The sequence below is a fragment of the Hippopotamus amphibius genome, chromosome 14 (genome assembly GCF_030028045.1).
Source record: "Hippopotamus amphibius kiboko isolate mHipAmp2 chromosome 14, mHipAmp2.hap2, whole genome shotgun sequence".
In the NCBI taxonomy this organism is placed as follows: domain Eukaryota; kingdom Metazoa; phylum Chordata; class Mammalia; order Artiodactyla; family Hippopotamidae; genus Hippopotamus; species Hippopotamus amphibius.
Window position 1 is genome coordinate 201045 of NC_080199.1, and position 138574 is coordinate 339618.

At 59.5% G+C, this 138574-nt stretch overlaps 2 protein-coding genes across 3 annotated transcripts; both read left to right on the forward strand.

Moving 5' to 3' along the window:
* Positions 1-9665: 9665 nt before the first annotated feature.
* On the forward strand, positions 9666-97104 carry RASA3 (RAS p21 protein activator 3). Of its 2 annotated transcripts, none has more exons than XM_057707740.1 (24): positions 9666-9794; positions 47458-47575; positions 57737-57840; positions 65253-65347; positions 72336-72412; positions 75516-75596; positions 75938-76010; positions 76613-76689; positions 77377-77481; positions 78554-78710; positions 78989-79137; positions 79883-79997; positions 80654-80728; positions 81218-81341; positions 81643-81749; positions 82509-82586; positions 83744-83821; positions 84217-84290; positions 85014-85120; positions 85452-85534; positions 90044-90252; positions 90356-90459; positions 94610-94793; positions 95771-97104. In XM_057707740.1, exons 1-24 carry the CDS (start codon positions 9740-9742, stop codon positions 95844-95846), a joined length of 2505 nt encoding a protein of 834 aa, XP_057563723.1. In that variant the 5' UTR covers positions 9666-9739; the 3' UTR covers positions 95847-97104. The 2 variants fall into 2 exon arrangements, with proteins under 2 accessions (XP_057563723.1, XP_057563724.1); XM_057707741.1 differs by having other exon boundaries at positions 94610-94781.
* Positions 97105-99897: 2793 nt separating this feature from the next.
* Positions 99898-108889, forward strand: C14H13orf46 (chromosome 14 C13orf46 homolog). The gene is made up of 7 exons (XM_057707821.1): positions 99898-100087; positions 103891-103942; positions 104460-104628; positions 104715-104762; positions 105688-105735; positions 106988-107055; positions 108823-108889. Exons 1-7 carry the CDS (start codon positions 99898-99900, stop codon positions 108887-108889), a joined length of 642 nt encoding a protein of 213 aa, XP_057563804.1.
* Positions 108890-138574: the final 29685 nt, after the last annotated feature.

Consider the following 138574-nt stretch of genomic DNA (forward strand, 5'->3'; position numbering starts at 1 on the left):
TTTTCACAGACCAAGAAATTAGAGGTAATCAGGGGAGAAGAGTTCTGTCCACATCAAACTACACGGAAGGAACAGAAGGTAATTTAAGCCGGGTGGCGTGGGCCATGAGTGTAGTAAAACAGTGTCAGCCCATCACTTTCACACTCAAAGTGGATTGATGTGAACTCACGCCCCCAGACGTGTTGCTTGCTCCTGACCCCACCTGTCTGCCTGCCTCCCCGGGGTGCACAATTGGGCCAGCTGCCACCGTCCGCGCCCTCCTGTGCCACCCACAGCCCTGAAGCTGGGAGTGAAGGGGTGAGGGGCAGTCCCGGCCAGGCCACCCCGAGGGAGCTCCTCTGTCCCCAGAGCCAGCACAACCCCAGACATGGGCTTTCCGTTTTTACTCAGGGCTGCTGCTGTGTTCATGGCTTTGAGAGGGTGCCAGCTTCTGGGATCTTCCCCTCTGTTTATTTTCCTGCACCATTCCAGGCTGAACCAACTGCAGGCAGTGGGGCAGCCGCCTGCCCGAGGCGATGGGTGTGCGATGATTTCCTGATCTCCAGGCTTCTGGACACGCGCCCGGTGCTCAGTAAAGGCTGTGCTCAGCAGATGAATCTCTAAACGGAGTACATATTCATTAAAACAAATTGTATGGCCACTGTGCAAGATAGTCTATAAATATGAATAAAATCTTGAAGGAAATACAATATAATGGTGGGCACACAGGGATCACTTTTGCTCTTTTCAGGTTCCTTTCCTCTTACGTTGCATCTCCCGGTCCAGCGTTCACAAGGCAGCAGCTCCTGCTGACCCCTGATAACATCTGTGTCGCTCGGTTGGAACAACCTGCAGAGCAGTTTGTGACCGTGGCTGCTATTGTCACTGGGTCCCCAGAGCCCGACTCCCTGGACAGAAAGTGTCTGTGGTCAGAAGCAGGTTTCCAGAGCTCCTGGGTTTTCTCCTTTGCAGCTCGTGTTGTGATTCTGTTGTGAGGATCTATGGACAGCAAACCTCCATCCCAAGTACTGTGGATCAGGTACCCACCCCTCTCCTTTTAACTTCCCCTGGGATGCTTCGATAGAGATTTTAGAAGAAAACACACGGCATCCTGCCCTAGCTAAGAAGACAAGACTTGGCGTCTAGTTAATTGCTGATTTCAGGAGTGTCTTCAAAGAGCTGCTTGATATTTGGCTAATTATGGTCAAAAATAACATATTAAACTTTATTATGGTAAACACATATTTTGAGCGAATGTTCTTCATCATAAGCAATCAAGGCATCACCTAAGGTGACTCCACTGGACACCTGGGGCGACACTTCACTAGCAACTCAGACTGACAGGTGTGTTCATCCATGGCGCCCACAAAAACTGCCGGGTTTCTGCTGGTGCAGCTACGCTAGGCACGGGCTGCGCCAGCGAGCCCAACACCTCCTGCTTCACACGACAGGAGCTGTCTCTCACGTTCATTCACCAAGACAGTCCAGGGCAGCTGCCTCCCCCTAGGGACTCAGGGGTCCCAGCTGCTTCTATCTTATCTTTGAGTTTCAAAGCAAGGCCTCCCAGTCACCGCCAAGGCAGAAGAGAGAGACGGAGCTACACAGAGGCTTTTTCCAGCTTCCAACCAGATGTGCTGTCACTTCCTGGGCACCCGGTCCCTCGAGGAGCTGCCAGGAGGGGAGGCCGTGTGCCCCACCCCCCCCCGACCCCATCCCAGGAGGAGCCATCGGTGCTGGCAGTGGCTCAGGAGCTATCTCCTTGCAGGCGGCCGGGCCGGGCCTCCTTTCCACCAGCAGCACAGAACGTCTGGGCTTCGAGCATCCGACAGGAGCCTCAGTGCAGACATCTTCACTCTTCGGCTCTTCTCCTTGGTGCGGCCGAAACAATGAACGTTGTAGAAAGGTCACTCGAGGGTGTTATACTCATTTCTCTGGATTCTCCAAATGCTTTCTCTCGTAGCCTGTCAGGTCACCAGAGCCACGTTCCTTGACCCCTAAGAGCCTGAGCGAACTATCAGAGAATTAGGCTTGAACTTCATGCTCCCAGCTTTCTCATGTGGCAGTAGGAGAAGCCACTACCTTCATTCAGCGACTATTAGTTGAACTCTTACTTCGTGCCAGGCACTGCTGTGGGCGCAGCAGCGAAGGCCAGTCATTCGAGAAGGAAAAACCCTTCCCTGACCTGTTGAATATCCCTTCTGAAAAAATCATCTGAAAAATCCCTTCTGTTGCTTAGTTGGCCAAAATACTGTCTTTTGCGAAAAAACGGATACACTTTCTTTTATTAGGTAATATAATGTGTAAGAGATATCATGTTCACATGTTTCCTTTTTCACCTTGAGTATCAGGAAACTCAGAGCTGAGCTCTGTTCACTGCAGTAGCGGTTTTCACTGCGGACGTCTGATACAATAATTTCTTCCTTCGGTACTTGTTTTATTCATTCTACACTGTTTATTTCATGTCACTTCAAATCCTTTGAAAGTAGATTGAGCAGATATGAATAATAAATTATCTAATTATGCTGTTTTAGCAACATATAAATATCCACTTGATAGACTGATGCTTCTGTATAAATAAAGGGGGGTGCACAGAGGATTCTATCAGAGAGAAAAAGGTAACGGTGAGTGACACACAAAAGAGCACAGATGCTTTCTGGGAGTCATCACCTTCTCCTCTGACCCCTCCTATCTCCTAATCACAGCTCTAAGGGAACTGATTCTAGCTGGGAAAAGAATGGTCAACCCTTTTGTGCAGAGCAGACGTTTGAGAAGGCCTGCGCGTGCACAGGTGTGTGCAGGCAACTCTCCTTAGGGAAGGAATTGAGGAAGGGTGACGTGCGGGTCTCTGTGCTTCTTGGAGGGAAAGCAAGGTGCTCACCGACGTTTGGCCCCACTGAAGTGGGAGGCCCTGTGTCTTCATGAACTTATTTCCTACCCTCTGAGCACGTGTCCTATCAAAACCTCTGATGAACTGCCAACTTCTTGCTCACCTGCTCTGATTAAAATAATGTCATCAATACGGCAAACCAAACCGCGGCTCTGCAGACTGTCCAGCGGGTCCAGGTCTCTTCAGGCTGTGTTATAACAGAGGCAGGAAAGCCGAAGGTGCGGTGAGATTCCAAGCGCGTGCTAGAGTTTGTGTCATGTGATGTAAACTGCTTCTGATTCTCCTCCTTATTGGGGATGGAGAGGTGGGAATTTCCCAGCTTCACGGCTAGACACCACGGATCAGAGGCGGGGCGGAGGTGGCCTGGCAGTGGCCCCACCTCTGGCATGGCAGCTGCGATGGGGGCTACTGTGTGGTTGAGTTTTGGTGGTTCGGTGTCACGCTCCAGAACCTATCAGACATGGGACTCGTGCACTAAGTGATCCTTTCGGTCTTTAAGGGAGGGCTTGATCTCCATGTTTCCTCCAGGATGTGTCGCCGTTTTTGATTTTCCACCTGGCCTTCCCTGCTGGGGTGGCTCTTAACCCACACACCAAGGAACCAAGGTGAGTATTCTGACAACTGTCCCGTGCGTCCCCACCAGTCCTGTAGCTGTAGTGCCGCGGAAATGATCCCCGAGGGCTCCCTGTGAGCCCCTCCCGGCCCGGAGCTTCACATATTTCTTGGACCTCACAGGTTTCACCCTAACAGGGGTGTGACGACCCTCTGACTCATACGTCTAGGTGCTTCCCTTTCCAAGTGGAATCATCTGAGTAAATGGCCACAGCCCCCCCCGGGGACGTCCCAGGGGATCCGCACCGTGCAGGCAAACAGCCGGCTCCCCTCCTCCAGCCGGCGGGTTCTGGGGATGGGAACCGGCTCACGCCTGGAACCTGCGTTAAGGTTTTCTGACGTTTTACTGAAACAACGTTCTTTGGCCTCCCGAGCCTTATCTTTGATTTCCTTTGGTTGCATACACTGGGTAATACTGCTGCTGGCTGGCTCTGTGTCGGACCCCCAACACCCTGTTCAACTGACCGTCACTATAGCTTTTTCAGCTCAGGGCGCCGGGACTGCTACCATCGTCTCACTGCACAGAAACTGCTGCCGCCTGGCTTCTGTTGTTAAACGTCACCCTCTGGCCTCTATCACGTCATCACCCCATCATCCTCACTGCTATTAGGGAGCCCAGTGCTCCCTCTGACGGTGTCTCCACCCCCGCCCAGTCTGGCATGTCCAGCCATGGCTGAGCTCTCTCCAGCACATTTCTTGTTGCTTTTGGAAACAGAGTGTCTTCTGGGCTTTCCTAGGTACTGACCAGGTTTCCTGGTCTAGTGGAGCTTATTTACTCTGTTGTGCCGTGTCTCTGAGCACAGGGATGCCTTCCTCTGCTGTCTGCCATGACCACTGGGCATTTCCACTTCACTTTGTGCAGGATGCTGCTTTTTACAAGCTTGCAAAGGCCATACCAGGGTCCTGGGGTCCTGGCCAGGGTGCCAAATCCTGTATCAGGGCAGTGAACTCTAACCTGGTCCCCTGGGATGCGCTGCCTCTCCTGGGTCCAGCATTCTCCCGCTCTGCTTCCCCCTTTGCTGGCCCAGCCCCGCTGGCATGTTTCCCAGGTCTGTTTGCAGACCCAGTGCCGCCCTGGCTGGGCGGTGCTGCTGTGCTGATGCGTGGAGCTGGGTGCAGCGCCCTGGTACCGTCCCGCCATCGTCTCCAAGCACAGGGGAAGGGGTCACCTCTTCAGGCCCAAACAATTTAGGGAAGGCTGGGATTCCAGGTTTTGAGTACATTAATCCAGATGACACTCCCCCAAGCCTCAGGGTTACAGCGACCTTCCCTGGGTTGAGCCTGCAGGCAGCCTGGAGCACTGCTACCTTCATGATGAAGTCTTCGATCTGATCCACAGCTTTTTTTGGTTCTCTGGTGGTAGGAGATGAGAGTGTCTTTATACGGTACCAAGGAAACATTTTTGTCACACTTTTCTTTAAGTGGGTGATCTTTTCCTTGCCTTGCACTCAGCAAGAACCACCTGCTTCCACAGGCCAGATGCCTCCCGCTTTTCCCAGCCTCCCCAGTGTCTGAGACTCTGCACCCCATTGCGTGACCCCACACTCAGCCCTGCTGCAGCTGCTGGGGGCATCCAGCTCTCAAACCCCATCACAGAGGCCGCTCCTAGAACACTCCTGGCCCCAACTGTCTTGTGCAGGGTCTGTCTGGAAACAGATCCCAAAGCAGAAATCTGTGTGCAGGCCTTGACGGGCAGTGTTCTCAGAAGGGAAGTCCTGTGAGGGTGTGAGGGGAGGTGGGCTGGACAGAGACGCCTGGCACCCTTGCAGCTGCTACCTGGGCTCCAGCCGGTCCTCTGAGAAGCTGGGGCGCTAGCGTGCTCTCCAGTTACGCGGACGGAGGCAAAGCCCTGGGCCCGTGGAGGCTGGCGCAGGCTGACGGCACTCACGGAGGAAGCCTCCCGAGGTCCAGGGTTAGAGGCAGCAGCGCTCACTGGGGCTGGACCACGGGAAGGTGCTTCCCAACCTCCATGTTAAAGCCGAGTAAACCCCTCCCATGAAGGCCTGGAGAAGACAGACTCCGGCCGGCTGGGGACCTGGAAGGAGCGCGAGCAGCCTGGGTAGAGAAGGGCAGATCAACTTCCCAGCACGTGCCTGAGCGTTTCTCCTAGGAAGTGAGGAAAGCGATGGAAAGAACAGGCCTCTCGCTTCATTAAGCGTGCAGTCTGGTCTACGGTGGTGTGTGAGTGTGTGAGGGTGTGTGAGTGTGAGTGTAAGAGTGAGTGTGTGAGAGACTGTGCGTGAAAGTGTGAGAGTGTGTGTGTGTGAGCGTGAGAGTGTGTGTGTGAGAGACTGAGTGTGAGTGTGTGTGTGTGAGCGTGTGAATGTGTGAGTGTGTGTGAGAGAGTGTGTGTGAGAGTGTGAATGCGTGAGTGAGCATGTGAGTGTGAGAGTGTGTAAGTGAGAGACTGAATGTGTGTGTGAGAGTGCGTGTGTGTGAGCGTGTGAATGTGAGTGTGTGAGTGTAAGAGTGAATGTGTGAGAGACTGTGCGTGAGTGTGAGAGTGTGAGTGAGAGTGTGAGAGACTGAGTGTGAGTGAGTGTGTGTGTGTGAGCGTGTGATATGTGTGTGTGAGAGAGTGTGTGTCTGTGGGTGAGTGAGCATGTGAGTGTGAGAGTGTGTGTGAGTGTGAGACTGAGTGCGTGTGTGAGTGCGTGTGAGTGTGTGAGTGTGAGAGACTGAGTGAGTGCGTGTGTGTGAGAGCGTGTGTGTGTGTGTGAGAGTGTGTGTGTGAGGGTGTGTATGTGAGAGTGTGTGTGAGTGTGAGAGACTGAGTGCGTGTGTGAGAGTGTGAGAGACAAAGTGAGTGCATGTGTGAGAGTGCGTGAGAGTGTGAGCATGTGTGTGTGTGACAGTGTGTGTGTATGTGAGTGTGTGTGTGAGTGCGTGAGTGTGAGAGAGACTGAGTGCGTGTGTGAGAGTGCGTGAGTGAGCGTGTGTGTGTATGTGAGTGTGTGAGTGCGTGTGTGTGTGAGTGTGAGAGACTGAGTGCGTGTGTGAGAGTGCGTGTGTGAGCGTGTGTTTGTGTGAGAGTGTGTCTGAGATTGTGTGTGTGAGTGTGTATGTGAGTGTGTGTGAGTGTGTGTGTGTGAGACTGAGTGCGTGTGTGAGAGTGCCTGAGTGTGTGAGCGTGTGTGTGTGAGAGACTGCGTGTGTGCCTGAGTGTGTGAGCGTGTGTGTGTGAGACTGTGTGTGTGAGCGTGTGAGTGTGTGTGAGTGTGAGAGACAGTGTGTGTGAGAGAGTGTGTGTGTGAGTGTGTATGTGAGGTGTGTGTGAGTGCGTGTGAGTGTGTGTGAGTGTGAGAGACTGCGTGTGTGAGTGCCTGAGTGTGTGAGCGAGTGTGTGAGAGACTGAGTGCGTGCGTGTGTGAGAGTGCGAGAGTGTGAGAGAGCGTGAGTGTGAGCGTGTGTGTGTGTGAGACTGAGTGCGTGTGTGAGAGTGTGTGCGCGCGTGTGTGTGTGTGAGTGTGTGAGTGCGTGTGAGTGTGTGAGTGTGTGAGAGACTGAGTGCGTGTGTGAGAATGCCTGAGTGTGTGAGCGTGTGTGTGAGAGTGTGAGACTGAGTGAGTGCGTGTGTGAGAGTGCCTGAGTGTGAGTGTGTGTGTGAGACTGAGTGTGTGAGTGCGTGAGTATGTGTGTGAGAGTGAGTGTGTGTATTTGTGTGTGCGTGTGTGTGAGAGTGTGAGACTGAGTGCGTGTGAGAGTGCGTGAGTGTGTGTGTGTGAGAGACTGAGTGCGTGTGTGTGCGCGCGCACGCGTGTATGTGTGTGTGAGTGCGTGTGAGTGTGAGTGCGTGTGTGAGTGCCTGAGTGTGTGAGCGTGTGTGTGTGTGAGTGTGTGTGTGAGTGCGTGTGAGTATGTGAGAGTGTGAGAGACTGAGTGCATGTGTGAGAGTGCCTGAGTGTGTGTGAGTGTGAGAGACTGAGTGCGTGTGTGAGAGTGCGTGAGTGTGTGAGCGTGTGTGTGAGTGTGTGTGTGAGTGCGTGTGTGTGTGTGAGAGACTGAGTGCGTGTGTGAGAGTGCGTGTGTGAGCGTGTGTTTGTGTGAGAGTGTGTCTGAGATTGTGTGTGTGAGTGTGTATGTGAGTGTGTGTGAGTGTGTGTGTGTGAGACTGAGTGCGTGTGTGAGAGTGCCTGAGTGTGTGAGCGTGTGTGTGTGAGAGACTGCGTGTGTGCCTGAGTGTGTGAGCGTGTGTGTGTGAGACTGTGTGTGTGAGCGTGTGAGTGTGTGTGAGTGTGAGAGACAGTGTGTGTGAGAGAGTGTGTGTGTGAGTGTGTATGTGAGGTGTGTGTGAGTGCGTGTGAGTGTGTGTGAGTGTGAGAGACTGCGTGTGTGAGTGCCTGAGTGTGTGAGCGAGTGTGTGAGAGACTGAGTGCGTGCGTGTGTGAGAGTGCGAGAGTGTGAGAGAGCGTGAGTGTGAGCGTGTGTGTGTGTGAGACTGAGTGCGTGTGTGAGAGTGTGTGCGCGCGTGTGTGTGTGTGAGTGTGTGAGTGCGTGTGAGTGTGTGAGTGTGTGAGAGACTGAGTGCGTGTGTGAGAATGCCTGAGTGTGTGAGCGTGTGTGTGAGAGTGTGAGACTGAGTGAGTGCGTGTGTGAGAGTGCCTGAGTGTGAGTGTGTGTGTGAGACTGAGTGTGTGAGTGCGTGAGTATGTGTGTGAGAGTGAGTGTGTGTATTTGTGTGTGCGTGTGTGTGAGAGTGTGAGACTGAGTGCGTGTGAGAGTGCGTGAGTGTGTGTGTGTGAGAGACTGAGTGCGTGTGTGTGCGCGCGCACGCGTGTATGTGTGTGTGAGTGCGTGTGAGTGTGAGTGCGTGTGTGAGTGCCTGAGTGTGTGAGCGTGTGTGTGTGTGAGTGTGTGTGTGAGTGCGTGTGAGTATGTGAGAGTGTGAGAGACTGAGTGCATGTGTGAGAGTGCCTGAGTGTGTGTGAGTGTGAGAGACTGAGTGCGTGTGTGAGAGTGCGTGAGTGTGTGAGCGTGTGTGTGAGTGTGTGTGTGAGTGCGTGTGTGTGTGTGAGAGACTGAGTGCGTGAGAGTGCGTGAGCACGTGAGAGTGCGTGAGTGTGTGTGTGTGAGCGTGTGTGTGTGTGTGTGAGTGCGTGTGTGTGAGAGAGACTGAGTGCGTGAGAGTGCGTGAGTGTGTGTGTGTGAGCGTGTGTGAGAGTGTGTGTGAGAGTGTGTGTGTGTGAGTGCGTGTGTGAGTGTGTGTGTGTGAGAGAGACTGAGTGAGTGCGTGTGTGAGCGTGTGTGAGTGTGTCAGCGCGCGCGTGTGTGTGTGTGTTTGAGAGAGTGTGTGTGTGTGGTGCTGGGCGCCAGCAGCCAGAGCAGCGGGACGCGCACAGGCAGGAGATCGGGAGACGCAGAGGGTGAGCTGAGGGTGGCGGCCCGGGGGTCGTCGGGGCGGACAGGCGCGCGCGTGGCCTGCGTGAGGCGCCGGCAGCCCGGGCGGCGGAGGCCAGGGGCCGGCGGGGCGGCAGGAGCGCAGCGGGAGGGCCGGGCGGCTTCGGAGCCCGAGCGGGACCTCGCCGGCCCCCGGGTGGCCCGCAGCCCCTGCCCGGAGGGGGCTGGGCTGGGGATGCTTCTCCTCTGGTACCTTTCGGTGTGAGCTTCTCCAAACCCTGCGCACGTGCCCCGCCGCCCGGTCCCGGTCGCGCCCCCGCCCCGTCGCTGCCCCCACCCCTCCAGCAACTCTTTCCGGGTCGGCGCCCCCTCCCCGCCCCCCGGCCGCTTGCTCCCCTCCCCCCGCGCCCGACCCTTCCTCCCCACCCCCCGGTGCCTCCCTCCCCCTCTGGTGCCCGCCCCTCCCCCGGCCCGGTTCCCACCCCCACCCCCTGCCCCACTCCCGCCGCCCGGGCTGGTGCCCCCCGAGCCCCTCCGCACCCTCCCTGAGGGGAGAGACGTCCCCGTCGGCTCCCTCCTCGGAGACCGACCCCGCCCCTCCGCGGGCCTCGGGGGGGTGGGCGGAGCCGTCTCGCTCCGCCTCCGAGCCCTCAGCCAATGGGCAGTTGGATCGCGCCGTGGGCGGACCCCTGGCGCTCCCGCCCCTCGGAGAGCCTCGGGCCGTCGGGAACTGGGCGGGGATGTGGGCGGAGCCGCCCCGCCCGCGCCCGCGCCCTCGGCCAATGGGCGGGCTGCGGGCGGAGCCAGAAGCGGCGGCGCCGCGGACGCGCGGGCGCGGGGCCGGGCTCGAGGAGCGGGGACCGCGCGGCCGCTCGGGCTCCGGCCGCTCGCGGGGCTCGGCGCGCGAACTCCGGGCAGCCCAGCATGGCGGTGGAGGAGGAGGGGCTCCGGATCTTCCAGAGCGTGAAGATCAAGATCGGTGAGCTCCCGGGAGCCTGCGGGGCGGCGGGGTCTTCGCGGGGGCTCTCGGCGGGCGCCCCCAGGCCCCCGACCTCTTCCCGGGGGGCCCCGGCGTCCCCGAGGCGCGCGCTCCCCGGTTGCGGCCGCTCCCCACCCGCGGTCCCTCCCCACCTCCGCGGAGACCGCGGGCCGCAGCCCCGCCGCAGCCCCGGGAGGGGCCGGCCTCGGCTGCCTCCGCATCTCTGCGAGATGTGCGGCCGCGGCCCTCGCCTCACCTCCCCCAGGGATGGGCCGGGCCGGGCCGGCGGCTCCGGGGGACGCAGCTCCCCGCGCTGCCTCCACGCCGCTGGCGGCCCCGGGCCCGCGGAGGTGGGGTCGCCTGCAGCAGGACGTGCAGGACGTGGCCCGGTCCCCGCTGGGAACGTGTGTCTGCGTGTGCACGAGCGCGCGTGGGGACTCTCCGGAGGGTGCGTTTCGGATGCCAGAGAGACCAGCCTCGGGGCTCCGCGCCTCGCGGAGTGCGGCACCCAGACGCTTGCTTTGCTAGGGACGTGGAAGCCCTTTCCCGTCCCCCGAGGTCGAGGGGCCGAGTGGGTGGCTGACTGGGTAGGTGGATGTGCGCGCGCGTGTTCGTGTGTCCGGGCGTGTATGTGTCTGCCTGTGGCTGTGCCGAGCCGCTCTGGCCCAGGGCTCCCTCAGGGCAGGGCACCACAAGAGCCACCCCTCCCCCTTCCATTGAGAACTGGCCGCGGGAGCTTTTGGCCACCAGCGCCTGCCATTCAGGTCGCGTCCCCAGAGCAGCCTGCCTTTCTCACTGGACCCAAGAGCTGGGGGAGGGAAGTGCAGGTCCTGGAGTGGGCTAGGAGGCTGGTATCTGGACTTCCTGGGTTTATCTGGAGAGACTTGCTTTTTTCCCAGCTGTGTTTTCACTTGGGAGAGTGACATGCAGGGTTTCTCCCCCCAAAACAAGATCGGTGCCTGGAGTGACTGTTACACGTTTGTGCCAGAAATGTGGCGGCTGCGAGGACAGCTCCCATCGGAGCGGTCTCCTGAGGCCCCTCCCGAGGGCTGCCGTCCCCGGGGTCCTTCTTGCCCGCGGAACGCCTGGGAGCCGGCCAGACGCCCTGTGGCTGCTGGGGCGTCAGTTGCTGGTGACGCTCGGTGCTGCTGAGTCCCAGCCCCCCAATCGGCCTTGCTTCCTGTCTGCTGTATTTTGGTTTGTGGATCATCGCGGAGGCGCTGTCGGTGTTTGGCTCGGAAGCCCTGCAGATAGGCTGCGGCTGCTCTTCAGCCTTGAGGGGCCTGCCTGGAGAGGCTTCCCTTGTTTACTTGGTTGAAATCTGCTGTCACTTTCTGCCAGGAGGTTCACCGTGGCACTCCACCTGAAATGTGGCAGGGAAAGTGCCTCTCAGCGCCAGGGCCCAGTGAGCATGAGGGGGTGTCACCCAGAGGCCTCAGGTGCTTCCTTAATCAGGGGACAGGAAGGGGTGGGGCGTGGCTGTGGGGGGTTCCCGGGCTTCTGGATGCAGCAGGCAGGAAGGGGTCTGGGGAGTTTGGGGTTCAGGCCCCGCATGGCCAGCCTGGGTTTGACTCTGGACCGCTGGTCTGTTAAACAGAGAGGGTTGATTTCTTTTCGGAACGGCACAGAGGAGCTGTGTCGGCCAGGCAGGGCACAGGAGGTCCGGGACCCCACACGGAGGGGCCACGTGTGGAAGGAAGAGGTTTGACGATGCTGCTTGGTTACGCTTTCTCTCTTTTGTGCTTCACTTTAAACAAGTGAGAGAAACTCCCAGCTCAGCTGAGGATTCGTGCAGCTACGGAGCATCTGCTACTCTGACCCCGCGTGGGGACAGCGTATTCTTAGAACCTTCGGAGCCCCCCACCCCACGTCTGGGGGCTGTAGCGGAGAGGATGAGCAGAAGCACCTGCGCACAGCGGTCCAGCTCCCTGGACGTGGTTCCAGCTCTCAGAAGCTCCTGTCTTGTCCCCTCTGCAAGGGTCTTCACCGGCAGCTCAGGGCTGCAGGAGGGAGACATCTGTGTCCCACCTCTATCGCTGGGGCTTGCCGGGAGCAAGGGCCTACGCACAGCACAGGCATCGCAGCAAAGAGGGAGTCTGGGCTGTGCTGCTGACGTAGAGCCTGGACCAGGCCCCAGAGGTGACTCGTGGGGGCCGGTCTGGGGCCTGGTCTCGCTCCACTGTGAGGACAGGGCGCCTGGCGGCTAGTGCGCTGAGCTCTCCATTCCTTTCCTTAGTCCTCTGCTGTGGCCGGTCTCCACTCTGCCTGGCCCGAGTGCCCGGCGGTGAAGGCACCACGACAAGGCCGGGCGAGGCACACGCGCCTCCTTGTTCTGGGAGACCCTGGCCGGCCGGCGGTCCCTCATGCTGAGCCCTGTCTCTGGGCTGGCTGGCTGCGTGCGCATGACTGCTGGTGGCCTGCCGGCCTGCCAGCTGGAGAACCCAGGGCAGGCGCCCCCCTTCATGGCCTCGTTTTCCCGTTTGCAGAATGCTAGCAGTCATTGTCTGCGGCACCCGGTGGGAGCCCCTCATCCCAGAAAGAGATAGAGAGGAGCTCTGCCTCCAGTCACACCGTCAGCAGTGTCCCTGTTCCAGTTGCTGAGGGGAACGGCAGAACGCTTTGGGGGCTGAAGAGGTTTTAGGGGTGGGGCCCTTGGCCTTTCAGCCCTTAGAAAGTTTGCAACATGTGGTGGTACTTGGTCACTGAGAGGCTGACGCTGGGGAAAATAGGAAGAATCTCTTTCTTTTTCCCGTCTTCCCCTTTCTTTTTCCTTCCACCTTTTGCAACTGAGGTAACACACAAGAAAGTGCCAAATAAAAGTAAGGTATTTTTATTGTGACCGTTTCGGGTTCTTGTCTTGAAGAACCTATGTCTTTCCCCACTTAAATCTCGCAGTTATTTTGGACGGTTCTTCTGCACACTTGAAAATCTTACCCGCGGTCTATCTTTGGTAACAGCAGTATCTCATGTCATGTAAGACTGAACACACTTCCTATGAGGCTGCTTTGAGGAAGTGTGCTCCTCTGACTTTCCATGAGTCAGGGCTTTAGCCCTGGAAGGGAAGCGGCTTGAAGATTTGTAGGCGGCGATGGCTGAAGACCCCATGGCGAGAGCACCTCTGCCTGCCTGGTCGTCTTGGACCCGGAGCTCCTTTCGGCCTCGAGACGTCGCTTTACTTTCCAGTGATATTTCCCTTTTCCATGATAGTTACTCCTTGTTTTTAAAAGTGTCATCTTGATAAATGTGTTCAGTTAAGAGCAATATACGGAGGTGTTTCTCTCAAGCTAGAAGTAGAGAAAATGCGGGCCTCGCACTTGAGGGTGAGAAGAGCCCTCTAGGTCTGTGAGTGGGTCTCATTGTTGCCGGGTTTGAGGGCAGCTTGGATCTGCGTGGTGAGTCCCGTGTGAGGCCACGGGGCAGGCCTTCCTTCTTGGACCCAGCAGCGGCCCTCCTGTGGTCCCTGGGCTCAGAGCACGTGCTCCGGTTCCTTCTCTGTCAGATGAGAACCGTCACCACGAAGGATGAGGGCAGTCTGGTCCAGCGCAAGCCCAGGGGAACCAATGTGCTTCAGCCAGACGTGGCCCTGCAGGCAGCTGGTGCATTGGGCCCCGGTAGACCTGCCTGACCCGCAAACATCGTCCCCCCCAGACGCAGGAGGCTCCTCAGGCAGTGGGGGGGGAGGGGGGGAGGGCTCTGGGCGACCCAGAGAAGCCACAGGCCATGCGGGTTGGCAGCTCAGGGTTCTAGGTCTGTGCTGCCGAAAGTGTGATTTTTTAACCCGATTTCCGACGTGGGAAGCAGTGTTGTGCCCATCACAGGGTCTGTAAGGCTCAGATGGGGGGAGTTGCTGATTACAAATTGAAATAGTTGGTAGTAGCAGGGCTTCGCAGGGCTCGGTCAGAGGACACGTTTTGTGAACATGATGGGTGATGACAGAGTGTGTGTGTGTGTGTGAGTGTGTGAGTGTGTGTGTGTGTGTGTGTGTGTGTGTGTGTGTGAGAGAAAGAGAGAGACAGTGGGAGGAGGGGCCGCGCAGGCCACACACAGTTCTTGGCATCAGGGGTTTTATATTCTCCGGAGCTCTCTGATGCTAAAATTAACCTGGATATTCTATTAACCGAGCTCAGCTTGTGGGCTATTTTCGGCCCCTGAGGACCAGCGTGCAGACTGGCTCAGCCTGGGGGGCAGCGAGGTCGCTGCCAGGCTCCAGCCCAGGGCTCTGGGTTTTGTCGGGAACGGGCGTGTGCGGAAGTGTGGGGTGTCGAGGGGTGCAGACCTCAGGGTCTGGTGTGCACGTTCTCTCATTTAAGTTCTCACAAGCCCACGATGTGGCTGTGGCCCTTGCTGTCAAGGAAGGGAGGTGAAGTCACCTGCCCAAGGTCATGGCCTGTGAGGGAGCGGGAGCTCACGAAGTGTGCTTGCCACGTAATGAGCCCAGATGGCAGGGGTCACTGGTGTCCCTGAGGGGAGGGGACGGGCCGCTGGCGCTTGTGGGAGGACAGTGGGGGCGTGAGGCACGCGGTCCCTGCGCGCGGGCGCTGGGGCGGAAGCTGGAGGGGACAGAACTGGCGAAGGTGTGATTGACCAGGTCGCGGAGGTGCAGAGCCGGCTCTGCCAGCGGGCCGCCTGCAGCCCACGCAGCTCGGCTCGCAGGGGAGAGGGTCTGCGGGCGGAGAACAGCACGTGTAGAAAACATCTGGGTTTGTTTCTCAACGCCGATGAGGCACTTGTGTGTGTCAGCACTCACACCTTCCTGAGGGTACGTGGAAGCCAGGACGTCTGTGCGTCATGCTTGAGGAGCAACCAGAGTGGAAGCGGCCAAGCCTGAGAAGTGAGGTCTGCCGGTCGTGCTGGAAAGTGGAGGCTGCGGGTGTCCCTCCCTCTTCCGAGGGAGGAGGGTCCAGGCGGCTCAGGAGGGGAGGGTGGGACCCGAGACGGAGTCCCGGCCCCCGTTCTCCTTCACTCTGCAGCTTCGGGCTCTCTCAGCGGGCTCTGCCGAAGGGCAGAGTAAGGCCCTTTCTGTGCAGCTCAGAGAGCTTGTGAACAAAGGCACTTGCATGGCTGAGATCTTGCTAGTGAGGTGTTACGGCGGGTACAGTCTGAAGCTACTTGTTCTGTTAGTTTCGTAAGGGGTTAGAGATCCCGCTAAGCGCTTCGGGGCTGGTGGTGGGGGGGGGGGGCTCGCTGGCTTTCCGTCCTCCGCAGCCAGGGTCAGGAGGGGGTCTGACTTCCAGCTGTGGTCAGTCAGTGGTGATGTACAGGAATGTTCAGATGGCAAAACGGGGAAACACAGCAAATGCCCGTTGAGGGGCTGACCGCAGTGCAGAGCCTCCGCAGCCTGGAGCATCACGCAGCTTTCAGGGAAACGAGCTGGAGCCCGGCCCGGCCACGTGACATGCAGGAAGCCCGTGGGGTGTGACGAGGAAGAAAGCGGCCCGCACCGCCTGTCTCCGAGGGTCCCTGCGAAGAGCAAGGAGGCAGATACGTGTGTGCCGGTGTGGAAACGAGACCTCTGGGGCTGGGAGGTGTGGAAATGCTTCTGTAGGAAGAGGGAGTAAAAGATCTGCTTGAAAAAGCAAGAATATTCCTCTTGTGTATATAGATAGGTAAACGAAGAGTTCAAAAATCACAGCCACTTACAAAAAGGAACAAACAGTGTTCTGTAGAGGGTACCAAGGCCCAGAAAGATGAAATAACTTCCTAGATGGCGGAAGGCCCACCCGGTGCAGGAGACATGTGGGGCTGCCCCCGGGTCCAGAGCCGGGAGCGAGGGCCTGAGGGCTGGCTCGGCAGGGGCCTCGCCCGGACCCAGGCGCGTGGGCAGCTTGGGCTGCAGCCCTGTGTTCGGGGAGCTTGAGGTCCCACTGTCCGCACACATGACCCTGTGCTTTTTGTGAAGTGTGAGGCAGCTTCCAGAATTAACAGTTAACGTGTTCAGATTGCGGTGCAAATGCACGTGCTGTGATCGTCCTCGGAAGTGAGCAGGTGGGTGTCTCCCGACGGTGCGGCCCAGCCCATGCCACGTGCCCGAACCCACGTGTGGTTCCCTCATGATGGCTGTCGGGTTGGGCTCAGAGCCGCTCGGCGTCAGCGTCCGGGAACCTTCTTTGCTGAAAGTGATGGATCCACAGGAGGACGGCGGGACCACAGGTAGTGACCCAGTCCTCCGAGGTCTGCAGACACCAGCCTGTCTCTGCAGACAGGGTGGGTCCCGGGCTGGCCTGGTCTGTCCTGAGATCTGGCCTTGTTCAGTTGAGTTTCCAGGAAGGCTGCAGCCCCTGGCAGGGACAGTCAGCATCCGGACGCGGGCTCCGTGGCTGAGGCCGCGTGTCCACACCTGAGACCAGTCGTGGGGGTCGGGGTGAGGCTGGATGCCACTCAGGGTTCGATGCAAGGGCTGTGCCCTTCACTCCCATCCAGAGCAGGAGTGACTCTCATGCCTGTTTTTTCCTCTCTGCGTAGTTTCTGTTCCCGTTATCTAATAATTTCCAAAGCGTAAAGAAGTGTTCTGTCTCAGCCCCCATTGCCAACAGGATAAAATCCAAAGCTAAACAAAGCCGCTGCATCTCTCCTGGACTCATGGTGACTCAGGGCCTCGTCGGCCACTGTGCTTCCGCAGCCAGGCCGCCGTCCCTGCTCCGGACACAGCCCTGCTCTCTGCTTGGCGGCTGCCAGGGCCCGTTGGTGCCTCTGGCAGCACCAGGACCAGGGCCTGGTCGCCGGCCTCTCCTGGGACTGGCTCCCGCCTTGGCCACCCTCCAGGGCTGATGGGAGGCCGGCAGTGGGCCTGAGCGTCTGGATTTTCGGGGCACTTAAGGAGGGGATGGGGTGGGGGGGGTGTGCTGGTAGCTAGCCTGTCTTTCTCTGCGGCTTTGCTTGGAGCTCCACAGTGCGTCCGGTCGGGTGGGATCTGTGTGCGGAGTCAGGCCCGTTTCTCCTTCCTTGGGACGCCCCTTTCCAGAGGCCACACAGAGCGGCCCCCAGGAGCCCCCTGCAGCCAGGTCCCCCAGTGGTTGACGACAGCTGCGTGTGCCCCTGGGTCTTCTCTGTGGCTTTGTCTTGTGTTTTTTCTTCTGAGGAAAAAGATGTCATTTTCCTTTTTCGCTCCGTGGGAGGGACCAGAGCACGCTGGGGGGCAGCACATGGTCGCAGCAGAGTCTGGTGAGGACTCTGTGCTGTGTGCAGGCACATGTTTTAACCGCCCTGCTCCGAGGCTCAGAGAAGCCAGGTCACTTTCCCAAAGTCACACAGCAAGAGAAGTTATGACTGCCTCAGTTGTCCTGGGATGAACTCGTAATGACCAAGGCCCAGGCGCTTCTGTGGTCAGTGAGGAGCGGCCTTCCTGGGCGTGTTATCGAGTCACTTCCTCGGTAGACAGCTGACTTCCCACCAAGACCTCTCCTTCCCTGAGAATCTTTGAACGCACATTTATGAGATGTTGTCAGCAGAGTGGCACCTGCGGCGGAACCGGTGGTCCTGAGAGGCCAGGACAGCTCGGGCTCAGGGCCTGCCGACCACCTCCCAGCTGAGGGTCTTGAGCTGCCGGACACCTGAGCAACCTCCCCTGAGACCATGCTTTACACGGGGCGGGGGGGGGGCAGGCTCTGCGTGGACGGGACTGGGGGGTGGGGTGGGCCCGGGGTGGACAGCCTGCAGGCTGCGGTGCGCTGGGAGCGCCGTTTCTTCCTGACACCTGCCTCTGGCTTCTGAAAAGCCCCTCCTCCTGCTGGGGTGGGGCCCACGCGCACCGCCAGGTGCAGAGGCGCCTTGTGCAGGAAAAGCCCCTGGGCTGGGCAGGCAGCAGGTGTGGGGGTGCCGTGGGCAGGCACGCGCCGGCGTGGGGAGGTGGTCCCGCCCCAGGCCCTGGCCTCTGGGCCTCGGCGTGTTTGGGCCCGCGGGCTGGGGACTGTCCAGGGCTGGGCTCAGACCGGGGTGCAGAGCGGTGAGCGGATCCAGGAACAGGCGCTGGTTCCAGAAGTCCCGTCCGTGTGCAGACCCCAGGGGGCCTGGCCGGGCTGCTTCTGGCGGAGCCTGCGGTGGGCTGCTGCGGCGGGGCCGGTTTCCCGTGGCCCTTGGGGTGAGGGCGGGCTGGGGAATTCCAGGGTGTTCAGGGCCGCGGCCGGGGAGCTCAGCCTTCTCAGGCGGCCCTGCGGGCCTGTCCTGGGGCTGACCGCCATGAACCGTTTTTAACTCGGGATCAGACCGTTGGGTATTTTATCTACTTCGTAGGGGGTGAGTTTCAAGGGCAGAAAACTCTGTGTATGTGATGTTCACACGGAGGACATACCCCACCCGTGTGCAGCATGTCCAGGACGTTCTGGAGGAGCGAAGTGTCCCCAGGCTCCCCCCGAGAAAGGGCTGCACCCCGTGAGGCAGAGTGTGTAGCCGAGGGAGGGAGTCGTTCACCCAGCCGTCTCCCGGGGTCTCCTGTGTCGTCGCACGGCTGTGCACGCGCAGGGACACGCCCCCGCTGTCTCGGGGCAGAGTGCGTGGCGTCGTGTGCCCGCGTGGTGACCGGGGGCCCGGGAGCCCCACGGCGGCTCCCGCGGACTCCCTCCTGTCGGCGGGACCCGTGGCAGCCGGGAACCGGCCTCGTCTGCGCAGCAAGGTGTGCGGAGTTTAGAAACGGTTCCTGTTTTGCAAGCAGCTCTTACTCTTCTTTCTTCTGCCGGCTGTGGCAGAAGAGTGATACCGCAGAGCCACAGGGCTCCGACCCGGGGGGGGGGTGTGGGTGGGGGCACCTGCCGTCTGAGAGCCCTGAGGGTGGCTTGGCGGGGTCTCCACCGCCTGCCTCGGGGCCTCGCGGATGGGACGCCTACCTTTGAACGTTCTGTGACTTGAGCGTCTTTTCTGCATTTGTTTTTGATTTTTCAGTATTTTGTGTTTGTGTAAGAAAGCTTTCCCATTTTAGGCCCACAGGCTGGGTTTTTCCTGTTGCTTCTCTGCCTGTCTGTTTCTGGCCTGTTCCCACTCCTGGCTGCGCTCAGGTGGGAGCCCCAGACTCTGGCGTGCCCTGCGGGCCCCGGACTGGGCAGGGCTGACCAGGAGAGTGTGCTGGGGTCACGAGAGGACGTTATTAGAGTGGAGAGGGAAGCACTGCAAACGGGGGTGCCCGAGCCACAGTGTGGGGGCGCCGTGGGGCCCCCTCACCCCCCGAGGTGTGAGGCTCCTGTTTCCTGCCCAGCTGCACCGGTGCAGAGAGCCCAGCTCCCTGGAAGCGGGCACCCAGCTGCAGGGACCTGAGCCCCCGAGCTGGGTGGGCTACCGATGCCTGATCGCCCCCTCGCTCGCTGCCCGGGCCCTGCTCCTGGAGACCCTGCAGCTCCTCGGCGATGCCTCGGGGCGCAGGACCCCGCGCTTCCCGAGCCCAGCTGGCCCCGTCCGTCTGGAGTCGGCGGCGTTCCTTTCCCTGTTCATCATTTCCTGCTCCGCTCAGCTCCGCCTCCGTATTTGGAGAAAGCGTTTCTCAGCGTTTGGACCCGAGGATGTGTTTGTGCACATCCCGGCCGGAAGGAACGAGCCTCGTGGACAGAAAACCCCTGGTCGCTACGGTTTCGCCCAGCCTCTTGCCTTTCTGTTTATTTGTTTCGTGGAGGGTGTTCCGGCCTTCTCTTCAGGGGCCTTTCCCTCTCTGCCGGTGTCCTTCCCGGACGGGCAGGCTGTCCAGTCAGGAGCAGGCAGAGCCTGAGCCCCGAATTAGACTCTTCTACATCCTTTTCACCTGCACACAATTCACGATCGTTAGTAGCAATTTAGACCTAATTCCTATTAGGCTGCCTGCCCCTCCCCAACTGTGCGAGGACCCAACGGTTTGGTGAATGTAAGAGTGCCGGGTTGTCTTAAGTAGGCATTTCTTTGGCCGGAAGGGGCCGGCCGGGGGCAGCGGGTGTTGGATCTCCTCAGCCCCTCACGTGCAGGAGGCCAGCCCAGATTCAGCGTCACCGGGGCCTGAACGTGGTGGAGGCGTCCGTCTTCGGACAGAGTATTTGAGAACGGTGTGGGAGGTGTCTGGGCATCTGACCTGGGACGTGTGGCGGGCACGTACACACGTGCTGATTTTGTGAGTCGGGGTGGGCTGGGGTCGGTAGGCGGCACGTGGAGGTTGGTGCAAGGGAGGTGGCTTTTCAGGGTCCTTCCGAGGCAGCGGTAGGGACTTTGAACCTGACCTGACGTGTGAATCCCAAAGACTGATTGGGAAAAAGTTAGCTTTCAGAAGCTCCTCTCCCTGCAGGAAGTGCTCAGGGGTCGTCCGGGGGCGATTCTGAGTCACCTGGGCTGAGCTTTAGGTGACGTCGGCCTGGGGTGGGGGGTGACGTGTACCTCCCTAGTTGTCCTGCGGCAGTTGGACGCCACCTTCAGATGCTTCACGTGGGCCCGTGGGACCACAGAGTGGGCATTCCGCGGGATGTGAGGGAGACACAGGCCCTGCCTGCCGGGATTTACAGATCAGAGGGTGAGCGGGACAAACTCATCAGCATGGTCATGCGTGTATGGGAATAACGGTAACTGGGATTTTCCGGTCTCAGGGAGGCGCTAAGGAAGACGGGGAGGGGTCTCCCTGCTCCCCCTGTCCTCCCAGGAACGGGCGCCTGGGTGAGCACACGCGTGCAGACGGGCACACACGCACACGCTGCACACAGTGCACGTTCCGCTCCTGGAGAACCCTCGGGAGCAGTAGGAGCTGTGTGTGCAGAGTTAATCTCTAATCGTATAAAGTGACTCCCGTTGAAGGAGAGCCGCGCTTACGTCTGTCATTAAAGACAAAGTAAACGTCACTCATCGTTTTCTGTTCTAAGGCCTAGTCTGTCCTGGGTGTACGTGCCCCCGGTTAACAGCTCCAGGGAGGGGTCTCCTCTACAGCGGCCGCTTGGGGGTCGCAGCTTCCTGCTCCCAGTAGCAGATGACAGCGGTCTGTCTTGTCACGAGGGTGTCTTGGGGTTCTTGAAATGTGCCCTCTTCCTTGAAAGCGGACGCCAGGAGGGTGGCTGGACAGGACACTGCCTGTGTGTCTGTCTTCGTGTGTCTGCGTTTCTGAGTCGCGAACCACCTTAGGGGAGACAGGGCCCTGGACGGGGCAGGAGGCTCGCGGGCTGTGCCCCAGCTCACGGTTTGGTCGTCTGTCTCTTCCTCTTCAAGGTCCCTTGTAACCCATGGGGTCCTCCTCAAGCCGCCGTTGAGAAGGCGAGGCTCTGGACACGGCGAAGCGAGGGAGCCGCCGGCCCCTCCCGCAGGGCCCCCCTGCCCCGGGTCTCCTGGCCCCATGGAGCTCGCTGGGCCCTGCCTGCGAGGGGCAGAGTGGAGACCAGCGGGGGGCCGCGGGGTCCTCCAGGATGCACTTGTTCCCGGGTGACCGGCGAGCGCGGTTCCTGCCTCGAGAGCAGGCGTCCCGCAGGGTAGGCGACAGTCTCCCCGTCGGGCTCCGAGAGACCCATCCTGGGCTCGTGGCCGCCCGGGCGCCTGGGACCCATGTGTCCAGACCCTCCACTTCCCTTCAGCACCCCAGTTCTAGCCAGGGAGCCGCTCCCCGGAGACAGGTGGCCATGCTCAGGGACGTTTTGTGTGTCACACTGGGGGTGGGGTGGGGAGGGTGGACCTCGTGGGCGGAGACCCTTCCCCGCAGCTCGGTGCCCGACGGTGCACGGGGCGTGTCCGGGAAGGGGGGCTGTTGGGGAGGCGTCGGACCCCTGTGGAAACCGCGTGCGTGTCCTTCACGCTCTCTGCCTCTCCGGCGGGGCAGGTGGCGGGGGGACAGAGAGCCGCTAAACCCTGTGCTCGCCTGGTGGAGGGACGTCTGTGGCGGGAACCAGCCACACTGCCTGGTGGGTGAGGGTGAGGGACCCTGGGGCAGGGGCGTGTGGCCGGGCTGCTGGTGACACTCTGGCTCTGCAGCTTAGGGCGAGTCACTTAAGCTCTCTGTGCCTTAGTTGCAGTGTCTATAAAAGGAGGTCACTGATAGCTACTTCGCAGGGTTGTTAGAGGGTTGAGGGTAACGGTCCTTCCAGCTGCCGCACTTCACGCGGGAGGAGAGTGGGGCTCGGAAGGGTCCAGTCGCGGGGCTGGGTCTGAGAACCGATGTTGTTTTCATGACCAGTGGGAAGCAGGACGGCCTGCAGATTCCGGGGCGGGGGGGGGGGAGGGTTGGAGGGATGTGGCTGCTTGTGGGAGGGCGTGGGCTGGTGGCCACACCTGGGTCCGGCCGCACCCTCCGTGGGCGTGTGGTCTGAGCTGTGTTACCCACCCCCACGAGGGGACCCCACGGTGTCACCGGCTCAGCCACAGGTCTTGCTCTCTTTGGAGTGTTGGTGCTTCTTTGGGCAGCTGGTTATGGCTTAAAGGTAAAGTGTTACCCAGGAAGCATGATCTCACATTCGAGTGCGGTTTTGCAGGAACAGGACCTGTGGCTGCATCGTCGGGAGGCTGTGTTTCCCGAGGGAGGCAGCGTGGGGAGGAAGCGGGAGGCGTTTCTGTCTCCCAGGTGGATCACAGAGCACTTAGGGAGGTTAAAACGTTCGCACAGGGCTGCGTGTGTTTGGGAAGAAACGGGAAGAACAGCCCCCATTAGATATTGTGACTTTAGGTGACGGGTATTTACCATGTTTTGAATTCTGTAACTTTTTTCTGGGTCATTCCACGGTCTTATCTCTGCGGCACAAGCCTCTTGTGACAGGAAGTGGGTATTCGTGAGTGAGTTACCTGTTTTGTAAATCTAGGATGCTGTCTTGTGATGTCTCGGTAACCCTCAAACGCAGGCGCTACAGGCAGGCCTGCACACCTGGGTGGGGACAGCGGCTCTGGCCCCTGCGGGAGACGCTGGGGAAAGGCTCTGTCCCTCACGGTGGGACGAGGGTGTAAATATTCACCCACTGGCAGCGGAAGCCTTCCGTGGGCTGGGGGCGTGGGCCCCCCGCAGCGGTGGCCTCCGCGTGGGCCGGGGGTGCTCTCTGCACACGGAGGTCAGCCGGGGGGAGGGTGGGGGGAGTCTAGCTGCCGCCTGCCCTCCTGTGGCGACGTGGCTTGGAGAGTCTGCTTCTCCCTGCACGTGGAAATGAGGCCGCTGAGAAAGCAGCACCCCCAAGCGAGTTTGGAGGATGTGATAATGCCCTTCAGGCTCGTTCTAAAAACTCACCCCGCTCGTACGAACGGGTAAGCGTAAACCAAGGTTAGTGAGGAGTGAAGAAAGCAAGTTGCTTTTATGAGTAAAATCAAATATACAGTCATGGTCCGCTCATTTTGGCCCATGCAGTTTAAAGACCAGCCAAGAATCAGGCGTTTTTTAAAGGTAGGATGAGGTCCTGGCCCATTTTGCAGCGTTGAGCCGTTTTGAGGCCAGTCCCCGGGCGCCCCAGCGTGGGGACGCACCGGCTCCACGGCCCCCCCGTCGGTGCGCTGTGCTCCTCACCCCCTTGCGCGTGCGAGGCCGAGATGACCCAGCGTCCTTTCCAAGACAGACTTGGACTCCCGTCTCATCAAGGAAACCCCAGGAAATTCCGAACAGACGTCAGCACGTGACACGAGGAAATTCATTTTAAGCTCCGCAGATAAACTGCGGTTTGGCCTCCTCGCGTCGCAGCAAAGGGCAGGTCGTCTGGGTCCGTGGGCCCTTGGTGTACATCGGAGTAGACTAAGGAACAACGGGCCAGCGGACGCGCTGTAGTACACGGTCACAGGGCTGGCATTTGGGTGACAGAGGTGCCGGTCTGGCTTTCTCACTCACGTGTTTCTCTCTTTCTCAGCCGTGTGTTGAAAGCGGCTGTTCCCGAGGGGGCGGGGGACCCGCGGAGCCTCTCAGGTGCGTCTCTTAGATGCTGCTTTTGTGCGAGGGAGGGTGCCGGGCTTTGCGGGGGCCCCCCGAGCCACGGCGGCTGCTTAGGGTGCGGTGTGTGGGGCGGGGCCTGTCTCGGGCCCTCTCGGGGCCGGAGGCCTGACGCTGAGTGGGCTCGGGTCCGGGGTCCGGGGTCCGGGGTCCGGGGTCCTGCGGCCGGGGCGGCCCAGGCCGGCATGGCTCCCTCCGCTCCCCGGAACCACCCCAGCCCCTGCCCGAGTCAGGAAGGTCTTCTCGGGGCCGCCCCCGCCCAGCTGCTGGTCAGCCTCTGGCCTCGGTGCCCGCCTGCCCCCGGCCCCCCCACCCCGCCCCGTCCCTTTGCACGTCCTCCCCGAGCCCGGCCCCTGTCTCCGTCTGAGGGGCCGCGTCTGCTCCCTGCTGGGGCTCCTCTTTGAAACCCTTGGCGCTGAGAGTCTCCACCACGGCGGCCCCCGGGAGGGGTGGGAGAGGATGGGCCCTCTGCCCGCGTGGACCCGTGCAGGTGCTCCCTGTGGGGTCCCCAGCAGCTCCGGGTGGGGCTGGTGGCCTGGTTTTGAGGCTCCCACGTAGGGGCTCCGAGGGCTGCTCCCTTACGGCTGAGCCGGGCGCCACGGCACGTCTGCGGGAAGGCTGCGCTGGGCTCTGGGTCCGGCTTCCCCGGGGAAATCCTCCCTCCCCTGTGGCCAGGTTCTGGCTCCCGTGGGGCCAGCCGCGGTGGCAGCTCCACGGACGACCGCGCCCCTTGCCCCGCAGCGGTGCGGAGCCGACGCCCAGAGGACGCGGTCTCCCCCCACCACGGGTGCGGCCCCGGTTGGTCTGACCCCGCAGCAGCGGTCTCATCGCGCTGCCCCAGCGCCCGACGGCAGGGGAGGGCGGGCCCCACGCGCTGATCTGCTTCTGCGGCTTCCACGGAAACCCACCCCCATGCCCGCTCTTTGGAATTAGAGGGAGGGTGGGACCTGTCAGTGGGACGGGGTTTAGGTTGTCGTGTTCCGTTCTGAGTCTCCGTGGCTGTGCGGGGCGATTCCGCCCCGGCTCGGGGTGTGACAGCTCTCGGGGTGCTGGTTTTGCTCAAATTGCATCAGGGAGGCCCTGCTTACCGCCATGGACAGAGGCTCGACGCACCCTGCTCTTACTCCTGAGGTGCTCTGAACAGCTTGTGTGGTTAGAGGCTATTTTGGAAAGAGATTGTCACGCGTGTGCTTGAAACACCGAGGCTTTTTATGGTGGTGTTGAGAGGTTGGCCCTGCGTGTGAGCGTGCGGTGTGGGATGTGGTGCTCCTTTCCTGGAGCCGCCAGCCCTCCGGGACTTTTTCTAAGCTCGCTCGTGGCGTCTGCAGTGCTCTGGAGTTTTAACTCTTCCACCCGGAGCAGCCCTGCGTGGCCCTGCGTCCTCTGGGCTCTCGGGCCAGCAGCTTGCAGCCCGGGTCAGGGTCTCAGCGCCGTCCCGCAGGCCGACCGGTGTCCACGGGCCCCGACGGGCACGAACCAGGACTCGGCTTCGTAGTTTCCAGGGGAGTGTGTCCCCGTGCGGTGAGGTGCGTGGGTGCTGGTGACCGAGGGGATGGATGTGCCCCTGGCCCGGAGGAGAGGCCCACAGGGCCGGGCCCCACTGCTGTGTCCCCCGACGCCCACGGGCTGTCGGGCAGCTGTCCCCAGACCACCCTAGAGAGCTTCAGGACAACAGCAGTGCTGGGTTCCCCCACTGAGGACCTGCTTCCGCGGGCTGGGCAAGGTGCCCTCACACGTTCAGAGCTTGGGGGGGGAGGGGGAGGGGGGAGGGGGAGGGCAGCGAGGGGTGCCGGCGGAGGGCCCCCGGCTGCATCCCCTCCCCTCCCCCGGCGTTTCCGTGCGGTGGGTCTCCGCCCACCGACTCCCCACGCTCGGCTCTGAGGATCGACGCACCTGTGCTCCGGAGACCGTGTGCGCGTGTGTGTGCGCTCAAGAGTAGACATCTCCCCTGCAGGTGTGGAGAACACAGAAAAGCAAAGTTAGACCGTGAACAGCTGTGATTCCCTGTTGGGCACTTTGGGCTGGGTCCCCCCCCCCCCCCCCGCCAGCGGTGGTGTTGGGGGACACGTTTACGCTCCACGTGGGGACGTCTGTGTGGGTTCCACGCAGTTGGCCGTGTTAAACCTGGGAGCCCCCGAATCGAAGGGCACCCCCAGCCCCTGCGCCCGGGGCTGCTGCAGCCTCTGCCCTGGGAGCCGGGGTGGAGACGGGCCTGCGGGCGGCGGTGACAGGTTTGAGGGTCTCTGCTCCGTCCACGGGCATGTGTGACCTTGGTGCCCGGTTAGGAGGGCGGTTTAGAGTCGGCCTCGGCTTTGAGAGAACGTGCCTCGGCCTGTCAGGCAGCACCGGCGCAGATGAGCCACGTGGGTGCTGGGGCCCGGGGACTGGCCCTGCCTCTTGAGCTGGTGGCAGTCGCTGACGAGACCCGGGTGTAGACGGGCTGAGCTCCGGCGGGACGTGGAGAGAGAGGTGGCCGTGAATGGGTCCCGAGGGCCTGGTCGGGCTTCTGGGTCGATGGGACGAGCCCTGTGACAGACCAGAGCTGTGCAGCAGCCCAGGGCCCAGCGCCGCAGCACGTCTGCTGTTTACCTAAAGCTTTCTCTAGAGGCGACTGCAGCCCCGGAGGTTTGGACTGAAATGAGCAGCTGAAGGTCGCTCGGCTGCGCAGAGGCCCTCGGAGCTCAGGAGTCCGGCGGCTCCTCGGAAGCCTTCCTGGGAAACGCCTGGGATTCCAACCCCACTGACGGGCGTGGGCTCCGCATCCCTGCCTCCGAACCGGGATCTGCCCTGACCGTCCACGCAGCCTGAGCCTGCTTCCTGCAGCTCTGAGGGGGGGGGTGACCCCTCCGCTCGCTGCCGGTGCTGTGATTCCGGACGCCTCTCTGTGATGCCTTGGACCTTCACGGTGATCATTAGGAAGCAGAGTTTTATGGAAAGCCTCCGACGGACACAGGACCGCTCGGCTCAGAAACACGCCAGCTGCAGGGCTGTCACGGGGCTGAGGGTCGTGACACCCCCGTGGACCCGGCAGGTCCGGACACTCAGCAGGCGCCTGTCCCTGCTGTCCTGGCACCGGGAGAGCCAAGCAGGGATGACAGTGACGGCCCCTGTGTTGTGCGGGGGGGGGGGGGGCGGTGAGTGGGAAGAAGAGGGTCCAGTTGTCCCAGTTGCGTGCGTGCCCTGTGAGAGCGCCAGGAGCCAGGCATCCCGCAGGCGGTATGTCCCCATCTTACCAGCGGGGTCACAGGCGGGTACGGATCTCAGGTGACCGTGGGGAGGCCGCTGGTTCAGAGCATCGTGCTGGCTGCGTCCTGGACGGCGCAGCCGCCCCGTGAGCCCTGACCCCGAGGCTGGGAGCTTCCCGGAGGATGGGGAGGGTGCTTGTTGGGAGCAGGCTGAGGGGCAGGACCTGGTGGATGCGGGCGGGAGACAGGGGCTGGAGAGAGGCGGGGACGAAGGTTACAGCTGCTGACGGCTGGCGAGCAGAGCTTGGGAAGGACGTCCGGGGCACTCAGTGGGGCGCAAGGACCGTGGCGTCTGCTTCTCTTCCCTCCTTTTTTCTGGGTTTGAGATGCTCTGGGTCGTCGTTCCATGGCTTTCACAGCACACACAGTGCGGCTGCTTCCTGTGCTGCTAATTCAGGGGACATGCCCTCTGCCCTGTGCCTCCACTCTCCCTGCCCTCTGCCCTCTGAGCTCCTGGCCTTCGTCCCTGTCTCCCTGCCTGGCCTGACCTCCGCCCTCTCCGGTCCTCTCACCCCCGTCCCCTGACCCGGCTGTGGGGGCTGCTCCTCCGTCACCGCCCTGGAGGGAGGGTCCCCGATGGCCTCTGTGGCTGGAAGCACTTTTCATTTCTTAGAAGTGTTGGTGGCTTAGGACTGGTCTCTTCTGTGAGTGCTGCATATTTCAATTCATGGAAAATGGTGAATCGGCCCTTGGCTGATTAACCAGCAGTCAGGCTAGGCCAGGCCAGCCAAGGGCTCAGATTCCGGGAGCTGAAAATAGAAGTGCTGGGAGGAGGAGCAGCTCCGGGGAGGGCGAGTGTCCCCAGGTGAGGTGCTCGGGCCCAGACAGCACGTGACCGGCTGGGGACGTGGCCAGAGAAATTTCTGTAAAGTTCTGTGTCTTGATCAGGCACCGTGCGCCGTACGTGGGAAGTGGGTGGTGTAAATTCAGATTAGACTAAATTAGAGAGTGAATGTGGAGCATTCAGTGTTGGTTTATTAGCTGGTGTATGTCAGTGTGTGGAAATGTGACTGTCACTTGGAGGTTGACAAGTGATGGGGTTGTTAGCCTGCATATACGTCACCTTTTAGTAGACAGATGTGGTCGACTCTTTAAACTGTTAGGTAGATGTTCTTAGATTCCTAATAGATGGAAGATATCACAGAGGATACAGAAGCAGATCAAAACGTGTGCGGGCACCTAACCCACAGTGAAGATGCGTTTTAGTTCCCAGGAGAAGGTGGGTGTTGCCTTCTTTGACCTCTGGCTTGAAGAAAGTTACATCGTAACTCACACCATAGAAAACAAATTCTGAAGGTTTAAAGGTTGCAGAGTAAAAAAATACAGCTAAAGTGCCAGGAACATCTTGGAGAATATTGTGAATAACTTCTGGAACACGCTGGGGCGTACCTAAGCAGTCAGCAGACCAACAAGATGACGGATCTGATTGTGTAAAAATAACGATTTCTGTCCAAGTGACGACCCCACAGTGGCCGAGCGCTCTCGCCTGGGTCGGGCCGGCCGGGAGGCGGGGGCAGGCGTGTGGGGCGCGGGCCACGTGCTCGCAGCCACGTTGTCTCAGTGTCTCGGCCACCCTCAGCCCTGCGTGCGTGTGGCAGTGGGGTGGACATGCCGGGTTGGTGCCAGGTCCTGAGGACGGCTGTGTCATCCCTGGATCCGCGGGTGGAAGCAGACGTGTCTCGTGGTAAAGAGAGAGCCTGTTCAGTGACCACGTTAAGGCCTCCTCCCCCCACCCCCCGCGTCTGTTCCCTGTGGGGCTGTGAGGTCGCAGCAGGGTCTGGAGGTGACCCAGCGGGTGCGGCTCGGGGGTGCGGGGCCAGCAGAGGGAGGCTGGGGACAAACTTTTTCTGCAGGTACTTAGGCAGCATTACGGTACAAAGAATATGTATTTCTTTTGTAATAAAAAATGTTTGAAAAGAGGAAGGAAAAAGAGTTCTCTGTAAAACTCAGTTTTAAACATAGAGCTCCTGAAGGAGCCTGTGTCTGTCCTTCAGTGGCCGTGGACTGTGTGCCTCCCGTGTGCCCAGAAATGGGGCAGGTGACTTCCTGGCGTGTGTCACAGTTTGGACCCGGCTGGTTCAGGACTTGAGCAGAAAACCATTAATAAAATCAAGTTGATCACCATCTGCCAGGCCTCAGCCTCTGGAGCTGGAAGCTCTCAGACTCCGTGGGGTTTGTGAGTGAGTTTCTAGTTTAGAGTTGATAAAGCGGGCATTTACTCACAAAGCTCTGAATGGTACTATTTCATTTTACGTGTGAACTTACTTATCAGAAATGGCCGTTATTATTACACATGATGCCTTGACTACGTCAGTGTTTAATGTAAAAGGAAGGAATAGCTGGCAAAAGAGAGATTAGACCTAAAATTTTTATTCGAAATAAATCTCAGATACTGTTAAATTTAAAAGCATTTTCATTTAAACATAGTGCATGCTCTGAAGAAATTTTGGAAAACCTAGTTCTAAGTTTTCAGGGGTGAGAAAAAAATGATTCATTTCCCCACTGAAAGCTTTGCCACTGTTAACATGTTGGTCCTTCTGTTCAGTTATTTCCTCTCCATTTCTGTTTTTCATAGGGAGATGTATGCACATACACTTATTAGACATTAAATGCACACGTATATCCATGTGTGCGACATATGCCCCTTAACCTTTCCCCTCAAACGTTTCTGCGTGCTGAGGGACGTCGTTCGTAACGTCCTCTCTGGTTGCTGCGCTGCAGCCTCCTTGCCTGTCCTGCACTCCGGACGCCGGGGGTCCTGCCGCGGCCGTCCGGCCATCGGCTTAGGAGGCCGGGCCCAGGCTGCGCTGTGGGAACCTCCTCCTGCGGGACAGTTAACTGTTTCCTTTCTTTTTGCAACATAAGTATCACTATAATAAACATTGATCATTCATAAGTCTTTGTTTTATGGGTTATTTCGTTAGGAGATCTAGGTGTTGATGTATTCATGGCCTTTAAAAAATGCCTTTAAAAGATTGAGAAAAAATGGCACCCGTGGGAATGACAGCCAGGCATCCGGGGAGCGCAGTGGCGCCTGTGGGCGCGTCTGCCCTGCTTCCTGGACATGCGTCTCTGCAGGGAGGCGTGGGTGCCGTGTCCTTGCCTCGGGCCGGTGAAGATGCGGAGGTGTCAGCCGTGGCCCCTGGATGTGATAGTGGCTTTGGGGGAGGTGGGTGGCCGGTGGGGAGGGCTCTCTGGCCCCAGAGCCTCTGCTGCTGTCGTGAAGGAGCCTGCCCCTCGCGGTCAGCACAGCTCGCGGCACGGTCCCCCCACCCCACCCAGGACCACCTGCTCCTTCCTCCTGCTCATCTGTGGGTGGGGCTGCCTGCCCTGGGTGGTGGGAAGACTCTGGGTGGGAAAGGGTGGGCGACCCTGTGCGTCCCCGTGTGAGCCGCCACTTCGGAGCGAAGGGGCGAACACATTCCGTCTCTTTGACTTGGAACCTGATCTCGCTCTTGTCCTGTCTTTCCAGTAATGAATGAGGAAGGAAAAACCAAAGTCTTCATTTTGCCGTTTCTTCGTGTCCTAAAATTGCCACAAAGACTCAGATCCAGCAGCCAGCACAGGCTCTTGGTTTGCGGTTCGCTGCAGGGACAGCAGATTAGAGACCATCTTTGCGGCCGGTTCACTGAACTGTGACAGATGCTCTCCGTGGTCACCCGTCCCCGATGACCCGGTCCGTGGAGGCGCTTCTGTGGGGCTCACGGCCTGTGCTCAGGGACAGCGTGGCGGGGGTGGAGGGGTGCTGTGCCGCTGGGGTGCGGGGCCCTGGCCCACCTTCCAGTGTGGCTGCCCCGGGCAGTCGGCCGCCTTGAGGCAGGAGCCCCCCAGCCTGGGGTCCGTGCGCCTGCACAGTGGCTCCCCTTGGAGAACTGAAGTCCCGGGGACAGACTCGCGGTGCCCGGGACCCTGGGACTCCCTGTGTGTGTGTTGGCGGCTCTGAGCCTCTCAGACCCTCGTGCTTTGATGGGACCAGAATCGCCCCGAGGAGGTCACAGGTGGCGGACCACCGTCCGGTCAGCACCAGGCGACGGCACGCGTGCCGAGACCTGAGGCCCTGGGGTCGTGCCGCGTCCAGGCCGGTCAGCCTGCCTCTCCTCCTGCCGGACCCCTCACGGTGTGGACCTCGCCGAGCTGGCGAGCTCAGAAGGGCTCCGACGTGGCCACTGCTCCGGGCCAGGCCGTCCACCCCTCGAAAACCTGGAGCCGCGCGTGCCTTCCGGGCAGCCGGCCCCCAGACGCGCCCTCTGCTGGTGGCTCGTTCTGCGCGCCCTCTGGTCAATCACAGGGACTCTGCCCCCAGACCCAGAAGGGGTGTCGGCGGGACTCCCTCGGGGAGGGTCCCCATCCCAGGCCTCCAGGGCACAGCCGCAGGCTGTGTGGAGCCCTGGGACGGGTGAGGGTGTGTCTCGGGCTTGCCTTGGTCCCGCCTTGGTCCCGCTCAGGCCAGCGCCCACCGGTTCCTTGCGACCTGGGGAGCCTGCAGGGGGCATGGTTGGGCTCCGGGGCCTGACCCTGGAGGCCCACGTCCTGGCGCGGAGGGCCACCGCGCTGGCCGACCGGGGTGGCTGCGGGGAGGAGGGCCGCCGGCTCAGGACCACCCTGGATCACACTTCAGCGGCATCTCCTGCCCCGGTGGGTCCTGGCTCTTCCTCAGGGGGACCCTCCAGCAGCCAGAGGGCAGGCCGTTGTCAGAGGACGAGGAGTCCTGTCGCGAAGGCCCGGGCACAACAGTCGTTGCCGGGAGGGCGCCGTGCACACGGCCCTCAGGCTCGGGTGAAGGCGGGCTCGGCCTGTGTCTCAGACCCGCGGCCTTCTGACCGACACGCGCTGGCCGCGAGGCGAGCAGCCCGCACGCCCCTGGTTTGCATCCAGAGGCCGGGCACCCCTGGGCCTCAGTTTCCCACGAGGTGGGTGTGAGGCTGCGAGGCTGGCGGCGGCTGGCGGGCCGTTAGACGCTGTGGGTCTTGATGGGCCTCCCCGCCACCACACAGGATGCGGGGGGTCTGACAGCCCAAGGCGGTAACCTTGGCGGTGTTTCCTGCCTCCTCAGACCAACAGTGATGTCGGTAGGGATTTTGGAGTTCTGAACTTTCTTGAGATGCGGAGCCGCAGGGGCTGCTGTGGGGCTGGGTGTGCAGCCTGTTCGGGCCCGGAGGGGCGGGGCGGGGAGGGGCTGCTGCAGCAGTGCGGGGGGGGGCCGAGGCCTGGGGCGCCCGGGGCACCCGGCCCCGCGTGCAGGCGGCGTCTGGGATCCCGCTTCTGCCTTCGCGCCCAGGAGACGCGTGCGTGTGAATCATGGCCGCGAGCACAGCCCGCAGCCCTTTAGAAATGGTTTTGAATCTTTTATTACTTCACCCTCTGAACCCCTGGCAGGGTCCCGCCTCCCCCCGCCCACCCCCGTGCCTTCCAGCTGCCTCTCTCCTCGTGGCCTCAGCTCAGGGAAGCCTGTGCGCGGAGACCTCCCGGCACATCCCGCCCCCCGGTCACTGCAGGGCAGTCACCCCAGCGTCCACCGGTGAGGCCTCTGCCTTCCAGCCTCCTGCCCACCTTCCCATCTCCAGGGGGCTGCCCCGTGGACCCTCGGGCGCTTGCTTTCGGCAGCGAAGCCCCGTCCCACGTTCGGGGCACCCTCACCTGCCCCCCGAGGTCCTCTGCGTGGTGGTGCGTGCAGCTGGCTGCGTGGTTACTCCTCAGCTGAGAAAGGACGGGTGATGAGCCCAAGGTCATCCTGACCTCTGGGTGGGCCCCCGTCAGTGCCAAGCTTGTTCCTTGCTCCTGTGTTTGTGGAGAACCTCCCGGCGACACACGGGGAGGCCTGACACCTGCAGGCAGAGCCCTCGTGCAGGAGGAAAGGCAGCGCCGTGACCTCTGCGAAAATGGTGGCGTGCCGGGCGGGCGTGGCCTCGGCACCGGGAGGCGGCGACGCGGGGGTCTGGATGCAGGGACGCACGCGGACGGGAGCCGTGGGGGCTTCGGGGGCCCAGCGGAGGGCTGTGCCTCGCTCGGGGGTGGTAGGCCGCTTTGGAGGAGTGAAGTGGGAGAGGTCATCATAGAGGTGACAGGCACCCCCGTGCGAGCCCCCAGGGAGGCCCCAAGTGCTCACGACAGGGACGAGGGTGCTTCCCGGGACAGCGTGAACCCCGTGGAATGTTCCGGAATACAGGTCCTCGTGCCTGAGAGTGAGGCATGGGGGGGAGGCACCAGCTTTGGGGCCGTAAGTGGTTCCCAAACGTGGGCCCGCTGCTTAGCTGGCTCTGCGTCCTGGGGCGGCGGGGCTGGTGGGCCGGGGACTCTGCTTTCTCGCCAGCGCCTGGGGCTGCGCTGCTGTCTGGCCCCCGACTCAGAGGCCTTGGGGGACGCACGCAGGAGCCACGTGTCCTCACACAGCCGCAGGCCCGGCCACGGCGGATGTCCCGGTGAGGCTGTGCCCACACCTCAGAGATGCTGCCCGGCACAGGCCACAAGTGGGGGCGCCTGGGCCCGAGGCCGAGAGGCCACGCTTCTGTTCTGTGAAACGTCCAGAGGAGGCAGGTCTGCAGGGCCGACGTGGATGGGTGGACACGGGGCTGGGGCCGGAGTGCTCACAGGGCTGCGTTTCTGCTTCAGGCGATGAAGGTCTTGGGAATCAGTGCTGATGGTTGTACAAGTCTGTACTAGAAAGCGCTGAATCGTCCATTTCAAGAGGTTGAATTTTATGCTGTATAAATTACATCTCGATAAAAGAAACAATAGTTGCAAAAAAATTACAAAAAAACTCAAATTATCCACCTCCTGAGGACAGCAGGGAGCTAACTCATTGTTTGAGAACTTGGTAAATAAAACGCAGTGACCAGTGTTTATCCTCAGTGTGCGGGTCTCACCCGTGGGCCAGTAGACGCAGAAGAGGGGCAAGCTTATCAATCAAAGTCCAAGACTGTTACCATTTTGCAGCCCCTGGTGGGATGAGGCTGTCCAGTTCTGAAGAGGCCAGGCCCTGGGCGGGGTGGGGGCCTGAGGATGTGCCCTGTGCTGGAAATGTTCCCCGTCTTCCCCGCTGTGCACGTGGAGAAGACTCACGCAACTGTGTTTACCGAGTGTGTGTTGTACACAAACAAAAATGTACAAATGAGAGATAACAAAATCAAATGTATGATCCAGAAGAGGTATTTGTTTCCTCCCACCCTTTCTCATTCCAGGAAAGGGTCTGGGGAGGCGCGTGGCAGCGAGAGACACACAGTCACGCTGAGCAGCCGGTGCCCTGTCCACACCCTGTAACCAGCTTTTCTTCGTTTTCCTTAAATTGTGGTAACATGCACACATCACAGAACTCAGCACTTTAGCCGTTCTTAAGTGTACGATTCAGGGCATGTAGTGCGTTTATATGTTGTGCTGCTACCGACTCTAGTTCTGGAGCTTTTGAGTCTCCCAGAAGGACACGTGTCGTCCTGACCCTCCGGCAGCACGGAGGATGTGCGCGTGTGTGTATCAGCACAGACAGCACTGCTGTGCACGTTCACGTCCATGTTTTTTGTTTGAACACCCGTTTTCACTTCTTTCCAGTGGAATTGCTGGGCTGGTTGATGGTTCTGTGTTTAAGTTTTTGTTCCCACCTTGGCTGCACTGCTTCACGCCCCTCCAGCTTCTCCACATCCTCACCAACACTTGTTACTTACCTTTTTTTAGAAAAGAAATTCTAGCCATCGCTTGGTGCGAGGCAATGTCTCGTTGCGGTTTTGACTGTGTCTCTCTGATGACACACGGTGGGGAGATCTTTTCATGTCCTGTGGGCAGTTGTGTGTATCTTTGGGGGAGTGTATCTCAGGCTCTTTGCCCATTTTTGAATTGGGTCGTTTGTCTTTTTGTTGTTGAGTCGTAGGTGCCCTTTATATATTTCGGATACAAGAAAGCTTGTCAGACGTGGTCCCTGCTTCTCTCCTGGTCACCAGCCGCCTCCGTTGGCTGCTGGGACAAGGAGGCCGCCAGCGTGAGCTCAGAGGTCATCGATGCCCTGTCCTCGGGGGTTGCTTCCAGCCCAGAGCTCCCCCTGCCCCTCCCCTGGGGGGGCTTTGCCACTGTCATGGTGACTGGGCCCCTCCTGCTGGTCCTTCTCGACTGTCCCCTCACTTGTGGCTGCTGAGAGCAAGGAACAGAGGAAGAGGTTTTGCAGGCTTGCTGTGAAAGTGAGGGAATTGCTAGGGTTTCGGTCAGTGCTGTTCCTATAGAGGTGCAGTGGCCAGCGTGTGACACACATGCGACCCTGCAAGGTCACGCCTACTTGCGTGGGAGGTCACGTGCGCAAATAGCCGTTCCTCAAGCTGGTCGCGTCGTGGCTGCCCTTGTGTCTGGGAGACGCCCAGCTCAGAACAGGAGCTGCTGGAGATGCGGGCTGTGGGGGCTGCGGTGTGTCGAGCCGACGGCACAGAGGGTGTGGGGGTTCAGGCTCTGGTCCGGCCCCTCGGAGGCCCCTGCAGCCGGAGTTATGCAGGGAGACAGCTGGCTCGGGGAGGCCTCGCCGGCATCTGGGATCCAGGGGTCCCCGTGCGTCTTCAGGGTCGACGCCGTGGCTCCTCCAGGCCAGGGTCAAAGGATGCAGGAACACGGTCCGCTTAAAAATTATTTCTAGAACTTTGTGTTTTGCACCAGATGTACTAGTGGCAGGTTCTGAATTTATAAGCAAGAAAATGGTTTTTCTAAAATTTTGTTAACATTTAAGAACCTTTCTTTCTCAAATTCAGGACAGGACTCTTTCAGAGAAAAAGGAAAAAGAAAAGCAAAAATCATACCAGACGATACAGGGTGGGGTCCTATGTGGATTGTTTCTAAAAAAATGGACCTAGATCTTTCCTCTGTGAACGGAGAGGAGGTCTTCAGAGTGGAGACCAGGCATCTTCCTTTGCTCATGGAGACCAGCGGGGCTCATGGCCGCACTGTACTTGGCGATTTTCCCCAAATTCATATTTTCCAGATTTTCTTTCCTCCTTGAATTCAAAATAACACTAATGCAAGCCGCAAAGTATGTTTTGCTGTCAGAATCCAGAAACCTGCACTGCGGTGGTGCCAGGCAGCCCTTAACCCGAGGTGAGGGTCCTCGGCCTTCACGAGGGCGGGCAGGCCCCCTGCAGCATCTGGCCACGTGGGGGTCTCAGCCCCTCCAGCCCGTGCACCACAGGGTGCTGTGGAGCTAGTCAGGAGGGTGGATCCAGACACAGCGGGAAAAATAGAGTTTGATGGCAAAGACGATCTCAGCCCCCTAAACCTTGCTTCCAGGGCCTCCATCAGAGCGGCGTGTGCCAGCCTTGTCAGGGCTGCTTTGGGGGACCTTGTCCTGCGGAGGACGGGGAGGAGGGGCAGGAGAGAGGCTGTGAGTGGCTTTAACGTCCGGATAAATGGAATGGAATCAGGTCCTTCAAAAAGAGCCCTTCGTAACAAACGGAGGGCAGAGCACACACTGCATTTTTCCGTCTTGGACAGAGATGCGCGGTTTTGACGAGGAGTCCGTCATCGGAGCAAGGACCCAGGAAAGGGCGTCTTCAGCTGTGGCAGCTGGCTTGTGATCTGCTGCCCAGAGAGCTGTTTGGCAATGCAGTGAATGTGTATGAAAATTACAAACTACCCTTGTGCCGGAAATTCTAATTCTGGGAACTTGTTGCTGCCTTTTTGGTCCTGGGAAAGGGACCTGTCACACAGCGGGAGACCGCGCAGCCCCGGCAGAGGGGGTTGTGCCCGGCTGCCCACGGTGGCGCCGTGGCAGCCCGTTTACCCTGCACTGCCTGTCATCAGGCTGAGGGTGGAGCGGAATGTGGACCGTTTCATGCACTTGAGCAGCTCCTGCAGAGGGGGCGGCGCCCTGTGGGTGTGAAGGGACGGCGACGTGGACCCTGCACTGACACTCGGTCAAAGCACGAGGACCCCTGGGCAGAACGAAGTTGCCAGGGCCTGGGGTTGAGGGGGCTGTGAGGGGTGGTAGTTGCACAGCCCTGTGAATGTGCTGAAAACACTGAATTGTGCCCTTTAAATGGGGGGATTTTATGGTCCTCCGATCCTATTGCGATAAATCTGTTAAAAAACAAAAATCAAAACATGCACGTACACACCTGTACACACCTGTACACACCAGGCACATGCAAGGTGGCTGTCGGAGGTGCCTGGCCGTGCCCTGCCAGGTGTCAGCCCAGGGTCCCCCCGTTTCCTGGCTCCTCTCTGGGTCCCTTCCTCACCCCCTCACACCTGCGGTCCCGTGGTGCAGGCTCTTCCTGTGGGCTGTGTTCTGTTCTGCACGGTCTGTGCTCACGGGCGCCTCCTGATCGCTGCCCAGATGCACAGGGACCCTGCGGGGTGGCCTCCCTGCGCTTGGGGAGCTCATACCCCGGGGTCCTCTCTCTTCCTGAAGTTTCCATAATATCCTCACCTTAGTTTGTTGCATTAAAAAAAAAATCTCGTAATATCCCTGCCATCTCTGTTTCTTTTATCTCCTTTATCCTCTCAGCTCCCTTAAAATTCTCACCCCACCGCTTTACTGAAAATCTCCTAGAAATTCCTGTGCACTTAGTAACGGCCAAGGAGCAGAGGACGAGGGGGCCATGCAGCCAAGCGGGGGGGCGGTCTTGACGTGGGGCGACGCTCTGACCGTGCATCCAGCCTCTGTTTTAGTCGTCATGGGGTCGCACGTAATGACATGCTCGATCCCTGTTTGTTTCTGAAGTATCTTCCCTACTTTGTTTTCCAGAAGCTTCTTCACTGAGCTTAGTAACCAGTGAACGAACATCTCGTGTGAAAATTAATCGGGGACTTTGCAGTTTACAAATGTGTTCCAATCTGTCAAACAAGGAGGTCACAGGACACGGTTCTCGGAAGGGCCCCCAGCTTCTTGAGACTCTGCTCCCATCTTTGAGGGGCTCACCGTCAAGAGGCAAGACCACCGGAGGCGGCGGGCGCGGCGCGGGTGCCGGGAGCGCGCGGGAGGGAGGTTCGCCAAGGCTGCTCGCAGACTGGGGGCGAGAGCAGAGGCGGAGCTGCTCGGGCAGGGCCCCCGGCCCGACAAGGCAGTGGTGACCCGCCACGTTTGTCAGATGCTGTGTCTCTGTCGCGCGGACCTTTGACAGTGCTGTTGATTGGATGAGTGCGTCACGTCGCTCTCCTCCCGCTTCTCCGGCCCCCCGAGTGCCTGCTGGGGTGCCCGAGGCCCCTAGGGCAGGTGCCAGCTGCCACATTTCCACCGTCCCCTCAGGCCCTTCAGGAGGCCACTCAGGTGTGTCCCCAGGGTTAGGGTGGCAGCAGTAAATGCCACTTACTCTTTTCTGGTCTTAGCAGCCCTTACAAATGCAGCATCAAGTGAAAAAGTATTTCCTAAACAGAGGCACAAAATTTCAGTTTCCAAGGAATCAGAAATACCCATTCACCACAACATTCTAAAATGAAAGGAAACAAGGGGTTTCTTTTTCCCTGGACTTAATTTTACAGCTTTTATTTCAGGATTGAGTTATGGTCCAAGAACACTGTTTCTCATTTCTAGCTTCACTGGAAAAACACAAGAGAATAGCACTTGCTTTTTCTCCCCGGTGGGAAAAGACCAGCCTCTAAGTGAACGCAAAGTTAGCTAATATTTTGTGTGTTTTTAGGTGCTGAATAGGTTGAATTCAATTCAGACAGAAGATCTAAATAATTCTAAGGGTGTGCTCTTGTCCACAGAATCAGTCAGAACGTGGAGAAGTGGGTGATTTTCCACCCGGTGCTCTTTGGGCCTTAGGCTTTCTTTCCTGTCCAGAAGCCTAAACAGCCCTTTTCTTTAGCGTCCGAGGCCTCCTTCCCGGCAGTTCAAGCAGAGAGGCGTGTAAGGTGCTCTGTCCCCCTTCGCGCAGGGGGTCTGCGGGCTCGTCACGGAGCGCCTGCATTAAGGGGCACGGAGGGGACAACCCAGGGTGCAGGGGGAGGCGCCCGCCTCCCGCCCTCTGCAGCCCCCTCATTTTCAGCCGGCGGGTGGCGGCAGCCCTGAGTTTTGTAATAGCAGGGGAGCCACGGATCTGCCCCAGATCACTCCTCGAGCCCCACAGGGCCGTCCATCCAGCTAGAAGTTGCCGCCACTCAAGGTGACTGGTGCTTGGGCCGAGGGGGAGACGGATGCTTCCGGCGGCAGGTGGAGGCACCGGCGGGGGGGCAGACCTGTGTGTGGCTGGGGCTCGTGTCTGCGCTTCGGGGGATGTTTCCACGCGTCTTCTGGGCCGTGACGAGGTAGATCACGGCAGGAGCCACACGTGAGCGGGGAGGCAGGTGGCCCTGGCGGGGGCTGTCCTGACCCAGCCAGTGACCGTTACAACCAGGACGTGGCCCAGCGCAGCTGGATTTTCTGAGTTTTCAGAAGGACTGGGGGTCCTGGACTAGAAAAATGTGAAATCACGCGCTTTAAGTGGTGTCCACTAATTCAGAATTGAAAAACCGCCGTGTAGGGAGCGCGGTGCCTTCGGCCGACAGCCCCCGCTGAGACCCGAGGGGCGGCTCCCAGCCAGGAAGGCCCTTGGTCCTCGCTGTGTGGTCCAGCCCCCAGCGGTGGATGGTCCTGCCGGAGCCCGGGTGTCCCTGGCTGCACGGCTGTCCTGCTCCATTCTTCGTCTTGAGTCGCAGGTGCTTAAGCCAGAATGCGGCGGGGTGCAGGGCAGGCCTCCTCACCTGGGGGGACGCCCGGTGTCTCCTGGGGCCTCTGCTGCCGCGTTAATCACGCCTCTCGGTCCTCCCTGTGTGCGGGGCATGGCCGGGTGAAGAGCCGCTTTGCCTAGAGCCACGTGAGCATCTGACCACTGTGCTGTCACGTCTCCCAGCGTCAGGGCCAGGGACTTGGGCTGGACGTGAGGCCTGGATGGAGCGGTGGTGGGCAGCGGGTGTGTGGGCTGCCTGGCAGCCACCAGATGCGTCCATCCCCCGTGTGAGGTCAGGCTGGCCAGGTCTGCCTGGGCACCTGCGTCGTTCCCCCAGCGGTGGCCTCAGGCCTGGCCCGTGGCTCAAGGCGCCGAGGATGTCCAGAGGCCAGGGTGCGGGCATACGGCTCTGACCTCCCCCAGGAAGCCCTGCAGTGACGGCGGGTCGGTCAGGGCCCCGAGGCCAGCCTAGACGAAAGGGGGGGACGTGGGAGTCCCCCTTGGAGGACAGAGCGGGGGTGACCAGAGGCTCCTCGGGGGCCCTTTGCCCCGCAGCCCCCGGGCCTGAGGGGCGACCCCGTCGTGTCTGCGAGCAGAACGGGGCCTCACCGGGCTCTTACCGGGACTCTGGCTGCCCGGCGTCCTCGGCCCCCGTCAGCGTCGCCTCCTGTGCCGAGCGGTTCTTACAGGTCCCTGGAGTCCCCACCTGCTGAGGACGGAAAAGAAGCAACCCTTGAGTTTGTTTCTGCATCTTCGGTAAAGTTTTCTCAGAAGACGTGCCCGTCCCTCTTTTCGTGCTGTTTCCTCCTGGGGAGCTGGTGTGTCTCACTTTTAGGTAAATCGTGAGAACTGCATGTTCCGTTTGTTCCTCAGCTGCTGGGAAGCTCAGGACCACTCCCAGTGGGTGTCAGAGGTGTAACTTCCTCCCTCTCACCATACGTTAAACGATTAATTTCTGTTTTAACAGCCTTGTTTTATACTTGTCTTTCATGTTGTCACCTACTCTTTTTGGAAGTTGGGGGAAACCTGCGATGCGTGTTTGTAGGACTTCCTGGGTCCCGTCGTGCCCCTCCCCGGCAGCGAGCCCTGCGGGCTCGGGCGGCTCAGCCTGGAGCTTTCCTGGCTTGCAGGTCTGTGTGCAGTAGAGGCGGCTGTTTGTAACAACTCACAGATCCAGCCTCATCCGGTTTCATGAACTTCTGATTCCTTGAACATTAAGTGCTAAAATAAAATAGCAAGGCAGTTAAAAATACTCGAGGAAATAGAACTTTTTTTAATATTTATTTTTAATTTATTTACTTTCTGGCTTCAGGTCTTAGTTGCGGCACATGGGCTTCTCTAGTTGCGGCACACGGGCTTCTCTAGTTGCGGCGCGGACTCCGTTGCCCTGCGGCCTGTGGGATCTTAGTTCCCTGACTAGGGAGCGAAGCTGCGTCCCCTGCATTGGAAGGCAGATTCTTTACCACTGGACCACCAGGGACGTCCTAGAAATAGAACGCTTTAATCATGAAACTGATCTTTTGGGGAAATAGGCTCTTATGTAGTTATAATGAGCTGTATTGGAGACCAGTTAGGCCTTCACAGAAGGGCCATGTGAAGACGGGAGCACCAGGGCCTGTAACTCTTCCAAGTGTCCTGCCCCTGTGCGTGGAGGCCCCTGGGCTGGGGAGGGAGGGTTGCTTTCACAGGACTGGTGCACTGGGCTCACATACCTGTTCAGGTGTTATTTACAGAGGCTGGCTTGTAGTTGAGTTGAAAGCCGACATGCTTAGTAGGAAAGAGCAGAGTTCCAACACTGAATGGACGTGGCAGATTTGAGGTCCCAGGCTCGTGGCTGGGAGTCTTCCTTGGGGTGGCTGAGGGCAGCAGACGTGACAGAGCCCCTCGGAGGTGACCCGGCCGACATAGGGGCCAGGCCAGTTAGCCCTCCGACACCCCTCCTGGGGTGCTGGCAGAGTTGTTGCCCCTCGAGGACAGCAGGCCTCCTCCTCAGGGTGGAACCTAGCGGTGCCACGGGGACCGCCCACAGCCCCTCCAGGAGGCGTGGGCGTCCACACGTGGCTCTGGCCTCCGCCAGGTCGGGTGGGAGACCCAGCTGCCTGAGGGTCTGGGGCTGTCTGGCTGGGACCACCCCGAGTGTGCAGGGATAGTGGTGCCACGGGGACTGCCCACAGCCCCTCCAGGAGGCGTGGACGTCCGCACGTGGCTCTGGCCTCCGCCAGGTCGGGTGGGAGACCCAGCTGCCTGAGCGTCTGGGGCTGTCGGGCTGGGACCACCCCAAGTGTGCAGGGAGCACGGCTAGTGGTGGCCAGGAACGAGGGCCTGACGCCTGTGGTTAGAAATGGGTTTTCTGTTTTATTGCTGCTTTTTAAGTGCTGCCTTTTATTTCTGTTAGTAAATTCGGTGTTCAGAGGTGGTACTGGGCGTCTTTGCCGTCTTTTTCAATTTCCTCAGCAGACAGTTACGGTGGGTGAACAGTGTCCATTTTGGAGATGTGCTTAACAGGAGGGAGGCGTACGAAAACGTGACTTATTTGGCTCTTGGCGTGAAACCAGAGTCTCCTTTTTCCTTGCGGGCGTTTATCCATCCACTCATTGAGCAGATAATCGGCACCTACTGTACAGCAGGCACGGCTTTACCTTCTTGGGTAAATGTCTCCACACACGAGAAGAAAGATCACGTCTCTCTCTTCTCCTTCGAGAGAGATGAAAAGGCCTCCTGATCTGCACTCAGGAAGGGAAGTGACCTGCAGCCTTTGGCACAAGTAACACACATGGAAGAAGCGCCAGTTGCTCTGAGTGTGGTTGGACCCTGCCCCTGCCCCGCCTGTGTGGCCACCGTAGGGTCCCTGGCTGCAGGGCCTGGGCGGGCGACGTGGCCAGGGCAGGTGCCGGCCGCGCCCAGGCCTCCTGGCCTGAGCTGCCTGTTAACGCTGGCTCGGCCCGGCCGGCCGGCTCTCTGGTGTTGCCGTCGTCATGGCAACTGGCACGTTTCTGTCGCCGTGGCGGGTGGGGCCCGGGGTGGGAGGAACAGCACTGGGCCAGGCTCACAGCTGCGCAAGGTCGCGCGGCGTCTCGGCGCTCCCACCTGCTTGTGCAGAGGTGGCGTGTCCGTCCGTCTGTCCTTGAGGAGACGTGCCAGCTGCTGCTGCTTGTGCTCTGAGGCTCTTTGGAGAATAAACAGGAAAAAAATCCCAGTTCTGGGTTTTACACCAATGGCCAACTCCAATAAGACTTTCGAAAAAAGGTTTTTTCTACTTATGAGAAACATAGGAACGCGAAGCGAAGTATCTCGTTTGTTGCAAAAAAAAATTCCAACAGGAAATACGGTCACATCCTAAGGTGTCAGCTGGGACGTCGGCAGAGCTGGGCTGTCCCGGGGGAAGATTTGTGAACGTAAATCAGTTCGGAAAGCAGGAGGGAGGCCGCCGGGCCCCCTGGGATGCGGTTCATCTCGCCTCCTGCGTGCACCTGCATGTGGACACGTGACCCCTCGCATCTGCCAGGAGCTTTCGGGAAATCTGTCTTTGGAGCCTTCACAGCGGACTGGAGGCCGGGCCGGGACCACGCGCGTCGTCTCAGCTCGCCCGGGGTTCTGTGCCCGGCTCCCGTGGACTGTGCCCCCCGGGGCCTCGCAGCGCGGAGGTGTCGTGAGGGTGACCGCGCCTGCAGGGAAACATTCGCTCATTATTTGTTTCTCTTCACCATTGGAGAGTCATTGATGATTCCGAAAGAAGAGTTCCCAGAACCTTTTGAGTGAGAGGAGCCCAGGAGACGTGCATTCTCTCGCGTTTCCGGCTGGGGGGCCGAGACCCAGAGGAGGCGCCTGGGGTCCCCGCCGCGCATGCAGCAGCCCCGCGATGCAGCCTCCGGCCGGGGTTGCTGGGAAGCCTGAAAGCACTCCGTTTATCGGCCCAGGAAGCATGCACCCAGGCACCGAGCCACTTCCATTAACTGGCCGCTCTCCTCCGTCCCGAGCGGCGACGTTACAGGGACGTTGAGGAGGAAGGCTCCGAGCCCTCGAGCTCACCTGCGCCCTTGGGAGGCTGTGGCAGGAAGTTACAACCTGCGCGTCGCCCCCGAGAGCAGCGGCGCGTGTGCTGTGGGTGCAGGTGTGGCTGCTCTGGGCGCTGAGTGCTGAGGTTTGGGTTTGCTTTCTGTTGTTGTTTTCCCTTCAGTTTTAACCGGCGGAGGTGGTGCGGCCCTGGGTGGTGCCCACAGGTGTCGGCCGTGCCTGGGCGGTGTTGGCGGATGCTGGCAGCTGTGAACGCCCGACTGGGGGACAGGAGGCCCCTGAGAGGCGGGAGCTCGTTGGGGGGCCCCTTCCAGGGTGGGGCTTCTCCTCCCGCCTGCAGGCCCCTCTGCTGCCAGTCAGCCCACGAGCAAAGGGGCAGCTTGGACCCGGAGCCCGAGCTGCTCCGGCTTCTGCAGGAGGTCCGGGCGCCGCGGCCTTGCTGGGGGTCTGCAGGCAGACCCAGCGTCCGAGGCGACGTGGCGTCTGGGGTTCCGTGGGCCGACGGCACCTGGCTGCCCTGCGGCTCCTCCTTTTCTCCAAACGTGTGGGGCAGGGGGCAGGGGGCACGGCCCACGGCTGGTCTCCCGCCCTGGACGTCTCCTCAGCAGCTTCTCAACAGCTGGAGTTCATCGTTTACTCTTCAAAAAAAAAGAGCCCTTCTCCATTATTGCCCCACCTTTGACCTAATACTATCAAATTAAATTCAAAATAAAAAGGGACCTGGGGGATGAATAGATAAGCAAAATGTTAGCCTTGGAGAAGAAGGGAGTCCTGACTCGGGCCGTGAGCTGGATGAGCCTTGACGAGGACGTAAGCCAGGCCAGGGGAACAGGCCGTGTGTGACCCCACTTCTGCGAGGTCCCTGGAGCCCTCGGAGTCACAGAGACAGAGTAGAAGGTGGGCGGCAGGGGCTGCGGGTGGGCGAACCGTGGCTCACTGCTTAGTGGTGCAGAGTTCCGGTTCTGCACTTTGCAAGGTGAAGGAGTTCTGGAGAGGGTACGACAGTGTGAGTGTAGTTGACTGTGGTGCTGCTGAGCTGTGTGTGTAAAAGTGGATGAGAGGATACATTTTGATTTCTATGTAACTTGCCGTAATTTAAACGTTGAGGCTGTTAAAGGGGCAGACTCTGGGAAGGCTCATGCCAATGGGCGCGTCCCAGAACCCCTGCTGCCAGTGTCCCGGTCCCCACGGTGATGCACGGTTGACCCCCACTTCTGCAGGCAGCCCTCCAACACCAGCAGCTCCGCTGAGACATCTACTTTTTGTATATCAGCTTCTGGTTTGGTGAGTGAATCCTGAACACATCTGCCCAGGGCCTGTCTTCACACTTCTCCAAGGAATCACAGCTTCTCCACTGGGGTCTGAGGAATGTTGAGTGGTTTGTGGAGGGAAGAGTTTGGGCGACTCACATGGAAGAAGTAGTCTACTTGGGGATCTGTGAGCAGGAGAGCCCTGAGAAGTCAGGACAGGTGGGAGCAGGGGAGCGGCTGCCACGGCTTCAGGAATCCTGGTGAACCTACAGGAGGAGGCGACCTGCCCCATTTGCCTGGAGCTTCTGACAGAACCCGTGAGCCTTGATTGTGGCCACACCTTCCGCCAAGCCTGCATCCCTGCAAACAGCAAAGAGTCCATGACTGGCCAAGAGGGAGAGAGCAGAGGTCCTGTGTGCAGAGTGAGTTACCAGCCCGGGAAGCTGAGGCCCGGTCCACGCCTGGCCACAGTAGCGGAGAGGCTCCGAGAGGGCCAGGTGAGCCCGAGGTGGAGCGAAAGAGAAGTCCGTGCGTGCCGCGTGAAGAGAAACCCCGCTCTGCTGTGAGGAGGACGGGGAGGTGTTTCGCTGGCTCTGTGAGTGGTCAGGAGCGCCGTGGTCACCACACTTTCCTCGTGGAGGAGGTCGCCCAGATGTCCAGAAGGAACCCCAGGCAGCTCTGGAGAGGCTGTGGGAGGAGCCGCAGGAGGCTGAGACGACGGAAGTGCAAGTCGGAGGAGAGACCGCTACCTGGAAGGATCGAACAGAACACGAGAGGCGCGAAGCCCACGTCGAGCTTACACTCCCGAGAGGTGTCCTGGACAGCGAGGAGGTGAAGGAGCTGCAGACGCTGAGGAGCGAGGAGGGGTCGGTTCCAGGCGACCTGGCGGACGCTGGTCCGGCAGAGCCAGCGGGTGAGAGATCTCATCTCAGATCTGGGGCATCGCCTGCAGGGGTTAGCAAGGGACGTGCTGCAGGACGTGACTGACGTCGTGAAAAGGAGTGAGCGCTTAACTCTCGAGAAGCCAGAAGGTTTGTCCAAGAAGCAAAGTGGAGTGTTTCAAGCCCCCAGTCTGAGAAACGTGCTGCGGGTGTTTGATGAGCTGACAGACACGCGACGCTGCTGGGTTCTCGTGGCCCCGCATCCCGTCAGGCTTCAAAGAGGTGTTGTTATTTCTGCGGATCAGAGACAAGTGCGGTGCAGGTTTGTTTTGGAATAACCTAATGCATGTCGGAGTGATGATTGTGAAGATCGTGGTGTCCTGGGCTCCCCGCTGTCACACCAGGGAGGCATTGCTGGGAGGTGGAGGTGTCGAGGAGGCGTGCCTGGATCCCGGGGGTATATAGTGAAAGACAGCCCGGATGTCGTATGAAGTTCCCAGTTAAGACCGGTGGAAACTGTCGGAATGTGTACGTGAGCTATCAGCCTAAATATGGCTACTGGGTCATAGGGTTAAATCATGATTCCGTATATCGTGCTTTTAATGATTCTTCCTGCTCAGATGCCTTGATTTTAACCCTCTGGCAGAGCGATCCTCCCCGTCGTGTGGGGGTTTTCCCAGACGGTACGGCCGGCATGGTCTTATTTCTCAATGTCACAAACCACGGGTTTCCCATTTATAAATTCTCTTCATGCTCCTTTTCTCAGAAAACATTTCTGTATTTCAGTCCTGTGAGATGTGTTGCCCCGTGACGGCTCACCGAGCCCTTGGGTCTTCTCACACCCCTGCTCTGCAGTGCCTCTTACACATCTGAGCTTGTCGGCACCGTTCTTACCTTTTTTCACTCTGCCTTCTTTTTTTCCATTTGAATGTCCGTCGTTTATCAATAGAGTGTATGATTTGCCTCATGTTGTATTTTTCACCATATCATATTTGCATTAGGAGAAAATCTTATTTCACCATTTTTCCATACCCCAAGGGGAAACAAGGAATGCCTCATAAAGAAAGAGTAGCATCAGGGCAGCACCTCTGCCGAATTTTTACAATCTCATTTTTTCTGCCGCTGACTGAGAACATGAAGGAAAGCTTTTCAGTAACTTCTGTGTGTTATCGGAGACCTAGTACGGGAGTCATTCACTAAAGAAAGGGTCCTGAGCAGTCTCTCATTACCTGTGATGTCCATTATTCTTCAAGGAATTAAGGAGAAAATATCAAAAATGATATGTACTAAGCGTTGAAGTTTTGTGTCCAGAGTGTCTGAGTTCAAGTCCCGTCACTCCACACATTAGCAGTGTGACCTAGTGTGACATCCCGAAATGCTGTTTTTATTTTCTTAATGTAATCTTGATATAAAAACTGCACTATACATAAGATCACTGTGAGAAGATAAATGCTATTAAGTGTAAAGCATCTTAATGTCTCTAATAATTTGATTTATTAAACATTTGACTTATTAATTACTGGAAAAAAAGGAAAATATTAAAGGGACTAATGTGGGTAAAACGAAACAATTCTTAATTCTTAGGCCAGTGTATTCCTACTTTTATAGGAATCCATTGTTTTAGAGTTGAGCGTATGCATCCCCTTGTACCCGTGCAAACGGTTTTCTCATCAGCACTGCCTGGTGGCGGCAGGAAGACTGAGACCTGGTGAGGGGCTCGTGAGCGCACGGAAGCAAGCAGCTGCCTTGCCGTGAAATAAGTCCACTGTCGGGAAAGGTGTCTGTGACTAGCAAGGAGACGAAATGATTCCATGCTAAACTGATGATAGACTTACGTTTGCTTTTTTAGGTGAAGCCAAAAATCTTCCCACATACCCGGGGCCAAATAAGATGCGAGATTGTTATTGCACCGTGAACCTGGACCAGGAGGAGGTTTTCAGGACCAAAATCGTGGAGAAATCACTCTGGTAATGTCTGCTGCTGCTTTATTTGATGCTGACAATTCCTTCTGTGTGGAGGGTGTTCCCACCCGCTCCTCATCCTCTGTCTCGGCTTGAGAAAGGAGCAGGCTCACGGGGCAGTTACGCGCTGTTGGTCCCGCAGTGCCTGTGATGCCCGGGACTGAGCAGGAAGGACAGAGCACAGAGACGTATTTATCTGCTGAGACGCAGGTGAGGACTTTCCAAGTCGAGATGAACTGGGCAGTAGGTAGCGCAACAGAAGAGTACAAACCAAGGGTTTCAGAGCATGCATGTTTGGGAAGTTTTTTTTTAACCATCTTCCTTTTTCTAAAGAGGCTCGAGATGGGTGTGGAGGTAACTGTTCACAGAGTTCAGAGACCTAGAAAACACTTGTTGCTAGAATTAGAGGAAGAGAGGGGCCAGGTGAGAAAGGGCAGCATTTAAGCCTGAGGACTGAGACGTTTGCCGCATCAGCGACGTCCGTGCTTCTCAAGTTCGGCTTCTGCAGGAATCGCTCCGAGAGCCTGGGAAGGCCCAGGTGCCAGCGGTTGGGTAGGGTGTGGGGTGGTGATTTGCATTTCCTTCCAGCTGCAGGCCTGCTGGCCCCGGACCCCACCCCGGGGTAGGACGTGGTGACACCTAGGTCAGAGCACAGCACGTTGCCGGGGGGGGGGAGGGGTGGGGCGCCTCTGCTGCCCTGGCAGGGGGGTGGGACGGTGGTGTGAGCCTGGGCGAGCGCTGTGAAGGCGGGCGGGTCCCAGCCAGCGAAGTGGCCCCGGAGCAGGGCTGACAGCGGCCCCACCTTCGGGCTTAGCCTTGTGGGTTCCTGGGTTCATGCTAAGGGCTCTTTCGGGCTTGAGAGCATTTTAGCAGGTGGAGGGTATCCCTGCACGTTGCTGCTTCTGAGTGGGAACAGACAGCACACGCTGGTGACTGAGTGAATTTAACTTTTAGAGACTAAGAGCTCCCGCCCCCGAAACCTGGAGACGCTTCCCTTCTCCGTCTGCCCTGTCGCCACCCACACCGGCAGGGCTGCTCCCGAGGCCTGTGTTGTTTGAGTGCTTACTCGATTCTCTGAAGTAATTTGTTGGAGGAAGAGGAGACTGAGGGGTTTGCCAGGAGTCGTGCGTGGTCTTGGGGTGGATGTTGAAGGTGCTGCTGTCACCCTCAGGGTGATTTCCGTGAGCTCCCGGAGAAGAGTCCACGTGAGAGGCTTGTACACCTGGAGATTCAGGGTCGGCCTGTGTGAAGCTGGGCTCCCCGCAGACCTGCGGGTGAGGGTCTCTGGGAAGGGAATCTGTTTGGGAACCGCTGCTTTAGGTGAGGCCAAGAAATGGGGACCATTCCTGGAAACATTTCTTACACGTTTGGAAGTAGAAATCATAGTTTCTGGTTTTGGTGGCACAAGAAAATGTGCTTTTGGAGCAGGGAAGTGATTCTGAGGGCTAAATAAAAGTAGTGGTTTAGTCCTATTGTCTCTTCTGGGGAGTCAGCTGCCTGCGACGCAGCCAGAATCAGGGGCGGCCCCAAACACCATCATCAGAACCCCCTTAACTCCAGCGCGTGTACCCAGGTCATCCTCCCGCCTCCTCAGAGCTTCTGGCCCTTCACAGACCCGTCACGCTTTACTCACAGTTTAATAAACTTAGTTTTTAAAAGGTTAATTTATTCATCCGTTCAATTAATATTTATTGAGTGCTTATCTAATAGGCCAGGTAAGGCAAGGAGTGCTGTAAGCAGAAAGTTAAAGCTGACAGCAAATGGACAAACCTACATATAATAATTCCAAGAACTTAAAAAAATATGGGACAATAAACAAATGGGACCTAATTAAACTTGAGCTTTTGCACAGCAAAAGAAACCATAAACAAAGTGAAAAGACAACCTGCGGAATGGGAAAAAGTATTTGCAAATGATGTTACTGACAAGGGATTAATTTCCAAAATATACAAACAGCTCATACAGCTTAATAACAAAAAAACAAACATCCCAAACAAAAGATGGGCAGAAAACCTGAGTAGACGTTTCTCCAAAGACGACACACAGATGGCCAACAAACACATGAAAAGATGCTCAACATCGCTAGTTATTAGAGAAATGCAAATCAAAACCTCACTGTAATGAGGTACCTCCTTACGCAGATCAGAATGGCCATCATCAAAAAGTCTACAAATAATAAATGCTGGAGAGGGTGTGGAGAAAAGGAAACCCTCCTGTGTTGTTGGTGGGAATGTGAATCGGTGCAGCCGTTAGGGAGAACAGTATGGAGGTTCCTTAAGAAGCTAAAAATGGAGCTCCCATATGACCCAGCAATCCCACTTCTGGGTGTATATCCAGAGAAAACCATAATTTGTAAAGATGCATGCACCTCAGTGCTTATAGCAGCACTCTTCACAATAGCCGAGACATGGAAACCACCTAAATGTCCGTCACCAGATGAATGGATAACGTAGATGTGGTGCATCTATTCAATGGAATATTAGTCAGCCATTAAAAAAGAATGAAATAATGTCATTTGCAGCAACACAGATGGACCTAGAGACTATCATACTAAATGAAGTAAGTCAGACAGAGAAAGACAAATATATGATATCACTTACGTGTGGAATCAAAACACATGATACAGATGAACTTATTTACAAAACAGAAACAGACTCAGACATAGAAAACAAACATGGTTACCAAAGGCATAGTGGGGGAGGGGAGAGGGATAAGTTAGGAGTTTGGGATTAAGCATACACGCTACTATGTATAAAGCGGAGAAACAGCACAGGGAACTGTATTCAACATCTCTCAGTAACCTGTAATGGGAAAGAATCTGAAAAAGAATATATATTTTATATGTATGTATATATATATATATAAATCACTTTGCTGCATACACCTGAAACTAACACAATGTTGTGTTAACTGTACTTCAGTTTAAAAAGTGATTTAACAGTATGGGTGTATGTGGCCATTTAGTATTGAGGCAAAAACCCTGTTTCCACGGGTGGGGGGCAAGCTGGTAGCCCCGGCCGCGCCTCTGCAGCGTGAGGGCGAAAGCACACAGCCTGCTCCGTGAAAGGAGTTCGCGAGGAAAACTGTGCCTCCGCTTGGGCTGAATACTTGAAACCAAAAGCTGGCTCTTGTGAGTGTGGAGCCTGAAGCCACACCACATCCGTGGTCCAAAACCACCGTCCACGCCCACGCATTGACGCAGCCCTGGAGGAGTAGTTTGTAACGTCCGCGGAGGCAGTGACAGGTCAGTCGCAAGCAAAGCCAATCCTCTCCTTCAGTCTAGGTCTCGGGATTCTCCAGTGTCACGTTTCAGGGAACGTGAGCTCAGAGGAGAAAATGCACAAAGAACACAGAAATGACGTGTCATGTGCATTTTCCAAAAGGAACAACAGACAGCAGAATCAGACCTGCAACGTGTGCAGAATGTCAGCTAACAAAGAAAGGAATGAGACAAGACTGAAACCATGAGCAGGATAAGCAGGGATGGAGAATGCCTGCACCAATTTGAAAAAGAATCAAATAGAATTTCCAGAAATGGAGATCACAGGAATTTAGATGAAAAACTCAGTGGATGAATTAAATAGCTGATTAGACACAGCTGAGGGGAAGAGTGGTAAAGTGGAAGGTACATTTGAAATATACCCCAGAGGGACTTCCCCGGTCGTCCAGCGGTTAAGACTTTGCCTTCCAATGCAAGGGGGTGTGAGTTCGATCCCTGGTTGGGGAGTTAAGATCCCACATGCCTCGCGGCCAAGAAACCAAAATATAAAACGGAAGCAATGTTGTAGCAAATTCAATAAAGACTTTAAAATGCTCCACATCAAAAAAATCTTTAAAAAAAATAAAAAAGGAAGAAATCTACCCCAGAGACACAAAGGAATGGAAAGTGTGAGAGAGGTTTAGAGACACAGAAGGTAGTGGGATGTCTGAATATGTCCTGTGGGAATTCCTAAGGCCAGAGGCCACAGGTGAGGGTCTCAGGAGGGAGGTGCTGTCTTCACGCAGCTCAGTTCTTGAGGGGCCGCCTCCAGGTGGGCAGAGCCCAGCAGCACAAGACCCAGACTGAGATGGCAGCTGCGAGGCTGGAGGGAAGGGGCGTGCCTGGGAGACAGGGACGGTGTTGCCCCCGGGACAGGCCACCGACATGCGCAGGCCCCGGGGTTCAGTGTCTCCTCCACGGAGGTGGCCACACACCTTGGTATGTCATGGCCCTGACTCCTGAACTGGCCTCCAGACTCAGCATCACCTGAGAGGTTTGGGTGTTCGTTTGGCCAAGTTGCTGTAGGAAGCAGAGAGCCCACATCTGCGCTCTGGACCGGAGAGGGCCAGCAGGGCCTGGCATCCCGTCCAAGGGGCACAGTCAGAGGGGCCTCGGCGGCCACACAGGGCCACTACCGCCCCGTTGGTCTGTCCTCCCTCAGCCTGAAGTGCAGACGGAGTGTGAGGACGAGGGGGGCACACACCCCTTCCCTCCTTTCTCCAGGCGAAGGGGGTCCGGGCGTCGGGCTGCGGCCTGACTGAGTGTCCCCACACCGGGGTCTGCGGGACGCTGCCCGCCCGTGAGCAGGTGCAGCCGCTCCTGCCTCCCTTGCCCACAGGCCTGGTGTGGGCCAGCGGGCACTGACAGAGGGCTGCTGCTGCACATGCCCTGGGGGAGCCCGCTGGGTTGGACGCTCTGGGGAGAAGGAGCCTTCATCCAGGCTGTCCCTCCTCCAGGAGGGTGATTCAGGGAGAGTTTCTGTCCCACTGAGAACGGTATCTTCTTGATGCTGCCAGGGATTGGTGTTCACATATAACTTCCGACAACTGTAACTGTTAACCATTTACATGGCACGTCATTATTTCCTTACCGTTTATTTGAACGGAAAGGCTCCGTGAAATTGGGTTGTCAGGGTTGGGGCTGGTCAGCTGCCTGCCCAGGGCCACAGTGCGCCTGCGGAGGGCATCCTGGGCCCCTGGGAGGGCTGAAGGCTGCCCATGGAGGAAACCACCGTCTTATCCAGCGAAAGGAGCACATTCGCGCTGCAGTTAAAGATAAGAGCTCTTCAGAGCGCAGCTGGTCCAATCGTTTGCGAGCGTATTTCGTGGAGTGCCAGTTTTTCGTTTCCTTTTGTGCATTAAGTGGTGATTTTGAGGAGGACATCGCCTGCCTCTCCCCGTGGCCGGCAGGAAGGGGCTCCTCTGACCCTCACCTGCCCGGCGGCAGGTCTGCTGAGCCTGCTGCCTGGACCCCTCTGCACCCAGCCCAGAGGCCCCCGTCTCCTGCCTCCTCTCCTGGGCCTTGGCCGTGTACCCTCCGGACGTGACCCCACGCCCCACCCCTTGGCCCTGCCTGAGTGCGAGGCAGGCACGTCCGGCCTCCTTGTCTCTCGCGGGGTTTGGTTGTGTCTGTCAAGCGATAAAGGCACGTTACAAAGTTGTGTTCGTAGCAAGATTCCTTTTTGTTTAAAAAAACTGGGATAGCTCCAAAAATGGTCTGGAATGTGAGGACATAAATGCCAATGTGGTTATTTTTTCTGGGGGGTGGGATTATGGGTGGTATTTTTATTCTTCTGTTTGTAGGTATTGGTTTTTTTTTACATAAAATTAGAAGTTAGTAAAACAACCACTTTCTAGAGCAAAGTGAGCAAAGACCTAGCACATGGCCATGCTTGATTTGGGTGTAATTACAGAATCTCTACTCCCATCATTCTCGCCAAGAACTTTCCTGAGTGAAGGGCTGTTCCCCAGCGGGTGGGCGCGAGCTTCCTGTTTGGAGCCAGAGGGAGCCTGTGTGTCAGTGACTTGAGAGGGGCTTTCTGTGCCTTCTGAGAGATGCAAATTGCTCAGAAAATAGAGCTTTGTGTGGTGGGAGTGACCAAACCCAGAAAGGCCTCCGTCTGGGAGGGAGAAGCTGTTTGGGGTTAGGGTGTGACAGCGCAAGAGGAAGTCTGTGGTTTGGGAAGAAAGACGTCATTTTCTCAGATGTTTTTAATGAAAACCAAGTTGTTGACTAGAAAACACCAGCTTTGAAGTCATGAGACTGTACAAATAGCATCTTCTCACCTTAGATGTCTTTCCTCTCTAATTTCTCAAGTTAAAGCTTAAAGAAAAGTCTTTTTTACATAAATGCAGGTCTCGGGCCCAGATGTGCCACACCATCTGCAGTGGGGGGACCCTTCCCACCCCCCCCCCCCCCGCCAGACCTGGGGAGTTCCAGGCGGAGACCCTTCCCCACCCCCAGTCCTGGGACGCTCCGGGCAGGGACCCTTTCCCCACGGTCCTGGGGAGCTGTGTGGTCCAGGGCAGGCCTGCAGCTGGAGCATCCCTCCGGTGTCAGGCTCCAGTCCTCCCTGAACCCCTGAATCTCAGGATGTGGGGCTTCTCACAGAGCTTCCCAGATGCCCAGCTGACCACAGTCCGGGTGTGATTTGCTGGTGAGGACACGTGCTGTCTCTGGGGACGCGGGGTGGGGGGGAGGGTCTGCATGCGGGAGCCCCATTTGGGGTGTGAGCGGGGCGGTGCACCCCGTGTGAGCAGATGGGGAAACCGTGGGGAGAAGTGAGGAACTGCCCCGGCCACATGGGCGTCCACCCTGGGCTGCTGAAGCCAGGGAGACGGGCTGCATGTCGCCCTTAGGGGCTGGGCTGTGGCGCAGATGTCCAGCTGGGGTCCTGTGCTTCTGGAAGAGTGCTCTCTGGCCCTGCAGGCCAGCGCCCTGGGTGCCCTTGCGCCCTGCGATCTGGCCTTGCCCTGCGGGCCAAGGGTCCAGGTGGAATGCTTCTTCCTCAGCGTTTGGAGGAAAGCCGTAACCTGACCTCCGAGGCCCCTTCCCTGGGAGGGCAAGCCGTGTCGCTCCGGACCCCGTTCACATCTGCATGGAGCTGGGGGCCAGTCCTCCTTTCTCCACCCGTCCTCCGCGTGGACACGTCCTCCGCTCTCTCTCCTGGGAGCCTCCCCTCCCCGTGTTCAGGCTGTGACCCACGACCTAGGGGGAGGCTTCGGCACCAGAGGCTGAGATGCAGTAGCTTATTGGAAGCCTCAGAAAAACGCTTTTGTGATGAAAACTTGAAAGGGCCCAAGGCTGCGCTGCTCAAGGAGTTTTAAAGGAGTTTCAAAATCACCATTTAGAGGAAGTGAGAGAGGACCCAGAAGGAACCAGAAGGGGTTTCTCCTGCCGTCGGGAGGCCTGGGAGGCTCGTGCCTGGGGTTCGCCCGGGGCGCCTGCGGTGCCGGGACCCCGTGAGCACCGGCCTGTGCGGGGTGCGGGCTGTCGGCCGCACGGGTCCCCTCCCTTCCCCACTGGTCTCCTGTGGACGTGTGAATTCAGTATAGTATTTGGTTTAACGAATTTTAATCCAGGTTTTAGTTAATGGTTTAACCACTTGCACGTTTATTAGCGGAACACTGAGCTGTTCAGAGCCAGGCCGGCACCCTTTTAGGAGAATTTGCTGCGGGGTGAGCCTCAGGTCCCCGCTTCTGGGCGCCTGGGCTCCGCTGGGCTGCCCTGTGGCGCAACTGGGGCCCATGGGGAGACTCCGCTCTGTACCCGTGGCTCCCGCCCTCCCCTCCCCCAGACGCTGGGAAACGGATGCTGGCGTTTGCAACACAGGACACAGCACGAAACGGGGAAAACCGGGTTCTTTCCTCAGGAGCAGAGGGGGGCGGGGCGGGGCCCGCTGGGAGCCGAGGGGGGTGGGGCCGGGAAATGACTCTGCGGTCCTGGGCAGGCTGCACATCTGGGCTTGGGGGGGGGGGGGGCGGGGGGCGGCTTCCCCTGCCAGAGGCTTTTTCTCTTTTCCTGATTCTGTGAAACTGCACTTGAACGTCTCCCTGTAATCAGCGAGGAGAGCGCTCTCTCTGGCCGGCCTTTGTCACATAGTGGTCGTTAAGGCCGTCCGGCGTTTTCCCTTTACCCGGAGAAGCCTGCCCCGTGTGGCGCGTCTCCCGCCTTCGCGGCGCTGACCTGTGTGCAGAGATGCCCGGGCTCAGGGCCGGCTGGACGGGCTCGGGCTGTGCGGCCCCCCCGCGTCTCGCAGGCACGTGCGGGGGTCTCCCCCTGCTCCCCAGGGTCCACAGCTTCCAGCTCTGCCCCCGCCCGCGAAGAGACCCTGCGGGCTTTCCTGTCGGCCAAGGAGGCGGCTGCCGGGACCGTGGCCCAGCCCCGTGCGGGCACCGGGGGCACGCCCGGCCCCCCCCCAGGAGGCCTGCCCCGCTCCCTCACACCCCCGTGGGCCCTGTGGAGGCCGGCCCCCCCCCCCCCCCGCAGAGATGCCACAGGCAGGCTGAGGTGGGCTCTGTGCAGGGACTCCACGAGCACCTGCCTGTCCCTGTCCGAGGACGACAGACGTGAACACACGTGTTGTTTGTATGTTGGGCGTTAGGTATTTGTCTTCTACGTTGCACATTTAAAGTTCTCCGCGGGTTAGTACCCTGAACTTGAAAAGAATGTGAAAAGATGGTCATTTGACAGAAAATGGGCCAAAGACATTTCAACACAAAATGGAACAAAAAACGCTGACACACACTTGATAGTCGGCCTCACCGACCGCGTGACCTTCTCCGGTGAAAGCAGGGGACTGGTCACCACCTTAGCGGCGTTTGGGAACATTGGTGGGGTCCCCACTTCCTGGAGGGCCCGAGGTCCCGGAGCCCAGGACGAAGGGTGCCCTCCGCCAAGCGAGTCCCCTCGGGGTCGTCCCGGGAGCACAGTCGGACGGTCAGGTGGGGCCCGACGCCAGGGCTGGGGACGGTCCTGCTGGTGGACGTGGGGGAGGACTTGCGGTCTGTGCGCTGGAAGGTGCGGGTTCCGCGGCTGTGGTCGCTGAGACCTCAGGTGCTGTTTGGCCTTTGCTTGCTTGGGAAGTGGTCCAGGGCCTCGCGTTAAAGGAAGAAGCCAGCTGTGTATCAGGGTAAATAATGTAACCCCTCTTTTATTTAAAAACGTGTGTCTTTATTTTTATTCTATATCCACACATCTTTAGAGAAAAAACCTCGAGCATGATACACCCTAGAACGTCAGTTCTGGTTTTCACTCGCTGACATCTTTATGTATTTTTTAAATTTATGGTTTTTGAAAAATACTTTATTGAGATCTAATTCACATACCATATAATTTACCCATTTAAAATGTACAATTCTATGGTTTTTAGCACACTCAGAGTTCTGTGGCCATCACCACAGTGCATTTTAGATCATTTTCGTCTCCCATTCCCTTTAAGTGCTCCCCAGCCTCTGGCAACCACGAATTCTCTCCCTGCGGACGGGCCTGTTCTGGGCGTTTCCAGTGACGGAAGTGGCACCCGGTGTGGCCACCTGCGTTGGCGTCTCTCCCTGAGCACCCGTGTCAGGGCTTCCTCCTTTCTAGGGCTGAAGGCACCCGTGGGTCAGGGGCCGTGCTCCTGTGTGGAAGTTTGGTTGTTTCTGCTGTAAACCTGCATGCACCAGTTTTTGTGTGGATGTGTTCGTTGGTCTGGGACGTACACCTGGGGATGGGTGTCGGGCCGTCACGGTTACTCCAGGTTTCCTGTTTTGGAAAAGTGATGGCCCCATTTTACATCCCTACCAGCAGTGGATAAAGGTGCAGATTTCTCCCATCCTCAAGTTGTGGTCGCTGAGACCACAGGTCCTGAGTGCAGGACTGCCCTGTCCCGGTGCTCCTGTGCCTCTTGGGGGTGGGGATGAGATTCGTGTCCCCCGTGTGTAACAGGCTGGTGTCACAGCTCCGTGTCGGGAGGTGGCGCGAGCTCTGACTCCCTCGGGACGTGCCTTTGGGGCTCTGGCCCCCAGGACGTGGTGTGGGTGGAGCGGCTGCCCTCTCTCCACACCTGGACCTCGGGCCAGCACAGTTCCCCTTCCCGCTCTGGACCTGGGCTGTTCAGTAAAACAAGTGAGACCTCTTAGGTGCTTCGGACGGCAGCGCCAAAGGTGGGCTCGTCCCCCTCCCAGGCGGAGGCTCTGATGCAGCTCCTGTGTCCGGGTCCTTCTGCGTGTGTCACCTGCCCTCGCGTCTCCCCAGCTCGGCCCTGCAGGGGCCACCAGCTCCCGATTTCGTGTCCCGCACGTGAGGTCACAGGTGCACACCTGCGGCAGGGGCTTGGTGAACCCTCCCCAGGACTGACCGCCCCCCAGGACTGACGATGCCACAGCCTCGCGGAATCTAACCCTGCCCCTTCTGTCTCTGACCAGCCCCTTCTACGGAGAGGACTTCTACTGTGAGATTCCTCGGAGCTTCCGTCACCTGTCCTTTTATATTTTCGATAGAGACGTTTTCCGGAGGGACTCCATCATAGGTAGGTACCGACCGACCGGGTGTTTTCTCTGTTTTCTCCACTTCTTCTGAATGGGGCTTGTTCTGGCGGAATCGGGATGTCTCCCAAGCACGCCGTCTGAGTCGGCAAACCTCTCACCTGCCCCTGCTGGCCGTCCCGGGGCCACCCTGTGAGTCTGTGCAGGGGCGACAGCCCACGCGCTCACGTGGGGACGTAGGGACACGCAGCAAAGACTTGGCAGCCGTCCTTCAAGGAGAGAGCAGGGTCCCCCAAACCTGCCCCCAGATGACTCCCAAGGGCTTCTCCAACCATCCCCCCACCCCAGGCCTTGCCCGTCCCTGAACCCAGCACCCGTCCTAGGGGAACTGGGTGGTATGGGGGTGCCCTCAGAGGTCTCGGGGTGCACGCAGAGGTATTAGGGGTTCTCAGAGGTACTGGGGGTCCCAGAGGTGCCAGTGTCCTGGAGAGAGTGGGCCCACCTTGAATGTGGAGCAGCCCAGAGCCGCCCGTCTAGCAGGTGCATCTCTGTCCCAGGAAAACCCTAGCAGTTCCCCACGGCACCAGAATTAGACCCAAGACGCCCGATGTGGGCTCCGCGGCGGCCGGGGGACCCCAGCCGATCATCGGTGGCCTGGCTGCTCCTGGCAGGAGGCGTCTCGGTGCTCTGCTGCTGGACAGGGCCCCTGGCCCTGCCGTCTCCCGCCCGCTGCTGGGGCGTCGGGCCAGCTCCGCTCACCAGGCGTGCGTGACGGGTCAGGGGTGTTTGCGCCCCGGCCAGCAGCCCTCAAAAAAAAAAGTGACGGCAGCTGTGGCGCCGAGGCCCTTTGAAGAAGCACCTGGCAGTGCTCCCGGCACGCGGACCAGAGCTCCCACACGCGTCAAAACGCAGACGCTGCTTACTGGGTCGGGGCAGGGCCCACAGTCTGCGTCTCCAGTACATAGCGTTCTTGGAAAGTGCTGTGGTTTGAGTAGAAATCAGCAGCGTTTGCTCAGGAAGGACGCGGCTTAGATCGGCCAGGGACGGGGAGGAGTCACACCTGACGTCGTTTAAGGTGGCGCGGGGACACGGCTGCCCGCGGGGCCTCCAGCTCCGAGTCGAGGTTCTGCGCGTCCGCGGGGGCCCTTCCGCGCCGCTCGTCCCGCAGGCCTGGGCCCTCCCCTCGGGCTGGGGCCCGTGCGCGAACCCTCCGCTTGGCCTCAAGCCCCGGCGCTTCCTCCCCCCCCCCCCCCCCCCCGCCCCTCTCCTGGGGCCTCCCGGCCTGGCGCGTCCGCCAGAGACCCTGCTCAGCGGGGGCTGCCCCTCGGCGCACGTTACTCTCACCGCCGCCTGTGGGAGCGCTTCCCCCGTGTCCTCTGGACCGTACTTCCCGTGGCCCGGGGTCCCCCGAGCAGGGCCCGGGTGTCTCTGTCCAGCAGCCGCTGGACGTGCCAAGGTTTGTTCAGAGAGGAGAGGAGAGGAGCAGAGTGGCGGGTTGCACGTCGATGTGTTACCTGACGCAGCTCACCTGCGCGACCGGTGAGACCCGCAGGGAGGAGCAGCGCTGGTGGGGTGGTCGGCTCAGGTTACACCAGCGGAAGAGGAATTTGACTAATTCTTGGATGCACAGCGGAGCTTTTTTGAGTGGTAATCCTAAGGAAAAAGAAATTTTAAAATATCTTTGCACCTTTTAATCAGAGGACCTGATCAAGTTGGTTTCGGGGTTATTTCCCCTTATAATAATCAAAGATGTTTGTTAATCATTCCCTTTAAGGCACCTGCTGTTTTTAAAGATAACTAGCAAAATCATGGTTTAGCAATTCCTGGGGGCTTTAAAACCGGGGTGCATCCGTGTGTGACCAGAAACAGATGTTTTCAACGTCGTTCTCACAGCCGTAGAAATAAGAGGCTGTCAGGACCTCCAGGGATCATTTAAAGGTATGACTAGCAATTATGTTGTTACTAGGATGAGAAACCAAGTTCTAGGGTATCCATTTGTGTCATGGAAACGAGCACAGTGTCACCGGTCCCTCACGACTGCCGTGCGATGTGATGGCGTGGTGCCAGTTCTCCTGGGGCAGCACGTGGCCCCCCACGGGTGGGTCCAAGGGTGGGGATGTCCCGGGGTAGGGGGTTGTGGAGACCCGGTGCGAGTGTGGTCGAGGGAGTGCTGGGTCAGGCCGCCGGCTCCGGGGGGGCGGGGGTGGGTGGCTGGCAGGGCTCTGGGGGCAGGAGCAGGGCCTCCCCCTCTGTCCCACTTCTGGCCGTGGTGGCCTCATCTTCCTCGGGGCCTGCTTGTCCTGCCCTCTCCCCGCTGGTGCCTCCAGCCCTGGGCTGGCAGGCGCTTCCTGCCGTTTCTCCATTAAAGGTGGGGGTGTGAAGTGAGACCTTGACCCTTCTGTTTATGAGCCAGGTTTACTGAGGTGTGATTCGCACGCTGCGCTCAGTGCAGGGAAGTGCCACCGTCTCCCCGCTCATCGCTTGTTGGGGGTGGGGTCGTGTCCAGTCTTCAGGGGTTGTGAACAAAGCTGCCGTAAACATTCTCGCCGAGGTCTTTGTGTTGGCAAATGTTTTTATTTCTCTTAGGAAATACCTAAGCGTGAGATTGCTGGGAGCGGGGCCGGGGAGGGGGGGGGTACTGTAGGTTTTCAAGGACAGCAGAGTGTGCCATCCCGAATAGGCCACTGTGGCATAAGGATTTGTTTGAGCCAAAGGCAGTTGAGAAGAAGCAGACACAAGGAAATCTCTCTGCCCTAAAAGCAGAACATAAATTCGTGCACATCCTAGACAACCCTGGACGCGAGAGCCTGTCAGCGCAGAGGCGGCACCCAAGGAACCCACGTAACACGGCTTCTGGACCGTTAGTTCCCACAGACATCTGCCTCCCTTGAAACCCAGAGCCCTTTTCCTTGGTCTTGTCACGTCTCGGGAGGTTGGTGGTGGTTGTTTCAGGTTTAGATGCGACGCGTCCCAGCCACCGCCTTGCGTTCCTCAGCACCAGGTCTCCCCCGTACCCGACATAACGCATGTTGATAAACTGTGTGTTTTTCTTCTGCTAATCTCTCTGCTGTCACAGAGCTCCAGGGACCCTAACAACAGAAGGAGAAGGTTCTCCCCGCGGTGCATGTTCACCTTTACCAGAGGTTGGCAGACGGCTCTCCTCAGCGCACCGTCCCGAATCCGCTCCAGCACTTGTATCATCAGCTTTTATGTTTAATTCATTTCTGCCATTCTCATATGTACGAAGTATCTTACTGTAGTTTTCACTGCTTTTCATGATGAAGATTGAAGTTGGGCATCTTTCCATGTGTTTACCATCTGTATCTCTTCTGTGGTAAATTGTTCAAATCTTTTGCCCTTTTAATTGGGTTTTCTTATTGAGTTTTTAAAGTTTTTTTTTTAAATATATTCTGGATACAAGTCCTTTATCAGATGAGTGTTTTGCACATATTTTCTTCTAGCCTGTGGCTTGTCTTTTCATTTTCTTACTAGTATCTTTTGAACAGCAGACGTGTTTAATTTTGATGAAGTCCAATTTATCAAATTTCTTTTCCTTTTATAGTTTGTGTTTTTGGTATCATATCTAAGAAATCTTTGCCTACCACAGGGTTGTGAAGTTTTTCTTCTGCCTTTTCTTCTAGAAAGCTTTTGGTTTTGGCTCTTATGTTTAGATCTATTTCAACTGAATTTTACATATGACAGGATTCACTTTTCTCCCTGCAGATGTCCAGTTGTATTACCTTAGCACCTTTGGAAAATGAGCTGACTTTCTGTGCATGGGTCTGTTTATGGCTTCTGTGTTCTGTTCCCTGGACCTGCACCCCTTTCCTCACACCAGCCCCACACTGTCTTAGTTCCTGTGTCTTCATAGCAAGTCTTAGATCAGTCGTGTGACTCACCAGCTTTGTTCTTTTCCAAAATTGTTTTGCTGTTTTAGGTCCTTTGAATTGTCATTTACAGTTTTCATCTTCTTAATTTCCAAAATGACTGAGATTACATTGATCTGTAGATTAATTAGGGGAGAATGAACATCTTAACAAAATTGAGTCTTCAGACCCTCCAGCATGGCATGTCTCTCCATGTACTTGGGTCTTTCATTTCTCTTGTCAGGGTTTTGTGTCTGTTCTATATCCTTTTGAATGTTTCAAACTTTGTTCTATGTTCTGGTATTACCCACTTAAAATTAAATTAAGTACTTCCAAAAATAAAGAGGGATAATGATGTGTGAGTTGTGGGAGTCATCTGAGCATTAAATATGTGACTCCTCCCTATTCCAGTCAAACTCATAAAAGCATAGTTACTTGAAATTTCAAACTTCAGATGTAACCCTCCTGTCCAGCCGAACTAATCGCGGAGTCTGGAATTTCTTTATCCCTCTTCAGTGGAATACGTTGCCCAATTCAGTTCCAAGAAATGTTTGTTTCTTGTGGCTTTGTTCCTGCAAGACTCAAAATCGTATTCCCATCAGGGGAAAGGGTGGAATTGTGCAGGAGCCAAGCAGAGAGGAAGCAGAGTCTTTGGGGGGCTCTGCCTGGTGACGGCGCGCTCTGAGGGCGGTCAGAGGTGGTGGGACCCGCGTCAGGACCTTGGCGGGATGCCCCCCGAGACCAGGAGCGATGGGAGGGGAGGAGCCTGGAATGGGTCCCAGGGGCCATCCTGCCCTCGTAACTTGATGCTGGCTGGAGGAGATCCCAGCTCCACTGCAGCAGAGTTCCCGGAGTTCCGGTGGAGCCTGCTCTTCCTGCGGCCTCCGTGGCTGTGCTCTCTGCCGCGGACTCTCGTGCCGTGGCCTGAGTGCCCTGTGAGGCCTGTGGCTGGGCAGGATTTGGCTCCAGATGGTTCTGCGTGGCCAGAGCTGAGCCAGGAGGCCGACGTGGGCAGTGGTGGTGACCCTTGGAGCCACGTGTGCTGCATCCACTTTGCAAGTGGACAGAAGGGCTGGCCTTGAACCTCCGAGCCTGGTCTTCCCCAAGGCTGTCAGACAGTGGGAGGTGGGCGGAGGGACAAGGTGAACATGCTGAGATGCCGAGGGGACAGCGAGCAGGGAGACAGGGCTGGAGGCAGGTGACAGTGGGGGAGTAAACAGAGCCGACTCCGCCACCCTCAGCCCCCAGCACGCGGGCTGGCGTGTCCCTATGTCACCTCTGACCTCCTGCCTGTGCCCGGTGCTGTGTCTGTCGGGGTCTGGAGTCCAGGCGTGAAGACTGCCGGGAGGAGATCCGTATCCCCTGCACCGGGCTTCTCTGGCTGGGCGCCTCGAGACTAGACAGAAGACAGACTAACGAGAGAAACAAGCATTTTTAATGCCCTTTCAAGCACACGTCAGGGGAGAAACCTCAGGGACGAGCAGCTGGGAGTGTTGCATGTGGGCCTGCAGCGCATCTTAGCAGAGGGGCAGCCCTTCAGAGGAGGGACGGGACGAAGGAGAGGGATCTCGGACTCCGAGGGGGCTGCGTGGGTGAGGTGTGTGTGCGGGGCCCTCTGGGGCCGGCGCCCCCTCTCGCTTGCCTCCAGCTCCAGGACCCACTGCGTGTGTTTTGGGCGCGTGTCCTGAGCTCCCCCGGAGCCAACGGCAGAGCGCCCTTTTCCTTACATCTCCCGCTGACGAGAAGATGGCCCAGGCCCCAGCAAGGTCTCATGAGAGCCTTTGGGAGCAGAACAGAGGCCGCCCTACAGGTCCCAGGGGAGGCCGAAGAGGAGGTGACATCGCAGGAGGGCCTGGCGGGACAGGGGTGTTTGGGGAGAAGAAGTGATGGGAGAACCACGGGAGGCAGAGCCGGGCGCTGAGGCCCAGAGCCCGTGGGCAGGATGTCTGGCCACGGTGGCCTGGCCACGTCTGTGACCTCCCCCTCCCCCCCAGGGTTGCTGCAGGATGACATGAGAGGAGGACGTGGGGACTGGGGGGCAGAATGAGTGGGAAATCACAGATTGGCTGGGGACAGTCAGGTCTCACTGTGAGGCTGCCGGGTGCTTCTGCTCAGACCGGAGCTGGCACACGTCTTTGAAGAAATCTGAAATGGAGAGCTGTTCCTTTGAGAGGAGGACTCTGTGTCCCGGGCACGGGCAGGGCGGGCTGGCCAGCTCAGGGCTCTGTGGGGGGCAGCGGGGGTCTGGGGCGGTGTCCGAGCAGCGGAGGACGCCAGGGTGGAACCGCGTCAGGGCCCCAGGGTGTCTCCTTCGGTAAACGCACTGCGATCCTGAATTGGGCTGTGTCCTGGGCTGCAGGAAAGAAACAGTTGACCCTAAAAATGTTTACGTTTACTTCGTCCTTTCTCAATCGCATTTACGTGTGTGATGTACAGCGTACGTAAGACGTGTGTGCGTGCGTGTTACGTGCATGTACGTGTGTACACAGGGCTGCTTGTGTGGCCGGGCTCCCGACTCCCCTCCCCCATGGTCCCCGTGCTCGAGGCCGCGGGGTGTGGGAGGGGAGCACAGCCCAGTGCCTCGTGCCCCTGTCCTCCCCGGCTGTGGGCGCACGGCTGCTGGCTGCCCGCGCGCTTCTCTGGAGTGAATGACGTGACGGTTGTGGGTGTATGTTTAAATACTATAAATCTACGCTGGGTATGTTTACATGTGTATTTTCATTGAAATTCTAGCTCCTAAGTACCAAGCCTGTGTCAAGAGTGTAAAACTGTTGAGAGCAGATGTTCTCAAACTTTGGGACCCACAGACGTTTCCTGGGGACCTCATGAAAATGCAGATTCCAGGGCCCCACCCCAGAGATTGTTTTCTCATCTGGGATGGGGCCTGGGAACGTGCATTTAGGAAACCCTCCAGCTGTTTCCATGCGGGTGGCCCGGGATCACACTGGGAGACGCTGGGTCATCACCCGGACAGGTGGTGACCCCGCTTATCCCACCGGCCTGACAGGAGCGTGTGTGCACACGTCCCACCGCGACGTGTGCCCGTGCGTGCCTGCCTGCCCTGTGTAAGCCGCCCGTGCACGCTCCCTGAGAGCTCGGTGTGCACGTGACTTCCAAGCTGCAGCGCACACAAGCACGCACGCATGTCCGGGGAACCCGCGGCAGAGTCTTGCCCGCAGACGGTGCCCCGCCCCGCCCTGCGGCACGGCCGTCGGGGCAGCAAGTGGCCGTGATGTGGCTGCCCGGGGTGCCTGCGCCCCCACCCCGTCCCACACGCCTCCCTCCAGGCCCTGAGCACCGCGCCTGCAGGGACCCCTCTCCCATCTGCAGGGTCTCTGCCGGGTACCCCCGCCTCCCGCGGCCTGGGTGACGTGGGAGGAGGCGCCCGCCCGCACCCAGGCTGTGGATGCCGGGCTCTGCACGGGGCGGACGTGGCACCCCCGAGATGGAACGAGGCGTCTGTTTCCCGGAGGTCTGTTCTGGATGTTCCATTTGAAACGATGGGCGGCGATAGTGGAGACTCTGTTCACGGCGCTGCCGGGGGGTGGGTTGCGCCCTCGTGACTGGTCTCCTCTGTGTTGATCTTCCAGGGAAGGTGGCCATCCAGAAAGAAGACCTGCAGAAGTACCACAACAGGGACACGTGGTTCCAGCTGCAGCACGTGGACGCCGACTCCGAGGTGCAGGTGAGGCCTTGTGGAGCCCGCGGGACCCGGGGGCCTCCGGGCGGAGGAGACCTGGTTGTGGTTAGAGAAGTAGGTGCAGAGGAAACGGGGTAGCAGACCACCCCTGGGTGCGTCCTCCTAGGCGTGTTCATTCTGTGTGTTCCTTCAGTTATGTCGGACTTGGTCGTGCAGCTTAAAAAGTGTAAAATGCGCAAGAACGTAACACAGTATTGAAGGTAAAGAGAGAATAAGGTGAGAAAACGTAAGGCTGTGGGTCTCTGTCTGCTGGAGGCACCTGCGTGTGCTCTGGCCTCCCTGCCCTCAGCTGGGTCTGGAGCAGAAGGAAGTGACCAGAGGGACGACGTCCCCGTGGTCAGGGTGTCCCAGCCTTGCCCAGCGCCTGGGCAGTGTATTAACTGGGAGTGACCCCTTGACCAGTGCAAGGCGCCCGCCGGAACTAGGGGTTTCTCCCCAAGCAGGGCCGTTCCCAGCATCCAAGAGATGCCATCGCAGGGCCGTCTGCATCTTCTCTGCTGACGCTGGCGTGTGTCTCCCGTCAAGCCTGTCCCTGAGCCCGGGCCGTGCTGGAATTCTGGGGCCAGAGCCTTGGCCGGCAGCACAGCTGCCCGGGGCCAGCACCAAGCCGGGCCGGGCCTGCTCTGACCTCCACGGAGTGCGCGGCCCTGACGCTCTCCGAGCCTCGATTTCCTCCCCTGTAAAGCGGAGTTCTGGGAACAGCAGGGTCAGACAGCAGGAGTCCTGGACAAAATCCCAAAGTGGGCGCCTCTTGGGGCCTCTCCTGGCCCGGCACCTGCCTGCCTCGTCGTGGACCCAGGGCCTTGGCCGAGCTCAGAGCCGCAGGCCGGCGGCTCAGGGTTTCCGCTGCCGGGTGGCCACTGCCCAAACTTCGACAGAGAGGCAGCCAGAGGGACGTCGAGAAGCCGAGCCCAAGGGCGTCGTGAGGGTGCTTCACGCGGAGTTCCGACGGGGGGGCCCCTGCGTGCTGCGGGGACCGGGGGACCTGTGGCTGCCCAGAACTAATAACGAATAACGGTGCCCAAGCCCAGGAGCAGAGTCCTGGCGATGACCGCGGCGCGGACACCAGAGGACAGCGGCCGCCCCGCTCGGGCTGCCCAGGGGCTCCGTCGTAGGAAGAAGGCTCGGGTGCCTGTGCCGAGCTTCTCACCTGCCCGCCCGCCGCCCTGCATCACCGGTGTTCTGAGGAGATCCTGCCTGCAGCCGCGAAGAGCCCACTGTTTAGTCCCCAGATTTCGGCTCTGTTTTGTTGGCAAGGGGAGCTTTTCCTTTCTCGTGCCTTTCAAAAAAAACTTAACGTTTAATTTTGAAATGGTTACAGATTCCCAGGAAGTCACAGAAGTCCTGCACAGGCAGAGATGATGAGAAGCTGTGTGCTCTCCTGTTCACACGCCAGGACTCTAGCAGGAAGCAGGGCCGTGTCCCTTCCTGGGCCCCGCACAGTGACATCCGCATAACTGGTGCAGGGTACTCCGCCCCATGTGGGTCTCACCAGTCCTGCGTGTGCATCACACATGTGGCTGCGTGACCACGGCTGCCCAGATCCGGAGCTGCTGGGTCACCGCAGCCTTGGGAACGCGGACGTCTGTGTCCACCGTGCGGCCTGAGGACGTCCAGGCCATTTCCTGATGGTCCCCGGGACGTGGGTCCCCACCGGCTGGTGATTCCACAGAAGGGGGATGGTGCGGCCGCGGCGGCCGCCGAGTTCTGGGCACCAGGCGCGTGCTTTCCGGAGGGTACCTGCTGTCACGGCAGCAGCCTTTAAAGGGGTGGTTACACGTCGGCCCTGCAGCCACGGAGGGCAAGGGGACACGCAGGGTTTCTCCAGCCACCTGCTCAGCCATTCACAGTCAAAGGCAGCAGACGACGTCCCAAAGCCGGGGCCCGCGAGAGACCACTGAGTCACAGAAGTGGGGCAGGACGAGGAGTTGACGTCCGGCTTCCCTCCAGAGCTGGTGTCTTCAAAGGTCTCTGGTCCCATGCTCTACTTAACAGAACCTGTCGCTCTGCCCCTTCCCTGGCCCCGACTGGGCAGCTTCCAGGCGAGGCGCTCAGCACGGCACAGACGGCCCACCCGCGGTCCCTGCTGGGCAGCCGCGGCCAGGACGCACGTTCACGTCCGCCAGGGCCCCTCCTGATCCTCCAGGGACACCGGCGGCCGCCAGCTCTGCTCTGAGCAGCTCCCGCCAAAGCGTGTTCTTGGAGCACGTGTTCCGGCAGAGCGGCAGCCCCCCAGCCCCCGCCCCTCCGGCCTCGCCGTGGACACCCTGGGAACGTCCTCTGCGTGTCCCCTGTCCTGTTGGAGGATTTCCCAACAGCCGGCGTGCACAGCCGTCCACCTGCAGGGACCCGAGACTCTTTCTAAGGCTCGGGAGCTGCGTCCCGGCCCCTCCATGAAGCTCTCAGCTCCTGCGGGGCTGCAGGGCCAGTGCTCGGTCGCCCGGGCCCGGCCTTGCTCTGCACCGACCTCCGCCCGGCCGCGCAGGCCCCGCGAAGAACGCAGGTGGAGTGGGGACGGCGCGGGCGCTGCTGTGCCCTGGCCCGCGGCCACGGGCCCTGCAGGCCCGGGACCGGCGCCTCCCTGAGAAAAATGCACAGGAGACACCCATGCTTTTCTCTCTTCATCAGCTTTATTTTTGAGCAATTTTACATTTGCAGAAAAGTAGAGGGGGAAGTACGAAGAATCCCACCTACCCGCCCTTCGTTAGTGTCCCGGGCATTTGCCGCGGTTGACCAGTGACATTCGCTGAGGCCCCCGGCTCACCCTGGGGTCGGCCTTGGGCACTGGGCCTCCTGGCTGGCAGGTGGGTGATGTCTCCGCTCCACGTCAGAACCACAGCTGGTTTCCTGCAGCCAGGAGTGACAGCCATGCTTTCATTTCTTTTTCTTTTTCTTTTTTTTTTTGCTGTGCGCGGGCTTTCTTTTTTCGTTGCAGTGAGTGGGGGCTACTCTTCGTTGTGGTGCGCGGGCTCCTCATTGCCGTGGCTTCTCTTGTTGTGGAGCACGGGCTCTAGGCGCGTGGGTTTCAGTAGTTGCAGCACATGGGCTCAGTAGTTGTGGCTCACGGGCTCTAGAGCTCAGGCTCAATAGCTGTGGTGCACGGGCTTAGCTTCTCTGGCACATGTGGTATCTTCCCGGGGCAGGGATCGAACCCGTGTCCCCTGCATGGGCAGGCGGATTCTTAACCACTACGTCCCCTGGAAGCCCTTTCATTTCTGTTCTTAGTAATTTGTGTCCTCTCTCTCTGTTTTTTCTTAGCGGGTCTAGAATTTTACTGATCTTTTCAAAAAAACAGCTTTGATTTGTTTTTCTCTATTGATTTCCTGTTTTCTGTATCATTGGTTTCTGCTCTGATTCATATTATTTCTTTTCTTCTGCTCACTTTGGATTTAATGTGCTCTTCTTTTTCTAGTTTCCTAAGGTGGAAGCTTACATTATTGATTTTTAGACCTTTCTTCCTTCCAATATATATGCATTCACTGCTTCACATTTCCCTCTAAGCTTTGCTTTTGCTGCATTTCACAGATTTTGATGTTTTTTTTCGTTTTCACGTATGAAAAAAAAATTCAAAGTATTTTTCGTTTTCTCCTGAGACTTCTTCTTTGGCCTGCTTGTTATTTGGAAGTGTGTTGTTTAATCTCCACATATTTTGAGACTTTCCAGCTATCTTTCTGTCACTGAGTTCTAGTTTAATTTCCACTGTGGTCTGAGCGTGGCCATGACGTTGCTTTTATTTTCCTGAACTTGCTGACGTGTGTTTAAGGCAGGCTGGTCTGTACCAGGGGGTGTTCTGGGAGGCAGGTGATGCTGTCAGTCCCAGTTGCTTTTCTAAACGGTTTCTTATCTTGTGCTCCTTAAATGAGACTGGGGAGGACTATGAAATCAGCATTTTCAATGCTCTCTGCTAGGGTTTCTCTTCCCGTGACCATCATAAATGTGAAGACTCTTGCCTGGACCAACAGTTGAGGAGGATTCCGCTGGACCCTCCATGGGGCTGACCCCTCTCCAGGGGTCCGGCCCCCGTGGGAAGCAGGGCCACCCCTACCCTCAGCCGGCTGGTGGGCTCGGGACCGCCTCCCTGGGGAGGGCATCCGTTGGGGTCAAAACAAGCAAGGGAGCAGTTTTTTGTTTTTGTATTTTCTAAGCTCTTTAATGGAGTATAATAGCTTTACACTGTTGTGCCAGTTTCTGCTGTACACCAAAGTGAATCAGCTGTATGTATACACACGTCCCCATATCCCCTCCCTCCCACGACTCCTTCCCACCCTCCCTGTCCCAGCCCTCTGAGTCGCCACCAGTGGTCGAGCTGATCTCCCTGTGTTATGCAGCAGCCTCCCAATAGCTATTTAGTTTACATTTGGTCGTGTGTATATGTCAGTGCTACTCTCTCACGTCGTCCCGGCTTCAGGGGGCAGTTTTGTGTGTAGCCGAGCAGGCAACAGGCCTGTGCGTCCGGTGGAGGTCGCGTGCCCTGCAGAGGCTGAGCCTGGGAACCCTCACTTCCTGCCCGCCCTGCGTGCAGGGTGTGGCCCGTGGCACCGGGCGGTGGTGTTTGCAGCGGGCTGTTTGTGTGGTGAGGATGGGTGTGAACCTCTGAGCTGCAGATCCTGGGGTGTTCTGCAGGGGTTCCTCTCCACGGTGTGTGTGTGTGTTTTGTTTACCTCGTACCACCCTCCCCCAAACCACCCAAAATGCAACAGCACAAATCGGCTGACCACATCTGCCCCCTCCTGGAGGAAGCGTCGCCCCAGGAGAGGAAGCTCGAGCAGTCACCGTCCGTGCCCGTCCCCCGCTGGGGGAGCAGGAGCGCGGGCAGCCGGCGGCCCCTCAGCCCAGCGTGTGGCGCCCGAGGTCGGGGCCCAGCTTCTCGGGAGCCGGTCAGGCATCCACCGGGGGTGTCGCCCTGAGGGGCCGTGGTCCACGGTCCACCTCAGCGCAGGGGCCGGTGCCCCGGGGGGTGACGAAGGGCGCCGGGCTGACCGGGCCTCCCGGGCGCAGGCGGGCGTCCTGCTGCGTTGGTTTCTGCGTCGTCAGTCTCTGCGCTGTCGTTTCATCGTAGGGACGGCAGTGCCCGCGCCAGGAACGTGTGAGGGTGGGGTGGTGCCGGAAGCCGCCCCCCACCCGTGCACCACTGGCCTTTGGGGACTTTGTTTTCTCCGCCTGCGTGGGGAGCCCCTACTCCTCCCAGTTACTGGCCCCAAGAATTCGCTCGTGGGCCGCCCGGCCCCGTGCGGGGGTTACGATGCGCAGTGGACCCTGTGTCTGGCCCGGCAGGTGAGGCGCGCTCCCGGCAGACACCCCAGGGCGCTGTGGGAAGGTCGGCCGCTCCAGGCCAGCGCGTCCCCACGAGGAGCAGGTGCCGTCAGAGCCCGCTCCGTGTCGGGACGCTGGTGTTGCCAGGGACCACGCGGCTGTGATGCCCGCGAGCAGGTCCTAGCTCGAGGGACTTACACGGTCCGCCTGCCCGCAGGTGAGGACAGGGCCGGGGAAGGCCGGCACCCAGCCCTGCCCGCAGCTGGGGGGCCTCGGCGCGTCTGCAGCCGTGAGTGCCGCCCGCAACCTGGGCTCCCCGGGGGAGGCGTCTGTGTCATCGGGGAACCCGTGTCCGTGTCACGGGAGAGGGGTCTTGTCGGGGAGGCCGGCAGCCTGGGGGCAGCTGCTCGCGTCCCAGCCTACAGCCGTGGAGCTGGGTTGCTCTCAGCGGGAGAGGCTCTCATGGTGCTTGTGGGCTCCTGCGCGTGGGGGACGAGAGGGGCTCGGGGGACGGAGGCATCGCCCTTGGTCCTTCTCACGGCCAGATCCTGCGTTCTTGTCTATCTCCTCCTGTCCGGCAGGCGGGGCTCCAGCCGGGCTGCCCCCCACGCCGCACCCTCATCCTTGGGCTGCCTGTCCAGGTCCAGCCTCTCCCTTTCTCGTCATCAGGGCTGCGGGCATTTTGTCCAGATGCTTCCCTGGTGGCTCAGGTCAAGCTCTGAGGCAGCAGGTGGGAAGGTCTGGCTGCCATCGGAGCGGCCTTTCCTGGGGCAGAAGAGGGACAGCGAGGGTCCCAGGCCCTGGGGCCATTGGCCAGGCCAGCGCGTGCCCCATGCAGACGCCCCGGGGCCAGAGCGCTAGATGCTCCCATGTGGGGTTGGGGTCCCGGCCGCCACTGCGGGGAGCTGATGGGGCAGTGACGGGAGCATCTGGGGCTGGGCATCCCCCCTCGACCCCCCAGCTGGCTGCCCGTGCCTGTCGCATCCTGGCTTCTCCTGAGACACGGCGGCCTTCACAGGCCCGCCCGGGCTGCAGGGTCCAGGGGTTTTCGTTGGAAAGGACCTTGGAGACAAGGGATGCAGTTCAGCCCCGCTTCTAAGGAAAGTCAGCCTACTCACGTAACGCTCGCTCTCGGAAACACGAGCATCGCGCCTACTCCTGTTGGGCTTTTTGGGAGCTGGTCTCCCCCCTTCTCTCTGCGGCCCTGACGAAGCCCTGGCCCCGTCGGCCCCACCCACGCGCTGTCCTCCGCGGGACACTTTGCACAGGCACGCGCGGGGGACGCCCAGCCTGGCCCTGCTGCGCCACTCCATCTGCTCTGCTGCTCCTCCCAGAGCATCCGGGAGTGTTGACTTCCTTCCTGCAGAAGCAGGGCTGAGGTTCCTGGCCTCCGACCCGGCCTCACTGAGGACACCCAGGCAGAGCTGCCCAAGCCCGCCCGGGGCCCGCGGTGTGTGTGTGAACACAGCCCAGAGCGGACAGTCAGACACGTTTGGCATGCTACTCGCTTGACTAGCTTTTCGTTTTCTTTCTTCCGAAACAGCACTTGCTGTCAGCGTGGGGCCCAGCGGGCTGCAAGCGTTCACTCTCTGGGACCTGAGCCAGGCAGGTGGACGCACCATGGACGCCACTCAGCGTCCGGTGTCACCAGCCTGTGGTTGGAGCCCGAGAGCGCCCGCTGCGTGCGGCCCCCCTGACCCACTGTCCTTGTGCCTTTCAGGGCAAGGTCCACCTGGAGCTGAGGCTGAGTGAGGTCATCACCGACTCAGGCGTCGTCTGCCACAAGCTGGCCACGCGGTAAGATACAGGACGGCCGCCGCGGCCCGTCTGCCCAGGGCTAGGTCTAACCCCCAGGGAGCAGGGTGGGTTGTGTTTTTTAAACAAATGACTCAGGATACCCAGAACTGGGGATTCCGCCAGATGACGTACTTAACACCCTTGGAGATACAAATGCTCACCCTGGAGGTGACACGTTTGGCTTTTGCAAAAACCAGTTACTCTGGGCGACGTGTAGGCAAAGAGGTTGGGGTTGCGCCCTGGCTGCACAAGGAAGTGGTGAGGTGGGGGCAGAGCTGGGGCCTGACCTCAGACCTCGACCCCGAAATCAGAGCTCCTTCTGCCCTATAATGCTTGGTGAGCGTGCAGGTGAGAGTGCCCTCATGCGTGTGAGAGGGCAGGTGTGCAGGTGTGATGTGCACACGTGTGCATGGGATGGGCCTAGGTGAAGGCCCTGGGTGTAGACGTGCCTTTTCCAGTGGAGTGGGCTCTGGTCGGGTGTGCTGCAAGCAGCCCCGACCCCCCCCAGGTTGTGCACCGGAGCTGGGACCCTCCCCCAGGTGTGCAGCTGAGCTGGGACCCGCAGGTTTGCAGTTGCTGCAGCAGCGCCCGAGGGAGGAGGGTGTGATATGCCCATGGCTGTTCGCCCGCCGTGCGTCTTGCACCCGGGTGGCGGCTGTGGTGGTTCTTTTTCTGCGGGACGTGTCACTGCAGTCTGGGCCCGTCTTCGTGTTGGTGGGCGCCTTCCTCGTGGGGGTCTGTGAGGAGGGGGAGTGACCCTGAAGGGCGGCTGCCGCCCTCCCTCCGTCAGTGCTTCTCCAAAACGCAAGGTACGGGAAGAACTGTTCCCGTCTGAGCTGCTGCTGGGAAAACCGGTACCCCTGAGGTTCCAAGAGGCACCTGCCGCCCCAACCTTCTTCCTGATCAACAACTGAATGTGATAAAAATGCATTTGCCTTGAACTCGGGCCTTTGGCACCCGCGCAGCAGCCCCGTCTGAGGGAGTCTTGTCCTGAGACCTCCGCCCCGCCGACCCCCCGGGGGGTCAGCCCCTCGCACGAGCTCTTGGCTTGCCCGTGGCTCCACGCCCATCCCAGGAGACGTGCCTGGGAATGCTTGTTAGGTGACGCGTGAGTCACTAAGGGGGGAAGGTGACCCAAGACCAGGTCACGAGCAGAGGGAGAAGCGCGGAAATTCCAGAAAGAAGGGTGAAAAGAGAAAGAGTTGAAAAGATGCGCTGAAGTCCCTGAGACCCAGCCTGTCTAGTGGGACAGAACAAAACTGGAGAAATGGAGAGAGAAGGGGCCACGTGCTCCCGTGAGCAGGAACAGAGGAGACGGGCCTCACCCCAGAGGAGCTCCCGCAAGTGTCAGGCCCGCCAGGCTCCTGGGAGGGGCAGAAGCCGCCCAGGCCGCCCAGCCCACAGACGTGAGCGAGGGGGCAGGGCGCTCAGACCCTTGGCATCCACGTGTGGGGTTAGGGCTCTGCTCCTGCCAGGACGGGACGGTGGGACACATCCCCCTCCTGCCACAAAGGACGACGGCGCTGACGCGTGGGAGCCAGCTGTGAGCATGGCAGGCGACCGGCCCCCGCATGGGGACGTGACAGGGTTGCCACAGGCCAGCGTCCGTCCTGGAGGTGCGTCGGTGACACGGCCAGTGAGGCGTCCCCAGTAGAGCCCAAGGCGGCGAGGGGACAGAGATGGGAGCTGAGGTGTCAAAGCCGCGGTGGCACGTCCTGCAGGGGAGGGGATGTTGTGGTGCCCCCGGACCTGCACGGACAGACAGGGTGCAGCCCCTCGGGGCCAGGCCGGCGAGGGGGCTGTGGGGCAGAGGCCACAGAGCTGGGGGTCATTCGCGTTTGCACCGGCACGTGGGGCGCCTGCTCTCATTCGGGCACAGCATGGACCCCAGGGCCACACCGGGGTGGGGCTTGTGGGGGGGGACGACACAGTGTCCCTGGAGGGCCACTGGCGCCTCCCGGATAGAGCTGCAGACAAGAATTGCTCTTCAAACAAGAGACCCGACCACCGACGGCACAGATGAGCCCAGAACCTGGACGCCGGTGGTGTGACGTTCACAGCGTCTGCATCCGGCCAGAAGCAGGAGCGGACATCATCCAGCGACAGACCAGGGTGACAGGGGACGGAGTAGTGACAAGGCCCGTCCGAGAGCTGGCGTGACTGTGGTCCAGAACCCAAAGGGAGCCAGGAGCCGGGGCGGTTGGCGGAGTGAAGCCAGAGACGAGATCTCCCGGCCCGAGAGGCACATTGGAGGCAACGCACAGACCGGGGCTCTGAGCCCCTGGAGTCCCGGGCCCTCAGGTCCCCACCAACAGCACGGACTCAACCCCTCTTCCTACCTGGCAGGACCGCGGGAGGCAAACCGCAGGCTGGGTAGATCTCTCTCGAGCTCCTAGGAAGGGACGGCAGGGGCTTCGCTCAGGGAAATCTCCCCTGTGGATGAAGAATGTCAGCCGCCGTATCAGTAAACAAAGGATCTTGGGGCCACCAAGTCTGCAGCCACTGAAGCCACCCCAGCTGTGCACCCTGAGGGGACACAGGACGGGAACGCGCAGGACGCTGGCCCCGAGAGCGGAGGTGCAGGTCACAGGAGTGCCTTCCGTGAGTCCAGACGTAGAAAAGCACTAAATTCCTTAAGTTGAGATGCCTGGTTTTCTTTAATTAACGGTAACCTTTTGATGCTCCGACCACCTGGTCTTTGTTGCAGAAGCTTCTGTACGTCCTGGCCCCTCCCTCACCTGTTCAGAGCCGTCCCTCCGAGCCATCTGAGAGCTGCGTCCCGGGCTTGAGTCCTCATAAAGTCCATCAAATAAAACATAATTCTCAACAATATTTGTTCTGCATTTTCTTCAGTCAACACCAGACGTATGTCCTCCTGAGCCGGGCGTCTTTCCCTTTCCCCTGGAAGCACGCTCCCTTTCTCCTGCCTCCAGATGCTTCCCGACTGCCGGCCACGCGTGCCCCTCCCTCTATCAGACGGGAGCCCCCCGGAAGCCCTCTGCAGGCACCGGAGGCCCCCGGCCTGAGCTCCCGGACCCCAGGGCAGCCGTGAGAGACGGCCCGTGGGCCGCGCGCGCCTCCTGACCCCCGCCTCTCTCCTCAGCATCCTGGAGTGCCAGGGCCTCCCCATCGTGAACGGGCAGTGTGACCCCTACGCCACGGTGACCCTGGCGGGGCCGTGCAGGCAAGTACAGCCTCGGCTGGGGGGGGTGGGGCGAGGTCGCTGGACGGCGGTGAGGGTTCCTCACTCGGGAGAGCAGGTGAGCCAGACGAGGGTGTGCGGTGTTACCTTCCTTTTGTTTCCTTTGTTGCCCTGGCGTTGCTCTGTGAACAAGAACGTCTTTCTGTTCACGTGGGGTGTTTTTGGCTCAGGCAGGGGTCCTGATTTGCATGCCCTCTGTGGTTGGAGACAAACAGACGCGCTCGTGGGCCCTGGTGACGTGTGTGCTCGTGGCCCAGCCTCGCCCAGAGATTCAGCGGCAACGGGGCTCCTTTCCACCCTGATCCTCCCTCCCTCCATTACAGGTCGGAAGCAAAGAAGACAAAAGTGAAGAAGAAGACGAACAACCCCCAGTTTGATGAAGTGTTCTACTTTGAGGTTGGTGTGTCAGTAGCACGAGTGCCATTGAAACCCACACCCCAGGGTCTTGGGTCTTTGGCAACACGGCCCTCAGTCACTTGCTTCCGAGAGATCTGGGGTGACGTCCCCTCGCTGAAGACCCCCTCCCGCCCTGCAGCGTGAATTCCCGGGAACGTTCCTTCCTTTCCTGCACAGAAAGGCCGTTTGCTGCTTGCAGCAGGACCCGGTTTTGAGTCAAATGCTGACAAATTAATACTTTCCACATGATCAAGACTTTGGGGTTTTTTAGTCTGGCTTGGTTTCGGGTTTTCTGTTTCTTGCCTGCTCCACCCAGTCCTCCCTGAGCCGCGGAAGGAGGCTCGTCTCACCAGACGCAGTGGGGGTTCTGAGGCAGGAGAGGACGTGCATTCAGCTGGGACCCCCCGGCTGCCCCTCAGAGCGTGAACCACCAGCAGGACGGTGGCGTGAGGGCCGGGACAGACCCTCCAGCTGCTGGCTCGGTGGCGGCGGCCCCGGTAGCGCTCAGCGGCCGTCCTCCCCCCTTGAAGGTCGGCGTGGATGAGCACGAGGGGGCCTCGCACCGCGGGAGCGGAGGCCTGACGCTCTCCCTCCGCCCCCAGGTGACCAGGCCCTGCAGCTACAGCCGCAAGTCCCACTTCGACTTCGAGGACGAGGACGTAGACAAGCTGGAGATCCGGTGAGCGGGAGGCGCGCGGGGGCGCGACGCCCGCTCAGCCGTGTGGCTGATGCCAGAGAGAAGGGAACTGCAGCTTCCCGGACTGTTTCAACACGAGGATGCTGGGTGGTGGCGAGAGGGGCACGGGCGGTCCGTGTTCACTCTGCAGGATCTCCCGGGGCAGGGGGCGAAGGCTCGGAGCCTGGCTCGCGGTCCCCCGGCTTCGGGGGCCTCGCGGCGTGTCCCTGGTGTGCAAGGTCGCAGCGTCCGTTTGGGGCCTTGCCGCCCTCTTGCCACCCCGGCTGCAGTGCCCCCCGCCCCACGTCGGGGGGCAGATCAGTGGCCGCAGTAGGTCTGACTGGCCCCGCTCGCGAGAACCGCAGGGATTCCCCAGATGTGGCATTGTTTAAAATCTGCTTACTTGTGGGTCGGGGTTTCCCGAGGCACCTGAGGTTCTCACGCTCCGTTGGGGGCAGGCTCGGGTCCCTCCTGCGAGCCCGCCTCAGGCAGGGACAGGCCGTGGGGGTGGGAGTTTGGGCAGGTGGGCTCTTCTCTCCGAGGGCCTGAACCGCCTGGGCATCACGCTGCCGCCGTGCTCAGCGTGTCCTGCAGGCCCCGTCCGGTCCTGCCGCGGACTCTGGGGAGCGCGCGGGGACCCCGCCCCTGCTGGCCACCGGGTGAGAGCCCCACACAACTGCCGTTTTGCAGGGTGGACCTCTGGAACGCCAGCAACCTGAAGTTCGGGGACGAGTTTCTGGGGGAGCTGAGGGTCCCGCTGAAGGTGCTGCGGCAGTCCAGTCCCCACGAGGCCTGGTGAGGGCGCCCGGGCCCCCAGCAGCCCCCGCGGGGAAGGCGGCCGTGCCGGCCCTGCCCCCCCGCTCACGACCCTCGCCACCCGTGGACGTGCCCTGGAGGCCCAGAGGCCGGGGCCCTGCGCCCCATCTCCCTCCCCGTCTGCGGGGCTCCCAGGTCGCATTGCGGCGCAGGGAGCAGGTGCCAGCCTCGGACTCTCTGCCCGTGGCCGTGGCTCCGCTCCCGCACCCCGGCAGACCCTCGGTGGGGGGAGCGCAAGCCACACGCCTCGCGCCAGAGCCCTGCCCGCCCGCGGGCCCGTGTGGGTAGGTGCTTGTGTTGTGCCCCAGGGAAGCCGGGAGTCCCGTTTCAGTTCCCCAGGCGGCCCCGCTCCGCCGCAGCCTGGCCTCGTGACGGGGCTGTGACGGGCGGCCCCCGGGTGGCAGGTGCCTCAGCCCATGTCACACCTCAGACCACCTGGCGTGTGAGCTCAGAGCAGCCGGGTGCCTGCAGGGCTGCCCGCCGGGCCGGGAGAGGAAAGGTGTCGGGGGGGAGCACCGCTGGGGGCCCGCATGCCCGGGGCTGCCTGTTCAGCCGCCCAAGCGCACCCTCCCCTCTAGTGCCCTTGAGGAAAGTGGTTCCCCTCGGGCTCTGCTCGGTGCCGGCCGCTGTCGGGTGTCGGTCTTCACGGGTAGATTATTTTACTCAGACCTTCCTACGCTGCACACGACCCCTGTCCCCTGTCCTGCCTGGTCCCACCCTCCCCCTTCCTCACCCCTGCTCTGAGTCTGGCTGTGCAATCAGCCTAACAGTAAATAACTGTGGGGGACCCCCTGTGCAGACCCTGCAGGGGTGTCAGGTGGGGGACCCCCCCAGGTTCAGGGACCCTGCAGGGGTGTCAGGTGGGGGACCCCCAGGTGCATGGGCCCTGCGGGGGGTGTCAGGTGGGGGCTGCCGAGGCTTGGGGACCTGCAAGGGGGTGTCCTGCAGAATCTCCCCAAGTCCCCTTGCCTCCCATGACAGGAGACCACCCAAGTGGGGTCCCTGGGGAAGCTGCTGCCTCACGCTGCCTTGTCCGTGTGTCCTGCACCAGGTACTTCCTTCAGCCACGGGACAACGGCAGTAAGAGCCTGAAGCCGGGGGACCTGGGGTCGCTGCGCTTGAATGTGGTTTACACAGAAGACCACGTCTTCTCCTCCGACTACTACAGCCCCCTGCGGGACCTGCTGCTGAGGTCGGCGGACGTGGAGGTACCTGCTCGGGCCGCTCCCCTCCCCCGGCAGCCTGGGCCCTGCAGACCTGTCTTGTCTCTGGACTGTCTGTGTCTCCCTTTGCCAGGGACGGGAGCCCCCCACCCCCCCACCCCCGCAGTGAGAGCCACGGGCACCCGGCGTGGCCCACGACTTGCCACGTGCTTGACTGTGACCCCAGGGGCGTGGCGCTCAGCACACTGGCCCCGGCGCTGCGGGCGGGCCGGGGAGGCGCACGCGCAGGCCGGGCCTCACCTCCCCCCGCCCTGTCTCCCCAGCCCGTGTCGGCGTCGGCAGCACACATCCTGGGCGAGGTCTGCAGGGAGAAGCAGGAGGCGGCCGTGCCGCTGGTGCGGCTCTTCCTGCACTACGGCCGCGTGGTGCCCTTCATCAGTGCCATCGCCAGCGCCGAGGTCCGCCGGACCCAGTGAGTGCCAGGCACGCGCCGAGGTCCCCGGGGGCCGGGCGGCCACACTCGCTCTTCTACTTTGTATTTTATTTCTTTTTTTTTTGGCTGCGTGAGGTCTTCGTGGCTGTGCGCAGGCTTTCCCTCGTCGTGGCGAGCGGGGGCTACTCCTCGTTGCGGTGCGCGGGCTCCTCAATGCCGTGGCTTCTCTTGTTGTGGAGCGTGGGCTCTAGGCGCACAGGCTACAGTAGTTGTGGCGCACGGGCTTACGTGCTCCGCGGCATGTGGGATCTTCCCTGACCAGGGCTCAAACCCGCGTCCCCTGCATTGGCAGGCGGATTCTTAACCACTGCGCCACCACAGACGTCTCACACTCACTCTTTTAAAAGTGCACCTTTTCTTCTGGGAACCAGGAGGCTCGTGACAGGGCAGGGAGAGCGGGGCACCGCAGGCCTGGGGGCGGCTCAGTTCCTGAGGCTGGGACGCTGCCCCCCAGGGCCTGAGCCCGTTCTGGGGAGGTGGGTTCCGCTGGGAGTGGCTCCCTGGGACCCCTGGCTCAGAAGGGCCCAGATGCTGGAGGTGTCATGAGGTCGTCCTTTGCCTGCCGTGCTGACCGTGGGCCCTGAGGAGCAGACCCTGCTCTCGAAGGGGAGGAGGCGCACAGCTGCCCCGCTGTGAGGCCCCGCTGGTGGCTGCGGTGAGGGCCCGGGGCTCAGGGCAGCCTCCCCGCGCCCTGGACACCTCGCGACCCGACACCATCTTCCAGGGACCCCAACACCATCTTCCGGGGAAACTCACTAACGTCCAAGTGCATTGACGAGACGATGAAGCTGGCGGGGATGCACTACCTGCACGTCACCCTGAAGCCCACCATAGAGGAGGTGAGCAGGGTCCCCGCGGGCAGGGCAGGCGGCACGGAGCCCGCCCCCGGCGCCCCCTGCGGCCAGAGCTGCCACTCCCACGCCAGCGTCTCCCAGCCTCCCGCGGGGACCTTTCAAGCATCCCAGAACCTTCCTCGTTTTCTCAAGTTAGAAAAACACTTAAGAAAGTCCATCATTCCGCTGAGGCAGGATGACACGCGAGAGAAAAACTGGCTCTTCCGAGGACACCCGCTTCCCCGGGTCCGCGAGGCTGGGGAGCAGCCCTGCTGCTGTCCGCCACGCGCCCCCCGACCCCGGCCCGGCCACACACCCTGGGAGGAGTGACGCCCCCCTCTTACCGACCCTTCCTGGGGCGTCGTTTCCCCCAGAGCAGTTTCACAGGAACAGGTCCTTTATGGGCCTTGCGGTCCTTTGCAAGAATTGAGAATAGATTCTGGTTTGGTTTGTGCGCCGAACCCTGAGAGCACTTTGAGGTAAAACGTGAATAAACTTGTGAAACCTCATCCCGCATGAGCCGCCACACAGCGGTCTCGAGAAGGGCCGTTCCCCCGCCCTGGGCCCGGGCCTCGCGCGGTTCCTCCCTGACCAGGCCCAACGCGTCCGCCGTGACCTCCACCCCAGACTCAGGTGCCGCGTGTCCTCAACGCCCTTTGCAGATTTGCCAGAGTCACAAGTCCTGTGAAATCGACCCCGTGAGGCTGAAGGATGGCGAGAGCCTGGAGAGCAACATGGTGAGGCCCGGCCCGGCCCGGCGCCTCGGACGCCGCGGCACCCAGGACCGGGGGGCGCTGGGGGGTGCCCGGCGGTGTCTCCCCTCCCCCAGGCAACCTGGAGCCCCCCGTGGGGTGGGGCGCGGTCTCCCTCAGCTCAGCAGACGTGGGTGCCAGACGTGGGCCGCCTCTGGCGGTTCCCGGAGTTCTGCCCCAATTTTTAAAGCAGCAAAGTCCCCGTTTTCATCTTTCCTCTAAAGAGCAGAGACGGGTCCTGGCCTCCGGGAGGGTCCAGCCATGTAGGTGCTGCCTCTAGGCTCTCGGCCGATGAGGGGACACAACGTGCTCCCCGCCCCGTCCCTGTTGGTGGCATGGGTCTCTGTGACGGCAGCTGGCCCTGCCCCGTGCTGGAGGTCTGTCTCCGCTCCAGGCGCCCCGGCCCTGCCCGCGCCCCCTCCTCGCCGCCCCGGGGGGTCAGGTGCAGACAGCACTGAGTGCCCCCCTTCGCAGGAGAACCTCCGGCAGTACGTGGACCGCGTCTTCAGCGTCATCACCAAGTCAGGGGTGAGCTGCCCCACCGTCATGTGCGACATCTTCTTCTCCCTGCGAGAGGCGGCCGCCAAGCGCTTCCAAGGTGAGATGCGTGGCGCTCACGCCACGGGGACGCCCACACTGCTCACTGGGCAGGGGCCTCCGGGCAGAGCAGGGACGTGTGGGGTCCTGTAAAGAGAGTTCTGACGGGAGCCTCGGCGGGGTCAGGCGGCGGCCTGGGGGGCTGCACGGCGGGCAGGGCCCCCCACCCGTCTGGCCCCCCCACCCCCTCTCCACGCGCCCCTGTCTACACGGGCCGCAGCCGAGCTTGGTTCCCGTGGCTCCCCGCCCCCGTCGTTCCCCGGGGCCCCGGAAGCCTGACGCGGGCCCTGTCCCGGCCGCAGGCGACCTGGACGTGCGGTACACGGCCGTGAGCAGCTTTGTCTTCCTGCGGTTCTTCGCTCCAGCCATCCTGTCCCCCAGCCTCTTCCAGCTCACACCCCACCACGCGGTAAGCGGGCGTCTGTCCCATCGGCCAGTCAGCCAGCCCTCCTGGACCCCCCGGCCCCCCGGACCCGCAGGTGGCCAGGCAGGAGCAGCAGCAGCTCCGAGGGCCTGGGTCGCGAACGTGCCACGTGCCCTCACGTCTGTGTCTCGGGAAGGTTTCAAGACCTTTTCATCAAAGTGGTGTCATTAAAGCTGCTGGCTGGTGTGACCCGGGTACTGGGACTCACCCCCCCACCCCCCAGCACGGGAAAGGGGAGGACCTGTGACCTCGGGGATGTTCCCTCATCACTCAGGCCGCGTGGTCAGCAGATGCTTCTCGAGCTTCTGCCACGAGCGAGGCCCGAGCCTTCGCCGAGAAGCGGCCGGGCAGCCGCAGCGCTTGGCGGGAAGCCCAGGGCGATGGGCCTTTGCCTGGCTCTGCTGGGTTTACGTGAAGCCTGCAAGCCGTGTGGAGGCAGAGGCGCGCCCGGGCAGAGTCCTCGGAAGACTCAGCCGTGGGCGGGCGCCGGGGGCGCCACTGCTTTGCTGGAAACACGGGGTCTGGGGTCTGGGGTGGCCTGAGAGCCTGCATTGCAGCAGCGCCCAGACCGCGTGGGTGGAGGGTCTGCAGGGACCTCCGCATCCAGCGTGTCTGAGTTTTCCGCTCTCTCATGGATGACGCGCGTGCTGGGCAGCTTTTTGGGGTGTCGTTCATGTTGTCGGTGGCGGTCCTGGGCTCAGTCCTGACGCGTCTGTGAGACGGTCCCCTTCCCACCTCTGGCAGGACCCGCAGACGTCAAGGACGCTGACGCTTGTTTCGAAGACCATTCAGACTCTCGGCAGCCTGTCCAAGTCGAAGTCTGTGAGTCACTGACGTTAATTCTCTTTTCGACACGAAGGGGAAGGAAGGAGTGACGGGATAAGGCGCGGGGGCTGCCTGGCCTGCCCACTCGAGGCTGTGAAGTCACTCTTTGGGGGAGAGGGACGACCGCACGTGGTGGTGATGTCGCCCTTGGGTGGTGTCCATCCCTGCGGGCAGCCAGCACTCCCGCTGCTGCGTGTGGGCCCTCAGGCCGCGTCCACCGGGCTGCAGAGACTGCCCAGCACCAGGGCACAGCCGGGCGTCCTCGGCCTGAGAACCTTAAGGAAGCTGGGGCACTGCCCGGCGCCCGGGGGCTTGTCCACGCGCAGCCAGCGACAGCCCCCTCCTTCCCGGGGCCCGAGATCATTTTACCCCTTTTGGTGACAAGTGTGCGTGTCCCCGTCGTGGGCTCCCGGAGACGGGCACTGTGCTGGGGCCCCAGGGGTCCAGCCCGTGTCGCAGCAGCACAGGCTCGCGCTGTCCGCACACAGGCGGGATGGGGGCCTGCTCCCTGGGGACGCGCCCGCCGGGATCTGTCTGAAAAGGGTTGAGCTGTGGCCCCAGGACCCCCCGCCCAGCCCGCCCCTTCTGTTCTCTGTGGGGCCCTGAGCAGTCCAGGCTCCAGCGCTGAGACAGGCAGCCCCTGCAGGGCAAGCGTGTGGCTTTCCCTGAACCTGGGCAGCTGAGGCTCTGGGGCCGGGGCGCGCCTCCGTCCAGCAGCCCCAGAATTTGTTGGCCAGGAGCTCAGATGAACAGGCGGCTGCCAGGCAGAGATCTGCACAGACCCCCTCGTTTTCACACCCCGGGTCGCACGTGCCCTCCTGTGGACACAGGTCCCCCCAGGTTCTCCCTGCGTTGCCCCGACTCCCGAAGGTGAAGACCCCTCCTGTCCCCACATTCGCGTCTGGGAGCCACGTGCCCGCAGAGGGTGTTGGGCCGTGCACAGCAGAGACCTCACCGAGGACCCCGCGTAGTTCGCGTCTCAGACACGGCTGGCGTGGACTCCCCCCGGCATGTGGCAGGCCCCCGTGGCCGGGTCGGGGTGCCCAGCAGCCCAGGCGGCACCCGGGGACCCGCGTCTGCGGTTCAGCCCCGGAGCTGGGAGGGTCGTGGCCGCGCTCTGGACCGTCCGGGTTGAGTGACCTGTTGCGTTTCAGGCCAGCTTTAAGGAGTCCTACATGGCTGCGTTCTACGAGCTTTTCAACGAGCAGAAGTACGCGGACGCGGTGAAAAATGTGAGCGCCAGCGCCGGTGCCGGAGACCCACGGGCGCGGGGCGGCTGCCTGGCTGGGGCGTCCAGGCGGTCGGGGGAGGCTGAGCTGAGTAGGGAGGCCCGCAGGGGCCGAACCCCGGGCGGGGAGCCCGGGCGGACCTCCGGGTGTTGCCGGAGCCTGGCAGCCTCTCAGGACGGTGAGAGCTGCGGGTGCCGTGAGAGCTTCCTGTGGGGCCAGGGCTGCAGGTGGGGCCGGCAGCAGAGGGGAGAGCCCGCAGCGCTCGCAGGGGGGCCCCTGCCCAACCCCCGCTGCCCAGGGTCTCCTCCCTCCCCTGGATCCGAGAGTTAGGGCCGGGCACCCGGGCACCGTTCCTGTGAAGCCTCCCCTCTTAACCGCCTGGGTTCTTCCCGCTTCAGTTCTTAGATTTGATCTCGTCCTCCGGGAGAAGAGACCCCAAGAGTGTGCAGCAGCCCATCCTGCTCAAGGAAGGGTGAGGCCGGCCTGAGGAAGGCGGGGTGGGGCTCCCTGGCCAGCGCGGTGCCCAGTGGGCGTCCCTGCCCGCGGGGCCGTCACCGAGACGCCTCGAGGCTGCGCCATAGTGTTTTCAGTCCTGCGCCTCCTCTCTGCTGAGGCTGGACGGGGGAAATGCCCCTCTGGGGGCAGAGTTTTGGGGTGGGAGACTGAACGGCCCCCTAGCAGCCGAGGCTCCTGCCCGAGGCTCCCTCACTGGAGTCCGAGGCCCCCCAGCCCTCCGCCAGCCCCTCACTCAGAAGCGTCCCCTGTCGGGGCTCGGAGCACAGGTGCAGCAGAGAGGAGCTGCCTGTCACCACCTGTCGTCACTTCCCGAGCACACCTTGGGGCCGGGAGCCTGCCCCTGGCACTTGCTTTGGGAGCATCTCTTGTCCGTGTTTTTAGGGTGGGAGTGGGAGGTGGGGGGATAGACGCACGGTCTTCACCAGTGCGTACCTTGACGTTGGCACCAGCACAGGGGCTAAACTTTTCAAAAGCAGAGGGCTTTGCCTTTTCATTTTTAAATCCTGCCACTTGAAATAAAATTATAAGATACTGAAAGCCCGCAGTCTGCATCGCGTATCCGGGGTAAGAAAGTGGCAAGCTGCTTTGATTTAGTGACTTTGGGCTGCTGGGGCAGGCGGGCGGGGCGATGGGCCCCAGCCCTAGGCCGCTCACCACCCGCCTGTCCTGCCCACAACAGGTTCATGGTTAAGAGGGCCCAAGGGCGAAAACGCTTCGGGATGAAGAACTTTAAGAAAAGGTGGTTCCGCCTGACAAACCACGAGTTCACCTACCAGAAAAGCAAAGGTAGCGAGGAAGGGTGGTTCTTCTCGCTGTCACATATCTTATTCCCAGGGCCCAGGACCTCCTGGGGGCACTGGTCCCTTCTGGGGTGAATGTTTCCTTGCAGGGGAGGGGGCACCGCGAGGGCGGCCTGGGCGGCGCGGGGAGCGGGGGCGGCGCCTCGGGGCCGGGGTGGACGCCCTTGTCCCGCGTGGGGGCTCTGACCTGGATTACGGGTGTTCTCCTCCGGGCCGCGGGAGCGCGCGCGTGCCTCGAGGGGAGCGCGTGCCTCGAGGGCCTCGGCCTGCGAGGGGAGCCCGCCCCTCCCGGTGGCTCACGGCGCACTCTGCCGCAGGGGACGCCCCCCTCTACAGCATCCCCATCGAGAACATCCTGGCCGTGGAGCCGCTGGAGGAGGAGTCCTTCAAGATGAAGAACGTGAGTCCCACCCCTCCCCACGCGCCCCTGCTGCCGCCCGCGTCCCGCACCTGCTCCCGGACCCGCGTGAGCTGGCGGCCACGGGGCGCTCCGGTCCCGCACGCGAGCGGAGGAGCAGAGAGCCTGAGCCCGCCTGCCGGCTCAGCCGGGACCTGCGGGGTTTCTCAGACGTCTGGTTTAGATCGTGTCTCGCGTCTACAGAAAAGCTCCAGAAATAGAGCAAGAGCTGCAGCCCCTCCCCCCGAGCGGCTGGTCCTCGCACTTGTCCTATTTGCTTGGCCAAGTCCCTGGTCTCCTCCCGTCTCTCTCCGGGTAAAATGTGCATATGTTTTCTGAACCGCGTGGATCGTCCGTGTATTTCCTAAAAGCGGGGGCATCCTTTTATATAACTCCGTGCAGTTGCCAGCATCCGGACGCCCGACGCGATCGCCGGGTTCCTGCGGACCCACGTCCGGCGGTCGGCGACATTCTCTAAGCCGCTGTTTGTCCCAGGCCAGCACCTGGTACTTGGTTCTCTGCCGTCCCCTTAATCTGGGACATTGCTCAGCATTGCCCTGCCTTTTGTGGCCTCAGCATTTTTGAAGCAGAAAGGCCAGTGTTTGGGGACAGCCCTTGTTTTCAGAGTCAGCGGGTCAGTGTGGCGGCTTCGGCGGATGCGTTTTGTAGGGACTCCACGGAGGTGGCACAGGTGCTGGGGACTTGTATCAGGGACCGGAGGCCCAGGCTTGGTCGGGGTCCTGCGGCCCGGGGTCCCTCGGGAACTGGCAGGACCCACGGGACACGTCAGCCCTGCCCCGTCTTTCCCGCTCGCACGTTCCTGCCTCCGTCGTCCCTTCGCTGCGTTTTATCGAGTCTCCTGCCCAGAGCCTTCCTCACCGCTCCCCCCCACCGGGTGTTTGCTGGGCTGTGAGGCCCCCCGGGACCCGTGTCACTTAGCGTGGATCCCCTCACTGGCGAGACCACGTGGGTGCTCACGTGGCCCGGTTCTGGCCGTGGTTTTTGCTGCCCATCCGGGCACACGCTGTCCACACGGACGGGCCCCACGGGCGGCCTGCCCGGCAGGAGCGAGCAGCTGCTGGTGGTCTCGGTCGTTTCAAAGTCAGACTTTGGACAGAGGCCCTGGGGGACCCTCCCTTCAGGTCCGCCGCTGCTAACCACCCAGACGCCCGCGAGCAGCTTGGGGTCCCCGCTTTGCGTGCGCTTCCGACACTGTGGGCACCACGGCGGGGGCGGGGGGGTGGAGACGGTGTCTGAGTTCTGGTTGCCCAGCACCTCCAAACGCTGGGGGGGAGGACACACTCCTGACCCGCCACCCTGGCCACCATATCCCCTCCTGTCCGCCCCGCGAGGCTCCACGGGGGAGCACAGGGTTCCCAGCGGGTGCCAGGACGACCCTGCGCTCTGAGGGGGGGTCTTGTGGGGCAGACCCTGCAGCCGCGTGCAGTCACGGGGGCGCGGTGGCCCCGCGTCCCACCGCCCAAGCCGCCAGCCCGGAGTCCCACCTAAGGGCGTTTCTGGGCTGTTTTCATCAGAAAATCTGCACACCTAGGTCCTGTTTCTCCCCGAGTCTGTTCCCATTTCTCTCTCTCTCTCCCTAAATTTCTAAATGTTTTTTATATTTTTCAGTTTCATTAGATGTATTAGTCACACGTAGTCTCTTTTGAAGGAAGGTGGAGCTGTAAAGATTAACTAATAGTTAAAACTTGGAATCCTACAAGTTATTCCTGAGTGTTCCAGCTCTAACGAGACCCCGAGCTGTGACCGGGGCCGAGGGTGACGACTGGCGTGGGCTCCAGGTCCAGGCAACTGTGGGTGAAGCCTCCCCCCGGAGCACAGGCATCTCCCCAGCAGTCCCAGGCCGGGCAGCCCTTCCCTGCGGCTCTTCCTCTTGTCCCGAGGGCTGGAGCGGACGGAGGGACAGCCCCGCTGCCCACGGTCTCCCTGCGGGTGATGGTGGCAGGGACGCCCCTGCCACAGGTGGACAGAGGGGCCGGGCGGTCAGCCCTGCGAGCCCTCCCCTGCAGGCGACGGTCGTCCCCAGGGAGGCTGCAGGCCAAGCAGACGGTAGATCAAGGTCCGGGCACTTCATCCCCTGCGACGTGTCGGCTGTGATGATTTATCGTTCGGGGAAGGGCTGGTGGAGCAGGGCCCTGCAGAGGCCTAACCGAGCGCAGTAGCGTGGAACCCTCTGCACGGAGGGACACCTTGCCTTAAGGAGGAGAGGTGGTGTTCTCGGGAGATCAGCTATGCTTAAGGCTTTTTGTGTCAACACTCAGACAAATTACGGCCTGTGGTCTTCAGGGCCGTGGTCTTCAGAGCCTAAGCTCAGCGGTGGCACCTTCTAGGGCCTGGGCGCCTGCACCCTCCCAGGGTCACTGAGAGCCATCGTGTCCCACGACCACCTCCTCCCCGTGACCAGCCGGAGGGGGAGTCACGACGCTGACCCGGAGCTCACGCCCTCACGGAGGGGCAGAACCTGGCCCAGACGGTCTGGCCCCGGGGCCTGGACCAGTCGTCCACGCGGCCCCAGACCCGGCCTCCCTCCCGTGCTTCCGTCGCCACCCCCGACCTGCTGCTCTCGAGCCCCCTCCAGGCCCCAGGAGCCCCAGCGTCTGTGCGGGTTGCGGGCTTCCGGCTCGCAGACCCCGGCACCGTCGGTCCTGCCCCCGGGAGCCGCCGGCCGCCAGCTCCTTCCCCGTCCTGGCGTCCGTCTGCCTCGCACTCCTGGCCCCTCGATTCAGGAGGTGCCCACGGCCGCACCAGGTCTGTTTGTCCAGCCTCCATCTGGTCTGAGGCCAGCCCTGCAGCCTCGGAGGGCGAGGGTGCTCGCTGCACGGACGGTCGGAGGCTGCACTCACCCTGCGGTGGCTTCTGACCTTGGCTTCTGGTCTCCCCCCAGGATGATTTGAGGCGATCTCTTGGGCCAGCAGATGGCCCCGGGGCAGGAGCGGGGCTGTTTCTGGACCTGAGGGAGGTCGGCACCCTCGTCCTGCCCTTTGTGGGCCCCCCACTGCACCACTGCAGGCCCTCCCCAGCCTGCGACACACCCCTCCCCAGGATGGGGGCTGTGGGCGCCGTGCCCTCAGCCAGCAGCGTTCTCGACCACGGAGGCGCACGGTGTGGAAGATACCCTGGAAGCAGCCACGAGCCTCCTCGTTCTGTGAGGTTTAGAATAATCCCCTAATTCCAGACTCATTTTCTCATCGGCCTGTGTCTTCCTGCTGCCTTACCCAGAGGCGGCTTCCACGCTCCAACTGCCAGGCCAACGTCCTCTTCCATCTGCGAGATGTTTTCGAAGGCCTGCGGTGTGCTGGGCCCTGGTGGAGGGGCCCGCCTGAGGGGACAGGCAGAGCAGAGTGCCTTCCCCGAGGGCCTTGCCTCCGTAGGGGTGGCGGCCGGGTGTTGATCATGCCGTCTGAGGCCTGCGCAGTGGTGCGTGTGTGGGTGTGGGGGCCCAGGGGGAGCCTTGGCTAGTCACTCAGGAACTTGGACTCAAACTCCTCCCAAATCCTTCAAATCCTTTTCCTCCTCTCTGGGCAAACCTCCCCACCTTGCAAAAGGCCACCACGGACTTTGAAGTCCCGATTCCTGGCCCCCTCGTGCCCTTTGACAAGTCCAGCCTGACGGGCTCGCAGGGCTCAGGTCTGCCGACCTCCCTACCCTTCTGTGTGCAGTCTGGCCTGCTTCTGCTGGGAGCGCCCAACCCTTGCTGCCCCAGGGCCTTTGCACCTCCTGTCCCTGCTGCCTACCTTACCTCCTGCTTTCCCCGCTCAGCTTAATTAACTCTCGGTCGCCCATCTGATCGCAGCTGGAAGATCATGTATCTCGAGGGCTCTCTCCTGACCCTCTGTTAGGCCTTCTCCGTCATACAGCCCCCGTGCTCTGTGTCACTCTTGTCTTTCTTGCTGGCTAGATGCTCACAAGAGCAGAAACTCTCTTTGGGCCACTGTGTCCACAGAACCTAAGACAGTGCCTGGTACTCAGGAATGTTTGTTGAATGAATAATAAACAGGAAAGGCAGTGGAGGCTCTGAGACGCCTCTCCGGGGAAGTGACATCTACCTGGAAGGAGAAGGAGGAGGAGGGGTCCCTGGAATGGTCAGGCCGGGGGGTGAACCTTTCAGATGGACAACAGTGCGTTCAGAGGCGCCACGGCAGGTCTGGGGCTGCGGACGGGGGAGTGGGTAGGGTGTGCTGTGGCGTCTTGCACAAAGCCTGGAAGGAGGCCTAAGAGAAGCCAGCACACCTGTGTAATGGCCACGTCCCCCTTCAGGTGTCCCGGGGGAAGCACGTGGTGCAGTGCCTTTGCTTTTCCAGCGGGGCCCCTGAGGGCCACGGAAGGCAGCATCCTGGCCCGGCTGCCCAGGGCTGACCCGGCTGAGCCACATCACCTCCTGTGTCCCCTGCTTTGCTCCCACGCAGCCCTGGGCAGGGGGGCGTGGACAGTAGCGGCCCTGGCAGTTCGGGCGGGAGCCTTACCATGCAGCCCTGAGCCTGCTCTGCCCCTCAGATGTTCCAGGTCGTCCAGCCTGAGCGGGCGCTGTACATCCAGGCCAGCAACTGCGTGGAGGCCAAGGCCTGGACCGACATCCTCACCAAGGTGAGCCAGTGCAACCAGAAGCGCCTGGCCGTCTACCACCCGTCCGCCTACCTGAACGGCCACTGGCTGTGCTGCAGGGCCTCCTCGGACACGGCCGCTGGCTGCTCCCCCTGCACTGGGTAGGTGGTGGCCGGGGTCGGGTCCCCCATCTTTAGTGACCTTTAAGTAACCAACGCGCCTGACCGCTGCTCCTCTCCACCTGCTCTCGCGGTGTCTGGGCAGCGGCCTCCCGGCAAACATCCAGCTGGACATCGACGGGGACCGAGAGACCGAGCGCATCTACTCTCTCTTCAGCTCGTACATGAGCAAACTCGAGAAGATGCAAGGTGAGGTGGGCGGACGGGCCGCGCCGGGGGCCCCCAAGGCTGCGGGTGGTGTCGTCGTTGACAGCGTTCCCAGGGAGACGGTTTCTGCAGGCGAGAGGGCTGGTTGGGGGAGGTCACCCTGACAGCAGGTCCTGTGGGTGATCTTAGGATGGGATTGAGCTTGCAGCCTCTGAACCACCAGACTCTAGAGAAGATCCTATGTCATCATACCCGCCCATGCCGGCAAACAGGGGATTTCATTCTGTGTTTTCCAGCAGGATGTGAGCATGTGTGTGACCCGCGTGTGAGCACGTGTGAGCATGTGTGACCCGCGTGTAAGCATGTGTGTGACCCGCGTGTGAGCGCGTGTGAGCATGTGTGACCCGCGTGTGAGCATGTGTGACCCGCGTGTGAGCATGTGTGTGACCCGCGTGTGAGCGCGTGTGAGCGCGCCCCGCAGCTCCCCGCTCCGGGCCGTGTCCTCGCTCTCCGGGCCGCACAGAACCACGCAGCGTGGGTGGGGCCCACCAGGCCGCGGGGGGCCGCGCGGGCTGCGTCGGGAGCAGCAGGTGCCGGACGAGCCGGGGGGCGGGGAGCGGCCTGAGCCTGCGTGGGGCTGGCTCTCCCCAGAGCTGCTGTTAGAGACGCGGTGGTGGGCCCTTAAGCCCCTGAGAAGGTGCCCGGACTCAAGCCTGTCCGACTCTCCTCCTTTTTGTCTCCTGGTCTAACCCGGAGGTGTCTGCCGTGGGCCACAGCCCGGAGGGCGCGTCCGCCCTGTTCTGGCTCGCGCGCGCGGCCGGGCCGCCCTCTGGACGCTGCCTCCCCCTCTGCCCCAGCCCCACACCACAGACCCCTGTGCCTCTGCGCCCGCCGCGCCCCTCGTCTGGCTGCAGCCGTGTGTCCTGCGTGCCCCTCCCAAGCTCGTCCTGCCGCCACCGACCGCCCAGGCTGATCTCTGTCGTTGCAGCGATGTTCATCTCAGATCTGTTCACACGCGACACATGTGACCTTGAGAGGGCGACCTTGAGAGGAGAGGCAGCTGTCATTTATCCCCATGCCTGGCACACAGGAGAGACTCAGTGCCTATTTGCTGGATGGATGGCTGGACGGATGGATGAACAGACGGATGGATAAATGGGTGGATGGATAGACGGACGGAAGGGTGGACGGATGGACGGCCAGATGGAACGATTGATGGAAGGATGGATGGATGGACGGATGGACGGACAGACGGATGGACAGATGGGTCGATGGATGGACAGATTATGGATGAACGGATGAATGGATGGACAGATGGATGGATAGATGGACGGACAGATGGACGGAAGGACAAATGGGTGGGTGGATGGATGGATGGACAGATGGATGGATGGATGGAAGGGTGGGTGGATGGATGGATGGACGATGGATGGACGGATGGATGGATGAATGGGTGGATGGATGGATGGACGGACAGACAGACGAGTAGGTGGGTGGATGGTAGGATGGATGGGTGGACAGACGGATGGATGGACGGATGGACAGGTGGATAACCAAATGGAAAGGGGTCTTGAACACCTAGCCTTCCCCCAGGATAGCAGTGATCTTGACAACAAGGGCTCACAGCACATCAGCAGGACTGGCGACCGTACCGCTCACCTCATGGAGGCACCAGAGCACCGAGTCGCTTTCCAGTCTTCAGGCTTCTGCCCGGAACCTCAGCGCTTCCTTGAGGTGGACAGTCTGCGGTCAGGGGCTGTCACCTCCTGGACACGCTTGTTTATGTCGGCCTAACTGCCCTGAGCCCTCGGCCCGCAGGCTCCTGACGTGCTGTGGCCTCTCTCCCGGCACAGCAGCCGTTCGGTGCTTGGCGGCAGCTGTTACGGTCACCTGTGCGTCTGTCCCCCACCTCCCTCACGGCAGGGACACCCCCTCAGTGTCCCCCCTGAAGTTTGGTGACAGCGCAGCCCCGTGCTTCAGGCGGGGAGGGCCGGTGCAGCCTGGACGGGATCGCGTGCTGCCGGGCTGCCGGGGGGCTGGGCCCACGATTCCCGCGGCCGAGGTCTTGGCGATGGCGGCGGTGCCCCGGGGGCGGCCTGTCCGCAGCTTCCCGCAGGCACAGGCCTGCTCCTCAGGGGGCCTGGGAAGGGCTCGGGGTGATCTTCACAGACGCCAGGCGTGCTGCCCACGTGCCTTCAGTCAGCAGGAAGCCTTTCCGTCCTCCCCGCGCCACTCAGCTGGCGCTTCGGTGCAGCTTGTCAGCCCAGGGCTGCCGTCTGCCCCGCGAGCAGGATGCGATTTTCGTCCTGCCCTCCCAACCCCGGGGCACGGACCTCGGACTCAGGGTCAGGGCCTGTGTGTCTGTGTCCTGCGTCACCCGGCCATCGGGTGTCCTCCCAACTTTGATATCTGACCCCACTGTCACCCGGCAGAGTCCACGCTCACCACCCTCGGGTCCTCGGGACCTGGCTGGTAGGCCAACAAGTCCGCCTTTGGCCTGTCCCGCGTCTTCCCTGTGCTTTCCCTCGTTCCTGGGGCTGTTTTATGAACGCACGCCTGCTGCCCGCGGCATCGGCGCACACCCCGGCGTTGCCCAGGCTCGGGTGTGGGAACCCCGTTCGGAGGCGTGGGGCGAGCGTGCCACCTGGCACCCCGGACGCTGAGGTCCACTCATGAATCTTGCGTCTGACGCTGGGCTCAAAACTAAAACCTGTTCCTCCACCCGAGTCCTGGGACCTTCTCCCAGGTCTCTCCCGGCTCCCGCGCCCCAGCCACGCGCCTTGGTGCCCTGGGACGGGGATTCCCCGCGCTGCACAGGCCTCGTTTCGGAGCCACTTTGGCATCTGCCGTGAGACCAACGGGGCACATCCCCCGCCAGCAAGCCCTGACTTCTCCCCTGGGAAACGGGCAGCGACGCCACCCCGCCCCCCGACCAGGCCGACCCAAAGGCCACGTGAAACAAGCCCTGTGAGGCAGTTCGCGAAGCCCCTGCGCTGAGGTGACCAGGGTCTCCCCGCTGGCATCCTGTCCCCACCACCACCCCCGCCCTTGGGGTCTCCCCGCCACCGTCCCCGCCCTCGGGGTCTCCCCGCCAGTGTCCGGTCCCCACCGCCGTCGGTCCCCGCCTGGGGTCTCGGGGCTTCAGAGACATCCATCCTACTTCTGAGCTGCCCCGTTTCCCAGAAGGGTTCCCTGAGGCTCGGGCGCTTGAGTGACTGGCTCAAGGCCAAACAGTTACAAACAGCAGGGCTTTGGGGGGAAATCCAGGCAGCCCGGCTCCAGGGACGTCAGCGGCGTGGCTCACCCTCACCGTGGCTGCCCCTGCACTGGCCTCTGCTCCTTTATCTCTCACGTGTGGAGCCGTTATCTCTCTCACCTCATGCACCCTCGCCCTTTGAAACTTTGAATCTCCCCAGTTTCCCTTTGCACAGACTTGTGATTTTTCAGTAAGAGTTAAGAGGGTTCCCCTGAGTTGGAAGTAAAGGCAGTAAAGCTTTCTGTGACGATGAACCAGCAGTACATCGTAAGCCAGGGTGAGGAGGCCTGATGCTGGTGCACCTGGGCCAGGCGCCTGGCCTGTCTGTGGCCCTGAGTGCAGCACTCAGCTCAGGTGTTTAGGGGCAGGTGGGAGGCCCAGAGGCCACAGCGCGGTCTTCAGCAGGAGTGAGGTGGTCTGATGAGAAAGGTACCTGTTGAGCGGGTGGGGCGATGGAGGCCCTAGGCAACTGCTAGCACAGACCGGCCAGCAGGTGACAGCCGAGAGGATGGCTTCTTGCACCCTCGCGCATCCCCGCCGTTGGGGCGCCCTCGTAAACGTGGGATGGAGCCCGCCACCCCTTTCTAAGGTGGTGTTTCCTCGAGCTCATCTCCCCAGACGGACCCTGGGTGACCACACCAGCCCTTGAACCAGCCTGGCCCGGCTCCAGAAGCAGCTGTCTGGGAGCCGGATCGGGGTGGACGGAGCCCGGTCACCCTGGAGAGGGGCTGGGCCCTGGAGCTCCGTGTGCAACGCTCGGGGCTGCAGTTCCTGGCCCGGCTTCCAGCCCTGCGGGCTTCTCCAGGGTTCAGGGTTGGCCGCACGCGTAGCCGCTTCTGTTCCGTGTGCCTTTGCGTCGGCCCCTCCCTGCATGCCTGAGGGCAGCCTGCCCGCCCCCCGCCCCACGCTGACCTCAGGCCCTCCCCGGTGCTGCAGAGGCCTGCGGGAGCAGATCCGTGTACGCCGGGCCGGAGCAGGAGGAGTACTCCACCTTCATCATCGACGACCCCCAGGAGACCTACAAGACGCTGAAGCAGGTCATCGCCGGGGTCGGGGCGCTGGAGCAGGAGCACGCCCAGTACAAGAGAGACAAGTTCAAGAAGACCAAGTACGGGAGCCAGTGAGTGCGGGGGCCCGGGGAGCCGGGGAGGGGCCGCCTTGGGCCGCCTGCCGGGGGGGCGGGGCGGGCTTCCCGCCCCCTGCGGAGCCGGTCTCCCTTCACTCTCCGGGCCCCTCTGGACGTGTCCCGGGGGCGCCTCCTTCCTGCCCCCCCAGCCTCCCGCGCCATTCGCTTCTGAGGTCGGACTTTCATGGGCCAGCGCCCCTGCCCCGGAAGCACCTTTTGCTTCCCTCCGGTCTGACTCTGGACCCCACCCCGCGTCCTTGCTATGAGCGGTGGGCCGCAGAGGCCAGGCTGCCTGTGCCCCGAGCAGGTCACCCAGGCCGCACCCCTCCTCCTGCTCTAAGGGTGGGGGTGACGGGAGCCTGGAGGAGGGGACTCCACGGACCCGTGGCAGAGCCCACCGCCCACACCTGGACGGGAGCCCTGCGGGGGCCCAGGCCCCTCCCTGCTCCCGCCTTCCTTCCAGGGAGGACGTGGGTCTGGCCTGGGAAGGGAAGGGGAGGGGGGCTCTGGGAGAGACCCTGACTCTGGCCAGGCTGCGAGGGTGCCCAGCGTCTCTGGGGACACCGACCGCCTCTGCTGCCAACTCCACATTCACGTCACATTCCAGACCCTTTAACACCCTCTGTCAGAGCCCACGTCGAGCATCTGAAAACGCGGCCTTTCCTTAAACACGCGGCCACAGCCCGTGACTCACAGCCGCACCAGCGCCCGTCAGCTGAGGGGACGCAGCCCCGCGGCGCCCGCTCCCGGAGGGCACGGCTTCCCCGCACGCGCACACGTGCCCCACACGTCGAGACCGGGGTCGTGGTGGGTGCGTCCGCGGGCAGTTCTTCCTGGGCTGGTCCCTATTTTTCGTATTTATTATGATGAACTCACATCCCAGGCAAAGGTAGGAAACGGCGGTGACCGTTCAGAAGGGCACCAGCCACGGGGCGGCCTGCGCTCACGCGGCTCTCCCCGCACCCCCGCAGGGAACACCCCATCGGAGACAAGAGCTTCCAGAGCTACATCAGGCAGCAGTCTGAGACCCCCGCCCATTCCATGTGAAACCCGAGGGGCGCCCTGTCCCAGCACGGCGCCCTGAGCGGCGCCCGGAGAGCCCGTGTTTGGGGAGGAGAGGGAACCAGACCACAGGGCAGCGCGTCCACCCGCAAGACGACAGGCGTCGAGCTCGTGAACTTCTGAGGCCCCCGGGCCATTTCTGGGCGGCTGTGCCCTTGATCGCGCCAGTGGCAGGGGACCCGAGCTGGCGTTTCAGGAGCGGAGTGCCAGCGACCCCATGGCCTGCAGAGCGTGGCCCTGTGTCGCGTGCACCTTTGTCTCTGCCGCTCCGTGGCGCCCGCGTGTGTGGAGCCTTCCAGCACTAATGTTCTGCTTGGACTCAGCGGGGACGCTGTGAGCGTTATTCTTTCCTATGAGCCTACTGTCCGGGCGGCCGCTGGCACAAGGCCTCCTGGTTTCAGCTTCTGACGCTGGTATCGGTCCTGGCCAGAGGGTCAGCACCGCGTGGAGATCCCCGTTTGGATGTGCCCTGGATCTCTGGTGGCACCGGATCCCTTTGCAGAGAGATGTCCCGGGGTCCCAGCCTGCATTCCCACGTGGGAGCCCCCCCCGCCTGCTGCGGAGACACGTGCACGCAGCCGCCCCATCCAGCAAAGCTGTGTTGTTTGCTGTCAGTGGGGCTTAAAAGCAGAGTCCACGTCTGCCATGTTGCTGGGGGTTTGGGGAAGGGTGTGAAAATAGAAATGTGCATTATTTTCAAGCTGTTTTTCTTAGTATTTTTAAAGGACCGTTTTTAATTAGCTCTTTGATATAAAGTAACTCGGAACATCCAAGCCTCTACCGTTCAAAGAAGGTGCCACTGAAGGACAAAAAAGGGAATGGACGTGTCTCGTGGGTGCCAAGTAAAGGTCCCCGAGAGAAAGCGGAGGGAGGGAGAAACCCGGGCCAGCGCGGGGAGGCTCGGGGCAGAGGCCGGGCCGGGAGCTGTGCTTGCTGTCTCTGCGGCCCTGGGGGCCGCGAGGGCCGCTGTGCTGATGGGGTCGGGGGTCCTGACGAGCCGGCTGCAACCCCGCTTTGGAGAGGCCCGTCCAGACCCATAGGACCAGGTGCCACGTGCCCATCTGTCATTCAGACTCAGATGTAGATGGCAGACAGTAACATTACCCGCGGTCACGGTGGAGGAAAATAATGCAAGAGGCTGCTCCAAACTGCAAATTTTAACATGGATTTGTAACAGTGTTTCTGTTTATAAGATACTAATGATTTGCCATGTATTTTACTGGCCAATTAAAACAGACCTTTTATTCTTTCTGAGACTGGCTTGGTTTCACAGGAGCACCCACTGGTAATGCACACGTGGAGATGGGGGTTTGTGGTGGAGCGGGGCAGGAGGGAGCTGGGTGACATAACTGTGATGACAGTCGGGGTCCCCGTGATCAGAGGTGAGTCCCCCCGATGAGAGGTGAGGTCCCCCTAATGACAGGTGAGGTCCCCCGATGAGGCGGGGTCCCCGACAACAGGCGAGGTCCCTCTGACGATAGATGGTGTCCCCTTGACGACAGGCGAGGTCCCCCTAGCGGCAGGTGTGGTCCCCCTGACGACAGGTGAGGTCCCTCTGATGACAGGTGGAGTCCCCATAGTGATAGGTGTGGTCCCCTTGATGAGAGTTTTGGTCCCTTCATGACAGGCGAGTTCCCTCTGACAACAGGTGTGTTCCCTCTATGGCAGGTGAGGTCCTCCTGATAAGTGAGGTGTCTCTGATGAGACAGGTCAGCTCCAATTGATGACAGGTTAGGCCCTCCTGACGACAGGTGAGGTCCCTTTATGACAGGTCAGGCCCCCATTGCGACAGGTGAGGCCCCTCTGATGACAAGTGAGGTCCCCCTTATGAGAGGTGGGGTCCCTCTGGTGACAGGTGAGCTCCCCAATGATAGGTAGGTCCCCTCTAATGACAGGTGAGCCCCCCCGATGACAGATGAGGTCCAGTTGTGGAGCTTTGGGTTACGCTGGAAACCACAATGCTTCTGGGATGGAAAGGTGTGGACTGGGGCCCTATGAGGGCCATGGGAGCCTCGATGTGGACGAAGATGACATCTAGCTCGAGGAGAGCGGGAAAGACAGGGTCCCTCACATCTCCAAGGATGCAGCAGCGGGGCGCACGCGCGAAGGCCAGACACAGGCCAGCGTCCTGAAGGAGGGGGAACAGGAGGCTGGTGGCCTGAGGGGAGGCAGGAGGGCCTCAGTGCCACCGAGCAGATGTAGCTGCTCCTCTTCGAGAGGGGGAGGGGGAGGAGCTGGACGCACGACGGGGGGACCCAGCCTCCGGGGCAACATGCATCTTCTCATCTCCTTCATCCTGTCTTTTCTCCATTTAGTTTCCACTCAGTTGTCTAATTCCAGTCCTGGTCGCCTGGTATGAGAGAGTTGGGGGTTCTGGCGCTGGGGATGCCAGGTCAGACATTCAGGGGTGCTGCAGCCACAGGACCAGGGGTGGTGTGGTCAGCCTCCTTCCCGGGCACGCGTGGACTTGGGGAGGAAAGTGCTGTCCTGCTCCTCTCCAGCCCCTCCTGTCTCCTCTGGGTGGGGGAGAGTGCCAGGGCTGGGTGGGAGCGGAGGGCTTCCGATGCCCCGAACGTGAGCGTCCTCGACGGCGGCTCCAAGGGCCTGGGCCACTCAGGCGCACAAGCAAGCCCAGGCCCAGTGGAGGGAACGGGGCTGGGGGGGGTGGGGGGAGATGAGCTCTGCCCCCGCGGGGGGACGCGGGAGGGCTGGAAAGAGAAATTCTGGGAGCACAGGGACCCAAAGCCCCGCACCCAGGACCCCCAGTTGGCTTTTGCGACCCCAGTCTGGACCCACTGACCCTCCAGACCAGCTGTCACCTGAGAGGGAGCCGGCTCAGCCGCCCGGCTTCACCGTCTCGCCCGCGGCACAGAGCCTCTGCGCAGCGTCCCCGGGGGCGCCGGCCCTGGCCCCTGGCTGGCAGGCCCGAGGCCTCCTGTGAGCCGAGATGCTGTGAGCTTGTGAAGGGGATGGACGTGCACGTGGGAGAAGGGCATCAGTCACTTTCATTTCACTGAACATTTATGACACACCCCGTGCTGCCAGCTGGGTGCCCAGGAAACACCGCTAAGATTTGTCCCCCGTGGTCCCAGAGGTGAAGAAAAAAAATTGTGTTGAATAGATTATCAGAAACGTTCTCTTACGCTGTGTTATAGGCTGAACTGTGTCCCCCCCAAATCTCCTGTGTGAAGTCCTGATCCCCAGGACCTCAGAAAGTGACTGCATCAGGAGATGGGCCTTTAAAGAGGTGATTAAGCTTACACGAGGTCACTAGGGTGGCCCTGGTCCCGTTTGACTGGAGTCCTCTTAAGGAGATCTGGACACAGACACGCACAGAGAGCACCTCCGTGAGGACACAAGGAGGAGACGGGCGTCCACACGCTGAGGAGAGAGGCCTCAGGAGACCATCCCTGCCCACACCTGGACCTCAGACCTCGAGGCTCCAGACACAAAGCGAGTGTCTGCTGTGGAGGCCGCCCGAGCCCTTGGTCACGGCAGCGCCAGCAAACCAGCTGGGCTGAAAGTGCAGAGAAGGATTTTGTCAGCACAGTTCAGAAGGTCGTGTCCCCAGGTGGCCGCCCTCCGAAGCTGCATTTGCACCAATCTCCCCTCTTCTGGTGGCTGGGGCGGGGCAGGCGGGGGGGACACAGGACGCCACTAGGGCCCAGGTCGCCATGTAGAGTCACAGCCTCGACCTCTGAGTCCTTCGTCCCTGCAAGGAATCAAGAGTCGCCCGAACGCCCAGCAGACCCAGCACCAGCAGTGCCCGCGGAGACGCACGCAGGCCCCCGGCCTCCCGGCCCTCTGCCGTCTCCGCTGAGAGACGGGAGGCCCCGGAGGAGGAGGCCACTCCAACCCATGGCCGCGGGAAGGGCCACCGGGCTGGCCTCTGCCTCTGCAGTGATGTCACAGGGGCCACCTAGCAACGGGGCCCGGGCACACACGGGCAGCTCCCCGTGGGGAGTGGAAGCCGTGCGCTCCGTCTGAGGGCTGCGAGAGAGCCGGCGTCCTTTCCCACGACCTGAAGGCACAGAGAATGGAGAAGGACACCTTGGCCGCACACAGGAGACACCGGCCAGGCCCCGGGGCCCCTCCCTCGGCCATGGGCCCCGGACACCCCAAGGCAGCCAGCGAGATGGCCGAGCTGCAGAGGAGCCGGAGTGTGGGCGGCCTGCACCAGAAGGGAGACCCCCCCAGCTGCATCACGAAGCTGTGCAAGGAGCCAGGTGAGGGCCGGGGTGGGACAGGCGGGCAGCTCGCCCCTCGAGGGCCACACACAGCCCCGCACCGGCCCCGGCCCCTCTGCCCCTGCCGAAGATCCTAAAGGCCAAGTGGGCATGTCGGGCACGGAGGTCTGCAGGTGGCAGAGCCAGCCTGGGGCGGCGGGGGGCAGGCATGCAGGGGTCGGCCTGGGGCTGTGGGGGGCCAGCTAGAAGCTCTGCTGAGAGCAGGAGGAAAGGGGTGAGGACAGACAGAGACCTGGGCCCCGTGGCCTTGAGGGCATCAGGTACATCAGGGAGACCGCTGGCACGTGAGGGCCGGCATGGGACGTGCCTCGGGTCTATGACGAGGCCCCGGGGTGAGCCGCAGCCCCGCTCCAGAGCCGGGCCCTCACAGCCAGGGCAGCAGTGACGCCGCAGCGCTGGGAGCCGCCGGCCGTGCTTGGCAGAATGCGGCTTTTACACTGTGAAGTGTGCACGTTTATACCTGGCGTGGGCCCCGTCTCCCACTCTGCGTGTTTCTAACCCCGAAAGTGGGCCGTGGTGTGGCCGAAGGGAACGCCCTGGTCCTTAGCGGGCCTTCGCCTCGAAGGTCAGCTACCCAGGGCAGCAGGCCCTGAGCTGGCACCGGGCCCCCCCGCAGTGGTCGTTCTCCTGGGGGGGGGTGTCACGCCAGCGAGTGCCCTCTGCAGAGACCGACGTTTAGGCTGAGGAATCAGAGCACAGCAAGCAGGAAACGAGGTTTGTTTGTTCAAGCCCCAGGGGCGATTCTAGGCGGTCCTGGTGTAAAAGTACTTGCTCTTCTCTCCGCTTAAAAATCCAAAGCTGTGTTGTTTCTGGAGGAGGAGGAGGGGCTGCCAGCCGGTCAGAGCACAGGGGCCCTGGGTCTCCACCGCCTCTGACCATCAAAGTCCCAGCGCGGCCGCTCCTTCTCAGACGCGCAGAGGGGCCGCGCTCCCCAGAGAGGACACCAACCTACCACCTGCTCAGGAAGTCCCGCAGGCGGCCAAGGCGCGTCCAAAACGGTGCCGGCCACGGGCCTCCCCCGCCAGCACCCCTGGGTCCCCCGAGACTGGATGGCCGGCGGGGACGGCCCTGCCCCTGTGCACCCGCCCCCACTAGGCGCCAGGCCCGGGGGGCTCCCGGACCCTGTCCCGCCACGGCGCTGCCCGGAGCCGAGCCAGGGAGCCCGCAGGACGCAGGGCGGGCCTCGCCGTCCCGGGGCAACGTGCGAGGAGGCGCGGCCTCCGGAGCGAGGCCTCGACGCCCGCCTGACCCGCAGGCGCCCCGGGGCCGTGGGCGCGGGAGGCGGGGCCGAGGGAGAGGCCGGGCCTGCGGGAGGGGAGACCGCGCGCGTCCGCGGGTCCACGGCTGTGCGCGCCTGAGCCAGGCCCCGGGCTGGGACCGCACGCCCCCCAGCTGGGACCCCGCATCCCCCGACTGGGACCGCACGCCCCCCGACTGGGACCCCCGCCCCGGCCCCGGCCTCGCTGCCCGGAGCCCGCCGCCGAGCCTCCGGCCCAGGCCCCCCACGACGCCCCTGCTGCAGGGCTGCGTCCAGGGCGAACAGGGGGCTGTTCCCAGGCGTGGGCTCCAGGCCTCGGGCGAGCGGGACCTGCTGAACCCGCGAGGCGGAGGCCGCTCTCGGGCTGCGGAGGGAGCGGGGGGGCGCCCCGGCCGCGAGGTCGGTGGTGCCGGCGGTTCGGTTCGTGCCGGTGTCGGACCCTCCCCAGCCCACGCCCGCCCCGCCCGGCGAACCCTGACTTACAGGGGGCGTCTCGCATTGAAGACCGGGACCTGGGAGTGGTTTGAAGAGCATTTCGAGCCCAGCCGAAGAAAGGCAGCAAAGGAAATTCTCCCTTCACATCCGGGGGGCGAAGCTCCTGACCGCCTGCTCCTCCTCTCCTGAGCGCCCCCCCGGCGAGGCCCCGGCGCCCTGCGGATGCGCCCCGAACCCGGATACACACAGGGTCTTTCTTAGAAAGCGGACAGAGGGGGAACCCACAACACATTAGTACTTTCACTTTATGGTAAGGATGCAGTGGGAGAAGATGGGTGTTTCGCATCCCACAGCTGCTTTGGAGCAAAGAAAAACCCGGCTTTCTTTTTACCGATCCCTGTCTTCTTGCCAAATACACGTTAAAGAAGGAGCAGGATTTGAAGATCCATCTGGGCCAGCCCGTGTCTTCGAAGCCACACGCGCACACAAACACACAGACACGTGCGCAAGCACACACGGGTGCACACAGGCCGTGGCTGCAGAAGGTTCCCGAAGAAGCCCACCTCAGATCCCTGCCAGAGACCCCTGAGCCCGAACCGCTCGGGTCCTAACACCTGAGGTCAGTGCGGCGCCTTTCCCAGCGAGAGCCGCCAAGTTCTGATACATTCACCGAAGACCCGCAGTCCCCCCGCCTTTGGCCTCCAGGGCTTTGATTCTGAGCGGCCAGGGCCTGCCTGGGGACGGCAAGGCCGCGTCAGCAGACGTTCCAGAACCCGCGTGGCTGCTGCGGAGGACGGAGGACGCACACCACCTGGTTCTCAGCAGCAGGGAACTCGGACCAGAGACTAGGAAAGCGCGCGGGTGACCCAGCCCCGGCCCGGGTGCCGAGCGCCCGTGGGGCCGGGCACGTGGAAGCTGCCTCTGAGGGTAACAGCGCCGGGCAGGGCCAGGTCCCCACGGAGGATGGCGTGACGGGGTCGGGGGACACGGTCCAGGGAGGGGACAGCACGCAAGACCGCGAGGGCCCGCGACAACGCAGCCACAGAAGGCAGGGCGCCTGCCAGGAGCCCGGCCCCCACCCCCTCTGTCCAGCAGGTGACCTCAGCCTGGAAGGACCCTGAGTGGCCAGTGCGGCCACCACGTTCTGTAGGGGCTCCTCCGGGACTGGGGCTCGCACAGGCACCCTGGCCGGGCTCCCATCAGAAGCATCACTGAGAGCCTGGAGTCTCCCTGGGGCTGTGTCTGCATCGGGGCCAGGGGGCCAGGGTGCGTGTCGGGCTGGGACAGAGACCAGGATGCGCGGGGAGAGTCCGGAGCAGCTACGGGGACGGGCGTCTCGGGCGTCTCAGGCTCCGAGGCGGCTGCCCGGACACGGCACCTGGAACCTCGGCAACCTCAAGGTCCCCCCGAGGCCTCCCCCCGGGGTCTGCGAGCTCTGGGAGCAGAAGCCTGCGTTTCACCAGGAAACCATAGTCTCCCGCTCGGAGCTCTCGGCTCGCGACGTCCCACGCCGTCCCGCCGACGTCACCAGAGCGCAGCCACCCTGCCGTCGTTTACTGACCACCGCTCCACGCGTGAGGCGGGGGCCGGATCGTGAGCCCCTCTCTCCTCACCGGACAGAGACCTCTGCAGCCAGAGGACCCCCGCCCCGGCAACGCTCCTCAGAGGAGCCAGGAGAGGCACCCTCGACAGGCTCCCCGCTGGCCGCAGGCGGAGGCCCCCACCCAGCCCGCAGCTCCTGCTTCCGGTCCTGCCCGCCGCCCCCAGGAGCACGCGAGGGGTCCCCGCACCCGGCACGCTCACCTGCAGGCGCCACCGCGGGCCTCCCCCCGAGCTCCGCGGAGAGGCCAGAGGCCCTGCGGGGACCCTGCTGGGGGTGGACAACGCGGGCCTCAGCCCAGCAGTGGACCTTGGAGGCTCTGCAGCGGCCTGCTGAGTGCTGATGGCAGAGGCGGGCGGGCGGCCTCCTGGGCCGGGGGTGCATGGGAGCGTCAGCCAGAACCGCAGCGGCAGCACCCACGCCCTGCCCCCACGGGTGGCCCCTCAGTGTCCTCGCAGGCTGACCGCAGACCCGCTGGTTCCTTCTCAGAGTCTGACGATCAGGGGAAGGGACTCAGAAGCGAGGCGGAAGATGCCGGCTGGTGAGTGGCCTTGGGCCGGTGGAAGCAGCTTTGCAGAGACATGAGGAGGACACGGGAGGCCGGGGGGGGAGTGGGCGCCAGGGCCAAGAGCTGGAGGCCCAAGGGAGCCCGGGGCATCTGGAGAAAAAGGGGGGAGGGAGGAGGGTGACCCAGGGGGCTCTCAGGGTGGCAAACAGCCCCCCCACCTGGCACCCCCACCCCCTGCTGCACCCCGGCCCAGCATCTCGGGGCCGGATCCTGTCTCTGCAAACCTTCCCCCTTGGATCTCTGGAAAGAAGGCGTCTCGCCCGAGAGTCTGCCAGGGCCGCCCGGCATCCCTCTTGTGGGTGCGGGTCCGGGTGGCGGCTCTGCAGGGAGGCCAGCTCTGCAGCCCTGCCGCGTCCTCGTCCACTGTGCCCGCCTCTCTGCCCGCCCCGCCCCGCTCTGCTGGTTCAGGGGCACCGCACAGGCTCCAGGGCGGCCGTGCCCAGGAGGGAGGGCGCTGTCGTCTCCAAACCCCGGCTTCTGCCACCTGCAGCCAGGCAGACCCGGAGGAGGACAAGCAGCAGCGGCGCCGGGACGCCCCCGGGCAGGGGCACGAGGAGGGGGAGGAGGCTCAGCCAGAGGCCAAGAGCAGCCCTGAGGCCCGCGGCCAGGAGGAGCCGGACAGCGGGGAGAGCGCAGACCAGTGCACCCCGGAGGCCAAGGTCAGGCTGCGCGGCTCTCATGCCCACGCGCTGCCCACCCGGGTCGGACTCCTGCCTCTGCTGACCTGTTTGCTGTCTTCCTACAGGAAGAAGAGCCAGAGTCCATACAGCTGGGTGACCTTCTGGAAAAAGAGGCAAGAGCTTTTCACTTGAGTCACAGACGTCGGATGGGGAGGCCTGCTGGGCACGTGGACGCGCGGGCCGGTGTCCCCGGGGCGGAGCCAGGCTGCAGGCGGGACCAGGTCCCACCGGAGCTCCCTCGGCGCCCAGCGCTGCGCTCTCGGCCGACGCCGGGGCACCTTACGCCCAGCTTGCCAAACGGCACAGCCGCTGAGGGACCGGGGCCCTGGGCAGGAGGTGACCCTCAGCGCGACCGTGTCAGGGAACCCGCAGCCCCGGGCCTGCCGCGTCCCCAGGCAGCCACACTCAGGGACCCTCCCCAAAGGAGGCTTTCCTTCTCCTTCCCGGGCCTCGCGCGGGGATGGAGCGGAGCTGGGCATGTCTCCTGGGGTTCACACACATGGTGCTTGGACCCTGGGGGCCCCTCCACTCCCCAAAACACTTCTCCCAGGGTTGACTGAAGTGCTACCCCTGGAAGCACGTGCCGGGCCCAGCCAAGGTGCCTGGTCAGACACCTGAGGGCCGCCACGCCTGAGCCCGCGGGCCTTCACAGCTCACTGTGCAGCTCGGCAGCTCGGGGCAGAGAGACGGGGGTGGTCTGCAGAGGCAGAGTTCGGGTGCTTCCCGGGTGAGCAGTGGGCATGCAGGATCCGCCCGGCTCCGGACGTTGCTGGCTCTGGTTGTCACGAGGGGAAGGTGGGGGAGACCCTCTGGGTCCTCAGGGACCTGGTGGCAGGTGAGCAGGGAGGGTGGGGAGGCCACATGCCTGCTGCCTCTGCCAGAAGCCACCTCGCCAACCACGCTGCCAGCAGCTCCCAGCACACACAACCCAGACACTGGCCGCCACCGGCCTGGAGCGCGCGCTCCCTCCCAGGAATGCACGCTCCTCCCTGGCTCACCCACGCCTGTCACCCACACCTCTTTGGTTTCCATCCACAGAAACCATCTGTGTTTGTGGAGATTGATCTGGGAGACCGATCTGAGGAGGTAAAAAACCCAAAGCCAACCTGCCCCCCAGGAAATGCCTTGCTCGGGGCCACGTGGTGTCCCAGGAACGTGCCTGGCACGGTTTGCTGGAGGCTGAGGCGGAGATGGGGCCCCGGGGTTTGAAGACTGGGCAGAGGACCAGAGGGCACCTCGCCTCTTTCTCATTTTCCCTCTGCCAACCCACACACATTCCTGCACCACCAGAGACTCTGGGGCCTGGGTCTGTCCTCAAGGTGCCCAGGAACCCTGAGAACCTCCTGTGGGATCATGCTGGCATGGTGAAAAGCACAAGATGAGGAGTTAGGAGACCCGGCCTCCACATCCAGCTCTCTAGTGAACACTCAAACAAGTCACCCTCTCCATGCCTCAGTTTTCTCATCTGCAAAATGGGAATCTTAGTAGTACCCACAGCCCAGCATTGTTTTATGAAGCCTTCAGAACACTGCCTGGTACCCAGAAAGTCCCAGTATTGGGTACTGTCTTCACCACCTACACCACCACCATGACCATCACCATCATCATCACCATTACCACCACCATCACCACCATCACCACCACCACCATCACCACCACCGTCACCACCTACACCACCACCATCACCACCACCATCACCACCATCACCACCACCACCATCACCACCACCGTCACCACCGTTACCACCACCACCACCACCATCACCACCACCACCATCACCATTGTCACACCATCACCACCATTTTCTGTAAAATGAAGCGGTTGACACACTGACGTGATTGGACCTTTCCAACACAAATATTCTCCATTTCTCTGCTATAGTGAGCAGCCAGCTCTTTGGAAATTTTTTGAAATTTTCTGTTGCACATGTAAACCCCTACCTGGGGGTTGCTCTTTTCCAAATTACACCTTCTGTCTCTGCCCTCAGAACATGCTGTACAGTGAAGAGAGCTGGTTATTGACCCCCCACAAGTCTACCATGGGGGCACCCCATGGACACAGAAGGCCTCAAGGACACAAAAAGAATTGGCCAGGGGCAGAGCTGGGACATAAGGCCCACGTCTTTGGACAGAGGTCATGGTAGCTCACTTCAAGGGCACAGTGCCTTGGTCAGGGTCCTCTAGTTAGCGTCTGTCCTCAACAGTGCCCCGTCTCACGGGAGGATGCTCAGTGCAGTCTCCACGCCCCATCTCATCCCTGGGCAGGTCCAGCAGGTTCCGCCTTGGTCCCTGTCATGACCCCTCCCCGTCCCCTCAGCTGCTCCCACCGTGTCCCACAGGTGATCACGTGCGCCATGAAAGAAGAGAAGCGGTCCCAGATGGACGTGGGGGATTTGTCAGAGGACGAGTGAGTGAGGGGTTCACGCCTGGGCAGGTGGGGGGCTTTTTCTCCATCTCAGTTTCTGATGGGCAGAGTGAGCCCCCAGGCTTTCCCCTCCTCCTGGTCACACGAAGAGACCCAGGCATTTACTGTGGCTGGAGCGGTGCGGCAGGATCCCCTTGAGTCCCGCCTTACCCCCGGCCAGAACCCTCTCCCCACCCTGTCAGCCAGCGGAAGTAGGAGGAAGGGAAATGTGGGAGGAGGAAGAGAAGATGAACACGGTGGGTCTCTGTGCCGCGCAGCTCGGGTCACAGCCCTTGGTCCTGCAGGTGGTGGGGGCACCCCTCCCGCGTGGCTGCCGGTTCAGCCAGGTCGCGGGGCCTGGCGGGGGAGGCCCTTGTCCCAGCTGCCTCCACCCTAAGGGGTAGAGATAGTGAGGCTGTGAAGCGTGCTGGGAGCAGGCGAGATGCTCGCCCGAGGGTTGTGACCTACGGTGTTTTAAACGATGCACAGACACACAAGGAAGAAAACAGCAGTGCATCCACTTTGCACCACTGTGACTTAACAACCGCATTCATGTCTTGCTAATTTGCTTGCATGGTTTTAAAAGAAAAATTTCTCTATTTACTTTGTAAAACTGGTACACAGTCCCGTAAAATAAATGAAACAATGTGACATAGCACAGCACAGAGGAAAAGCTTTCAATGCCCAAGCGCCGCCTTTGGAAACAGCGGGGGCTCCATGGGAGCCCATGGCCCCGAAGGACGCTTGGGAGCAGAGGCCGCACCTCAGGGGACGGGGCCTTCCTTGGGCCGCCGTCCTGTGTCCTCAGCTGTGGCTTTTACAGCATCACAGCCCTCTGCTTCGTTGGCAGTTGCTGTTACTGCCTTTGCCCAGGTTGTGTGCTTCGGGGGCGAGCACTGCCATGAGGAATCGTCACCCCACATCTCTCCTGATCTCTGCTCACACAGCTGGCCACGCAGCTTGTAGCAAGGTGCCAGGGCTTCCGGCACACCCCAAACTACCCTCGACAGAGGAAGGTCTTTCCTGAGCAGACGTCTGTTTTCCTCATCATTTCTTAGTGGATGTGGTGCTGGATTCAGACACACCAGATGCAGCCTGCCAGCTCCTTTTTTGCCCCAGGCCAGGCAGGCGCCCCAGGCCCCCTCTCCTGGCCTCTGGTCTGGCTCCCCACGCCCAGGGCGCAATTGCCCCAGAGAAGCTGCAGACGGAACCAAGCCTCGGCTGCTGGAGGCCGCTCGGCCTCAGGACGGGTCTGCTCCCCGGGGGCCTGGCCCGGACACGTGCCCTCCTCACTGGCAGACTCGGTTTCCCTCGGCGCTGAGCTTCCTCTGTCCAGCAGCGCCCTCCGCACCCAGGTGCTAGCAGCCCGTCAGCTGCCCGCTGGGGGGCTTTGTGTGGCACTTCCAGCAAAGGGAAGGGGACCGCGTCCTCCAGAGGCAGCCTTGGGTGGGAGTGGAACCCTCAGAGCCCACCCCACGGGAGCAGGCACAGGCCGCGACACGCTGGAAGTGTGGGTCTGGGCACCGTCCACCTGCGACGCCTCTCCTCAGCCAGGCGGTGGAGGGAGGGGCCCGCTTGGACCAGCTGGGCTCCAAGGTCTCTCCTGCTCAAGGGGTCCCTCCTGGGCTGGAGAAACTGGAATGGCCGGCGGGAGGGCAACCCTAGCTCCGCACAGGGCCTGGGAGCTGCCTCTGGCTGGCACGCCCTCGGCCCTCCCTGGACTTGGCAGGATGGGGGGGGCGCCTCTCACCCCCTCCCCTCGGCCTCCAGGACCAGGACCAGCTGGGTGTGCTGCATCCCGTACTCCACCAGAAAGAAGGTGAAGGAGAGTTCATAGCCACCAGGAGAAGGTAATTCAGGCTTGGAGGCCCCCGGGGCCGAGGGCGTGCCTGGAGGGGCAGGAAGGAGAAAGGGGGAACCAGGCCGCTTCCTGGATCCCGTCCAAGACCTGCCCCTTCTGGCCAGTAACCGGGGTCTCCACTTGCCTCCTGGGGCCGGCCAACCGGGAGGTGAGGGGTGCAGACAGCGGCCCCGAGAGACACCACACGCCCTGTTTCAGAGGCGCCGTGACCCCCCACGTGGGGCCACCCCACGTATCAGGATCCCACTGCTGGAAAGCAACAACACCATCTTTACAGAAGACACAATAAAGAGCGAACAGAAGATGCCGTCCCTTCTTTCCACGCATCTTGTCCCATGAAATGTAAATTTGGGAGGAGAGGCAGCCCAGGAACGGACTGCATGGTGGCCACGCCTCCCAGGTCCCGTAGTCGCGCAGCCCCGGATCCCCCGGGGGCCTAACGCAAGCTGCCACCAGGGCACGGCCGGACCCGGGCATGCATCCCTGAGGCTGTGGGGGTGGGGCACCTTGCGGCTGGGAACCCCGAAGACCACGTGGAGGAGATGAAGCCGCGTGGAGGGGCGATGCTGCTTGCAGGGGGAGGAGCGGCAGGAGGGAGACCCGACCGGCTTCACGGCTCCTCCGTCCCACCAGCCGAGGCTCCACAACCTGCCCCAGGCCACTCCCGGGGTTCCGTGCGAGACTGAGGGTGCGGCCCCCTGGAACCCAGCAGCAGGCACGCGCGCACGCTCGTCCGCACACTCGCCCCAGCAAGTGCCCCCGTCCCGGTCCTTGGGCGGCAGCTTCCAGCTCGGGCACTTGGCCACCGAGAAGGGCACTGAGAGAAGCTTCTGGAGAATCAGCCAGAAGGGGCTCTCTGGGCTGGAGTCGTCTCGTGGGCTCCTCTGCTCCCGGGGGTTGGCCACAGGCCAGGAGAGTGACTGGCCCCCCCGGCCCTCGCCCTTGGTCCGTCCATCCATCCCCAGCCGCTGCGGGCAGCTGGCCTGGTTCAGAGCCCCGCGCCGCCCGTCTGGCCACAGAGGGGTCCTGGGGCAGGGCGGCCCCACACGTGTGCTCAAGCTGGCTGGCTCAGTGGTGACCTTTCACCTCCTCCTGTGTCGGCTGGGGTGCCTGTGGGGAGCCAGCCGGGGCGGCCCTGTGGGAATCTGCAGGCCGACTGCAGGCGTGGAGGTGGCGGCTCCTGCCAGCTGCCCATGTGCCAAGCTCCAGAGCAGTGAGTGGACGTGACCCTGGGAGCCTCCGATCTGGTGTCCCCGTGCCCGCCAGGGCCCACAGAGAGGGTGCTACCCATGGAGCCAGACCACAGCCCTGCCGAGCCCACCGCTGTCTCCCGCCAGGGAGGACGCCAGTCCCAACAGCGATCGGGGCATGACGTGGCCTTGTGGGTGGACCCAGAGACTGTCATACAGAGCGAAGTGAGTCAGAAAGAGAAAAACAAGTATTGTATATTAACGTGTACATGTGGAATCTAGAAAAATGGTACAGATCAACCGGTTTGCAAGGCGGAAATAGAGACACAGATGTAGGGAACAAACTTATGGACGCCAAGGGGGGAAAGGGGGGCGGGGGGTGGAGGGGTTGGGATGGGATGAATTGGGAGATTGGGATTGCCATATATACACTACTAAGAAAAAATATCAAACTGTACACTTTAAATACATGCAATTTATTGTATGTCAATTATATCCCAATAAAAGTTCTTTAAAAAAACAAAAAGTAACCAACACTGTGTAATTCTCAGTACCCAACTGAATCATCTAATCAAGATTTATAAGGCACTAAATAAATGAACAAATATAATTAAAAATGAAATATACTGTTAAGAAAATAATGAAATGAAATGAAATGAAAAGCAGACGACCTTGAGGAAAGCTGTGTCATCCAGAGCAGCAAGAACGTCCACTCAGGGCTGGCGGCCGCCGAGCTCCGTCAGAGCCCAGGGAAGCCAGAGTCTCGTGCGTAGCCGCCCTGGGGGCCGTCGGAGCGGCTCCCGCCCGTCGCAGCTCCTGGAGCTCAGCCGGGGGGCAGCCTGGCCATCGTGGCCTGCACGCAGGAGATGGGCGTTTACACTGAGGGAGGGTTGCCCCCTGGCCTCCCCCTGCCCTGAGGCCCCGGTCCTCAGGGTCCCCCGACTCAGCCTGCGGGGGCACAGATGCCGGCTGGCCAGAGGCTGGGACCCTGTCACCTGACCCGACTTCCTCCTTGGTCCCCGCCGTCCCCCCACCACTCATACACCAGTGAACCAGAGGCTGCAGCACTCCCCTCCCCGGACACCAGCGCCCCCCTGGTCCCGCCCTCCCTGGCCCCGCCCTCCCTGGTGGTCCCCGCGGTCCCCGGCCCCCGCCGTCTCTGGTCCCGCCCTCCCCGGCCCCGCCCCCGGCCCCGCCCTCCCTGGTGGTCCCCGCGGTCCCCGGCCCCCGCCGTCTCTGGTCCCGCCCTCCCCGGCCCCGCCCCTGGCCCCGCCCTCCCTGGTGGTCCCCGCGGTCCCCGGCCCCCGCCGTCTCTGGTCCCGCCCTCCCCGGCCCCGCCCCTGGCCCCGCCCTCCCTGGTGGTCCCCGCGGTCCCCGGCCCCCGTCGTCTCTGGTCCCGCCCCCCTGGTCCCGCCCTCCCTGGCCCCGCCCCTGGCCCCGCCCTCCTTGGTGGTCCCCGAGGTCCCCGGCCCCCGCCGTCTCTGGTCCCGCCCCCCTGGTCCCCGCCCTCCCTGGCCCCGCCCTCCCTGGTGGTCCCCGCGGTCCCCGGCCCCTGTCGTCTCTGGTCCCGCCCCCCTGGTCCCCGCCCTCCCCGGCCCCGCCCTCCCTGGTGGTCCCCGCGGTCCCCGGCCCCCGCGGTCCCCGGTCCCGCCCTCCCTGGCCCCGCCCCCTGGTGGTCCCCGCGGTCCCCGGCCCCTGTCGTCTCTGGTCCCGCCCCCCGGTCCCGCCCCCCTGGTCCCCGCCCGGAACAGCGGCAGCGCTTGCCCCGCACGCCCCCTGGTGGCGGGCTGGCGCCCTCGCAGCCTCGCTCTGGTTTTGCCAGGAGACCGGTCACCGGGACGCGGCGGTGGCCCGGTGCTTCATCTCCGTGAGAGGTTTTAACTCTCGCCTGCTCACTAAAGCAGCCAGAATGTGAGTGGTTGGTGGCTGTCCGCTGGCGGGCAGGAGGGGGCCTGACCCCGGCCCCTTGTGCGTGGCCGGCGCCGTGCCCTCCAGTCCAGGGCGTGTCCCTCACACGCAGCCCGGAGGTCGAGTGTCCTGGCCGCTGGCCCTCCCCGCACCATGCCCTCGCGACCCATGACCCCACGCGCTCTGCAGGACAGACAGACCTGCACCTCTGTCTAGAGCTCTGGGCCCCTCCAAGGGTGGACGGCGCTTGGCTCGTGTGGAAACCCACCCCCAAATGGACATGTCCCGTGATGGCCTGGTGTGCTGCGCGCACAGAACACGAACGCAGAGCCACGCACTCGACAGCATCCGGAGGCCCCTCTGCCCAGTGTCCCCCCGGTGTCCCCAGGTGCCCCCACGTCCCCGGGTATGCATGTCCCCAGGTCCCTATGTCTCCAGGTGCCCCCCGTCTTCAGGTATCCATGTCCCCCGCTGTCCTCAAGATGCCCATATCCCCAGGAGCCCTGAGTCTCTCTGGACTCCCTGGTGTCCGCAGTGTCATCCGGCACAGAAGGCCCACCTTGTAGGAGGATGGAGCTCAGTAAGGATGGCCTGGCCGCTAAGGGGCGGCGGGGGCGCGGGGGGACGCTGCTGAGGCCTTGGGAGGTGAGAGGCTTGCCAGGGCCCATGGGCCCCCAGTGACAACACACAGAGGTTGTCAAGATCAGCCCGAGCTGTGCAGGGGAGAGCACCCCCTCTTGTCCCAGAGTCATTCCTTCCCAGCGCGCAGCCTGCCTGAGGACCCACCAGGGGCCTGGGGGCGGGGGTGCAGGCGGGGGCAGCCCTGAGGGCCGGCGCCAAGGGAGAGGCCTGTCCTGGGCCAGGGACGTCCTCCAGGCCCTGACCGGCCCAGCAGTTACGTCAACGAGACAGTTATACGGGCTGGGCTGCAGGAACCCCAACGGGGTCTGGCTCGCCTTCCCCTGGGTCCCCCTCCATCTGCATGGACCCGGGACAGGTCTTCAGAGACGTGTGACCCGCACAGCACAGGAAGTTTCCTCTGTGGACCCGGCTCTCCCCTGTGCTGAGAAGCGAGCGGGCAGGTTGTGGGAAGCCGGGTGCGCGCCCCCAGGGCGGTGGTGGCGGCGCTCAGGTGGAAGCCACTCTGACGGAACCCAGGCGACAGAGGCTCCCATTCTACAGACAGGAACACGGAGGCGCACAGAGGCAGGGACAGGGGTTCCAAGAGAGCCGGGCAGTTGTCCTGGCCCGCGGGCAGGAGTGCTGGCCAGTGTCAGGGTGTGTCCCACCCAGGGGACCCGCACAGCCCTGCCGCCTGCACGTTTCTCCTGCTCTCAGCGTGGGGTGCAGGCTTGGGGGCTGCGGGCGCTCCTGGGCTGCCCGGTATTCCGGCTATGACTGTATCTGGACAGGTTTTTGAGAACCTCACACCAGCTCTCGGGGGTGAGGGAAGCCCCCAGACCCCACAGCAGAGCGTCCTGAGCCCGGCCCGGGGCTGGTGCCGCTCTCTGGGGCGTCCGGCGTCCCAAGGCCCGACGCAGGTTCCTGGGAGGGGCAGGATGCGTGCTCAGTGCTGACAGCCCAGATGTACGGGGCGGGGAGCAAGCCCAGACCGTGCCCAGCCCCGGGCCCCGAGCCTCCCTCCCTAGGCAGGCAGCGTGGAGCAGCACTGCCACCGAGGGACCGGGGGCACAGGGAGGAGAAGGGCCCGGGATCCCCCCGGGTAGCAGAGCAGCCGGAGGGCGACTTGACCCTGTGCCGGAGGCCCACTCCTGTCGGCCGCAGACACCCTCCACGGGCCCCTGTGTGGAAGCGGAGACTCAGCCGGGGATGCTGGGGCGCGGCCAGCGGGAGACTCTGCGGGTCCTCGGGCCCACGTGTGTGCGGGCGCTTGGGCGGGGGTGCACCTGGCCTCCAGCAGGTCCTGCGGGAGCCCGACCCCTGCACGCCCCTCCCCAGCCGGCCTGGCTCCTGGCAGCTGCCCCGGCATCTGTCCACGCCCTCACCCGTCCTGGACCCCACCGGCTTCAGAGAACGAGCCGGCCCGTCAGACCTGGGCTCGCGGCCTCCGTGGAGCCATCTCCACACAGAGCAGGAATAAGACCTCCCGCTTCTCCAGACGGCTCGTGCCGCCCGCCGCCCCGGCCCCGTCGGGCCGTGGGCGCTGGGTTTGCTGAGGCCCCCGGGGGCTGCACCCTGACAGCCCCACCCCCGCAGCAGGCAGGACCCTGTAAGTAAGTCCCGGTCGTGCTCCGGGACCAGCAGCCCAGCCCCACGAGCAGGCCCGCCTGCCGCTTGTCTGGAGCTGAAGACGCCTCGGTGTCAGGCTTTCCCGCAGACCCCCTCCAAGCACGGACCTCTGACCTCGCTGCCCGTGGCTTCCTCGTGGGCGTGCACACGCGTGTACAGCCCTGGTCTGTGTCCACCCGCCTCGGGGCCTCTGACCTGGTCCCGCCTCCCCCCAAACCAGGGGCTTCCCTGGCCTGGAGCACCGACCCCAGCTTCTCTGTTTGCACCACAATAGTTCGGGGTGTTGCAGGGCAGCCCCGGTGTCACTGAGGTCACCGAGCCGCTGGACGGGCGGGCACTGGGGGTCACCTCTGACTGGTCCCAGGACGGCCTGCACAGCCCCAGCAGCTGACACACGCTCCCCTTCCCAGTGGCCCTCCTGCGAAAGCAGCGGCTCTGTTCTGGCTGCGGTTCAAACTTCTGCCCCGACAGGACAGGACAGGACACGACAAAGAGAACAGCTCAGACACTGGCTGCCCCTGCAAGGGTGCTCCGTTACCATGGAGCTAACTAACTCAGCTGGCTACCTAACCTAGTAAGTAACCTAACCCAGTTTACTACCCAACCCCGCTGACGATCTAACCCCACTCACTACCTAACCCACCTTACTACTTAACCCAACTAACTACCTAACTCAGCTGGCCACATTTGTTAGGTACTACCTAACCCAGCTAATGAATTAACCCAGTTGACTACCTACCCATCTGACTACATAACTCAGCTGACTACCTGCCCAGCTGACCATCTACCCAGCTGACTACCTGCCCAGCTGACTACCAGTTGGTTAGGTAGACTACCATCTACTACCTGCCCATTTGACGATCTACCCCGCTGACTACCTGCCCAGCTGACCACCTGCCCAGCTGACTACCTGCCCAGCTCCTCTAAATCGGCAGCTCCCCAAGCAAGGGCTCTGCTTTTCACAGGGGTGGTGTCTGTCGAGCGCCCACCGTGCTCGGACGGCACCCTGGAGAGCGACCCAGCCACGCTCTGGACGTGAGGACGGAGCCGTGGGAGCCACACAGATCCGTAAGCAATTCCAGACGGGTGTCTGTCCTCGCGCCCCTGAGAACACTCCTTGGCTGGTGTGAGTTCACCCAGCTGGTTTTCTTTTTTCCACTTTCCTGTTATTTATCAATGGAAGGTCTCCTGACAGGAGGGCCGTCCTTGTCCCCGTTCACTTGTCATCCAGGTGGCCCTTTCCATCTGGGCAACTCGCACACGTGTGTTCCCGTGGGGTAGGACCTGTCACCATGTGTCCGCTGCTCACAGGGTCCCATCTGTGGCCACTGGCAGCGTCTCCAGGGTGCACCCTGTGTCTGTGATAAGCTCTTACTTTTCTAATAATTAAATCTGGGAGCGTTTCCTGGCTTTCTGGCCCCATAAGATGGTCCAGGCTCATCCTGTTGATTTCCCTGCGAAGAGGTGAGTCAGCGAGGACCTGAGCCCCACTCCCAAGTGAGAGCTCAAAGGAGCGGTTGAAGGCATAACGGGAAAAGCTGAAAGGACCCTCTAATAGGAAACCCTGGTCCTCCTCTGGGGGTCCTCCAGGCGGCCGCTGGACGGCGGCTGGTCCAGGTGGGGGACGCGCGTGCGCCCCGGCTGCCTCGCCTCCGGCAGCAGCTCCACCGCTGCGTCCGAGGGGAGGCACGGCCCTGCGGGGGGCGGGGGGGGGCTGTCACACTTCCTGGCGACCTGCAGGCTCCAGCGGCCAGCCGGCGGCCAGGAGAGCAGAGCAGGGCGGGCACCCTGGTCCTGTGGTGCCCTCGGCTCATGGGCGCCCTGGGTGCGTCCGGGGCAAACGACCCCCTGCCTGAAAAGAGACCCTGGCCCTGGGGCCGTGAGAACCTTCTTCCTGCGGAACGCCCAGCGGGCCTCCCCTGCCCTCCCTGCCCCACACCCGCTCCTTGAGAACCGGCTCCCTCTGCCCACAGTGAATCCCCTCCAACACTTAGGGCACCTGCCTCCCCTTCCTGCGCCCCCGCTGCCCTCTGGAAACTCAGCTGCCCTTATAGCGGAGCCCTCCTGAACCTGGAGGGGCCAGCCCCTGCCCTGTGCCTGCGCTGTCCAGGACGGGGTCCACCTCCGAGAATGGGGGTGACAGGGTCCACCTCCCCGAACGGGGTGATCCATCTGGTCCTCACGTAAATCTCATGTAAACTTTCTGGAACAGGGACTGCCATTAGCTCTGCTTTGCCGGTGACAGCCTGGACCACAGAGAGGTCAGTACACTGGTTTGAGCCACACAGCATACACACGGCACCTGGACTCCAGGCTTTGAGGTCAGTCAGGGCCTGACCACTGCCTTCCTGTCGGGGCTAGGACTTGTGCTTGTGCCCGATTCACAGCTCGGGAAACTGAGGCAGCCTCAAGGCTTCTCATCCAGGGCCTACGGAGGCCCCGGTCCGGCACAACCTCAGATGTGTCCCCATCCCCGTTCTGGGAGGTGGACCCCATCCTGGACAGCGCAGGCACAGGGCAGGGGCTGGCCCCCCTGGTTCAGGAAGGCTCCGCTATAGGGGCAGCTGAGTTTCCAGAGGGCAGGGGGGGCGCAGGAAGGGGGCTGAGCAGTCGGGACAGTTGAGCTCAGACGGGAGGCAGGAGGGAGCGTGCTTCCTGGAACGTAAAGTTCAGGGTGGGCCGTGTGGGCAGCCCGGCTGGCAGCCGCCTCCTCCCCCGAGGCGCCGTGTCCGAGCCCCAGGACCGGTGTGGGTCACCTCACGGGTGGAAAGGACCTGGCAGGTGGGATTCTTGCGACCGGGGGGGAGGGGGTGTCCCAGGTGTCCAGGTGTGTGACACCAGGTCCTCGTCAGAGGGAGGCCGGGGGGGTCAGAGGCAGACGACACAGGGCGCCGCTGCGCTGCTGGACTGGACCCGGAGGCCGGGCCTCCAGGGCTGGGGAGGGAGGCTGGCCTCCCAGAGCCTGTGTGGACGCAGCCCTGCAGCCCGTGGAGACCATCGAGGCTGCGGCTGAGCCCCAGCTCCAGGCAGGGAGGTGCTGAGCTGGTGGGATCTTGAGCCGTGAAGCCTGTGGTCATTGCTGGGCAGCCAGAGGCCCCTCGCCCAGGGCCGCTGCGGTGACCTCAGGACCTGGTCGCCCATGAGGAGTCTGTGCGGAGTCCGGGCCGCAGTCCAAGCCAGGACCCCGCAGCCTGCCCGGCGGCCTGGGGCTGTGACACGCAGGCATCTGGCTGGGCCTGGACGCTCACAGGCTCAGCTGGCACCAGGGCAGAGCCCAGGACTGGGGGCCCGTGTCACCCCTGCCACCCCAACACTTTCTGCTCGGAAGCCGCGCGTGCCCTCCGCCGGTCCCTGACGGGCCTGCACTTCCTGGCACCTCAGTCATGTCTGTCTTTTCTAACTCTCAGCTCTTGAAAAATCCTTTGAACTTGAAAACCTATTGCATGTGGATGTTTTTTCTGCCAGTGCTAAGGAACTCAATGCTGGCCGGAATCCTTCCTTTCAGCAGCTCAGTCCTACGCAGCCTGCTGGATTTTAAGATGCTATTCATCTGTGCATATTTCATGCAGCGCGAGGCTTTTTTGACTGTGATCACAGTTTGTGGACTTGCTGGGTTTTAGCTGGCATTTGGCACCGGGCCTGCTGTGGAGGAGGCACGTGGCTGTTTCCACTCTTGCAAAGCATCCGTGCATCCCCCTCCGTGCCGGGGGCGGGGGTGTCATCCCGGCCCCCAGCAGCTCACAGCCCAACCAGGAGCCTGGGAGCCTAGGACGCAGTTTACCCCAAACAGTGGTTGCGATGGCGACAGAAAGCAGGAAGCCCTTGGCCAACAGCCCCCAATTTGGCTGTTGAGAGACCGCTGTCGGGAGGGGGCGACCAGGCTACCCATCCTTTTCCTCACTAAAGAGGAAGAAGCTGGGTCCTCTGAGAGAGATTGAAGAGGACAATTTGAAATCCAGCAAAAGCGAGGGCTGGGGAGTCAGGAGGCAGCTGGGCGGAAGGCCAGCCACCGAGGCTCTGTTTGTTCTGGCCTCAGCCAGGGCCCCGCTTCGCAGCGGGGGACCGCGGCCAAACTTTTATTGGTTAAATAGCACATGGGGGCCAAGTTTGCAAGGAGGAAAAACAAGGGCCTAGGGCCAGAGGAGGCTTTGGGGAGCTGTTTTCCACATTCCCTCCAAGCCGCTGGAGGTCCCGGGGCGGAGGCATCACGGGGCGTCCGCCTGCAGGGCCAGGGCCTGACCTGGGAGGCGAGGCCCCAGGGAGGCCAGGAGGACGGACCCTCTCTGGCGAAGGCCAGAACCTCGGGCGAGGCCGAAAGGGGTGTGAGGGGCGAGGGAGCTGCTGGCTCCTCTGCTCTGGGTGGGGGGATGGGGCGAGGGCGGGGCGGGCACCCGTCCGCCCCTGAGACGCTTCCCCGCGGGCGGCCGGGGCCACTGCCCCAGGCTGCGCTGTGCCCTCAGGCTGGTGGCAGAGACGGCCCTGCCCGGGGCCGGGGGGCCCGCGTCCCACTGGAGGATGTGCGTCCTCTCCTCGCACACGCCCCGCTGGGTGGCTGCACGAGACCTTCAACAGGGCGCCTGGCAGTTGGCACCGTGCCGCCAGCGGGTCTGCCGTTTGCGTGTGACCCGTCAGGAGCCGTGACCTCGACCGGGTCATCTGAGGCAGGGGCACCTTGCGGAGCAGGCAGGCCCACGGCCAGGGTCTCGTGACAGCCGGGCCCAGGTGCTGTGACCGGAGGTCGGATCCAGACCTGGGCACTGCAGCCAGAGGCGGCCGGGTCAGCAAGGCCCCAGGGAGGCGGTGCTGGACCTTCCTGGGCCGTCCAGGGAGCGGACAGAGATTGGGCCGGAGCCCCAGGTTCCAGACCAGCAGGGGGGAGCCTCCCCCAAGCTAGGGGGAGGGTTGGAGGGGGTGCTGGCTGAAAACATCTGAAGGCATAGCCCACCCTTGTCCAGGGTACCCGGCCTGTGGCTCCAGGGGGACACGGGCCTTCCTGGGTAGACCCCAGAACCAGACAGGTGGGAGGGTCTGACCCTGGGCCATCTAGTCATGTTCTTTTGTTTTTAGGTTTCTTTTGGGGGTTTTTTGTTGGTTGGTTGGTTGGGGTTTTAGTTTTGGTTTTGGGGTTTTTTTTTTTAGTTTTTTAGGTTTTGTTTTGTTTTGCTTTGCTTTGTTTTGTTGGTTGTTCTGTTTTGGCTGCATGTGGCATTTTAGTCCCCCAACCAGGGATGGAACCTGCACCCCTGCAGTGGAAGCGCCGAGTCCCAACCACTGGACCACCAGGGAGGTCCCCAATCATGTTTTTTTAAAGCGCTTTTGTCTTGGGTGTAACTTTATTGAATTGAAATTAAAGTGCAATGAACTGTGTGTACCTAAAGTGTGTAATGTGACTGCTTTGGGCGTGTATGTGAGCCCAGAAACCATCACCATCTCCGTCCCTCTGAAAGGTGGTAGCTCAGCCCCTTCCAGCCCCTCCCCAGAAGCCAGCCACCCGCCTCCGGGCTCGGTAGACTGATTTGCAGGTAATGAATTTCACATGACCGGAAGCACACACGTGGGCTTCTTTCACTCAGCAGCACGATTCTGAGACTCAAGTCATCACACACATTTTCTTCTTTTTTATTGCCAGATAGCCCTGCATTGTACGGTACCGTGATCCATGCGTGTGTTCACCAGGTGACAGACATGTGGTTTGTTCATGGTTTTAGTGATTCCAAAGGAAGCTTCGTGTTCACACCTTGGTGTGGACACACATTTTTTTTTCTTGGGTGAACATCTGGGGGTGGGATGGTTGTAGAGTTGTGTGTATTTCTGTGATTTGTTTCTTTTCTTTTTCTTAATGGTATCCTTTCAAGAGCAGGAGTTTTTAATTTCAATGAAGTCCAACTGATGAAGTTTTTTAATTGTTTCATGCTTTTTGTGTCCTAAGAAATCTTTGCCTACCCCAAGCAAAAGATTTTCTCCTGTGTTTCCTTGCAGAAATTTTACAGTTTTAGAATTTACACTTACCTGTAACCCATTTTGAATTATTTGTGTGCATGTGTGTTATATGAGATGAGGGCCAATGTTTTTCTCCCCATAAGGATATTCAGTGGATCCAACACTATTTGCTGGAAAAACTTTCTTTTCCCACTGAGTCGTCTTGGCACGTTTGTTGAAAATTGATTTACCATATATGGTAGGTCTATTTCTTTTTAAAAATGGACTTTCAAAAGGAAAATTCCAAGACTCTTTCTTCTAAAATTGGTCCCATGTCCTCCCCAACATTTGACTCACCTCTATCCATTCTGCTGCTCTTGAAGTTTCTTAAAAAGTTAAACCTAGATCTCCCACATGACCCAGCAATTGCACTCCTGGGTTATCCTGGAGAAAGAAAATCTTACATTCACACAAAACCTGTACAGAAATGCTCACAGCAGCTTTACTGTGATATCTAAAGCCTCGAAACACTGGGGGGGTCCTTCCGTGAATAATTGAGGCTTGGTCCATCCTGGAAGGAGCATATTCCAATTACATGATGCTCCTGGAATGACAAATCATCGCAATGGAGAAGAAACCAGGGGTGGGAGAAGTACAGCGCAAAGGAGTCCTCTGTGGGGACTGACCAGTTCTATGTCCCAAAGCTGCACGGCCCAGAATCCCCGCACAAGGACACACCTGGAGGAAACCTTGAACCTGTGAAACTTGGCCCGACTGAGGCAGCTCCGTAGCCTGCTTTACTCTGCGGTGCCACCTTGAGTTCCTGGCTTTGATCATTTACTGTTGTTTTGTATGTTTCCACCACTTGGGGAAGCAGAGTGGTGGGTGCGGGGGACCTCTCTTTGCAACTTTTTGTGAAGCTGTAATTCATTCCAAAGACAGTTTGAAATACGAATACTTGGAAATAAACTTGACAAAAGATACACTTGTGACCCATACACTGAGGGCGTAAAACACTACTGAGCAAAGTCAAAGAAACACTGAACTCACAGAGCGGAAGTTTCAATAGCTTTAGAATCACTGAGATGCCAACCTACCCAAGTTAATCTGCAGAATCAACACAATCCTGATCAAAATCCAGCAGATTTTTTAGCAGAAATTCAAATTCAAGCTAATTCTAAAAGTTGTGCAGAAATGCACAGGACTTACAGTAATGAGAGCATGCGTGGAAAAGAACGAGGTTGGAGAATTTATATTACGTGAGCCCAAGATTATTTTAGGCAACAGTGATCAAGACTGATATGTCATGGTTATAACAGACCAACACATCAACAGGACAGAACAGATTCCAGAAACAGACCTACTCAGATGTGGGCAGCTGACTTGGACAAAGTGCCAAGGCAGTTCACGGGGAAAGAATAATTTTTGCAGAAATGACACTAGATCATCCAGACATTCACGTGCAAAATAGCAAAGCATGGAAACCCCCCAAAAGCCTTGCCTCACTCCAAAAATACATACAAAATTCACCTGAAATGAACAAATTTCAAAAATTAACCTAAAAGAGATCTTAAATCTAATGTATGAGCTAAAACAATGAAACTTCTAGAAGAAATATATGATAAAATCATAGTGACCTTTCCTTCGGGAAAGATTTCTTAAATATGATGCAAAAGTTTAAACTGTGTGGAAACTATCAATAAATCAAATTTCTTCAATCTTGAATTTTTTCCTTCAAAAGACACCAAAGAAAATGAAAATGCAAGCAACAGCGTAGGAGAAAATATTTGCAAAACATACATCCAACAAAAGGGTTTTATCTAGAACAGTAAAGAAGTCTTACAACTCAATAATAAGACAAACAATCCAATTAAAAAAGGAATGGAAATAAATCTATTGTATCTTCAGCATCAAGAAGCTTAGAGTCTAATTTTAGAGAGAAGTTTTTCACTTGTTAAAAAAAAAAAAACAGAGGAGGCAGTAATTCCCACAGAGAACCAGCTGAACACCAGCAGACAGCCTCGGACACCAGAAAGGACCGCGGGGAGCCTGACATAGCCGTCTGAGGCTTGGACAATCTTCTATAAACACGTCTATCGCCAGGACAAGCAACCCCAAAAGTTTGGACAACCATGAGGAAACAAAGAAACACCATGCAGGCAAAGGAGCAGGAAAAAAACCCACAAGACCAAATAAATGAGGAGGAAATAGGAAAAATGCCTGAAAAAGAATTCAGAGTAATGATAGTAAAAATGATACAAAATCTCGATAACAAAATAGAGAAAGTACAAGAAACAGTTCATAAGAACTCAGAAAAACAAACAGCAATGGATAACAAAATAACTGAAATTAAAAATACTCTAGATGCTATAAGCAGCAGAATGACTGAGGCAGAAGAACGAATAAGTGAGGTGGAAGATAGAATGGGGGAAATAAATGCCACAGAGCAAGAAAAAGAAAAAAGAATAAAAAGAATAGAAGACAGTCTCAGAGACCTCAGTGATAACATTAAGCATACCAACATTCGAATTATAGGCATCCCAGAAGAAGAAGAAAACAAGAAAGGGTCTGAGAAAATATTTGAAGAGGTTATAGTGGGAAACTTCCCCAACATGGGAAAGGAAATAATTAACCAAGTCCAAGAAGCACAGAGAGTCCCATACAGAATAAACCCAAGGAGAAATACACCAAGACACATATTAATCAAACTAATGACAATTAAACACAAAGAAAAAATATTAAAAGCAGCAAGAGAAAAGCAACAAACAACATATAAGGGAAAACCCATAAGGATAACAGCTGACCTCTCTACAGAAACTCTGCAGGCCAGAAGGGAATGGCAGGATATACTGAAAGTCCTGAAAGAGAGAAACCTACAGCCAAGAATACTCTACCCAGCAAGAATCTCATTCAGATTTGAGGGAGAAATCAAAAGCTTTCCAGACAAGCAAAAGTTAAGAGAATTCAGCACCACCAAACCAGCCTTACAACAAGTGCTAAAGGAACTTCTCTAAGTACGAACCACAAGAAAAGGAAAACACCTACAAATATAAACCCAAAACAATTAAGAAAATGGTAATTGGAACACACATGTCAATAATCACTTTAAATGTAAATGGATTAAATGCTCCAACCAAAAGACACAGACTGGCTGAATGGATACAAACACAAGACCCTTTTATATGCTGCCCACAAGAAACCCACTTCAGACCAAGGGATACATATAGACTGAAAGTAAAGGGATGGAAAAAGATATTCCATGCAAATGGAAGTCAAAAGAAAGCTGGAGTAGCAATACTCACATCAGACAAATTAGACTTGAAAGTAAAGACTATTACAAGAGACAAGGAAGGACACTACATAATGATCAAGGGATCCATTCAAGAAGAACATATCACAATGGTAAATATCTATGCTCCCAACATCAGAGCACCTCAATACATAAGGCAAATGCTAACAGCTGTAAAAGGGGACATTGACAGTAACACAATAATAGTGGGAGACTTGAATACCCCACTTACATCAATGGACAGATCATCCAAACAGAAAATAAATAAAGACACACAAGCTTTAAATGACACATTAGACCATCTCGACTTAATTGATATTTATAGGACATTCCATCCAAAAACGACAGACTACACTTTCTTCTCAAGTGCACACGGAACATTTTCCAGGATAGATCACATCTCGGGTCACAAATCAAACCTCGGCAAATTCAAGAAAATTGAAATCATATCAAGCATCTTCTCAGACCACAACGCCATGAGACTAGATATCAATTACAGGAAAAAAAACTGCAAAAAAGACAAACACATGGAGGCTAAACAATTCACTCTTAAACAACCAAGGAATCACTAAAGAAATCAAAGAGGAAATCAAAAAATATCTAGAAACAAATGACAACGAAAACACAACAACCCAAAACCTATGGGATGCAGCAAAAGCAGTTCTAAGAGGGAAGTTTATAGCAATACAGTCCTACCTTAAGAAACAAGAAAATTACCGAGTAAACAACCTAACCTTACACCTAAAACAACTAGAGAAAGAAGAACAAAGAAACCCCAAAGGGAGCAGAAGGAAAGAAATCATAAAGATCAGAGCAGAAATAAATGAAAAAGAAAGGAAGGAAACCATAGCAAAAATAAATAAAACTAAAAGCTGGTTCTTTGAGAAGATTAACAAAATGGATAAACCATTAGCCAGACTCATCAAGAAAAAAAGGGAGAAGACGCAAATCAACAGAATTAGAAATGAAAAAGGAGAAGTAACAACAGACACCTCAGAAATACAAAACATCATGAGAGACTACTACAAGCAACTATATGCCAATAAATTGGATAACCTGGAAGAAATGGATGAATTCTTAGAAAAATACAACCTTCCAAGACTGAACCAGGAAGAAACAGAAACCATGAACAGACCAATCACAAGTACGGAAATTGAGGCAGTGATTAAAAATCTCCCAACACACAAAAGCCCAGGACCAGATGGGTTCACGGGCGAATTCTATCAAACATTTCGAGAAGAGCTAACACCTATCCTTCTCAAACTCTTCCAAAATATTGCAGAAGGCGGAACACTCCCAAACTCATTCTATGAGGCTACCGTCACCCTGATACCAAAACCAGGCAAAGATGTCACAAAAAAAGAAAACTACAGACCAATATCACTGATGAATATAGATGCAAAAATCCTCAACAAAATACTAGCTAACAGACTCCAACAGCACACTAAAAAAATCATACACCATGATCAAGTGGGGTTTATCCCTGGGATGCAAGGATTCTTCAATATACGCAAATCAATCAACGTGATACATCATATCAACAAATTGAAGGATAAAAACCATATGATCATCTCAATAGATGCAGAAAAAGCTTTTGACAAAGTTCAACATCCATTTATGATAAAAAGCTCTCCAGAAAATGGGCATAGAAGGAAATTACTTCAACATAATAAAAGCCATATATGAGAAACCAAAAGCCAACATCGTTCTCAATGGGGAAAAACTGGAAGAATTCCCTCTAAGAACAGGAACAAGACAAGGGTGTCCACTCTCACCACTATTATTCAACATAGTTTTGGAAGTTTTAGCCACAGCAATCAGAGAAGAAAAAGAAATCAAAGGAATCCAAATTGGAAAAGAAGAAGTAAAATTGTCACTCTTTGCAGATGACATGATATTATGCATAGAAAACCCTAAAGACTCTACCAGAAAACTGCTAGCACTAATTGATGAGTTTAGTAAAGTAGCAGGATACAAAATTAATGCACAGAAATCTCTTGCATTCCTATACACGAACAACGGAAGAGCAGAAAGAGAAATTAAGGAAACTCTCCCATTCACCATTGCAACCAAAAGAATAAAATACCTAGGAATAAACCTGCCTAAGGAGGCAAAAGATCTGTATGCAGAAAACTTTAAGACACTGATGAAAGAAATCAAAGACGACACAAACAGATGGAGGGACATACCATGTTCCTGGATTGGAAGAATCAACATCGTGAAAATGACTGTACTACCCAAAGCAATTTACACATTCAACGCAATCCCGATCAAATTACCAATGGCATTTTTCACAGAACCAGAGCAAGAAATCTTACGATTTGTATGGAAACGCAAAAGACCCTGAATAGCCAAAGCAATCTTGAGAAGGAAAAATGGAGTTGGTGGAATTAGGCTTCCTGACTTCAAACTATACTACAAGGCCACAGTGATCAAGACAGTATGGTACTGGCACAAAAATAGAAAGGAAGATCAATGGAATAGAATAGAGAACTCAGAAGTAAGCCCAAACACATATGGGCACCTTATCTTTGACAAAGGAGGCACAAGTATACAATGGAAAAAAGACAGCCTCTTCAATAAGTGGTGCTGGGAAAATTGGACAGCAACATGTAAAAGAATGAAATTAGAACACTTCCTAACACCATACACAAAAATAAACTCCAAATGGATTAAAGACCTACATGTAAGGCCAGACACTATAAAACTCCTAGAGGAAAACATAGGCAGAACACTCTATGACATCCATCAAAGCAAGATCCTTTTTGACCCATCTCCTAGAATCATGGAAATAAAATCAAGAATAAACAAATGGGACCTCATGAAACTTAAAAGCTTTTGCACAGCAAAAGAAACCATAAATAAGACAAGAAGGCAACCCTCAGAATGGGAAAAAATAGTTGCCAATGAAACAAGGGACAAAGGATTAACCTCCAAAATATACAAGCAGCTCATGCAGCTTAATACCAAAAAAGCAAATAACCCAATCCCCAAATGGGCAGAAGACCTAAATAGACATTTCTCCAAAGAAGATATACAGATGGCCAACAAACACATGAAAAGATGCTCAACATCACTCATCATCAGAGAAATGCAAGTCAAAGCCACAATGAGGTATCACCTCACACCGATCAGAATGGCCATCATCACAAAATCTGGAAACAACAAATGTTGGAGAGGGTGTGGAGAAAAGGGAACTCTCCTGCACTGTTGGTGGGACTGTAAGTTGGTACAGCCACTATGGAAAACAATTTGGCGGTTCCTTCAAAAACTACAAATAGAACTACCATATGATCCAGTAATCCCACTGCTGGGCATATACCCAAAGAAAACCATAATCCCAAAAGAAACATGTACCATAATGTTTATTGCAGCACTATTTACAATAGCCAGGACATGGAAGCAACCTAAATGCCCATCAACAAATGAATGGATAAAGAAGATGTGGCATATATTAAAAAAAAAAAAAAAAAGGAATGGCCAGGGGCTTCCCTGGTGATGCAGTGGTTGAGAATCCGCCTGCCGATGCAGGGGACACGGGTTCGAGCCCTAGTCTGAGAAGATCCCACGTGTTGCGGAGCAACTAAGCCCATGCACCACAACTACTGAGCCTCTGTGCCGCAACTACTGAAGCCCACGTGCCTAGAGCCCATGCTCCACAACAAGAGATGCCACCACAATGACAAGCCCTTGTATCTCAACGAAGAGTTGCCCCTGCTCACCGCAATTAGACGAAGCCCACACACAGCAACTAAGACCCAACACAGCCAAAAATAAATAAATAGATAGATAGATAAATAAATAAATATTTTAAATAAATAGGCAAAAAAATTGAACAGACACTTCACTAAAGAAGATATATAGATGGCAAAGAAACACATTAGGGAAATGCAAATTAAAACCATAACTAGACACCACTACCAATCCACTAGGATGGTGAGAATTCAAAAGGCTGACAGCCAAGTGCAGGTGAGAGCACGGGGCACCTTGGCTCCATCAACAGCAGGCAGGAGTGTGAGACAGGAAAAACCACCCTAGAAAATAGTTTGTCAGTTTCTTAAAAAATTAACCCCAGACATTCCATTTCTAGGTATATCCACACAAAGACTGGTACATGGACGTCTATTACAGCTTTTAATAGCCAAAATCTGGAAGCCACCCAAATGTCCACTAAAGGGTGAGTAGATAAATCGCGACATCCACGCAGCAGAAAGCCACGCAACACTAGCAAGGAATGAATGACTGGGGCTCAGCGTGAACAAGGCCAGGCCATAGATGCGTGTATACGTATTCTCCCATCCGCGGCACGTTTCCTGTGATGATGGAAAGGCCGGGGCCCGGCAGGCAGGAGGAGCGGGGGGAGCAGGCGGGCTCTGGGTGACGGACTCATTTGTGACGTCTGCACTATGGTGATGACTTTGTGGGTGTGTCTGGACGTCAAAACGTACCAAGGTGTGCACCTCACACACGTGCTCTCCATGTCAATTCCTGCTCAAAAACACTGAAAAGCGCACAGAAACGCAGGACGAGCAGCGTGCAGCTGTGACGTGAGGGGTTTCGGTCAGGAGAAAGAAGAAGCCTTCCACAGAGGTCGCGGGTCTCTGGGGACAATGACGGACCTCACTCTGTGAGTCCATCCCAGGTGTCGACGGGGGACGAGGCCTGGATGCCGGCCACAGGGGTGACCTGTGCGTTACTCCTGGAACGTGACAGAGACGTAACAGGACAGCCGCGGTGTCTCATCTCGGAGCGCTCTGCAGCCCACTGAGAACATTCTCTCCCCACCTAAGGGGTCCCAGGACCTCCCTCCCGAGCGGCCTCTCCTCCGCGGTCGTCCACCGCCCCTCCCAGAACGAAGGCCTCAGCCCGCCTCACCTGGACCACAAAGGGCTCTCCACCTGCACAGTGGAGTCTGGGCAGCACAGCAGCTACCGGTGGGACAAAAGCACAGCGCTCTTAACACACAATCTTCCCTGCCCTTGAGCCGCGCGCCCTGCCCTTCAGTGTGCATCGCACACCCACTAGCGCCCCTTAGAAGACGCAGGAATGCCTGCGAGCCGAAAGAAACAAAAACACCAAGATCCTCTCGGCGCCAGCAAGGTGACTCCGGGGAGATAACATTCCCTGCTCGATCCTGTGAGGGTCACGATGACCCACTACTCAGCTGGCTGGACGAGGTGAACTGTCAGTGTGTGGCTTTGACGCGAGACCCTTTGCCTCAAAAACTTCTCTACCTGTGCTTTGACCTCTAATGTGCAGAGCAGTCCGCAGAGCTTGTGAAAGACTGTCTCCTGACTTATAATCCTCATTTTCCGTTTCTTTTTTAGATTGATTGCTGATTAATTGTTTTCCTCGACACTACAGAATGAGGCTCACAGACGTAGTGTTCAAGGGAAAAGCCAGGCTTTTCCCTGAACGTTCTTCAAAGAATGGAGTTTGAGTCCACCCACGGGGAGGCTGAGGACGGCCAAGGGCCCCTTTCCGGGCTGACGGTCACCTGACGGAACCCCCCGCCTGCCAGGAGCAGCCCACCCCCACCCCGCGGGCAGGGCTGCTCCCGGGCGGGACCTCAGGCTGGCAGCACCTCCGCTCTGCCCCCTCCCAAGGGCACAGCCTGGGGCACAGAGGTAGCGGAGCTGTGGGCTGCCCTCTGCCTGGGGCTGTGCTGGCCCCGATGCAGGGGCGGGAGCAGCGAGGAAGGGAGGAAGGCGCGGGCAGAGGACGCAGCCTGTCCACCTCCCGGGCCGGGTCCCGGGGCCGCAGGGGAGGGGCGGCCGCGGGGAGAGAGGTGGCAGGTAGCGGGCGAGGGTGGGGGAGCTGGAGGTGGGGCTTGAACCCCCTCGCTTGGCTGAGCCGCAGGCTCCTCCTGGCAGTCGGCCAGGGCTCAGATTCCTCTGACCTTGGCCTAAATCCCAGCCTCCCAAGGTAAGGCCCTGGACTTCTCCCTAAACAAACACAGCCTCCTCCTTGGCACCCAGCCCTTTCCCGTCCTGGACCGAACGGTGGGGCCCGGTGACCCGCGGAGGGTGACACGCCCTGTCACCGTCAGAGGTCACGGAGCGAAGTGGACCAGGACCCCCTCATGGGCAGGGGGGCGTTGGGGCTCCTGAGGGAGGGGCGGCCCGGGGCCCCGTGGGGGCGGGGGAGGCAGCCCTCTGCTCCCGTTCACAGCTGAGGAGGCCCGGAGGCCCCGCGGCCTCCAGCCTCTGCTCCCCCCGCTCCTCAGGGCTCCGCTCCGGCCTCACGTGTCACCCAGCCCCGCTCGCCCCACCCCCGCCTCCGCAGAGGGACGCCCCCGCTCCCACTCCCCCTGCTCAAACCTTCTTGCCTGGCTCCGCCCCTTGAACGAGCCCTTGGAAACAATCCCCCCACCCCTCCCCCTCGGGTCGGGGCGCCATCCCCCTCCCCGCAGTCCGGCCGGACCCCCGCTCCACACGTCCTTCTGGCGGGGAAGACGGGATACACAGTCCGCACGTCAGAGGATGAACAAGAATTCCAGTTCCCGTCTCTCTGCTCGGGGCCAGGTCTGGAGCGAAGGTGTCACAACATCTGGAGGGCCCCTGTGCTTCCTGCTCCAGGAACCTCCAGCGTTTTGTGGGTTTTACCACAGCGTTGAGCATCCTTTTCCCAGGAAAACGGGTCTGTGTGGGCAGAGCGGGGCCGCCCGGGCCGGGGCACGGACTCTGGGACACGCGCTGGGGACGTGGCCCGGGAGGTGACAAGGCTGCACGTGGAAGTGGCCCAAGCATGGAGGCTGTGGAGCACCGCCCGCCACCAAACGAGGGCCGCGGGCCGGCGTCCGCGTGTGGTCTGAGCGTGGCCTCGGGGACTGGAAACTCTGGCAGATGCAGACGTGACCGAAGCTTCTGAGTCATCGCGCCGTCACCGTGGGTCTCCCTGGAGCAGGGGCAGCCGCCACCCCGCGCACTCCCCAGAAGGATGGGTGGCCGTCCTGCCCCGGGAGGGGGGGCCCCCCGCGGCTGAGGGACGGTGCAGGGCATCCTCCCAAGCAGGCGTTCCCGGGGTTGGAGGAGGCGGGGACGGAGGAGAGGACCCCACGCTTGTCCTGGAACTGAAGTCCCCGGCTTGAGAAATCCAGACCCCAGCAGGGCAGGGGTGCAGGAGGGTGGGCGGGGGACTGGGGTCTGGGGGAAGCACCGCCAGGGCGGCTGCGGGCGGCCCGCCCTCCAGGCCTCGGGTCGGCCCAGCCGGGGCAGCCGTCCCTCCGTCCCTCGGCCTGGACGGCGGGCCGCCTGCAGCAGCCCCCGTGGCCTCCCCGGGGGCACACTTACCCCGCAGGTGAACGGATGGGGTTTTGCCAGACAGGAGGCGCGTGTGATGCGGGAGCCAAGCTCTGACCTTGCCCCGAGGTCAAAGGCACAGAGGGCGCTCTTCAGAATTCCGGGGGCAGATTCAAACGGCAGGACCCGCGACACCTCGGCCTCTGGGGCCCTGGTGCGGCAGCAACACCGGAGCGGGGGCCGAAGGGCAGGCGAGGGGGCAGTGCCTTGTCTCCGAACTGAACCGTCTTGGTGACCCGCCTCCGCGTCGGAGACGTGGGGCCGCGCGTAAACGCAACTGTTTTAAGGGGTACAGCCCACTGCCTCCCTGCACGTGCAGTAGGGTAACCACCACGTCTCTCTGGTCCTAAAACAGTTGCAAAACACTCGCCCCAGAGAAGCACCCCCAAACCCTAACCTCCTTCCCCCCACCTCCCCACCCCCTCCGCACTTGCCACCCCTGGCAACCTCCAGTCTGCATCCTGCCTCTAAGGATTTGCCCACTCTGGGCACTTCATATGAAAGGAAGCCTGCAGCGTGTGAACGTCTGCGTCTTTTCTCTCAGCGTGATGGTCTCAGGCTGCGTAGGCTGTACCGCTTGCCACAGGGCCACCCGGTCCTGCAACCGTCCTCGTCGGGAGGCCTTTGCTTACTGGTTCTCTCTCTGCTTTGTAAAGGTCTGCTGAGGTTTTCCACTTGCTCTTCAGGCTGGTAATTTGTGTTTCTAGAATTTGTCTTTTTCGTGGGGGTTGTCAGATGTGTCGGCATGCTGTCACTGCTGGGATGACGCGCTTCTAATTCTTAGTTGAGCTGATTTCTGGAATCTGTCAGAGTTTATCAATTTTGTTGACCTTCTCAAAGAGCCAGCTTCTAGTTTTGTCAGTTCTATTGTTTTGTATTCTTATTTCATTCATCTCTGCTCTAATTTTTCATTATTTCCTCCTTTCTGCTGGCTTTGGGTTTAGTCTGTTCTTCTTTTCCTAGTTCCTTATGGTGTACAGTTAAGTTGTTGATTTGAGATCTTTATTTTTTTAGTGAAAAAATATTTTACTGAGTTATAATTGACATATTAGGTTAGTTTCAGGTGTATAACATAATGAGTCAATACTTGTGTATATTGAGAAATGGGTACCATCATAAGCCTAGTTTCCATTCATCACCAAACATAGTCAGAAACATTTTTTTTCTTGTGACGAGAACGTTTAAGATTCACTCTCTTAGCTACTTTCAAACGTGTAATACGTTATTATTAACTATAGTCACCATGCTGTACATACATCCCCATGACTTGTTTATTTTATAACTGGAGGTTTGTAACTTTCGACCCTTTCACACATTTTGCCCACCCCCGCCTCTGTATCTATGAACTTTTGTTTCTTGAGTCCACATATAGGTGAGATGAGATGGTGTCTGTCTTTTCCTGTCTGACTGCTTTCACTTGACACGACGCCTCCAGGTCCATCTACGTGGCTGCCAATGGTAAGTTTTCATTCTTCTTATGGCTCAGTAATACTCCACGGAACAGAGGGTCCCGATACAACAGTGCTTCAACTTACGATTTTTCGCCCTTAGGATGGTGTGAAAGCCATGCACGTTCAGGAGAAACTGCACCTCGACTGTTGAATTTTGGTCTCTTCCTGGGCTGGCGCTGAGATGCTCTCACGGCGCTGGGCGGGGCGGCAGCGCCCGGTCGGCCCTGCAGTCACGCGGGTTAGCTGGTGATATACACTCACGACCACTCGGTTTTTCACTTTCGGTGCAGTACTCAATACATTACATGAGATAGTCAACACTTTTTCATAAAATAGGCTTTGTATTAGATGATTTTGCCCAACTGTAGGCTAATGTAAGTGTTCTGAGCATGTTTAAGGTAGGCCAGGCTAAGCTACCATGTAGGTTAGGTGTATTCAATGCATTTTTGACTTATTTACTGGGACATAACCCCACTGTAACTCGAGGAAGATCAGTGTGTATCAATATACACACATAAACACACATATGTACACACACATATGTACACATATATACATACACTATACACATATGTACACACACATATATACACACACATACACATATATACACACGTATGTGCACACACTGTCTTTCTTTATCCATTCATCTATTGATGGACATTTAGATTGTTTTCCTGTATTGACTATTTTAAATATGCTGTGATGAACATGGGTGTTCTTTTGAATTAATGTTATTGTTTTAAATGCAGGTGTTTATAGCTATAAGTTTCCCTCTGAGCACTGTTTCTGCTACATCCCGTAAGCTTTGCTATACTGCGTTTCCATTTTCATTCTTCTCTAAGTATTTTCTTAGAGAAATTTTCTAATTTCCCTAGTGATTTCTGCTTTGATCCGTTGGTTGTTTGAGTACATTATTAAATTTCTATGTATTTGCAAATATTCCTGTTTTCCTTCTGTTACTGATTTCTAGTTTCCTTCTGTTGTGAGCAGAGAAGAGCGCGTGTATGGGCTCAAGCCTTTAAAAGGCACTGACAGTCGTTTTTTGGCCTAACATGCGGTCTGTTCTGAGGACTAACTATTTCATGTGCAGGACATGTGTTCTGTTGGTTTTCTGAGTGTCCTTCAGAGTCTGGCCTAACTGGTTTATGTGTGGTCAAAGTCCTGTCTCCTTCTTCATCCTCTTTCAGTGTTCGATTACTGAAAGTGAGGGCATAATACTCTTTTTCATCTATGTAACAAATGTTTGTTCGTCAAACAGTTATCAACCCAGTGAATGAATTCACAGTGAGTTACACGCATGGTCAATCCAACATCCAGAGACCAATTATTGACTCATTTATGTAACAATGTCTGTTGTCGCCCGAAATATATTGTGCAGGAAATATAAACAGGGATGGCCGATTGCTCAGGCGAGCCGGGCAGAGGAGACCTGTCCACCCGTCACCACACAACAAGGCGTGAGAGCCGCCAGTCACCAGCACTGCACGCTTAAAGAACTTTCAAACCCAACAGGGACCATTTATTGGGTCAAGAGCAGATTCAGCTGAGAACTGGCTGGGAGCTGAGGACGAGGAGGTCTGCACGGACTTGGAGGGCGGTGTCCGCCCCGGCGTGCAGGGGGCCGCGGGTGGGGTGTGCCGGCCGCACAGGGAAAGGCGGCGGGGAGGACAGAGAGCTTTGCCGGAGCCCGGACTGCTCCCGTTTGCTCTCGGCTACTTAGCATCTTTCCAGGGTGAGAAAAAGAAAAGCCCAGAAGCAGTTCAGGGTGACTGCAGCTTCTCCCTGAGCAGAGCCGCCTGGTCTGGACTCAAGGCGACGGGGGCCGTGGCGGGTGGCAGGAGGGTCACACGTCCTCCCTCGGGGAGGCACAGCTGGCACAGGTGTCCCCTGAGGACTCCTCCACTGACTCGGAGCCCTTTCTGCGACTCCTTGGACGACCGCTGCTCTGTGTCCTTGGCCCCCCGATCTCCCTGCTTCGGAGCTGGGCCCAGCTCTACAGGGAGGGCAGCAGGTCGCGGGCCTCCGCGTCCTGGCCTCGCCTGACGCGCAGGGAGCATCCTTGTCCCGTGGATGGAGACGGGCTCTTGAACAGATGGCCGGCTGCAACTGCAGGGTCCCTTAGAGTCGCGGCGGGTGACCGGTGACAGCAGGAAGGACGCCGGGAACAAAGAGCGCAGTGTCCCTGAGGCAGTCAGGGGAGCTAACCCTGCCAGCGTGCACTTGGGAAATTGGCCCTCTCACTGCCCCCAGGGGTGGCCACCACCAGGCGTGAGAGGGCGCCCCCGTTTCCCACAGAGCAGAGCCTCGCCTCCGGGGAACGCAGCTGCTGATCCTCAGAGCACGTGTGACGAGATGTTCTGAACTTGGCTGAGAACACAGGCTGAAATACATACTTATTTTGTGACAAATCTTAAGAAAAGCCTCTAAGCCCGTGTTAAGACGTTTCGAAGGAAATCTGCCAGGTGTTACTCTGTATGAAGGCCAGGTGGTGACACGTGACAACTCACAGACACGCAGGGACGCATCTGCCGAGGGCCTGGGCACAGCGTCCGGGGCACAGGGACCTGCACCTGGTCCCACCGACGTGTCCCCCGGGTGGGCGGGGACCGTGCAGGCCGTGGTTGGTGAGCAGCGGGTACGTGGGTGAGTGAAGGACACGGCCTGGCGTGGGACTCCCACGCGGACCAGCTGCGAGCGTGACTGCAAACCTCACCCGGGAACGAGGGGAAGGAAACACACAACCGCCTCTGCACGTTGCTGCTTTGGCCTGCATCGTGTCCCTGGGTGGAGGCACTCGAGCCCTGGCCCACAGTGCAGGGCACCTGGAGGTGACGAGATGAGGCTGTGAGGATGGAGCCCCCACGATGGGACTGGTGTCTTGATGAGAAGAGGAGGAGCCTAGGGCGTGCTCTCTCCCAGACGCGGACGTGGGAAGAGGCCCTCGGGGGAACCAACCCCCCAGGGTTTACCCAGCCCCTGAGCGGCCCCTGAGCCAGCGCGCGTGGCGTCACTGCCCTCAGAGGGTCGTGCAAGTCCCTGTCCCCACTCACGTGGGATCCGATGAAGCCAAATGCGTGGAGGGCGCCAGGGTCGGGACCCAGGGCTTCAGGACCTCTGGGTGGGGGCGCTTGGTAAAACGATCCAGTTTTCACTTATAGCTTTCCCAAACTGCCAGAGAAATAAAACAAGTCGGATGGAGGGAATACAGGGATATGTGTATAAAAACAGATGATTGAACTTGGTGTGCCCCCCCAAAATAAGAAAGAAAGAAAGAAAGAAAGAAAGAAAGAAAGAAAGAAAGAAAGAAAGAAAAAAGAAATAAAACAAGTAACCGAGAGAGGATTCCCATTTTACACATGGAGAAATTAGGACTTCCTAAGAGTACGCTATTTGTTTGAAAAGAAAAGAAAAACAGAGAGAGACAGAGAGAAACACTATTCTGGTTGCGAATCTAAGACCACTTTTCAAAGGCTTTCCCTCGAGCTACTTGCCGATGGTGGTGGTGACGGAGGACTTGCCTTCTCAGCCAGCGGGTGCGTCAGGTAAAAAGAACCCTGTTTGTCAGGTCAGACAGATTGGGTTCCAGTCCTAGCTCTTGGAAGATGACCTTCAACGTTGAAATCAGTTCTCTGAATTTCAAACTTTGAAATTATGAGTCAAGGTGTGAAGAGAGGATAAAGGTATTCTCTGGCATTCAAGTTTTCAGAATATTTTCCTCCTCCGAACACTTGTTTAAAGGAAAGTTACCTGAGGATGTATTCCAGAAAAACTGAAGGAGGAAATAAAGAAAGGGAAAGACCTGGGATCCACGAAAGAGCAGCTCCAATGCAGAAACACTGTGCAGGGACGTTTGAAAATGACAGCTGTGCTTCAGGTCAGGAGAACGACTGGCTCTGACGGAGCCGAGCGGCAGCTCGCTCCAGAGGGAGAGAGCCAGGGACCAGCGGTAAATATTTACCTTGTCATGAACATGTAAATGCTGCGTACGGACTTAACTGAAACACCCATATAATTATAGTGCGAATGTGGGGGTGGGGCGGGTGGAGCAAAAACACGGCCGCAGAAAACAAGCAGAGGTGGTCTGGAGGCGACACGTCGAGAAACGCACATGGGGGCACCTGATTTAGTGGAAGACAAGTAAAAACCAGAGGAAGCAACCGGAAAGCTGAAAGAAGTCACGAAAGGAGAGTGAAGGCAAGGTTAGGAGGGGACCTCTGTCGGTTCCAGGTACGCTTTCTGGTCCTGTTTTGTTTTACACATTGTGTTGTGTGTATACAATTATTTTAATGAAAACAGTGAGATAATCAAATGATAAAAGATGAAGTAAAACTTCCCAGTTCCACCATCAGTGGCGTCCTCTCCTAAAATGCAGGCCTCACCCCCCCGCCCCGGCAAGTCCGTGCTGAAGAGGAGGGAGGTGCTGAGGGCCACACGGGTCACCCAAAATCACAAAGAAAACCAGAAATCAGCACGTATTTGCAAAACATGTGACACAAAAGACTCACAGGCATACTGCAGATGTCGCCTCTGCTAAAGAACGTGCGTGCACACTCACTGTGGCACACGGAGCGGGCCTGCGTGGGGAGCACCCGGCCCTGCAAACGGATCACCCGACGAGCTGGAGCAGAGAGAGCCAGGCGCGCGGAGCTCTGCGTCCATGCAGCGACGAAAGGGTGGACTCGGGCCAGCACCTGGGGTGCAAAGTGAAGCAGGAGATGACGGGAAGTGCGTCCTCTTCCCGCTCTGGGAAAGCAGGTTGACAAGATGTACAGAGGACTGTAAAAGGCTCGCACCTTTTGACCCATGAAACCCACGGGGAACTGACGAAGCACAAAGAATGAAGTGTCTAGCAAAAGACAAGGCAGTAAATCAGGCATCTCTTTTATCATTGACAACGGGTGACATGCATTTGTAAAGATATTACACTTACAAAACACCTCAGCTGAAGAAACTCAGAACACTCGTGGACGAGCAACACTGAAATTGTGTGGATATGTACAAATGGCTAAATGTGCAAGAAACGAGGAGAGCTCAACATATGTAAGGCTGGTGAAAAAAAGTAAGCAACATGGTGTCTTTCAATATTAATAATAAAAGAAAATTATCTTGTTTATGGACGTGTAGACGGTGAAAGTCAGCCGTTCATCCCTCTTGTCGATAACCCCATTTTCTGGAAGAGGAAACGCGTGGCTCAGACCACAAATGACGGAGCCAGAGTGAAAACCCACAGCCGTGATTCAGCGGCCTCCCAAGCCACCCAGCGCAGAAGACACACCATCTCCAGACTCCTCGGCGGGGGCCAGGCTTCTGCTCAGTAAAGCCTCACCCACTCCTAACAATTGTCATAAAACGTCACCTCCTGCAGCAAAGACTGACCTTTTAACTATGTCACCCCCTGGGTTGGAACAGGGGTGGGGTGGGGGAAGAGCGTGAGAAACTCGGGGCGGGGGGGGAGTGCCTGCAGGTGGGGCCTCTTCTAAGCAAGGGGCCCTCCCCCGCCCCTGCCCCCTCGTTGCAGTGGGGAGTGGTGGTACAGGGGTGGACGGGTGTGGACAGCCGGGTGGACGGGGTGGACAGGGGTTGAGGCCTCCAGCCTGCGGTGCCCACGCCCTCCTCTGTCTCCCTCAGGCCCTATGTCTGCATCACCCCACTTCTCCCCCGCAGTAAGGAGAACCCCAGCACCTTCCTACCATCTAGTAGTCAGTTAGAATAAAGACGGCAACAAAGTTTCAACAGGATGCTCCCCCTGAAGCTGGTCCTCTCTCGGTGAGCTCCATCTGCAGGCGGCTGACCGCTGGCCCCAAGCCGTGGTGGACACACGAAAGTGGCCACACATGGACTTTAACAGACGGCAACCCAAGCGGGCTGTCCCGGCAGGGCTGCAGGGCAGGCAGGGCCGTGCGCTTCCAGGAGGAGCCAGTGGGGCTTCCTGGAGGAGGTGGCCGAGGCCGGTGTGGGGATGACTCACGTTGCACTTGGCAAATGCTGTGTGATTTTTTAAAAAGCAGTAAAAACTAAAGGAGGAAACCTCTTGTGTCCATATTTTCAAGCTTGATTAGATATAGCCTTCTCCTAAGCCGCCTTGCTTTTGGGGCGGGGGGCAGGCCGCGACGCAGGGGAGGCCAGGAGCAGCGGGAGTTCCGATGGCGCAGCGGGCAGACACGGGAGGGCCCTGCCGGCGGGCAGAGTTTCACTGTCAACAAAAGCACAAGACTCCAGCCTATTTACCTGAAGCTGACGGGGTTGGGGGGGCGGTGGGCAAAGGAGAAGAACTGAGGTATATTGTGACAGTTTCCTGGCGGGAGGACACGCCTGCGTTTGGCACGGGATGGCCTCAGTCGGGTCCTGGA

Coding starts and splice junctions, on each gene's coding strand:
- RASA3 (XM_057707740.1), top strand. CDS start 9,740: ATGGCGGTGGAGGAGGAGGGGCTCCGGATCTTCCAGAGCGTGAAGATC. Junction 9,795..47,457: donor GAGCGTGAAGATCAAGATCG/GTGAGCTCCCGG, acceptor TTGCTTTTTTAG/GTGAAGCCAAAAATCTTCCC. Junction 57,841..65,252: donor CCGGAGGGACTCCATCATAG/GTAGGTACCGAC, acceptor TTGATCTTCCAG/GGAAGGTGGCCATCCAGAAA.
- C14H13orf46 (XM_057707821.1), top strand. CDS start 99,898: ATGGAGAAGGACACCTTGGCCGCACACAGGAGACACCGGCCAGGCCCC. Junction 103,943..104,459: donor GAGGCGGAAGATGCCGGCTG/GTGAGTGGCCTT, acceptor TGCCACCTGCAG/CCAGGCAGACCCGGAGGAGG. Junction 105,736..106,987: donor TGGGAGACCGATCTGAGGAG/GTAAAAAACCCA, acceptor CGTGTCCCACAG/GTGATCACGTGCGCCATGAA.